We start from the raw sequence: 144,179 nt of genomic DNA, 5'->3' as shown, positions 1-144,179 counted from the left end.
TGTGAAAATGGAGCACTTTGTTTCAACATGCAGCGTGATTATTACTGTCATTGTCCAGAGAAGTTTCAGGGTAAAAATTGCTCTGTACCTCGACCACCATGCACTTCTCCTTCTTGTGAAAGTAAGCAATGGATATCTAGAACCTTGTGACTACTCGTCAATTTCACATCTGATTATAAATTTCTTATTTTACATCCAATATTTTTTGAATTAAAGAAATTTGTTAGAAAATGTAAAGAATATTTTCCTTTGTAAATGTTCTTTTTTATTATAGCAGTTGACAGCTGTACAATTCCTGTTTTTTCCAATACAACATCTGAAGTACACTTCATGGAATCTAATGTTTGTGGCAGTCATGGAAAATGTATTAGTGAAATTTCTGGTGGATTTACCTGTGTATGTGATCCAGGATATACTGGTCGTTACTGTAGAGAAAGTAAGTTGAATGTCATAGGTCTCTTTAACTCTTTAAATATTAATGATTTCAATTTTTAGTTCCTAATGAGTTTTGGATCATATATGTGGTATCTTCTAATTTTTGAACCTTTATTGCTTTATAGAAAATTAAAAAACCTTCCTATGATGAAATTTAAACTTTGTGATAAATGAAAAAAAAAAAAAAAAATATATATATATATTTACATTAAAAATCTGTCCTTACCAATGGAATCTTATAATAAGCCAGTGGCTTTTATATATGAACCAGATTTCTCCTTGTTTATAGAATTGGGTGTGAAGGGTGGCTAGTTCAGAATTCCCTGAGAGGCAAGGTATGGTGTGTAGTACACTCCCAGCCTTCTCTCATTAATGCTAAGCACATCCCAAGGTCTTCCTGCCATGGTCATGCTAACACCCCACCTCTGCTTGCTCTGGTTAACTGCCTCAAGGGTAACAGGCTGTGCTCTTACTTTCTTCTCAGTAAAAGCCAGTTTTATTAAAACTAGAACATCGGGCTATGTTTTTGTTCTCTTTAAGCACAGCAAAACTATGAATCTTATGTTGAATTTTTATTTGTTTTTTTCTGAGAGTGAGTGGTTACTTCTGAACTTTTATTTTATTACAAATTAAAATATTGTAGCTTTCTTTTTATTTTTCACTTTTCTCTCTCTCTAAATTAATTTGAGTTTTTAAAATTCATAATGAATTCTATATGCTATGTTCGTTATTATCATATTTTATTCTTGATGCTTTTCTTGGTAATAAATTACTAAGAAATAATTAAATATATTAAGTACTTAATTATTTAATCTTAATTAGGTCTTTTACTGTTTTTACAGTTCAATAACCATATGATAAAGTAAGGTACTTCTTGTTTTGTAAACCTAATTGGTGATTGACATTAGTTAAACTTATGTTTCTGACTTATTGCTGGTATTTTATAGTAGATCTTGCACTTGCTGAATTCACTTCTTACAAAGTGCATCAACACATCACTGCAAATTTTTTTTCATTAGTTTTATTTGTAAATGTTTAATAAACTCAGATGGATGGGAACTTACAATTCATTTCTATTGTGAATTCATAGTCATTATGTTAATAAATAATTTTAAGTTTAAAAGGATTGGTCCTAAACTTTGATTAATTAATAGTAATTCATTTAATCATTGAAAGTTTATACAATTATAAGTAGTTCCAGATATAGAAAAAAAAAAACTTACTAGCACTTGAAGGTGACTAGATACTAACTCAAAGGCTGACCTAATATCTTTCACATTTCTTTCCATAGCAGTGCCTACTAAATTTTTTGATCAGTTAAGATATTAATTTAATTCAATAAATATTAATAATTGAAGTGAAAATTAGTTTAATCCTGCTACTCTAAATTATTTTTTAATTTATTCTTTGAAAAATAATATGATATGTTTCAAACAAATTACTCTTCTTTGTACTATATTGAAAATATTGATTTATTTTCAGATATTAATGATTGTGCATCAGTTCCCTGCAAAAATGGAGGAACATGTTTAGATGGAGTTAATTCATTTCAATGCCTATGTAGAGAAGGGTGGGAAGGAGCTTTATGTAACATTAGTATGTATTTTATCAGTGTCTCTAACTTAAAATTTTTTAAACCAGGGAACAAATTACTTAACATTTTGATAGATCTAAACTATTCAGTTTGCATATTGATTGTCATGTAAAATCCTTAAACTTGGACTTTTTATTGTTTTTTTTTATAGATAAGGGTGTTATGATACTTCTGTTATTTTGAGTTTTGAAACATTTTTAATATGCTACAATAATTAAAATATTGTTTCATTAATATTTAAAAATAACAATTCTGATTTCTTAACATTATCAATTTTAGCCAGAAGCTAAAATTAATGATATTACTATTCATGTGGAAACTAAATGGCATTGATTGCACATGAACTGACAATTTGTTGGATAAACGTATGCTGAAAAAATGTGACAAGTTAGGTCAGAAACATAGGATATAGTTGTTTCTGAAGTTCTGTGCAGGCATGATAGGGAACTATCTACACAGCCTTGTGAATTAACTCAAGAAGACTTTGGACTCTACAAATCTTCTTTGGGGGGGGGTTATTATGGTTCATCCTTGTATGCAGAAGGAACTTGTTTTGTACAGATGGAAAACATTTGAACAAAGATAGTGCAAGAGCCTTTGCCAAAGAGTAATATATATGCATTTGTCTGATTTGGGCAAAGTAGTGTTTGCACACATCTCAAGAGTTCTTGTATGAGGCCTCAAACACCAAAGGGTCTTCTAATATTAGAAAGAGGAGAACAATGTTTTTAAGTGAAAGAGAAACTAATGCCAAGCCAGCAAGTTTCAAAAGATGTGCCAGGGTAGTAAACAGTACAAGAACACTAAACTGTATCTATAGTAATGTCAGGAGGGTTTGCAATAAAATGGCTGTTTCTGGTGATATTACATTTCTGTTTGATAGTGACCTTTAGAACTGTCAGATTTATTAGTTGCTGAAACTTTCTTGGGTGTGTAATTTTGGATGATCCCACAGATTTTTGTTAGGATTGATATCTGGAAAACGTGTGGACCATGGCAGATGCTGCTTGTTGCTGGAATGCTCTGCACTCTAGTAGTAAGTAGCATCTACATTTTAATTCATGAACTGTGGCATTATTGTCTAGGTATAGTGTGTCAGCAATATGGAATGAACCTGGTCCACAGGAAAGTTCAGATATACTCTCCATGGTGATAGATCCCCCAGAATAATGACTCATGCAACAAAAACAGTCTACCCATGAGAGCAGCAGCAGCAGCAACTTGCATAAAGCAGCATTTCCCAACCTTCTATTATTTGAGACATACCTAGAATTAAAAGATGCTATGCCATTGAAGAGTGACTGCCATTGAACTTTATAGTTTTTTCTAATCTTGATGGACACTGATTGGAATATTTGGCATAAATGATAGGTTTCTTTCAGTTCAGTTGAGATCAGTTGATGCATCTATGATTCAACTGACCACGTTTTATCATATTTTTAGTACTCCAGTGACCATTGCTGCTGTTCCTAATGCTATCTGCTCTTACACACATGAGGCTTGCATATTGCTGTATACAGCCATTGTCCTTACTCCGTACATGCTGTGCAGGTGGAAATGGGTTCCTGTTATCTGATATTAAAGGTTTTGGTGATTGTCAGCAACACTGCCTTCTGATTGTATATTAGACGACAAAATGCACAAGGCATAATTTCTTATAGGTTTAGGTAATTAACTATATAATACCGGTGTAAATACACTATAGTTTATTCATAAATTTGAACTACTTATGTAGTGTAAAGGCATTGTTTTAATTATATCTCATATTGGGGGTTCTTTCACAACGAGATAGCTGGTATTGCACTACTTCAAATAAATAATGCTTCTCTAGTAGAGAAGACTACTATTATTTATTATCAGTGGATACCACCACCCAGACGATCGTTTCGAAGCTAGTTGGCTTCATCATCAATGACTGGGTAAATCAGACTATATAATATTGGTAAACACCAATATTATATAGTCTGATTGTTATGTGCATGGTGGCCACAGAGCTGCTTCTTGTTGCAGAAGTTTTAATATGAATAGTTTTATGGGAAAAAATTGGTTATGCATTCTAAGATTGAAAATTTGGTGTCATGCAGATTTGGTACCATACCATGTGGAATTCTCTATTTGTTTGCCAACTGGGTTTTCAATATTTACAATATTTGTACAGTGTTTCTTTAATGTATGCTTTATGTTCTTCAATTTCTTACATTGTATTTCTCTCTCCTTTTTTCTTCCAGATAAGAATGAATGTGATCCAAATCCTTGTCGCAATAATGGGACATGTATTGATGCTGTTGCTGATTTCATTTGTGAGTGTAAATATGGGTGGAAAGGAAAAACCTGCAGCCTTCGTAAGTGTTTAGCATTTTTTCCCAAAGCATATATAGTAATGACACATTAATATGTAAGACAGAGAAAAATAATTATAATTGTGCTTAAGGTAAATTGAGTGTGGAGCAGAAAGGTCATCACTCTACTGTAAATGTCATTTATTTTCTATTCATTGTATTTTAAATACAGTGCTAATAGAGAGTACATGATGTTTACAGAATATAGCAAAAGAAAAACGATTATATAAAATTAAGAGTACACAAAGAATGGAAATGCAGGTAGACTTCGATTTATGCTGTACTGAATTATGTCATTTTGTTCTTTTTAATTTAACATTTAAAATTAAAAATTTGCAAATTAAAAACTTTTTCTTTCTTCTTTGCTCTTATCATGAAGTAGTGTAAGCCAAAAATCTGAACAACATGGCCTTGCTTTTTTGATGACATGCCTATTCATCCTGTTTAATAACACCAAAGACCTGAATGACAACATAAAAGTTGTTTTCATACCAGCAAACATGATCCTGTTTTGTAACTGATAGACTAAGGGGTGATATGACATTCAAATCTGGTGAATCATGTGAATATCTGTGGTGGATCATATGACAACTTATCACGAAAGCAGGTGATAAAAACCAGCCATCAGTTTGGGAGTTTGGAGGATTACAATATTAAGAGATCCACAGACAACATTTCAGCAGCATGAGAGAAAGTCACTTGAGCTTCAATGAATGGTGTGTAGTGGATATATGGCTGGAGTGCATTCACGGTGATCAGGAGGAAATTACGTCTCCAAAATTCAGTTGCAGTTGTGGAATTGCACTGTAGTGAGCTGACCTAATGATGTGATTCAGTTTGAGTAAAAAAGGGTAGGAGTGCAAAAGAAAGAAATACAGCCAGTATTGCAAGTAAAACAACTCATGACAAAAAAAAAAAAAAAAAATGATCAAAGCTTGATTTGTTCAAGAAAGGATGGCCATTCATATTTAAGATGACCCAAACATGAAACAGACGTAACAGCAACGACCCTTCATGCATTAAGAATCTCTAGATAAAGGAACCATTAGGCAGCAGAGATCATAGTGTATTGATGTAGAATTTACTTAAAGAGACAGTATTTAAATTCTTGTCAGCAGGACCAACTGATGGATGTTACTGACTGCAAATGCTAAATGGGAAGCATTAAGTAGAAGCTACTAAAATAGCTAGTAGAAGTTGGTAGAGGCTACTAAAAGCTATTAAGCTTTTTGTACCAACAAAGAGACTGTTCAAGGTTTAAATGGATATCAAATGAAATGATGTGACTAGTGACAGAGAAGAAAAATGTGTGGAATAAAAGGGGGGTTGGCAAGTCAAGGCAGATTGTGAGAAGTCTTTGGCTAAGAATGGAAAGAAAATTAGCAAAGAATTCTTTGCTTATGTTAACTGTAGAAGAAAAGGGATATTTCACATTGACCCATGAGATACAAATGGCATAACCATTGATAATCCTGTATATATTTCTGACAAAATAAATAAAATATAGGTGTAAAATATTTTTTTGTATTTACATTAATTCATGAAGAAGTTTTTAGGGATGGAAATACCAGAAGTATACCAAGATATAGCTGAGAGCTAAATAATTTTGTGATAATTGAGAAGAAAGTGGAAAAAGAAATTTTTGAAGCCAAAAAAGTAAATAAAGCACCTGGGCTTGGTGGAATCTATACAGTTATATTAACAGATGCAGAAAACCTTTTGTCATAATTATGAATGCATCCTTGAATTCAGGGTCCCCATAGATTGAATATGTGTAGATGTCTCTCCAATTTGCAAAGAGGAGCAAACTGAGTAAATTACAGATCTGTAAGCTTGATTTCTGTTCCTGGGAAAATGAGTCAATAGTTAAAGAAGTATTGCAGGATCATCTTGACAGGAATGTGGTTATACAGAAATCACAGCATGAATTTGTTAAGATATCTTCTCTAACCAATCTAATTATTTACTATGACACGGTAACAAAGGAACTGGATGCAGAAAAATAATTTGATGTCATATACATAGACTTCGGTAATGCTTTTGACTGTTCACATGAAAGACTACCCTTGTGCCACTGGGAACAAGTTGCTATTATGAATAAAGGAATGAATGGGCAGCAGAAGACAAGAGGATGGTTATAAATAAATTGACACTGCTTGTCTTGGACTAATGTTATTAGCAGAGTTCTTCAGGGTTCAGTGTTGGACTCCATTAGTGTTTTCAGTATTTATTAGTGATATTGCTGGAAGCATATTGTCAAAGTTTGCAAATGATCTGATATTTCACGTTGAACCATGAGATACAAATGGCATAACCATTGATAATCCTGTATATTTCACATTGACCCACGAGCAAGAATCAAGATGTACCACTGCAACTAGGCCCAAAATAATTGGAAATATGCTGAGAAGTGGCAATTGAGGTTTAACATTGATAAATTCTAGTTGCTGGAGATGGTAACAGTAATCCTGGAACAATATACCAACTGTATGGTGCCACACTTATGGTGGAATATGAAGGAAACCTGGGGTAATTGTACAGTCTGATATGAAGTTCTCTGAGAAGTGCAGACAGGCTGTTAAGACAGCTCATGGGGGTTTTGTCACATATACAGGAATTTTGTCAGCAGGGACAAGGAGGTAATGGAAGCTCCATTTTAAGAATGATGCAGATTTGTTAGAATGAGTGCAGAGAAGAGCAATCATATTAGTAAAGGACACAAAATGATACTCTTACCATAAAACTTCAGTTCTGCAAATTGCCATGCTCGGAAACTAGGCACCTGCAAAACCGGATCAATGTGTTTAAGGCTTTAAATGGATTGAGTAAACTAAATTATTCTGATAGTACCTTTTCTCTTACTTGAAGAACACACATAATGGGACATAAATTTAAAAAGGATGATTGTAAAATTGATGTGTGAAAATTTTCTTTTGACTAGAGGGACTGATTGTTGGAACAAACTTGTCTGGTGTTGTGGAAGGTGGGTAATTGAATAAATTTAAGGAAGAATTAGACAAATCATTAGAGGGTATCAGAAGATGAAGTGGTTTTTTTTTTTTTTTGCTGGCGCTGTATGAATTTGCTTTCTTGCATCGCTTACCACTACTGATACTAATTTCAACAAGGATTGAGAGATTTTTTGTGCTGTTTTAATGAACTATATTAAGTGGAGAAGAAGCAGCAGCAGCTACTGTTTAGAACTTGTAGGTTTCTTATCTCTGGCTTCTTAACATATGCACTGCGTCTGATGTATATAAGCTTCAAATAATACCTCAAGTGCTGTGCTGTAACACATAAGCATTATGGTACAGCACCCAATGTGCCATAAAGCATACAGGTGGTCATTCTTAAACAGTCAATATATCAGCAGTGTAAAGGCAAAGGAAACGAACTGCTTGATTCTGTTGGCACACTGATTTAACTCTGGGATATTAACATCAATGATTTTTTTTTTTTTTAAAGCTTGATGCATTTTTTTTTTTTTTTTTTTTTTTTTTTGCTGGTGTTGAGGCATAGTTCATATGCATGGAATAAACTTTTAATAAAATTTTAAATTTTGTTCTGATTTGCAACTCTGCCCAAAAGTAAGTGTTCTCTTTTATCTATGAATTCCAGAGTTTTACTTTTCAATCATTATTTATGAATTTTTCAGATTGCTGTTATTTCTCAACATTCTGAAAATTACGGCATGTTGAATGCACTCTCTCAAATAATGGTGATAGTGAATGTGCTAATTTGTGAATAATTTGGCTTGACTAATATGGTATTTAAATTATAGTTTATATATACACTGTGCATGTGTGGTGTGCACATCTCACTTTATAACATAAAGTGAGATGTACAGGATGTTTTATGATGCAATTTTGAATTAAAAAGAGCACATAAACATGGGTTCAATTTCAAATGATTACAGAGCTGTTGGCTGTTTGAACCTTGGGGATTGAAAAAAGAAAAAAAAAAAGAAAAAAAAAAGTGATATAAAAATATATATAAAAATAGACACTTAAAACATAACTGATAAGTGTTTATTTATTTATTTTTATTTAGGGAAGTTACAGATGTGTGTATGGTTCCAGTAGAATCCCAAAAATAGCACCTTCAATGCATTTCACTGCCTGAGTGTGAATTGCATGTGCTGCTTACCTAAACTCACCATGGCTGTCTTTTGTGTGGGCTGCAGCATTCATTATGCAATCAAGTAATGCATCTCTTGTCCACACACTTTGGTATGGTATACATGATCTTTCAATTCATTGTAATTTGAAAATTACTCTCAAAAATTAATAGACCAATCAACTGATCATAGAAGATTTTATACTACACACTAACACTTAATTAGTGTTGAAAATTACTCTCTACAGTGGAATGGTGATTCATTTCCAGCCAACTAAACATGGTTTTGTGTGTGTGTGTTGTTGGGACAGTCTCAGGCAAATTGAGCTTCATCACTGAATAGGATGTAATGATGCAAATGGCAGTTGTCATTCAGCCAATTACAAAATTCCAGCCATCGGGTAGAATTCCCAGGTTAGAGACATTGAACATGCTGCACTTCATAAGGATATTCTTCTTTGTGTAAAGTTCTTCATACTCTTGATTGGGAAATACTGACATGCATTAATATCCTACACATACTAGCATGAGGCTAAGCTGTATCAACTCAATGTTTTCTTTTTGACCACATCTTTTTGAATTGCACACTTATATGGGATGTGAACATTGAGAAGTGAGCTGGTATTTCACTATGTTCACTAATAACTTGTTGATTCAAACTTTTTGGATTGGGAAAGTGTCACTGGTGTTCATCGACAACAGTGTTTCCATTGCAAAATCCATAAACACACACCATATCGGCATATTCAGCACTTGTAAATGTAAAAGGCATCTTGCCAAAATGTTGATGGATTCTTCTTGCTCAGACTGTGCATATGAAGAGAGAGGGCATAAATTCAAATACAGATGTGGAAGTTTGCCTTCAGCCAATGGATGGTTTATTGTTGGAACAAACTTCCATCTGTTGTAGAAGTGGATAACTTGAATAAATTCAAGGAAGAACTAGAAAAACCTTTGGAGGGGATGGACAGATGATCTGGGATTTTTTTTTGCTTTTTCTGATGCTTTATAATCTTGTTTTCTTGTGTCATTTACCACTACTAATACCGATTACATAACTCATTTAGTTATTCAGAATCAGTCCCATATTCATATGAACTTTTTTACTCAATTGCCTCAGAAACCAGCTGTTGAAGTTATGCCATATCTTTGTGAATCATTGTGTGTGCGTGTTAAAAAAAAACAAAAACATCCCATCAATGCCATTTTAATATGTCACTCTTTGTAGGAGCACATTCCCAACGTAAATCACACTACCTGTGTAGTGATTTATACTGATTTATTACTATTAGTAGTTTATTACCAATAATATTACTCTTTAGAGTAAAATCCATAAAGGTACAAAGTGAGTATGCTACATAAACAGTGTGAATTTCAGATGGTCATAACAAAATAAAAATGCATTTTAAATAAAAATTAATTTATAAAGCTTTTAAATTTCGTTATGTGATTTACTTTTATTCCTATATCTAGGGCATCTCTTTAGACTGTTGGTCAAAATCAAAAGGAATTATTGAAATCATATCATAATCTGCACATTTAAAAAAAAATGCTTGCTTTTCAAGTTTTTATTTGATATACAGTTTAAATGATGGTAGAGGTCACTTCTCATTAGTGTCAGCAACTGAGATGCGTATAATGGCGTTTGATCATCAATGGGCAGTCCAATCATATCACAGCACGAAGTTGATTGACATTGACTTCGGGAACCTATAGCATAATGCTTCATAGCGATAAGACTCCCTAAAAAAAAACATGCAAGTGCTAATAATATTAAAAATACATTTTGAAGTCTTACTTCATAGTTATGGTGATTTTAAGAAAAAGTTGTAAGTTAGAGCTCTGTATGAAAGTGTGGAATTTTATCCAGGCATGATAAGAAGTTTATGATGTGCTTTGTAAATTAACTCCAGCCTAGAAAGACTGTGCATGTCTCATGGGGTAGATTCACATTTCTGTAAAGATCGTTTGGGAATGACTGCCTCTCACTTCTTATAAAATGAGTAAATTTATTGCTTTTACTACATGACTTCTGATAATTCCTTGCAAGATTATTTTTTAGATATTTTCAGGAATTATGAAATAATGATGTCTTTCATAATAGCTAGAAACAATGTTATGATTTTTTACATAATGATTTACTTGCTACTAAATCACCTATCATAGATTAACTTGAGGTATCTGAGATCTGTATGAGCTGGAACTATTATTTGAGTATGAGAAATGATTGTTGTATACATGGGTTCAGTGCAGCTCCCTCCTCTGCTGAAAGGGTTGATTCTAAATAAAATATGCTTCAGAATAGAAATGTTTTTCTGAGGGATCTGCAACCGTGCAATTGGCATTTTTTTTTTTTTTTTTTTTTTTTTTACAGTCTGCCGTAAATTCAGACAGTTTGAAAATATGCAAGTTTATAGGATTTTTCATTACTGGAAAGAGTACTCTCTACTTCATAGTCTCATTCTTTCTTACCATTGTTTAGAAGATAATTTCCTAAATATACTTAAAATCTCTGCCCTGTATAATGTTTTTACATTTGTAGTAATAAATACCAAACAAACAAAAAATAATAATAATATATAAATAAATGATAATAATAAATAATTTGTTTTTATTCCTTAACTACTCAAAATATTATTTATTTTTTAAATAGGAAATAGCCATTGTGATGTCAACACATGTTTAAATGGTGGTACATGTATTGATCATGGAGAAACCTTTGTTTGTCACTGCAAGGAAGGTTGGGAAGGTCATACTTGTCACATTCGTAAGTGTCTATTTGATGGTGCTTAGTGCAGTAATTATAGTATCCTTGGTCAGAGGAATGGAAAAAGTTGTTCTTTTAGTGGCATGGTGTGCATGTAATTTGAAATGGAGAACAATGGAAATCTAAGTGCCTGTGTAGATCATAATCTGGCACTAATTTCTTATAGGACTACAGATTATTCTCAAGTATTGTGGCATAGGAAGAACCATGAAAGTTCTGAGAATAACTGTAATCTTTTTAGAAATTCAAGATAAAATACACATATGCAGCTTGAAGGCCTTAGATTTTCACCATTCTCCGAAACCACTTGCACCTAATTCAATTTTAGAATACTGCATTAGGAATAAAAAAAATTATTTGTTTCTATGTTTATTTCTAGTTTTGTGTGTTATGCAATACATAACATAAAAAAAAAATTATTTCTGTTTATTAATAGCTTTTCTATATCAGTTTTCTTCATATTAGTAGACATTTCCATCAGTTATGAATAGTGTGAAGCTATCACAACTGGATCTTCTTCACTAGAAATCAGCTAAACTTTACATGCATATAATCCAAAGTAATTTTTGATAATTATTCTGGAACAGAAATGACTGAAAATAATTATTACACATTGTTTTGTCAGTACCTCACTGACTGTGGTATTTTTAGCATTATTATCTTTTTTTTCTTTCTGTAATTCCAATACTCTTTCACTCCTCTCTTAATTTTAATTTGTTTATTGTATCTCAGCTTCAAAGTGTATATTTCGAGGACAGCAGTTGCACCAAATTCATTAAAAATTCTATACAAACAAAAAAAAAAAAAAAAAAAAAACCCATTATGTTTGAAAATTTGTATGATATAATTTTCAGGAAATCCATTTTTTCCCGCCCAGTGAATTTTTTTGTTTAACTTCATTTTTTTTTTTTTTTTTTTTAAATTAGTCTTTGCATATCAGTTTTATTCAACCAAAAGAAAGCCATTCGTGTCAGAATATCCTCCATGATAGCATAAGTGGTGTCATTACTTCTCACTTGTTTGGAGAGAACTAGGTTTGAATTTTGTTGAAGACTCGAAAAATTCTTAGACTTCTTCAATCATGATTGTAGTTAGATAATCTCAGACAGAGGGAATAGTGTTTTTGCCCTTGAGTTAATTCTAATTTTTCAGTCCACACAACATGTAAACTGGATGGCAAAAATAATCAAAAATTATATAATCAATGAATATATAACAAAAAAAACTTTACAACTACTACAAAAAAAGTCTTATCAGAATGTATTATGCCCTTGTATTAATACATTTTGATAAGACTATTTTTTTTATAGTTGTTGTAAAGTGTTACTTTTTTATTTGAATAACATCAAATAAATACCACAACCAATACTCTGCAAATCTGATTACCAAAACCATTAAAGGAACTATGGACTATTTTTACCCCTCTAACAGATGGAGGATGTGGTTTACAGGCTTGACTGTAGTTGTCTGAAATATTATGTGTGATAAACCAGGGGCAAATTATCACACTGCCAAGCCCATCACTATGAGTTGTGGGGGGGATAAATTGACAAGTTTTGGTTATTTTATATCACGTGGGTATTATATTTTGATGTTTTATGTCATGCGGGGGCTGTTTGGAATTCTTGTGTGTGTGTGGGGGGGGGGTCAGAATTTATAGTTTCACCGAGGAGAAAACACTTTGGGATGATGAACTTTGAAATGATTGAACATACTTACATTAATTATTATAGCTCAAAATGGCTGCTAATGGCTTACTAATTTAATATTAAAAATAGCAAGAGCTTTTTAAGTAACTCACCTCACTTGGATTAAAATGGCGCACTATGGCCATATTTGCCAATGCACCTAATAAATCCCCAAATAAACAAACAAACTTGGATTAAATTATTGTAAAAAGTATAGGTGAAAGAAATTTAAACTTGTGAGATGTAAGTTTGTTCAATATTTATTCATTTCAGGATGAATAATATTCATCCTGAAATGCATTCCAGTTGAAGCATGCCTGATTTTTAAACCTAAATAAAACTGATGATAAGCTGAACTTATTTACTTAATGATGAAATCTGGAATGAGTTTATTTCTCTGAAGATAATTAATCACGTAACAATAAGAAAAACTACTTTTAAAGCATTAACTCATTTAAATTTCTCTTTATGGGAGAACAATATAATGGTGGTTTATATGTGATATTTGTGATCCAAGTAGAGTTATAAAGGAAAAAAATAAGGTTCCAGTTTAATGTTCAGGGGCTAATTTATTTAATCAATAAATTCCATTCCTGGTGACATGAATGAAATAAAAAAAAAGTATGGTGACATGCTTTTTTTTTATTTTTATTTCTCACTTATATATAATTTTTATTCAATTTTTCTATCAAAAGAATCATGGAATGGGGGGGGGGGTTCCTGCATTTGTATTTGATTACATATATGAAAAGTACTAAAACACTCATGAAACTCTTTTATTCATTACACTATTGGTTCAACTATTGGTTCAACTGTTACAGACCAGACAAAAAAAAATTAATCATTTGTGGTATTCAGTCCATATAACAGGTTGAACACCTCTATCTTCTACACTTATTTGCTTACAGTAATGAAATTAGAATATAATGTTAACTTGTTTTTTTCTATTTAAGGTATACTAGCTGTGACTGAAGGAGCAAGGGTTTCCACCATGAAAAATGAAGTGCAGAAAACATTGATTTTAAGGAATGGTGCAAGCCGAAATCAACCAGAAATCAGTTGAAGAATTGCGTTTGAAAATGTGTTCTAAGTGATCACGATTGGCAACGAATATCACATCTGGTAAACAAAAAATCATTTCAAACAAGATGAGAATTGCTGCAGACAGTTAACCAAGGACCTCATGAGCTTATTTATGAGAGCACTAGGCGCCTCCGTAGCCAGGTGGGAAGGAGCAGCAGTGCTTAGCACACGCTTCTTGATTGACTGGGGTTCCAGCCCGTCACCACCAAATACGCAGGATGCGGAAGGGTCAGGGAAACACCACTGCACATCCCGGAGTAATATGTCTTTAGTTGCTAATGCTCCTAAAAACCAAATAACAAACAAACAAACAATGAGAGCACTGCAAACAGAATTGCATAACATGGATATCTGGAGTAGGATCCCTCAATAAAGACCAGTAGTAACACTGCATGTAAAAATGCCTGGCTGATATAGACTAAGACTAAAATTCATAATAACTGAACTGTTTTTGATTGGAAAGCTGTGATGTGGACTGATGAATCCAAATTTTATTTATACTCTAATAATGTCAGGCACTGAGTTCACAGGAGAAGCAATGAGGCATTTCATCCAGACTATATGCAAAATGTTGTACAAGCTGGTGGTGGGTCAGTGATGCTTTGGGTATGTTTTAACTAATACAAACTGGGTTCCCTACTTGAAATACCGACCAAGATGAATCAGGTTGTGCCTTTTGCTGAACATTTGAGGGATGCTCAGTATTTTAATACTTCTGTATTTCAGAAGACAACGGTCCAGTTGACGGGGTCTCTACTCTTTTTAAACTGGCACAAGAAACACAAGGGAATGGTATGGCATAAATTGGCCAATCAATTCACCAGTCAATAAATCCTGTGGAAAACATAAGGGCTACTTTAAATGGAAAGTGAAAATACAAAATCCAACATCTAAGAACCCCGAAAGGATTAAGGGCTTAGCTATTTTCAGAATGGCCTAATATTGATATAAATGGTCTAGCTGAACCCTTATCAATGAGAACCCATGAAATGATTTATATTATTAATTGAAAAATTTCACAGGTGACTAATTTTTTGTCTGGTCTCTGACAAATAATCACGATGCTTACAATGTCTTGATTTACAATATCAGTTAGCCATTTGTGAAAACATCAATTTATTAATTCCATATTTAAAAATGAATTCCTTAAATTCTGGTTAATATCATAAATCTGATTACTGATATCAATTATCAGGTTTATGATTACTTTTTTCCGGATGAAAAACTCTAGACAAATATTATGAACCAACGTATGTTCAAGAACATGTTTGAATATATGTTGATTTGATTTATTTGTTGAATATATATTTCCATATAAAATATAATAAAAAATATTATTTTTTATTATATTTTAATTAACATAGTTTATATCTAGTTACATATTTTAAAATTTGGTTTGAAACTAAGCTGTTTTAGTATATTAAAATCATTGTTTGGATGTTTTGAAAACACATTAATCCATTTGGAAATGTTTAGCTTCTTGTGTTATTTCAGAGACCTATTAAAATCAAGTTAGTCAAGAATAAGTTTTCTGTCAGTTTAAGAGGTATCAAAATGACTTTTCAGTCAGGTCCACTTTTTCACTTATTTGTTTTTATTACAGCTAAAAATCCTAGCTGCCAATCAAATCCATGCCAAAATGGAGCAACATGCATCAACACTGGTACCAGTTTTTCTTGCATGTGTAGAGAAGGTTTTAATGGGCCATACTGCCAATACAGTAAGTTAATAAATTTGGCTTTGTTATATGAAATTTTTAAAATAATATTTATGACTTGCACTGTAATTGTGCCCAGAATGTTTCAGTTGGTACATTAATTCTCTCTCTCTTAACAAAACATATGAAATAAAAAAAAAAATATATATAAAAAAATTAAAATATTCAACAAATAAAATCTGAACTTATAAAAATATTAAATCAGAATAAAACTTAAAACAAATAAATTTTCTGGTTATACTCTAGGATGGGCACTTAGGGCAGAGGTTACAACTATTTTGCTATATTACATGTGATATCACATGGATTTAAGCAATGTGTAAATTCAGTAACTTTGTACTTTTAAACTGACTACTCAGCTATAGTGGAGCCTACAAAAAAAAAAAAACAGCAACAACACCCTTGGAATTAAAGACAGTTTTGTGTTCTGGTCAAACAGGATTCATTGATAAAATTTGGAAAATGGTATTATAATATGGCCTTCACACATTGAAACCTATTTTGTTTTCTGCTTTAGAAACAGAATGAAATTTTAATTTAATATTCTAAATTCTCTTCAGTGAGACTATACTATAGTATCTTTACTTTCTAACTTTAGGAACTGTTATCTAGGGGAAAAAAATGCCCTCTGACTGCTGTACCAATGGTTAAATAAATAAATTGTTCTTGTTCTGTGGAGGAAGATTTTCTCTCATTCTTGTTTGTAAAAACATTACAGGTATGACATGGACAAACCAATAAAATGGAAAAAAATAATATAAGAACATTTAGTTAATATTAGCAAATAAATATATTTAAATGTAATACTCTTAGAGCTGTGAATATAAATGAAAAGAAATATACTACTGAACACAGTGATTATCTCATTATATATATCCTTAAAATTTACTGACATCTAAGGTACAGAACAACTCTATGTTTGCACTGAATAGAATCAATAAATTTAGAATATTAAATTATCTTTAATTTAATTCTGTCTCTAAAGAAAGAAACAAAGTAGGTTCCAGTGTGTCATGTTATAATATATTTTTCTAAATTCAGCAAGAAGCCAACTATATGAGGAACTTGTTTAGGATTTTTTCTGGACTCAGTTATCTTGTCTCAGCTGTGTGTGTGTGTGTGTGTGTGTGTGTGTGTGTGTGTGTGTGTGTGTGTGTGTGTGTGTGTGTGTGTGTGTGTGTGTGTGTGTTTTCATGCTGTAAACAAATTGGCCTTAGAACACATGCTGTTTAAGGATGAGATTTTTGTCATCAATTAAATTTATTATCTATAGAAAATTAGATGTGCACGATCAAACTGTTGTAGAAATTTGATTGTGCATGTCCGTTGATGTATTTTATAATTTTTTAGTTCTTATTATATCTCAGAAAGTAATGTGAAAAAGCAGTTAATTTAAAATGAGTTAATTTTACAATAAATTTACTTAAGAAAAAAATCTCAACTGCTTCCCAATGTTCAGATAGTTTTTTAATGCTGTTTCATGTCTGCTGAAGCTAAGCTGTCTGGTGCATTAGGTCACTGCTGCACTAGGTGCTTCTAAAGACAGAAATTTCTGTCCATACAATGGTTCCTTGAGCTTAGGGTATAGAGCAAAATCACAGGACTCAAGACTAGGGGGGGGGACAAGGTAGTGCTTCCCACTTGTAGACTGTGTGGTATGAGGCCTTGCAGTGGCATGGAATATGAGCATATCAGTTTCTAACATCTGTGTCCACCTCTGACGAATTTTTGGGCATAATTTCTGATGAAGAAATGTTGTATTGTAGTCTCCAGCTATTGATCTTCCAAGTGGTACATGATCAGCAGCAATAATTTCCTCATAATCATAGGCCATAATGACAACTTTTTTTTAACTTTGATTGTTGCCAGTGTCATTTAGAGGGGCATAGCAAAGATTAATGCTTCCACTGAACTGATTGTGACCAGTTCAGATTCAAAGTCATCATGTGTTCATGTCTTATAAATGGCAAGTGCTTTTAAAAACTCATCACTTTCTTTTTGGCAAGTAAGTGCATTGCAATTTATTTACACTTTGCTCATCATTTGTGTGACAGCTAATGTGGGACCCATCGGGTAGCGACCTGTTTTTGTAACACTCAAGTTAAAATTCAGTGAACAGATGATTTTGGTATTCCAGATTCGTTGGCTGTTTTATCACAGGTCATATGTCTGTCTTAGTCCAAATTGGTGGTAATGATTGCCGATGTGTTGTCTTGAGATGTTTCAGTCTACCTGCGTGTTGTTTGTTTTCAACCTTGATGAGACCTTCGAGACTAATGTGAAATCGTAATACAATCTACTGTTGACTCACCGTACACTTCCTGTAATAATTTATAAATTTGTGTGTGTGTGTGTGTGTGTGTGTGTGAGAGAGAGAGAGAGAGAGAGAGAGAGAGAGAGAGAGAGAGAGAGAGAGAGAGAGAGAGAGAGAGAGAGAGAGATCCTGTATAGATTCAATTTTGATAAAAGATCTCTGATCTGAAACTGTAATCTGACCTGTACCAATATTGCCATCCATTTTAAAGGTCTCTGCACAAATAATTAATGCAGAACTCTTTCAAGTGCACTAATGTTGAGGTTCAACTTGAAATAATTATCCTGATGAATGTCAGTTGCACAGGCATATGGAACGAGGAGCACATGCAGCAGTGTGCATTACTTTTGAGATAACTCTTATATTGATAATTCCAGAAATTTTTCTTTAATTGCTCAAGTGATTTATATTCCTGAACATTTTCTTGAAGAGAGAGAGAGAGAGAGAGAGAGAGAGAGAGAGAGATGAAAAATATTCTGTTCTTAAAACTAATTGAAGAATATTTTTAAAGCCTCCTTTATGAAAGACTCATTTTTAATATGGTTACTTAGGAGGTTGGGGAGATAAAAGAAATTTAAGGAAAATTATGAAAAGGATTTGGCAAAGAGATCCAGGCAGTATAGTAAAGAATTCTTTACATATGTGAAACACTGAAAGGAAAGGAGTGAACTGTATTGGCCCACTACTATCGGTATTGACAACTTCAAGCAACATTTGAAAATAAAATGTAGGAGACCATATTTTTGATTTGCTATCACATCATTAATTTCTCAGTTACACCAAGAAAGTTTTCCACAAAGAAATTATTTTGAAACGAGCATGTTATAATGTCAAAAAATAATTAAAAAGGAATCAAAGCATTTATTTTCAGACAACTGATAGAAATAGAAAAACAATATTTATTAATTTACATTTGACTTACCTGAAATCTGTTTAATATACCAGAAATTCACAATTTATGTATACCATTTCCAGTAGCAAATATTCACATCACTTAGGATGCAAGAACTGGTTTTGAAATTCATAAGTTGAGATTTATGAGATTTTTATTTTATATGATAATTTTAAATTTTATCATAAATTTTAATGTTTCTATTATTTATTAGGTATTCAGGCATGTAGCTTCAATTTTTGTTCAACTAGGTAGTATTGAAATCTCATTTTTGAGCAAATTTGGAGTTGCAAGATTTACTAATTAAGAAAATACAGGCAACCCCCATATAACACGGTACTTCTACAACACAATTGATAAATTGCGGCAATCCTCACCCAATACGGTATTTATATAACATGGTTGGAGAATTGTGGCAAACCTCACATAACACAGTATTTTTGAGCTTTTGTGTGGGAGAAACCTTGCTATTACATTGGATGTAATTTTTCAACATTTCCATTCTTTTTTGTGAATCCCCGCTGTTGACTCCTCAGTTGTTATGCAAAAAAAAAAAAAAAAATATTGGGAAATCCCGGTATTTTATTTTGTTGGGAAATTCGCGTGTTAGGTTCTGTGCTATTGCATTTGTGCTTTTTTGAGACCATAAAAAATTGTGACTTCGAAGTGTGCAGTTCGTGACTCTTAAGGATTTTTGTAAGATTATTTTGATTTTTATTCGATCGTTTATAAATTTTTCTGGCTATTTATTACTAAACGTTGTTCTTAAAGACCATATTGGAATAATTTCTTTTGTTGTGAATTAAATTCCAGCCCTAAATTATGCCTAAGGAACTTAGTCATAATTTGGATAACTGTCGATTTATTTAAAGAATGGTTTCTAAATTGTTTTGTGTCAGCTGTGGAAAACTATTTAAAGCAGAAAAATCTAGATTTCAAAGTTTTATTACTATTGGATAACGTGTCAGGCCATCCAAAATATTTAAATGTTCTTCTTTATACCCCAGCACGACCACCAAGCCAGTGGAGTTTAGAATAAATCATCAATACAAACATTAATCATATTTAGCAGTCACAGGCTTGAACCCTGGTCCACTCAAAAAAAGCATGTACTATTGCACTCTTGCTAAGTCATCCAAACGTTGAAGTAATGTTCCTACCACCTAATACAGCTTCTTTAATCAAGTCATTAGATTAAGGCATTATATACACCTTTAAAACTCATTACATCAGAAATTCGTTACAATGGATTTTGGAAAAATTTGATTCCAAATCTTTTGAACTGTTGGAGGCATGGAAACAGTTTTTAATTGTGGACTGTATTGGAATCATAGCTTTATCATTCAAAGAATTAAAGCCGTCAACATTAAATTCATGTTGGAAAAATGTATGGCCAGAGTCAGTTCATTCAGAAAATATGGTTGAACTGGCAGAAAATGGAATTGGTGCCATAGTAGAACTTGCTAAGTCGGTAGGAGGAGAAGGTTTTGATGATATGACTACTGAAAACGTTCAAGAATTATTGGTAGAAAAAGAGACTGGCAAAGTGGATTTAGTGGAAATGGCATCAGAGGTAAACCAAATCAATTCAGAGGATAATAGCACAGAAGAAAATTCTAAAGTTCCAAATATTACACTAAAAAGCATATGGGAAGGCATAAACTTAGCCGAGAAATTAGAATCTTATTTTTTGAATGCAGATCCTTTGACTAAGAGGAGCACAAGGTTCAGAAGAGAGCTTCAAAATTGCTTAGCTCCATACTATGAAATCTACAAAGATCTATCAAGCAAAAGCAAACTAAACCAGATTACTGATTTTTTAAAGAGAGCAGAAGAAACACGAAATCTAGATGCTGCAGAAGAAAGTTCAAAAGGTGAAGATATTCTGCAACAGAGAAAACATTCTTGTTTGATTGTGCTTAGCAGTGATGAAGAGAAAGAAAATTAAATGAACATACATTATCTGACCTATATGTATCACAGGTTGTAAGACATTTGTTAAATTATTACTATTTTTTATAAAAATTAAGTTTATGGTAGTTATAAAAAAAATGGTGTATTTTTGTTAGCTTTTGGAACATAATTCCTATTAACACGGTTTTGCACTACACAAGATTTTATAGGAACCTAACTATGTGTTATATGAGGGTTCCTGTATTTACAAGTGATTAACTTTTCATGGTTGATCCTCCTGTTTCAAACCTGTTATGCTTTCCATGCTTTTATTTCATTATGAACACAAAAGTTATATGCTTCTTAGAATTTTTTGTGTTTGTGAATATACATACAGCCACAAAAGATAGCAAGAAATGTATGAAATGATTAATTTTCAGATATTGATGATTGTGATCCTAATCCCTGTTACAATGGTGGTAAATGCATTGATGGCATCAACTGGTTCCTTTGTGAATGTGCACCAGGATTTACTGGTCCAGACTGTAGGATTAATATCAATGAGTGTGCTTCTTCACCTTGTGCATATGGCAGTACTTGCATTGATGGAATTGGTGATTTTCATTGCCTGTGTGTTCCTGGTCATACTGGAAAACAGTGTAATACAGGTAATTTGAAAATTCTACTAACTATATTACTGAAATGATTTTTAACAATTATTTTCCAATTTAACAATTCTAATGTGTCATTAGTAATAACCTAAATTTAGTCAGCTTGTCATGTTTTATTACAGTGGGAAATATAAGCCCCTGGCCATTGGCCGTGATGGGACAATTGCAACTTCACTTAAATATATGTACATTGTATTCATTTAGTTGCAATAAAGATTTTCTCTCTCTCTCTCTCTCTCTCTCTCTCTCTAATAAAGATAACTTATTGTCCATGTAGTGTCACCACAAATTTATATAAAAGGAGACCAAATTTTTAATGAAATATATAATATAAATTATAAAAAACTCAATTTCACATTTAATTACCTCTAAATTTTCTGTTTCAGTGTTAGCAGTTGATACAGTGCATAAATCTTGTGAATGGCAAGGGAAACTACGTACTCATGGTAGCAGTTGGGAGCATGATTGTAATTCCTGTAAATGTAAAGATGGAAGAGTATTCTGTTCACAGGTAAATTACTTATATATTTAGATTAGTTAAATGTTTTTAAATAAGAGATTATTGCATTCTATTTTCTACTGCAGCACTCTCTGATCTACTGTAGGTTCAATTAAAAATTTTATTTATAAGCAGTGTGATTCATCCTTAGCTTCTGGTAGACTCTTTTTTATTACACTTTTTAAGGATACTCTGTGAAAACTGTATAGTGTACCTAGATCGTAAGGTCCAGGGACTTCAGTTGAACAGGGTTGATTCGTTAGTTGATTTTTAGTGTTTTATGGTACACTTGCAACTCAGCCAGAATGCACTAAGTTGAAGTTCTACAGGTGATGGATGTGTTGGCAGAGTTCATGAAGGAAAAAAACATGGTTTTTATTTATTTAACAAGTACTAAAGGATAGCCATCTGGCATTCCACAAAAATTCTGTTTTTGTAGGTCCTCCTTTATCTTTGATTTGTAATAGAATGTGCTACTAGTACTTCCTCTAGATGAGTTGTTTGTTTCAGAAGTATTAATTAGAAATTATAATTTTTTGCACAATAATGGAGCATAATGCATTTATCCATGGTAATTTTTATGTGCATTGCAGTTTTTGATTTGCATATTTGCAAATGGCAGGATTTTTTGAGCCTATTGCATAAGTAAAGCTCATGTATAATCAACTGCAGTGCCAAAACTAGGCAAGTGCAATATGATGAGGGAGGTAAAATTCAATAAAATTATTAAACAGTATTTTTCAATGATTAAATAATTTAAAAAACTAAAATTAAAATTAATTTTTGATAACAAAATTACAAAAAAATCATAATCCCAAATAATTAATTTAATTATTTAAGATTTTTTCAACGTCTTATTTTTTTGTATTTGTGTTAATAAAATGCTTGATATCTGATTTGATGTCTTATTTTTGTGAGAGTGTTGTGGCAAAAAAAAACCTTGCACAGGATGCAAGAATGGCCAATTACGGTGGTGATAATGTGCCAAATTTGTGATAGATGAGGTATGGTCTCAAAAATGTTTTTCTTCAAATGCTTTAAAGCATGAATGACTATTTAAGGTATTTAGATGAGCATTTTATTTAAGTTTAAATAAAAATCATTCTTGCCTTTGCAAGAACTGCTTTTATTTATCATTACTCTTTCTCTCTCTCTGTCTCTCTCTCTATTTATCTCTGTGTGTGTGTTTGCAATTAATATGAACAAAGCACAGAATCCATGTATAGTTTTTAATAATGCTATTCATAACTTGCACTGAATGCACAAAATATATTCTGTAGGTAAGGATTGGCTACAGAAAGCATTCTTCTTTGTGTACACACACACACACACACACACACACACACACACACACACACACACACACACACACACACACACACACACACACAGGCGCCTCCGTAGCCAGGTGGGAAGGAGCAGCAGTGCGTAGCACACGCTTCTTGATTAGACCGGGGTTCGAGCCCGTCACCACCAAATACGGAGGATGTGGAAAGGTCAGGGAATGACCACCGCATATCCCGGAGCAATATGGCCTTAGTTGCTAATGCTCCTAAAAAAAAAAAAAAAAAAAAAACCAAATAACCACACACACACACACACACACACACACACACACACACACACACACACACACACACACACACACACACACACACACACACACACACACACACACACACACACAATAAGACCCCCTGTATCTGCGGTGGATACGTTCCAAGACCTACCATGGATGGCTGAAACTGAATATAAGCAAACACCTGCTGACCCCATATATAACATGATTTTCTTGTACATACATACATACATATAATAAAGTTTAATTGATAAATTAAACACACAGTGAGACATTACCAACAATTAAATACGGTAATAATAGAAATAATTAAATACAGTAATAATAGATCGAGTTTACTACCAGTTTATAACAGATTTCACTAGAGAAATGCAACTGGAAATAGATTTTATTGTTTTATGTTAGTAACCTCCAGAAATCTTTAGTAAAATGTGAGCTAGTGTTAGTGTTTCTCTGCCTTTACGGTGTTGTTTATACAGTTTCTACACTCGCGCAGCTTTGTTTATGTGTATCAAGCGTGCCTCCTCATTTTGTAATTGTCCTTGATTCCCTAAAAATGAGTAAAATACTTAAAAGGTGTGAAAAGGAAGCATCCCGGTGAAGACACTACAGATTCAGAGAGAAAATGAAAAGCAATATCAATAGACAGAGGCAGACTGGATAAAAAATTCTTACCCAGGAAAATTTGTAGTGGCCTCATACTAGTGTTTATGGTCAAAATCACCCCCCCCAGTAAGGCTTACGGCCAGTCCACCTCTGTCGAGGTGGATGTCTGTTTTAGCGAAATGAAAGACCATGTGATATTGCATGTGCTACAGGCCTAAATAAGGCAATGCCGAGAATTAAAAAGAATGCAGAGAAAATAAAAACAACTTTCATAGCAGGAACAACTCAAAGTGTAACAAAATCCATTAGGTCAAGACACAAAGAATTGGAAGAGATGGAACGGCTGTCATCTGTTTGGATATTGGATAGAAGATCAAACAAAGAACAAGTTTGCTTCCGATAGAAGCAAAAGCTTTAGCAATTTTTTATTAAATAAGTATTTTATCGTAATAAAATACATATTTTATTATGATTATTTATTGTGTTTGGTAATGTTTTGGTTACAAATGTGTGTTTAATCTTGGGTGGTCGGCACCTAACCCTATTTTTCCCATAGGGCCTGTTATTTATATTGCATGATTTTGCATTGCATGAAGGTTTCTAGGAACACAACTATCGTGCTATACAAGGACAGACTGTACTCGCTTGGTGGGTGGTTTGAAACTTATTAACCATTGATTTTTTTATTTTCTGGAATTTTCCAAATTTTTTCATTTTTTTCCCATGGTTAACCGTAGGTAACTGAATCAGCGGATACCAAATCAGTGGATATGGGGCAAAACTGTAATGTATTATGTGGAGTCAAGTTCATTGTTGTGAACAGCAATAACTTTGTGCAATAATAGATATATAATGTATTTAATTTTGCTATTTGACAAAATAAGAAGAATTCTTTAATGATTTATATTTTTAACAATAACATAACATTTTAAAAACATTATTGTACACTCAAATCTCGTTAATACAAAGTTCATGAGGCCTAAATTTTCACGTTTTGTAATAATAAGTTTGCCGTAATAAGGTCCCCCAAAAGTGTCAAAATTTTTCCATTTTTTTTTTTTTTTTTGCACATCTGTGAATAATAATAATATCAAAAAAAATAAATAAATAAATTTCAATTAATAAAATAAAATCATAAAAGTAAAAAATAATAAAAACAAAGCCTTGTGTAACAATACAGTAATAGGAATAATGCACTTTTTAAAGATTTTATTTTATTTGTGAGATAAACAAAGATAAAAGCAATTAACGGAAATGAAAATATTATACAGTATATATTTTGATATATACAATAACTCAGTATCACATTAAAAAGAATTAATCTCAATATAAAAGGACACATGCAAACCATTATCTTTTTGATAAATTAATCAAATTTTAAGAAAGAATCCAATGTTCTTTGCACAGTTTTTGTCCTATATGTATTTTTTAACTACAGCACAGACATTATCAAATGCAATAGTTGTTTCTTATCACCGTTACTGCAGGCCAAAACATTCTCTATCATGCTCAATGCATTTTGGGCATCCCTTTTTAGATGGCTGTGTGTGTGTGTGTGTGTGTGTGTGTGTGTGTGTGTGTGTGTGCGCGTGCGCACACAACCACACACACACACACAGACCAGGCTGAATTTTTTTCAGCCTGGTCTGTACTTGTTAATAGGAGAGACCGCTTCTACAGGGATGGGATACACTTAAATAGAAAGTGTGCAAGAATATTTGCTGATGTTATTGAGGCAGTGTTAGGTGGGTCGGAAAACTACTAGCTTGGGGGGTATAAGGACTAATAGATTAACAGTAGCCACTGGCAGAGGTGAAAGTGATTCTTGCACTGCTTCTATTGGAATGAGCAGAAGCCTGGAAAACAAGATGCAGGATATTTCAGAGATTGCTGGGAGTCATTGCGGTGCAAGTAAACACATGGGTTGTGTTAGGGTAGCTAAGAATAGGAACAGGTGCATGTATACTTGCGTGTACACCAATGCTAGGAGTTTGGTAAATAAATTTGATGAATTTGAGGTAATGCTCAATACATCAAAGGCAGATATTGTTGGAATATCAGAGATGTGGTGTCACACAGATACAAGGAATGCAGAACTGGAATTTGAGGAGTACAATGTGTACAGAAAGGATAGACAGGATAGGAAGGGAGGAGGGGTTATGCTATTAGTTAAGAAACACATAAAATCCAAGGAAGTGAAGCCAGTCGACATCGCTGGACAGTGCAGTGTCGAATCAGTTTGGTGTGACATAAGCATTGGGAGATCAAAATTGAGAGTAGGAGTGTGCTATAGGCCTAATGACTCTGATGAGTATAATAAGACACTGTACAGGGAAATAGAGTGGGCCAGTAAATCAGAGAGTCTTATAATGGGGGATTTTAATTTCCCAGATATTGACTGGAATTTGGGGTTGGTCACTCACACTAGCAAGGCTTTTGTGGATTTATTGGATGATTGTTTTCTACATCAGCATGTTTGGAAGGCAACTAGAGGGAGTAATACTCTTGATTTTATTATCAGTAGTGATTCTTCATGCATTAAGAATCTGCAGATAAATGAACCACTAGGTGGCAGTGATCACAGTGTGCTGAAGTGGGATTTACTCAAAGAGGTAACTACCATCAGGGGTAAAGGGAAGGGTTTTTGCTTTCATAAAGGCGACTACGATGGTCTGAGACAGTATTTAAATTCTATACAGTGACCCAACTGATGATGTTACCAACAGCAAATTCAAAATGGGAAGCATTCAAAGAACTTATCTTGGAAGCTACTAGGCTTTACATACCAACTAAGAAATATTGTTCAAAGTTTAGGCCTAAATGGATGTCAGATGAACTAATGAGACATATGCCAGAGAAGAAAAATGCATGGGATACATATAAATTAACATGTGACACAGAAGCCTATGACAGATATAAGTTGATCTGTAACCAAGTTACAAAGGAGATTAGGCAGGCGAAGGCAGATTACGAGAAATCTTTGGCAAGGGATGCAAAGAATAACAGCAAGGAGTTCTTTACTTATGTAAACTCTAGAAGGAAGGGGATGAATCAGATTGGTCCACTTGATATCGATGGTTCAACTTTTCATGATCCTGCTCAGGTAGCTAACAAACTAAATGAATATTTTGCTTCGACATTCACACATGAGGAGTTATTCAGGAAGGGGAATGCCATAGATGAAGTAAACACTGGCAGTGAGCTAGATGATCTTGTAATAATTGAGAGTAAAGTGGAGGAGAAATTGTTGAAGATAAATACAAGAAAGGCACCTGGGGTGGATGGGATCTATCCAGTTATATTAAAGGAGGCAGCAAAGGAAGTAAGCAATCCGTTAGCCATAATTATGAGAGCTTCCTTGGACTCAGGGGAGGTACCCATAGACTGGAGATGTGCCAATGTGACCCTAATTCACAGAGAATCAAAGTCTGACACAAGTCAGCCTTTGATTCTCTGTAGGTTTAACCTACAGAGAATTATAGACCTATGAGTTTAACTTCTGTTCCAGGAAAATTAGTGGAGTCACTGGTTAAAGAAGCACTGCAGGATCATCTTGACAAGACTTCAGTTATAGCTCGGAGACAGCATGGTTTTCTTAAGGGAAAGTCTTCTGCGACCAATTTGATTGGATACTATGATGCAGTCACAAAAGAACTGGATGCAGGGAATAACTTTGATATTATATACTTGGATCTTAGAAAGGCTTTGGATACTGTTACACATGGGAGACTGCTGCACAAATTTGAGCAGTGTGGCATTGGAGGCAAATTGCTGCTATGGATAAAGGGGTGGTTGAGGTGGAGAAGACAGAGAGTGGTAATCAATGGACACTGCTCATCGTGGACTAATGTTATTAGTTGAGTCCCTCAGGGTTCAGTGTTAGGTCCATTATTGTTTTCTGTATTTATAAATAATATTGATGATGGTATATCAAGCTTAATGTCCAAGTTTGCAGACGATACAAAGGTTGGCAGGGTTATTAAAGACACTACCGATGCTATGCTGCTGCAACAGGATCTGGAAAGGTTGAGCAGATGGGCTGAGAGGTGGCAAATGAAGTTTAACATTTGCAAATGTAAAGTACTACATATGGGAAACAGCAACCCCAGAACAACATATCAGCTCTGGGGTACTACACTGGCAGTGGTAGAGAATGAAAAGGACCTGTGGTTAATTGTGCAGGCAGATATGAAGTTCTCTGAGCAGTGCAGACGAGCTGCAAGAGTAGCTCATTGTGTCCTGTCAATGGTATACAGGAATTTTTCTAGCAAGGATAAGGTGGTGATTATTCCCTTGTATAATGCAATGGTCAGGCCACACCTTAAGTACTATGATATGGAGATATGATAGTGAGATTTGATATCAAGTCCATGTTACTTCTTCTTCTTCCCCCACCCCACAAAAAAATCAAAAAGAAACCTAGCCCAACGTCTCAAAATAAATATGTACATACCCTATCAACTGAGAGGGACATATACTTCCAAAAGAAGAGGCTGAGGATGGAAAGCCCACTCTTTTTCCATCCACCAAAAGTATTTGTACCTAATCTAAAATATTGTCCTTTACAAATTGACACTCAAATTCAGCTGACATCAATACCTATGTCAATAGCATTTATTAATGATACTGGTGAGGTATTTCAAGAGTGATATCTAAGTTTTCTGATGATACAAAGTGGACACAGTGGTTAATGACAGTAATCAAGGTATGCTACTAACTAAGCAGACAGGCTGGAAAATTAAAAGTGATAAATGCAAGGTACTTCATTTGAGTAGCAGAAATCCCAGAATAACATACCATCTGAGTGTCATAATACTCAAGGTAGTGCAGTGAAAACAATTTAGGAGAAAATGTATGTGATAGTCTCAATGATGTCTAGGGTCCTGCATACACATTTGGAAAATCTCATTTTAGGAAGGGTATAGATCTATTGGAAAGGGTGCAAAGAAGAGCAACAAGATTAGCATGGAATACAGAATTATATTCTTACCAAGAAAGATGGGGGAGAGTGTAAAGTGAAGTCTCAAACTAAACATCTGTGGATAATCTAACTAGCTGAAAGTGTATAAGGCTTTAAAAGAGCTATGTAAACTAAATGCTGATGGCATCTTTACCTTTTTTCAGATGAAACAATAAAGGGCATAAGTTTAAACTGTAAAGGATGGTTGCTGAACAGATGTGAAGAAATTTGGGCTGAAATCTATTATTTAGGTACCTCTCGTCTCCGTGCAGTGGGCATGGTCATAGAACGCAGTGTTTGTATGACCGAGTTCTGTGATTGGGTGATTATTGTGAATGCGTTTTGTTTGTGATTGTTTTGTGTCATCGAGAAGGGGGGGGGGGTGCTTAGCTTAGGTAGGGTGTTTATCCCCCATTCCACTGTTTTAAAATCAGAAAACGAGTTCCCGATTTTAAAACAGTGGCAAGTGGGGAGATAAGCACCCTAGGCATGTCAACCTAGGAGGAAAGGGGGGGGAGAGAAAGCGGTGCATGGCACCTCCCAATCACTGCATTCTTCCTTACTTTTGGTCGAAGTATGGAGAGGTACCCAAGATCTGGAGCTCCACTGAAATTTGTATTTAACCTTAAAAGAAATCAATTGTTGGAATAAACTTTCGCCTAGTATTGTCAAGGTTAGTAGTTTGGATAAATTTAAGGAAGGTTTGGCCAAATTATTGGAAGGATATAAGCTTTGCTTAGTAAGTTGCCGATACTAGAAGTAAAAATCTGGATGTTACTAAATGACGAGTACCAAATCTAAAGCATAAAATGCATCCACAACATCGTTATAAATAATTATTGCAGGATTATATATTATGGAAAGTTTCGCTACTATTAACAGCAAATAAAGCATCCTAACGAATTTAAATTTAAAGCTAGGGCTATAAGTTTCGTGAAGAACAGTCTAATACTTATTAGCAAAAACTTATGTATTTCGAGACTAACGTGACCACCATTATGACTTAGTCGAAAAGTAATTCTCTACTTCTCAATACGGACAGACGAGATGTCTCGAAATGTATAAGCTTTTTATATTCAAGCATGTTAAGATTATTAAGCTGTGGGATGGACGAACAATGAAAAGCAGGAATAAGGAAACATGCACTATTCTACCTGAGACTATTAAAACAAATTCTAATAGCTAGATTAAGAATGCATGTAAAGATATGTGCATATTTTAGGCCTAAATGGTTGTCAGATGAACTAATGAGACATGTGGCAGAGAAGAAAAATGCATGGGATACATACAAATTAATGGGTGACATGGAAGCCTATGATAGATATAAGTTGGTCTGTAACCAAGTCACAAAGGAGATTAGGCAGGCAAAGGCAGACTACGAAAAATCCTTGGCAAAGGATGCAAAGAAAAACAGAAAAGAGTTCTTTACATATTTAAACTCAAGAAGGAAAGGGATGAATCAGATTGGTCCACTGGATATTGATGGTTCATCAGTTGAGGATCCTGCTCAGGTGGCTAACAATTTAAAAGAGTATTTTGCATCTACATTCACGCATGAGGAGTTATTCAGGAAGGAGAATGATGTAGGTAAAGTAAACATTGGCAGTGAGCTGGATGATTTTGTAATAACTGAGAGGAAAGTGGAGGAGAGATTGTTGAGGATAAACATAAAAAAGGCAGCTGGGGTGGATGGGATCTATCCAGTTATATTAAAGGAGGCAGCAAAGGAAGTAAGCAAACCCCTAGCCATAATTATGAGAGCTTCTTTGGACTCAGGGGAGGTACCCATAGACTGGAGATGTGCAAATGTAACCCCAATTCACAAAGGAGGATCAAAGGCTGACACAAGTAATTATAGACCTGTTAGTTTAACTTCTGTTCCAGGTAAATTAATGGAGGCACTGGTTAAAGAAGCACTGCAGGATCATCTAGACAAGAATTCAGTTATAGCTCAGACGCAGCATGGTTTTGTTACGGGCAGGTCTTGCCTGACCAATTTCATTGGATACTATGATGTAGTCACAAAAGAACTGGATGCAGGGAATAACTTTGATATTATATATTTGGATCTTAGAAAGGCTTTTGATACTGTTGCACGTGGAAGACTTTTGCACAAATTGGAGCAGTATGGCATTGGAGGCAAATTGCTGCTATGGATAAGGGGATGGTTGAGTGGCAGTTGATGGTTCAATGGACACTGCTCAACGTGGACTAATGTTATTAGTAGAGTTCCTCAGGGTTCAGTGTTGGGTCCGTTGTTGTTTTCGGTGTTTATGAATGATATTGATGATGGGATATCAAGTTTAATGTCCAAGTTTGCAGATGATACAAAGGTTGGCAGGGTTGTTAAGGACACTACTGACGCTATGCTGCTGCAACAGGATCTGGGAAGGTTGAACAGATGGGCTGAGAGGTGGCAAATGAAGTTTAACATTGACAAATGTAAAGTACTACATATGGGAAACAGTAACCCCAGAGCAACATATCAACTCTGTGGTATTACACTGACAGTGGTGGAGAATGAAAAGGACCTGGGGGTAATTGTGCAGGCAGATATGAAGTTCTCTGAGCAGTGCAGACGAGCTGCAAGAGTAGCTCATGGTGTCTTGTCAATGATATACAGGAATTTTTCTAGCAGGGATAAGGAGGTGATTATTCCCTTGTATAAGGCAATGGTTAGGCCACATCTTGAGTACTGTATACAGGTCTGGAGGCCTCATTTCAAGAAGGATGTAGAGCTGCTGGAACGGGTACAGAGAAGGGCAACAAGATTAGAGAATGGAACAAAGGGTTGCTCTTACGAAGAAAGGCTTAAGTTTTGCAAATTACAGAGTCTGGAGACTAGGCACCGGCGAGGTGATCTGATAGAGGTGTATAAGGCTTTGAATGGTTTGAGCATGCTCAATGCCAATGGGATTCTTCATCTTGCTCAGAATAATCACCTCAGAGGGCATAAATTCAAATTGAGGAAGGACGGATGTCGGATAGATGTGCGGAAATTTGCCTTTGGCCAGCGGGTGGTTGGTTGGTGGAACCGACTTCCATCACTTGTTGTTGAAGTTGATAGCCTAAACAAATTTAAAGCTCAACTGGACAGGTATTTCGAACGAACGGAGGGGTGAAATGGGAGTAGTGTGGTGTTTTTTTTTTTTTTTTTTGGCTGATGCTGAATAAGCTTGCTTTCTTGCATCATATGCCTCTACTAATGCTAATGCTACTATATACAGGTCTGGAGGCCTCATTTCAAGAAGGATGTAGAGCTGCTGGAACGAGTACAGAGAAGTGCAGCAAGATTAGTGAATGGAACAAAGGGTTGCTCTTACGAAGAAAGGTTTAAGTTCTGCAAATTACAGTGTCTGGAGACTAGGCACTGGCGAGGTGATCTGATAGAGGTGTATAAAGCCTTGAATGATTTGAGCATGCTCAATGCCGATGGGATTCTTCTTCTTGCCCAGAATAATCACCTGAGAGGGCATAAATTCAGATTGAAGAAAGACAGATGTAGGATAGATGTGCGGAAATTTGCCTTTAGCCAGCGGGTAGTTGGTTGGTGGAACAGACTTCCTTCCCTTGTTGTGGAAGTTGATAGCCTAAATAAATTTAAGGCTCAGCTGGACAGGTATTTCGAACGAAGGAAGGGGTGAAGTGAAAGTGTTTTTTTTTTTTTTTCTCTCTCTCATGTTTTTTGGCTATTGCTGCATAAGCTTGCTTTCTTGCATCATATGCCTCTACTAATACTAATGCTAATACTTCTTCACTTTCTCTAGTAATAAAAACATTATCATTATGTTTGGTGCTCAGCAGCTCTTCTGGTGTTGCATTGCTGTGGTAGAAACTATATCATGTACCTTCACAAACTCTTCAAATATGCCAACAAAATACATATGCTCCTTCAAATTACTCATTCCTAAATGTTGCTATCACATTCGTTTACTGGACCATGTTTTCCAATGATATTCTCTCCAAAGACACTCTTTCTGAACGGTTGATTATACATTTGATGTGATACTGTCCCAAGCAATAACAAGATTACAGCTAGCATCCAAGGTATTCCAATTTGGCTGCAAATTGTTCACTCCCTCCTTCTATGTTGAGGATCAAGTACCTTATCAGGCACGCTCTATATGCTCTCTTGTGGTTATAAATAATGCCTTGATCCAGTGACTGCATAAAACTGGTGATAATGGGATGTAAAAACAACAGCCGTATATTTGTCAACTTACGTGTCTCAGCAGAATGTGCTGTACAACAATCTAGAATCATCAAAATGTTCCTTTTTGTTTCCTGCACCCATTCTTCTGTCCACTTTTGATAACCAAGACTGAAAAGTTTTGACCACAAGCCAAGCACTTCTATTGGCCTCAATCACAGGGAAATTGGTTAACTTCTTTAAAACATCTTGGCTTGAAAAACTTACCAATCACAAATGGGCATAGTTTTGTACTGCCATCTGAATTGCAGCATAACAGAACAGTGAGTCTGTGTTTACTTAATTTTCCACCATAACAAGATTCTCCTCAAACAGCAAATGTTTTTTGGCAGAAACACAACCAGTCTGTAGCCTTTTATTTGGCGACTAATCCAGACTTGCTGCAAACATTTTGCAAAACCAAGTTATTCCTGGCTCAAAATCTTTGGAGCCAGCCACTGCAAGTTGCTTATTACATGTTGCTGAGCTAGATAATTGCCTTTTCTTGCAAAATCGGACCTGATATTGGCAAATTAGATGCATGCATTTGTTGGTACCACTTGAAAAGTTTTGTGTCAAGCTCTTCGTATTTTGCACCACATTCGTTTCCTGTTTTTTATCGCTACTCCAATGTCATGCACCTCAAGTTTTTTCAGTATTGTAGGTAAAGGGATGTTGTATTCCTTTGCAATGTATCCTCAGTTCACAAAGGGGGATCGAAGAGTGACACAAATAATTATAGACCAGTTAGTTTAACTTCTTTTCCGGGGAAAAATAATGGCATCACTGGTTAAAGATGCATTGCAGGATCATATAGACAAGACTGCAGCAATAATCCAGACACAGCATGGGTTTGTTAAGGGAAAGTCTGGTCTGACAAATTTGATTGGATATTATGATGTGGTTACAAAGGAACTGGATGCAAAAAGTAATTTTGATATCATATATTTGGATTTCAGGATAGCTTTTGATATGGTTGCGCATGGAAGACTATTGTACAGATTGGAGCAGAATGGTATTAGGGTAAGTTGCTACAATGGATAAAAGGATGGTTGAGTGGGAGAAGACAGAGGGTGGTAATTAATGGGTGCTGCTCTTCGTGGACTAATGTTATTAGTGGAGTCCCATAGGGTTTGGTGTTGGATCCTCTGTTGTTTTGTATATTTATCAGTGATATTGATGGAGGTATATCAGGCTTAGTGTTGAAGTTTGCAGATGATACAAAGGTTGGCAGGGTTGTTAATGACAGTAATGGCAGTGTGCTAGTGCAACAGGATATAGATAATTTGGGCAGGTGGGCTAAGAAGTGGCAACTGAAGTTTAACCTTGACAAATACAAAGTACTGCATATGGGTAGAAGTAACCCCAGAGAAACGTACCAACTGTGTGGTACTACACTTAAGGTAGTAGAAAATGAAAAAGACCTGGGAATAATTGTGCAGTCAGATATGAAGTTTTCTGAGCAATGCAGACAGGCTGCCAGGGCAGGTCATGGGGTTTTGTCAATGATTTATAGGAATTTTGCTAGCAGGGAAAAGGAGGTGATTGTCTCTCTGTATAAGGCAATGGTCAGGCCACGCCTTGAGTACTGCGTACAGGTCTGGAGCCCTCATTTTAGGAAGGATGTAGATTTGCTTGAGCGTGTACAGAGAAGGGCAACAAGATTGGTGAGGGGAATGAAGGGATCCTCTTACCAAGAGAGGCTTAAGTTCTGCAAATTGCAGCAGCTGGAGACTAGGCACCTGCGCGGCGATCTGATTGAGGTGTATAAGGCCTTGAATGGATTGAGCACGCTGAATTCTGATGGGATCCTTCCACTTGTTCAGGTTACGAACCTAAGGGGGCATAAATTCAAATTAAGAAGAGACAGATGTAGAATAGATGTGCGGAAACTTGCCTTTAGCCAGCAGGTGGTTAATTGCGGGAACAAACTTCCATCTGTCGTTGTGGAAGTTGATAGGTTAAATAAATTTAAGGAGGAACTGGACAGGCATTTGGAGGGAATGGTGTGATTTTTTTTTTTTTTTTTTTTGGCTGATGCTGCATAAGCTCATACACTTGCTTTCTTGCATCACATGCCACTACTACTACTATGTCTGTTTTGCATCTTTCCATCCTATCGGCCTCTTGTATAATTTTCCGTTTAATTCCCTTAGTTTACATTTTATCGCCATAACACTACTAAATGAGATTTAATATAAACAAACATTAAATTAATTTAAAGACACAAGTTCCAAAAAAAGATATCAGCTCAGATAAAATTGCAAAAAAATAAATTATACTGTAGCAAAATACTCTTTGAACTGGCGTAATAATTGCAATTGATCTTTTCCTGTTGAGAGTGAGGGAATGTATATAAACAACTTAGAAAAATTATTTTTATTCTTTTGGTAATTTAACATCTCATGTTTCCCAATGATGTTTTTCAGAGTGCACTTAAGTTGTAGCTACCATAAACTGGCTTTGTTTATACAAAAGTAAATTCTAACACAGGGGTTCTCAATCAGGGGGGAAATTTAGGGTTTCAGGGGAGAATTGGGACCACAGATTGACAGACTCAAACTGTTGGAATATTGATCTTTCTACAAACTATGGCGCCTCCGTAGCCAGGTGGGAAGGAGCAGCAGTGCGTAGCACACGCTTCTTGATTAGACCGGGGTTCGAGCCGTCGCCACCAAATACGGAGGATGCGGAAAGGTCAGGGAATGACCACCGCATATCCCGGAGCAATATGGCCTTAGTTGCTAATGCTCCTAAAAACCAAATAACAAACAATCTACAAACTATAATTCTACAGATTGTACATAATCTACCAGGACATTATCTACAGGATTGTACATAATCTACACTTTATTGGATGTCACATATTAAATTAAAAATAAAGATAAAAATTTCACTTTTTTTATCTTTTTGGAATGCACCTTTTGAGTCAGACAATCTTAGAAAAAGGGGGTGGGGAATGACATTCTGACATATGGTGAAAAGGGTGCATGGGGAAAAAAAGGTTAAGAACCACTGTTCTAACGAGTCAGTGCCATCTTCCGGGAAGCAGGGAACTGGTGGCCAGAGGCAATAATAGGGGCAATAATCAGACTACTGTGTCAAGATTTGTATTAAACGTACAAAATAACAGTATTTATTTCTAACGGGGTGAAAACGAACTTTGTTATACATATTAACCGAATTTTGTAATAAATGAATATATGTACATAGAAAAGCCTATCCTTTCACAGGGGAATGATATAAACGAGTATGAGATTTTACTGTATTATTATATAAAGTTCAATATGTTAACAGCTACGTTGCAGAGTAAATTAAGACTGTGCTAGAACTCCAAGCACATATAAATATATAAAACTAAACTTTCCTATACATATTTTCTTTATAGTTGCAGATGTTATTTGAATACAGCCTGAAACTTGTAACAGTAGCTTAATTTTTATATAATCTATTACCATTCAAAAAAAATTACCATTACCAAAGTATCATTTGAAAAAAGTAGTAGACTTCATATTGTTTGGTGTCTGTTATGGGATATCTTGGAATATTAGAACTCTTAACCAATAGTCATTTTCGAGAGAGAGAGAGAAAGAAAAAGAGAGAGAGAGAGAAAGAAAAAGAGAGAGAGAGAGAGAGAGAAAGAAAAAGAGAGAGAGAGAGAGAGAGAGAGAGATCCATAGTAAATTATAAAGAAGCATTTAGCTTTTAAAGCTATTCTATAATTTTATTATATTTCATACTGCTTTAATATTCATTTGTATCTAATTTTTAGTATTTTTTATTTTATTCTGCGAATAACTTAATTTTAGTTTTGCTTTTTGGTATTGAGTTTTTTTTTGTAACGATATTTATACTGTTTATTGTTATACATAGTGTGAACCTGTATTATGAGTCAGATACTTCATTTTAATGCACAGTATATGATGTAGAATGTTAAGGTACACATCATTATTGCTAGACACATGTAAATAAAAGTAAATACTTTGGTATTTTAAGATTTGCAGTGAACTAAATCTGTAATTTTTTTTTATAAAATAATAAATACAAATACTTAATTTGGTATAGGTATGGTGTGGGAATCCCAACTGTTTGGCCCATCCAAATACTACAGAAGATGTAATTGAATGCCCAACTGGGAAAGTGTGTGTTCCAGTCCAACAAAAGACCTGTTTTACACCTCCATGCCCACCGAGAGGAGAATGCAGGCCTGATGGCAATTCAACTGAGTCACTGTCACAGTCAGCTGCTCCTGTGACATGTTATCCTAACTATGCCAATCCAAGCAACAATTGTGCAAAAATTACTTTGCTCTTTGATAAGACTGTTACCCCACCAGTAAGTGTTGACTTTATATATGTAATTATTATATAGTAATTATTAATGTAAAAATTGTAAGATAACAACATACTATGTTTCATAGTATACATAAGATGCATCCCAAAATAAAAGGGCAAATAAAAGAAAAATCCCACGAGCAAGATGCACCATACCAATGCACTATTCGTTTTGTATTATTTTTATTAGTAAATTACTAGTGGACATCATTTATGTCTATTGGTGATTTCTATTATATTTGTATTAGCATTTCAAATCCTGTTTTGCACTCTTTATTCTGCTTGGTTTGTAATAATTCCTACAATAAATAAGACAAGTCTAAAGGAACACACTTTTTTTTTTTTTGTTTTGTTTTTTGCTTCTAGAGATAAGCTGTATAAAGCAGGTACTTTAGGAATATTTTTGGCACCCGCTTGTTTTGTCAGCCATGATCAGAGCTTAGTACTTTAGAAAATTCACTTAGAATGTAAACATACCACAAATACTAAGAGAATTTGTATATGGACACAAGAGAACAGAACTATAAATATGCATGGCATACTAGTTGCCCTAAGTGGTAGATATTATGGGCTTACTGATTAGCTGCTTAAAGCATAAATAAACTGTGCTTTGTTTACAGTACAGTACCCTGTATTTGAGATATCACTGTAATAGACCTACTAATAGCTGTGCTGAGCATTAGTTCTTGAATCCAATTTCAAATATTTTCAAAATTCAGTATTGCAAGCAACATTGATGAAATCATGAAAACAAACTGTTTCTTTACACCCTAAGCAGAAATGACAGCACTCCAGTTGTTATCCAGAACAATTACATCTACAGCCTCCCCATATTTTACAACAGAAAAGATGGGGGAGGATGTTTTTCAGTGTGTATTTTTTAATGAAAACTGCAAACACAAAAGGTATTAGAACCCATAGTTCTTAGTACTGTGCGTGGGTTGAAAGTTGGGAAGATAGAAGACACTTGTTGATATTAGACCAGAATTTCTGTAGATTGTAATTTTCAGGAAATATATGTGAAGAAAGGTTTTTCCGGAAAGCTGAAGTTGAAGGGATAAACAAGGAAAAAGAAAAGTTGGTTCTGTGAGTTTGATGTTGGACAGTAAATGGATGTTGACAGGTTGAGGCATGTGTTTGGACTGATTTTGGGGGAGGGAAGAGAGAGAGAGAGAGACACACACACACACAGAGTGAGGTAATTATAGAAGCCAATTCAGAAGAACAGTGTCCATGGGAATAGAAAAGGCATGCAGCAGAAACAGACAGTCTATGAGACAGAGAATGGAGAGACTTTCTGAGACAGGTCATTAATTAACTTGACTGTCTTCTTTTGAATGGAGTCTAGAAGCCTGAGAAAGGTTTTGGGGAAAATTCATTTGCCCTACCATGGAATATTTTTCCATGTGGGAAAAATATTCCATGGTAGGGCAAATGAAATTTGTACAGAGCTGTTTACATTAAAAGTGAGTACATTTGTAGCTGTTTAGAAGAAAAGTAACACAGAGAGAAAAAGAGAAAATCCAGTTTTTAGATGCAGAGGAAGAAAAATTTGTGATGTGCTTATGCTGAAAGAGGTTATAAGACAGGGTAGTCGCTAATAGAGATATGTGATCTTGTCTAGAAATCTGGGTGTCATCGAAGATAAGCATAGAAGTAGAAGAATCCTTTTTGCAAGATATAAGTTAGGTCTGACTTTTAGAAGGATTGAAATTAACTAAGTTATCTTTGACACTCTGGAGAATTACCTGGAGATAAGCAATTAAGAAATTGGTGGTGGATATTCAAGAAGTTGCAACTGTTTCTGCAGGCAAGGTTTCTCAAACTAGTAGCTGGAATGCAATGTGCTATCATAAGCAAAATCCAGTCAGTGGAAGAAGGTCATTGATTATACAAGAGAAAAAGAGTAGGAGAAAGAACTGAACCTTGGGGAACACTGGAATTAGTGGAGAATTTAGAAAATAGAGCTATCTACCATCACTCACAGAGAGCAGTTAGAGAGAAATCCGGATATTGGATTGCAAAAAACAGTTGGCAATCCATAAAATGGAAGATTGTTAAGAAGACCGTATTGCCAAACACTAACAAAAGGTTTAGAAATGTCAGGAGCAACAGCTTTTCCATTGAATTTGTCCATAGAAGGTAATATATTTGTCCATAGTGGGTAACATAAGCCAAAATATCACCAGTGGATCAACACCAATGGAATCCATATTGGTGACCATTGATCAGATGGAAGGTTTCAAGATAGTTTAGGAGTTGTAGGCAGTTAATAGATTTTCCCATTACTTTGGAAAGGGTAGAAGTAAGGGCAATGGAATAATCTGGTGGGAATGGTTTGTCCCACTTTTTAGGAACTGGCTGGATATGAGCAAATTTCCAAGCAGGAGGAAAAACACCAGCGAAATAAGAAAGTGTAAAAAGGTGACACAGAACAGGGTAAGCTCAGGAACACAGGTTTTAAGAAGTAGAGAAATCCCATCAGGACCTGGAGCTTTCTTGCCATCGTGATTGTTCAAAATTCTTCTGACTTCCTTTTGACAGAAGACTACAGGTACCATTGAGTAGAGTATACTGGAAATGCAGGAGGGGGTTTACCAAGTTAGTCAATATAAGAATTAGAAGAAAAGTAGGACTTATCTTTAGCTGAGGTGACAATAGTACCATCAGATTTTAACTGAGGTGGGTGTATAGATGGACACAAGTTGCAGCCAATAACCTTGGCAAGAGACCAGAATGCTTGACTACCGTTTGGACACATAGCAAGTTTTCTACTTTTAGCGGCGCCTCCGTAGCCAGGTGGGAAGGAGCAGCAGTGCGTAACACACGCTTCTTGATTAGACTGGGGTTCGAGCCCGTCACCACCAAATACGGAGGATGCGGAAAGGTCAGGGAATGACCACCGCATATTCCCGGAGCAATATGTCCTTAGTTGCTAATGCTCCTAAAAACCAAATAACAAACAAACAAACAAACAATCTACTTTTAGCCAGTTCAAAATTTACTTTGGACTGATTAATAACTGCTTTATAATTGTTGACAGCTTTAATATAGGCAGAAAATGAACCTGGAGATTTGGATTTGAGCCAGTTGCGATATGCAATATTCTTATCTTGAACAGCCTTAGCACATTTATTATAACCAAGGTTTGGATAAAGGATGAGATTTTAAGGAGTGTGGAGTCACTGGTTAAAGAAGCACTGCAGGATCATCTAGACAAGACTTCAGTTATAGCTCAGATACAGCATGGTTTTGTTAAGGGGAAGTCTTGCCTGACCAATTTGATTGGATCATGATGCAGTCACAAAAGAACTGGATGCAGGGAATAACTTTGATATTATATACTTGGATCTTAGAAAGGCTTTTGATACTGTTGCACATGGAAGACTGCTGCACAAATTGGAGCAGTGTGGCATTGGAGGCAAATTGCTGCTATGGATAAAGGGGTGGTTGAGGGGGAGAAGACAGAGAGTGGTAATCAATGGACACTGCTCATCGTGGACTAATGTTATTAGTAGAGTCCCTCAGGGTTCAGTGTTGGGTCCATTATTGTTTTCTGTATTTATAAATGATATTGATGATGGTATATCAAGCTTAATGTCCAAGTTTGCAGACGATACAAAGGTTGGCAGGGTTGTCAAGGACACTACTGACACTATGCTGCTGCAACAATCTGGAAAGGTTGAGCAGATTGGGCTGAGAGGTGGCAAATGAAGTTTAACCTTGACAAATGTAAAGTACCACATATGGGAAACAGCAACCCCAGAGCAACGTATCAACTCTGTGGTACTACACTGACAGTGGTAGAGAATGAAAGGGACCTGGAGGTGGTTGTGCAGGCGGATATGAAGTTCTCTAAGCAGTGCAGACGGGCTGCAAGAGTAGCTCATGGTGTATTGTCAATGATATATAGGAATTTTTCTAGCAGGGATAAGGAGCTGATTATTCCCTTGTATAAGGCAATGGTCAGGCCACACCTAGAGTACCACACCTAGAGTACAGGTCTGGAGGCCTCATTTCAAGAAGGATGTAGAGATGCTGGAACGAGTACAGAGAAGGGCAACAAGATTAGTGAAAGGCAGAAAGGGGTGCTCTTACGAAGAAAGAAAGTTTTGCAAATTACAGTGTCTGCAGACTAGGCACCAGCGAGGTGATCTGATAGAGGTGTATAAAGCCTTGAATGGTTTGAGCATGCTCAATGCTGATGGGATACTGCCTCTTGCTCAGAATAATCACCTGAGAGGGCATGAATTCAAATTGAGGAAAGACAGATGTAGGATAGACGTGCGGAAATTTGCCTTTAGCCAGCGGGTGGTTGGTTGGTGGAACAGACTTCCATCCCTTGTCGTGGAAGTTGATAGCCTAAATAAGTTTAACGCTCAGCTGGACAGGTATTTCGAACGGACAGAGGGGTGAAGTGGAAGCGGGGATTTTATTTTTTTTTTTGGCTGATGCTGCGTAAGCTTGCTTTCTTGCATCAAATGCCTCTGCTAATGCTAATCCCTACAAGAATAATTTCACAGACACAATCTGAGCAAACATTGGCATCAGATTTAAAACAGTAATTCAACCAAGAAAAAGAATTGGAATCTCATAGATATCCCATTTTGCATTCTTGTAATGCCACACAACATGAGACTGAGAACAGCTCCATTGGAAAAGAAGTCATCACGAAGTTGTGATCTGAAGTGCGTAGAAGACCACTTACTCAGACTGTGTACTTTGAAGGGTTGTTTATGATTAGGATTGTCTGTATTCTGGTAGGTAAATGAAAATCTGTGCAAGGTTATTAGCAATTGCAAAAGCCTCAACATCTCAATCAGCTGGGTCTATTGAATGAAAAAAGGAAATTGAGAGAGTTTCAAGTGGTTAGCAGAGTTGGAAGAATGATATGATGAATTTGATAGAATGGCAGATGAATTTGATAGAATGGGGTAGAGAGATTTTAAGCTAGAGAGGATCGAAAAGAGATTCCAAATTACCAATTGTCTAATAGGGAATATTAGAGTGGACATGTGCACAAATACCACTTTTGAAGCAAAAGGAACCATACAGCAAATAATTAGGACAACTGAGATGAGCAGTGACTGAGGTTAAGAATAAAATAATGATAATTATGAACTATGGATGTAAATGCAAAATCTGTGCCTTAATCTATAATGATAAGACATGGTCAGAACCTAGAAACCTTCATAATACTAAACCAGCTTAACAATTCTAACACTTGCAGCTCTTTGACTGGAGTCAAATATCGACTATGCCATAGTTTTTATTGGCAATATTGATCTTGGCATCGTCATCTCTAAAATGGTGCATAGAAAGCTGGAATATGGATGAGGGCTGGATTACAACAGGGCCATTTTATGACTGATCAGTGCCTCCCCCCACTCAACATGCTAATATTCTCACTGAAAACCATTAATGGGAATAAATTTGAATAAAGAATAAAACAAGCTTCTCACAAGAAAAACTGATACAACTGCAACAAAAACCAGCCCCGATGTGGTACAATATATGTTAAACTCCTATTCAGCCCCCATGTTCCTGACATAAAAAAGAAATGTGTACCCGTGGTGATCAAATGAAATAGTTTATTTTAGAAGACAGGTGCATAAATTGTGTATAGAAGAAAAAAGAGGAAGCTGGCCTGCTGAAGACATTGTACTTCTAAAAAGAATTTACTCAGAAATCACTAAAATATACCAAAGCAGTAGAGCTAAAAAAAAAAAGCACATGGAGAGAACTACCCGTGAGGTCTGGTATACAAACTGTTCACCAATCAGATTCAAACTGGAGAAATACTTAGTTCCATGCAGGCGCCTCCATAGCCAGGTGGGAAGGAGCAGCAGTGCGTAGCACACGCTTCTTGATTAAACAGGGGTTCGAGCCCGTCACCACCAAATACGAAGGATGCGGAAAGGTCAGGGAATGACCACCGCATATCCCAGAGCAAAATGGTCTTAGTTGCTAATGCTCCTAAAAACCAAATAACAACAACAACAGTTCCATGCAACATGCAGATTCCCAGGAAACCAACACTTGGGAAGCCCCTACAGACAAAATATTAACTAGAACTATAGCCAAGGAGGGTGAAGAGAATTAAAATGATCATCAGTATAAGAATTATACACTGGTGTTCAAAGAAAGTGCATCACCTATTAAAATTGTAATTATTGTCTGAATAACCTAAGTATATGGCAATATTTCTTACAGATTGCATCAGATAAGATTGACACATGTAGGCGATGACGTAATATTGCATCAGCTGTTACTTTCAGCTATATAAGCATGCTCTGCAAGAGTTGCAGTCATTCATTGCTTATGTCAGGATGGCGAGTTACATGAAGTTGACGCCACGAAGAAAGAGTGCAATTGTTGCTTTACGTGAGGAATGATGTTCTTCTCATCATATTGCTTAAAGAGTGCCTTGTAATCAGTTGACAGTGAGTAGATTTCTTTCCCAACTCAAGAATACTGGTTCTGCTGATAGGAAAAAAGGAACTGAATGTAAACAGGTCTCTACGCCAAAACAGGACCGCGTTTTGAAGCACTTATACCTTAAAAACCATAAAGCTTCTTTGTCTGAGCTGAAAAGAGAATGGGAAGAACATACAGGAGTGGTAGCAAGTGCAGTAACAGTTAGAAGATGCCTCTTAAAAAATGTACTTGTAGCCAGTCGTCCTAAGAAGAAGCCCCTACTCACACAAAAAATGAAAAAGGCCCGATTCATTTGTTATAAGGAGCATGTCAAATCGACCCCCGAGCAGTGGAAGTCAGTTATTTTCTCAGATGAAAAGAAATTCAACCTGCATGGCTCTGATGGGAGACAAATGATTCACCATAGACGTGGTGAAGAATACTATCCAGACTGTATGGTGTTTACAATGAAATTCCCTACCAGCCAAATGATATGGGGGTGCATTTGCATCGTGGAATAGGTCACCTGCAGTTTATAAAAGGTTCCATAAATGCCAATGGATACCTGGCTATATTGGAAGGCAAATTTCTGTCAACTATCGGAGACCATTTCAACCTGCCAAGTATCTGCGTCTTTCAGGATGACTCTTCTCCTTGTCATCGGGCGAAAAGTGTAAGTAGGCATTCTGTAGTTACTTTAGCTTCATTTCTGCATTAGAGGTTCGACAGGAATGTGTTTTCATTTGTTACAGGTGAAAAAATGGTTGGAAGAACGGTCCATTACAACTCTTAGCTGGCCAGGAAACAGCCTGGACCTGAATCCTAAAGAGAACTGTTGGCTTCATGTGGAATCTGCAGTTGCCAGAAAGAAACCAAAGCCCCTTTGTGAACTTTAGGAAGCCATAATTCGTGTTTGGAACCACGAACTATCAATTTATTAGCTTCAGAAATTGATCTCGTCAGTGCCTCGACAGTGTGCTGCTGTCATCAGGGCCAGAGGCAGTTCAACTAAATATTAGTTTGCACCTGGTGAACTTTTCATTTTTTTTTTCCGTTTAAAATGATAGACTGAAGCAAATTGAGGGCTTCTGATAACATTTCAGTCATAATTGTTGTGTTTACCAAAACTGTTGTATAAAGGTTGCAAATGCTCATTTTGGAATATTTTGAGAGCATCTGTGAAATATTACTTAGCTTTGCCTTAATTATTAAAAAATATCTTTTGTTTATATTTCTATTTGTGATGCTAGTCATTAATGTAACATACCATCATGAAAAAGGGTTAGAAATGTGAAATTCCTAGGTGATGCACTTTCTTTGAACACCAGTGTAGTATCGCCCAGAAAGCAGAAGTCATGAAAAAAAGTGAATGAAGAATTCAAGAAGATTAAAAACAACACCTGCACAGGTAAAGAGCAGATTGAGGTGATTAATATGTTACACAAAGTATTCCCCCTAACTTTGACTACCCTGTACACAAAATGCCTCTCTCTGAAGGTACTTTCCCAAAACTGTGGTCCAAAGTAGCACTCAGAATTGTGCATAAAGGGCATGGCAAATCAGAAACTGACCCTGGCTTATATTGACTGATTTCCCTTCTAACTGCTGCTTGGAAATTATATGAAAGAATAATGGTCCAAAGAATAATTGTAACTCACTTAGAACTGGTTCACAACACAAATGTGCTAACCATTTTCATTGACTTTCATGGTGCATTTGACCACCTCTGATGGCATAGAGCATCCTAAAGCATCTACATTGCTCAACAGAAATTTACAGAACTGTTCAGGTATATTTCACTGAACACTGAGCTGTTTTACAAAACAGACTTCATAACATTGAAAGGAACTACTACTAAGGGCTGTCCTCAAGGCTCTGTTCTGGGCTCAACCCATGGAATCTAGTACTTGATGAATTGCTTAATAAAAACTTTACTAATACTAGCGTGGCTATGTATGTGGATAATTTGAAGCTGCTTGTTTCTGTAAATTACAGAAGAGAACTACACTAAACCTTAAATGGAGTTTAAAAAGAATTTTCTACAGGGTGTTATGACAAAAACTAACAGTTTCTCTTCAACAAAACCAAAACTATATTAATGAAAGGTAATCTGAGCATCAACTGGTCAACAGTGATAAACTATTAAAATCACTTAATATCTAATGTTACAGCTCTAAAGTGCACAGGAGTCATTTTAAATCATAAACTACTCTTCAGCTGCTATCTAGCAGATATAAGTTAAAAAAAATATTCATAGGTGTAATAGTCAGGATCATGTGTACCAGTTGGGATACTAAGAGTAAAATGCTGCTCTGCTTCTTTATAAATGTTTTTATCTGCATTTTCACATAGGCATCTGGTATTTGGTACTGCAATTTTTAATAGAGAAACTGTGAACAAAAAATTACCATAATGAACTACAAGTTACCTTAGAGTAAATAGAATGAATTTTTAGGGAAGTCAGAGTGAATTAGGGAGGAGTCAAAATGAACTTTTTTTTTTTTGCTCTGATTTCAATCAGAAACTATTATGTTCATTATTCTGGAGTAATATGCATTTTCCAAGGTAATTTTTTTCCTACAGTTCCACTATTAAAAATTTGATGTCTCTTTTGAATAGGCTGAAAATATGCTATAAAGTTGATGGTACTCTTTCACTTCTTTTTGAACTGCTGCCACATGCCCTTTTAGTTTCTGCCAAATAGTTTACTGCAATTATTTTTCACATAAAATTACCTTTTTTATAAAAATCTAAAGAAATGAATCCAGTATTTAAAAGATATACTTTGCTGTACATCAATTATCAGTAATACTAATTGTTATTCTGTTAGCCTTCAAAAGACTACATAAAAAAAAAAAAAAAAAAAAAACTAGAAAAAGATTAAATTTAAAACTATTTGAAAAACAAGTGATCATTTTATATCTTTAATTGGACTTTTAAACGTCATTTAAGCAGCCACCATGTATTAACTATAGGTGTTTTCTGAGTGAGTGTTGAAATACCTTAACTGAAACTGATATTTAGTTCTACTGATAACTTCTTAAAAGGTTGTAGACACTACAATAAATAAAGCTAGTGGGTGAGAAAACAATCATAGTTACTGTGTGCCAAATTTTACACTATGAGTTCAGAATACACAAATATTTTCAGTTAATATTCCAGTCTTTCTTCAGTGCAATATGTAACACAGCAGCTGTACAGCTGCAGTTTGTACTTTAATCTCACATTAGTCACCCTTCATGCTTTGAAACCTGATAATGAGATTGCTTGTGCCTATTTTCAAGCACTAAGGTTGGTCAACTTTAGTGCCTAATAAGTATCCTGCTTAGCCCATATAGAATTTTGCAAATTTTTGCAATTTATTTTATAAATGGTTCTTTAGTGCTATTAAGGTTCAGATTGATAGATCTAAGCAGGTTTTTTTTCTTTCCCCCCCCCCCTTTTTTTTTAGTTATGCTAAAAATAATATAGTAATGGTGCTATCAGGTCAGCTTTTTACTCTTTTGAACATGCGGAGATATACAGGGTGTTTCAGTTAAACGTTTCAGAACTTCTAAGAGGGGTAGGGTACATCCTGACAACTCGAAATCATATAGCAATGTGGGGTCGGAAATGCTTTCCTGAAGCGGTGTTGTACACAGAAGCACCATAAAGAAAAGAGACCGTAAGTGAGAAATCGTTTTAATAATACATGAAAAGAAGCAAAAGGAACATGGATTAAAGTAAGTGTTCGAAGTTTCTTCCACGGGCTACAATGCACGCCTCACATCTCCGACGCATGGACATCCGAACATTCTGGAATACTCCAGGCGAATTTCGAATTTCTTCGGCAGCTACTGCGATTCTTGCAACCAGCTCCTCAGCATTGTCAACAGGGGTGTCATAAACTAGCGATTTCATATGACCCCAGAAATAAAAATCAAGACATGATAGGTCGGGTGACCAAGCAGGCCAACGCACGGGACCACCACGTCCGATCCACTGTTGACCAAATGTGACATCCAGGTAGTTACGAACATCTCCGCTATAATGGGCAGGGGCTCCATCGTGTTGGAACCACATTGTCTGTTGCGTCGATGCAGAAATCTGTTCATCTCTCAAAAGTTGTGGCAATACTTGCTGCAGAAAGATCAAGTAGATAGGTCCGGTTAGACGACACGGTAACAGGTAAGGTCCGATGAGGTGATCTCCCATAATACCGGCCCATACATTGACCGAAAATCGAATCTGTGCTGCACGACGTCGTATTGCATGCGGGTTCTCGACCGCCCAGATATGGTCGTTATGCGTGTTGAAAATTCCTTCCCTTGTGAAGGATGCCTCATTGGAAAACAACACTTCAGCAGGAAAAAGGGGATTTGTAGCACATTTTCCAAGGTACCACTGTGCGAAAGCAAAACGAGGTGCATAATCATCCGGTTGCTGTGTCTGGACACGCTGCCTGGAGTATTCCAGAATGTTCGGATGTCCATGCGTCGGAGATGTGAGGCGTGCATTGTAGCCCGTGGAAGAAACTTCGAACACTTACTTTAATCCTGTACCTTTTGCTTCTTTTCATGTATTATTAAAACGATTTCTCACTTACGGTCTCTTTTCTTTATGGTGCTTCTGTGTACAACACCGCTTCAGGAAAGCATTTCCGACCCCACATTGCTATATGATTTCGAGTTGCCAGGATGTACCCTACCCCTCTTAGAAGTTCTGAAACGTTTAACTGAAACACCCTGTATAAAAGGGCTTGTGAAATCATTTTCTTTTGAGACCAAACTGAAGAAGCTACATGAAAAAGAACCCATGTTTAAGGGAATGCACCCTTACAATACCATTTAAAAGACAAACCATTTGTCAAAAAATAAAATAAAAATAATAATAAATAAAACCTCCTCCTCCTTCTTCCCTTAAAGAGCTCAATATGATAAATTATATTTTATATAGAGTCACTGCATAAGAAATATGAATGAGAAACTGATTTAAGTGGCTGAAAAATGCAATATCAGAATATTTTTGTAGCAAAATTCCAAAAATTAAAAATCTTCTTAGATCTTTCCTAAACCAAACTAAAGTAAACTTCAAATGTGGGAAATTCTGCATGTACTAAAAAATTTGGCATCAGGGTTAATTTAGAGCACTTCTTGCACGCGCGCGCACGCACGCACGCACGCACGCACGCACGCACACACACACACACACACACACACACCAGTTTTACTATCCAAACTCATTACAAAATAGTAAGTAATTAGCCTTATTTTGACTTAATTAAAAGGCTGAATATACCTAGTTTAATACATTACAGCTAAATGTATTGAAAAGGATTTTCAGCAAGAGTAAGCTTTCACCCATAATCATAGTGTTGGGAAAATCTAGTTATTTTTATGGATTAACTTGTAAGCTGCTTGCCACATTTTGCATTTGATCAATTGCAAAACCAATCCATTAATTTTGGTGGTATTTCTTGGCAGGAAGCTCATAAGCTATGTTATGCTATTATAAAAAGGACTAGAAAAGAATAAATCCTGGTAGGTCTTTACTCAAAAGAATAATTATTTTTCTTACTAGAAGCAGCAGCTTCTAATTGCACTTCATGAAAATATCCATTATGTGATGGAGACTACTACCATTTTTAATAGTAATATTGTAAAATCAGATAACAGAATTAAGTCACATTTTATTGCTTTCTGTAGGGATTGACTGTAGAAGGATTGTGTGTTAAACTTCGAAAATTTCCTGTATTGCATAATTACACCCAGCTTCAAGCAGTTTTTATTCTCTGTGATATTAAAGATGGTGAAGATGACAGCATTGAAGTCACTGTGGTAAACTTTTATTTTACATTTTACTATAAATATTTGGGCGAAGGTAAAGAAAGCCTTCACGAGAACGACGAGAAGCATCGGATAACTTACGCGGAAAATTAGTTTGCCGATACAGCACTCTAGCGCTGCTCACTCGGTAAACAGACAGTAGGTGTTATCAGTCTGGAGCAAAGTCGAGAACGATATACTGATTGACAGTTAGGCGTGGCAAATGATGTGCTGATTGGTGCGTGAACATAACACACGATAACATCGGTTTAGTATCACTGTAGCAGCACTAATGGTAACTTGTCCTAATCGCACATGCCCTAACATTTATTGTAATGGTGAAAAAAGGTCAGGTTACCTTGACTTGAATCCCATGGGAGCTTGAACCCCTCCAGAAGTGGAGGGGGTAACCTAACCTTTTTTTCTTTAGAATCAGTCATATTTAGAAATACATTCATAAAAAAATAAATTTTTTTATGACTGTATTTTTATTTTCTTGTTCAATAATATTCCCTAACGTGAAAAAAGGTCAGGTTACCTCCACTTGAATCCCATGGGAGCTTGAACCTCTCCCGAAATGGAGGAAGTAACCTAACCTTTTTTCTTTAGAATCATGAGTGGACTTGCACATAAATTGTTTAATAAAATATTAATTTTTTATTACTGTACTTTTATTTTTAAAGACGCTCATGCGGAAATTTCTTCCATCTTTAAAAGATTCATCGCTACTATTACCTGTTCACCGTTCATTACAAAACTATTATGCACCATTCTTTACTGGTAAATACACATCATAATGCAAACCAATGACTACACAGTAGCTTGTCTGTCGCACCCACCACCAATCATTTCATCATTTGCCACGCCTACCTGTCAATCAATATATCCTCCAGACCGAGCAGCGCTAGAGTGCCGTATCAGGAAGCTAATTTTCTGCGTAAGTTATCCGACGTTTATTGTTGTTCTCGTGCAGGCTTTCTTTACCCAAGCCAACATTTGTATTAATGTTTTAAATAAAAGATTGGATTATGCTAGATATTATTCCTAATGAGCAAATTATAAATTCTGACACACACACACACACACACACACACACACACACACACACACACACACACACACACACACACACACACACACACACACAGGTCACAGATTGTATAATTGATATTCAGACAGACCTTGCCAATTTGATGTCATATAATTTATATTATCTCTTAATTGAAGGTTGGTGATATTTTCTTGTTAGCTTACCCAAATGTTTCTGAGTTTTTATTTTAAAAAAAAATAAACAAATAAAAAGCTTTAGCACTGGCTGTTCCACGGTACTCTCTTTGCAAGATCTCAAAAATGTCATTAAGTTTCCTCCCTTTAAACTTAAATTTTAGTCTCAGAAACAAATAAATCTGATTGAGTTAAGTTGGGAAACCAGGCTTCATTGCCCATGACTAAAAAGTTATTGCACTGAAAGATTGGTATGAGTGGATGCATTTGTTCATTTGATTTATCATAATGCAGCAACCAATCCTAAGCATGCATTTTTTGTGGATGTTTGAGTCTGACAGCTTTCTACATAGGCACTAAACCCATTGTAAAAGTAATATATTTTGTCTGATTAACATTTTTACCCCATCATTGTGATTTCAAATCAGTTTTCTTAGTAAAACACAGAAATTGCAATGGATACTCAGCTTGATATTACAAAGGTGCATAAAAATAACATGTTAAAGTGGTGTTGTACCAAATTACTCAAAGTTATACATTGCACTTAGCAGAACTATATAACATTATCCATGTTGCCATTGTGTGTAGAGTGGATGTCACCTCATATATTACATATTGTCTTCCAGTAAGTACTGTAATAGACACATGCTTGCAGTGTAATTTGTTGTATACTATTAGTTTACAATAGTTTACTTTGTACCACTAATAAACTATTAGTTTATTTGTGGTACAAAGTGCATGAAACAATCAACAGAAAATTTGTACCAAATTAATTTTAGGGAAACTGAAAATCAACAGAGTTTGTTAAGTGAAAATTAAAATTTCAGCCTGCAAAAGAATTTGAATTTTTCTGTCAGCTTATCTTAAAAATTGTGATGTAGTTGCAAAGCAGGATATATAAGTGAAAGTTGGGAAAAGAGAGAATGTGGAGGAGTCAAATGTGTAGATCATTTAAATGATTTTTCCAGGATTTTTCTAATATCATTGCATCTGACTTTATAGGAAAGTAAGAAAGTAAGTGCAATTGCTTTGAAATGGATATTGAATATTTCATTGGCTGGATGCAGAAAACTAATATGAAAATGGCACCCACTTTAGAAGGACACAATTAGCTAGTATTGTAACTTCTATTTTTAGCACCTACCTACAGCCATTTATCAGAAATGCTCCTTTGTTTTTCATTAATATTTTTTAAAAAATTACTTAATAATTAAATAAATGATATGAGATTGTAATATAATCTTAATAAATTATCAGTATTAATCATATGGTGCAAGGAAGAAAGCATCAAGTTTTTGCTTCACTAGCTGGGGAAAAAATAATAATAAAAATAACAAAAACAGCCTATCACTCCTTACATAGGTACCAGTCCAGCTAATCCAAAACTTTCTCCAAGCTGTCAGCCTCAACTACTCACAGAGTAAGGTATTCTAGTGATTAACAACTCATTGGCCAAAAGATAAACTTTCTACAACAAAATCTGCAGTACATAATTTGAATTTATGGTCCCCAGTTCTAGTATTGTGTACAATCACAAATATTTCACCTTCATTCATTTTGTTCTCCCCTCCAAGATACCTGGTTAGCAAGCTCTGCAGACTACATATTCAAAGTATTTCCTTATATGGGTACCCTTTTCACCCATATAAGGAAATCTCACCAGGCATGTTGCTTGTTTTTGGACCTTTTCAGGAAGCTTGATGTGCAGTCTCCATAACTGTATACAATATTTCAAGTATGATGGCCTCACAATTGCCTTCTACAGTGAGATTATGACCTCCTGGTCTCTACAAGTAAATGTTCAATTAGAATGTGTACCCTTCTGAAGGTTTTACTGCATTTGATTTTTGACCATGGAAATGACATCACTCTGCTCTCACTAAAGACCAAGGCTCACTACTCAGTGTTAAGGCTTCTACTTATGTTCATCTTAGAGACAAGATACAATTCTACCTAAGTTTGCTAACAATTTTTATATTGTATAGCATCACCTAAAAAGTGGAATCTTCTGAACATTTATAAATCTGAGACCTGTCAGGACAGCTGTTTTGAAGCTTATTTATTGCTTCTCATTAGCTGGTGGGTCATCTTTGTTAATGAACATGTCTCAAGCTATGAATAATGTGTTTTATCTAAGTGAACAGCCGAGTAGTATGGAAGTAAAGATTCCATTTAAACACACAGCTGGTAATTATGTGTTTAAATGGAATCTTTACTTCCATGCACTGTTATCTATTGTGTGTACACTATGCTGTTTAAAAATTCTGCAGTCACAACAGGGAAAAAGAACACAAACAGTTTGGTTTTTATTCACTTATAACAACATGCAATTTAAAGAAGCCTAAGGTAACCACAAAAAAAAAAAAAAAAAAACTTCATCACCCCCCCCCCCCACACACACACACACAATAATAGTCTGAACTGACTGTCAGAGGAACTACTGAAAAATTTGGCAAGTCACATATAAGAAAATGCCTGGCTAAAATTTAAATTTCTGGTTATATTCATCAGTGAAATCACTATCGTGATTTCATTGATGAATAGCCATGAGGCACATCATCCAATTTAATAATGTCACATAAACAGTAAATTCTGTTACTTTACTGTTCATGTAATTCAACACAGCATTGCAGTATTATTCACTGCTCACTATTATTATCTTAAACTTACAGGAAACACATGAGAACATTTTCACTGCCATAAATGAAAGTGAAGCACCTTAAGAGTCCTACCCCCATGGGAAGATGAAATGAATGGATCACAACTACTAAAATACTTAATAGTTTCATCCAAAAAAAGTTTCTGTTAGGAAATTGAAAGTCTCTTTGATCTGCTTTTAGGAACTTTCAAATTGAAAGGAATAACTGTAATTAGATTCAGTGAAATCAACACAGAATGCTGAAAACACAAAAAAGAAAGGTGTAGCCCATTCAAAAGGAACAAGACTGTAAAGAAAAGAGAGGAAACTTTTGAAGATTAGCCTGTGAGCTGCAGAGTAAAGTTGATAAACTGATTCAGAGTAAACATAATAAAAGGAACTGCTTTGCATTTTATAGGACAATACAATTTTAATTTTTTCGAATTACAAAGGTTTAATATTATTATGGGAAATTGACTATTATTATAATTCATTTTACTGAATAGTCTGTGATTAAATTTTTAGTAAGGCATTATTATTTCAGAGCCAGATAAGTGATAAAATATCCTGGGTAAATGACTACTACTACCTGTAGGTCAGCAGTCGGCAACCTTTTTTGAGTGAAGAGCCATTTTTGATCTAATTTAAAAAAGAGAGAATTGGAAGAGCCGCACCTCAGCTCAAGATGGGAGGAAGGGAGGGGTTTAAGAAATGGAAGAGTGTGGGAAGGCGTTTTATTAAAAAAATATATTTTTTGAAATATTATTCATTAATACTGAAAAACATAACAAAAATGCAATTAGGTACAAATTAATATTAGCATTAGTTGAGGCATATGATGCAAGAAAGCAAGCTTATACAGCATCAGCCAAAAAAAAAAAAAACCGTTCCCATTTCACCCATCCAGTCACTCCAAATGTTTGTCTCGTTTAGCCTTAAATTTATTTAAGCTATCAACTTCCACAACAACAAATGGAAGTCTCTTCCAGCAATCAATTACCCGTTGGCTAAAGGCAAACTTCCACACATCTATTCTACAACTTTCTTTCCTCAATTTGAATCCATGCCCCCTCAGGTTCTTAATCTGAGCAAGCAGAAGTATCCCCTCAGCATTGAGCCTGCTCAAACCATTCAAGGCCTTATACAACTCGATCAAATCACCTCACAGATGCCTAGTCTCCAGATGCTGCAACTTGCAGAACTTAAGTCTTTCTTCATAAGCGTACCCCTTTGTTCCTCTCGCCAATCTTATTGCCCTTCTCCGTACTCATTCTAGAAACTCTACATCTTTCCTAAAATGAGGCCTCCAGACCTGTATACAGTACTGAAGGTGTGGCCTGACCATTGCCTTATACAAAGCAATAATCACCTCCTTTCCTTGTCGCTGCTAGCAAAATTCCTATATATTATTGACAAAACTACATGACCTGCTCTGGCAGCCCATCTGCACTGCTCAGAGAACTTCATATTTGACTGCACAATTACCCCCAACTCTTTTTCATTCTCCACCACTCTGAAGGTAGTACCACACAGTTGGTATGTTTCTCTTGTGTTACTGCTACCCATATTGAGTACTTTGCATTTGTCAGTGTTCAACTTCAGTTGCCACTTCTCAGCCCATCTGCCTAACCTTTCTAGATCCTGTTACAGCAACACGCTGTCTTTACTGTGATTAACAACCCTGCCAACCTTTGTAACATCTGCAGACTTGGACATTAGGCCTGATGTACCTTCATTGATAAATACACAAAACAACAATGGGCCCAGCACCGAACCGTGGGGAACTCCGCTAATAACATTAGTCTACATAGAGCAGTGTCCATTTATTACCACTCTCTGCTGTCTCCCACTCAACTATCCTTTTATCCATTGCAGTAACTTGCCTTTGACACCATGCCACTCCAATTTGTACAGCAGTCTTCCATGTGCAACAGTATCAAAAGCTTTCCTGAAATCCATGTATATGATATCAAAATTATTTTTTGCATCCAGTTCCTTTGTGACCACATCGTAGTATGCAATAAAATTGGTCAGACAAGACTTTCCCTTAACAAGACAGCAGTAATAGCTCAGCAGCACTGAGCTATTACTGCTGTCTTGTCTAGGTGATCCTGTATCACCTCTTTAACCAGTGACTCCATTATTTTCACCAGAACAGAAGTTAAACCAACAGGTCTATAATTATTTGTGTCACCCTTTGCATCCTCTTTGTGAATTGTGGACACATTTGCACATCTCCAGTTCATGGGGACCTCCCCTGACTCTAAGGATTCTCTCATAATTATGGCTAGAGGTTTGCTTACTTCCCTTGCTGCCTCCTGCATTATAACTGGCCCATCTGTCCCAGGTGTCTTTTTTATGTTTAGGTTCAACAATTTCTCCTCCACTTTGCTCTCAGTTATTACAAAATCACTTAGCTCCCGGTTAAAGTTTGATAACGTTTGGGATTCCCCTCCTTGAATAACTCCTCACGTGTGAATGTAGATGCAGAATACTCATTCAGTTTATCAACTACTTGAGCAGGATCATTAATAGTCAAACCATCTATGTTAAGTGGACCAATCTGATTCATCCCCTTCCTTCTTAAGTAAAGAACTCTTTGCTGTTTTTCTTTGCGTCCTTTGCAAAAGATTTCTCGTAATCTGCCTTCACCTGCCTAATCTCCTTTGTGAGTTGATTACAGACTAGCTTATATTTTCGATAGGCTTCTGTGTCACCTGATAATTTATATGCATCCCATGCACTTTTCTTCTCTGCCACAATCCTCATTAATCCATCTGACATCCATTTAGGCCTGAACCTTGAACAGTATTTCTTAGTTGGTATGAAAACCTTGTAGCCTCCAAGAGTAATCCCTGAAGGCTTCCCATTTAGAATTCACCATTGGTAACATCATCAGTTTATCCCACTGTATAGAATTTAAAAACTGTCTGAGACCACTGTAGTCACCTTTAAGAAAATAAAAACCCTTCCCTTTACCCTTGTTAGTAGTTACATCTTTAAGTAAATCCCATAACAGTACACTGTGGTCATTGTCCCCTAGTGATTTCTTTATCTGCAAATTCTTAATGCATGAATAATCACTGCTGATAATCAGATCAAGGGTATTACTCCTTCTGGTTGCCCCTCGAATATGTTGCTGTAGAAAACAATCCTCCAATAAATCCACAAAAGTCTTGCTAGCGTGTGAGTGACCATCCCACAAGTTCCAGTCAATATCTGGAAAGTTAAAATCTCCCATTACAAGACATTCTGATTTACTGGCCCATTCTATTTCTCTGCACAACTGTTCATGTGCTCATCAGAGTCATTACGCCTTCTCTCATTTTCCCTTTCCCAGTGTTTATGTCACACCAAACACTGAACATTTCACTGTCCACCTGTGTCAACTGGATGCACTTCCTTAGATTTTATGTGTTTCTTAACTAACAGCATAACCCCTCCTCCTTTCCTACCTGTCTGTCCTTCCTGTACACATTGTACTCCCCAAATTCCAATTCTGCACTGCTTATATGTGTGTAACACCATGTCTCTGATATCACAATAATATCTACCTTTGATGTCTTGATCAGCATTTCAAATTCATCAATTTTATTTACTTATAGCATTAGTGTACATGCACTTATTCTTACTCTTAGTTACTCTAACACAGCCCCGATATTTACTTGTTCCATGATGACTCCCAGCAGCTGTTGAATTCCCCAGCAATTTGCTCTCCAGGCTGCTGCTCATTAAAATAGAAGCAATGCAAGAATCACTTTCGCCTCTGCCTGCAGCTACCTTTAATCTTTTAGTCTGTGAATCCCCCCCAATCTAGCAGTTTTCAAACCCACCTAACACTGCATGGATAGCATTAACAAATATTCTTGCACCCTTTCTATTTAAGTGTATCCCATCGCTATAGAAGCAGTCTCTCCTGTTAGCAAGCACAGACCACTCTGAAAAAAATTCTACTCTGCGAGCCTTGCACAATCTCTCCAGGGCTGAATTGATTGACAAGGCTCTCATCATATACTCCCTCCTATCTTGGATAAATGACTACTACTACTTGTAGATTTTTGTTATCAATTTTGTTATCAAAGGTTGGCAACCTTTTTTGAGTGAAGAGCAATTTTGATCTAATTAAAAAAGAGAGAATTGGAAAGTTGCACCTCAGCTCAAGCTGGGAGGAAGGGAGGGGTTTAAGAAATGGAAGAGAGTGGGAAGGCATTTATTAAAAATATATATATTTTGAAATATTATTTATTAATACTGAAAAAATGTAACAAAAATCCAATTAGATATGAATTAATGACTTTTGCTGCTGAACTTCTTGATTGAGTCTCCTAACATCAGGCGAGTATGCTGTAATTTTCATCTTTAAACATGCTGAAATGCTCGCATTATTCAGAAAGTTTCTTGATTTATTTTTAATAAAGTTCATTTTCGAAAATATTTGTCCACAGAAATCTGTCAAACCAAAAACTGAGAGAAATCAAAATGCAAATATTTTCAAATTTGTATGTGTCTGGTAAGCTACTCACCCTATGTATCCAACACAAGTTGGTCTTGGCTTTTCAACTCATCTATTGCATCCATTTTTGTAGAATTACAAGGGCAGCCTTTTGCCTCTCCAAATCCTCAATTTCAGTTTTAAGGTATTTTAGTCTTGCATTCCACATGTCCTTGATGCCGACCGGGCTAGCCGGGTGGGTAAAGTGCCTGCCTGGCAACCCAAAGGTCGCGGGTTCGATTCCCGCCTCGGGCTTGGATCAAAGTACTGCAAAAAACCTTGGGAGGTGCCAGAGAAGCCTATGCGCCAACAACTACCCAAAAAAAAAAAAAAAAATGTCCTTGATTTTTAAGTCTTCTAACTTCATTTCGAATTGTGCTTCATGTGGGCTAAAAGTTAGAGCTGCAGTTACATGCTGAAAGAGCTACATGCGACTCGCGAGCAGCAGGTGCCAACCCCTGCTGTAGGTACTTGATTTCATATATTGAATCAACCTCACATGCAAGTAGAAGCTTCATTCCTTGAAACATAATCACTGATTTGTATTCTATTAAAATTTTTTCACAATAAAGTTTCTTTGAACTATTTGAAGTTAATTTTTTAATATTATATATATATATATATGTATTATATTAAAAATATTTTTATTTCAGTCTACAGTTGGAGAGCCATCATTAGGTACATATGCAGTAGTCAGTGGTGTAGCCAAAAAAATGGCAGATTTAATCAGCCGCAAACTTGCTAATAGTTCTGCTTTGGCTGGAGTAATTGAAGTAAAAGTAGAAACATCCTTAGTGAGTCCAGAAAATTTAAGTGAGTAGTTTTCAGTAATTATTTTTGTTATCAATATCATTATTGAATTGATTGGCCCTATTTAAGGATTTAATCTTGATATGACAAAAGATAGATAAATAAATAATGAAAATATATAAATAAAATTGAGCCCGGAAGGTCATATAAAAATGTTGATATGAGTGTGATCAATAAAAAAATATTTGTTAATTTATAGTAGTTGTTTTGCACCAAAAGCCAAATATTATTTATGCTTTTTTTGGGGGGAGGGGGATCATTACCTTTCCCCAAGAATGGTACAATCTCCATTTCAAGTTGTGTAGTATTCAGGTTGTAAATTTATTTCTGGCCTTTGGTTTTCATATATTTCATATTTCATAAAAAGTATACTATTTTTTTTTTTTTTCTTGGTTTTTATCTCTGTATTTCATTACTCAAAGTCTGGATTTTAATTATTTTCTGCTCTCTGGCAGTTGTACATATTGAGCAAACTGATTAATTGTTGCATACATTGAAAGTTTCTATATACAGGGTGTTTTGATTAAAGGCACTGGAGTCTATCTCACTTATTTTTAGGTTTAGGCTGTTTGTCCTCCACACCTGTTTTGTCATATGTGGACTGAAATTTTTGAATTTGATGTGTTGAAATTGGATTAAAAGTATAGTAAACTATGTAAAATCTAGAAATTTACAATTTGGCATATTTTTACAAAAAAAAGAAAAAAAAAAAAAGAAAATCGATATTTTAAAATTCAGGAGTATTATTAAGAAAGCAATCTAGCACTTGTATCAAAAGTCACATTTGTCTTTAAGAATCCATAAAAAAGAGTGCAATTTCTCTCTATAAAATGCTAAGCAGTACTATTTTATCCTTTAAATATAGCTGACAAAAGAGTAGTTTAAGCTGCATAGACAATGTAATGCAATGGTCTGTCTTAATTCTCACAGTAGAAAAAACTGACTTCGCAGTTTGTTGCCTTGGCTTTGTACTATTTTCAAAAAAAGCTTGCCAAAAGGTTAATGGCAAGCCATTTGTTTAAAAGATGAGACTGCTATTACAGGCCTTTTCAGGATCAATTGGTCCATCATCAGATAGTAAGTGGTCTGTAGTGGCAATGTGTAGACAAAACAGTTACAAAGTTGTTCAATGTGAGTTTCCATGCAGCATATGATAATGGATTTTTCAAAGTTGTAACAGAGCTAAAGCTAGCTGTTTTGTGTAAGTGTTGGCACTAGAGGCCACCTGCTATCTGACAAGGTACCAGTTAGGCTTGAAACACACCATCATAGGAGCCTCATCTTTTGAAACAAATAGTCAAACTTTTGGAAAGGCATCTTCGTGAAAGTAGTACAATACCAGGAAAACTCATTACAAATGAAACATTGTTCTGCTGTTGGAATTAAGCCATTGCATTATCTACGTGGTTTAAATCCTTCTGGTGATAAAAGAAGTTGAAAGAAAAAAATAGTCCTGCAAACATAATTTCTCTGAGGCATTAGAAAAATTATGTTTGCAGTACTGTCTTGTTAGCTTTAACTATATTATAGCTTTGAATTTCTCTTTTTTTTTAGTGCTATCTCTCATTCAGTAAACTTTATAACTTAGTAAAAACTGTTCTTTCAAATTGCAGCTATGTGGCTGTCATACATCACCTGCTTTGATGTCACTTTTAATTTCTCTTTGCTCTCGCCTATCCTTTAGGACAGGTGACAGCAAATAAAGATTGAAAATGCCCAATGTGGCCACAGCTATAGAAAACAATGTTTCATTTAATCTCTTCCATAAGCAGTGACTTACTGGCATGCACACTTGGCTTCTCACTCTGTGCTAACACTATGGAAGAGAGGACCTAGTAAATGACCTTGACTGTCTGTTGTTTTTCTTTCGCTGCTATAGTTATAATGGTGGCAAAAACAAAACTTGGGGATCTTATGTTATTAAATGCAAGAAATTGATTGAATTTCTCTATAGTGTACATTTAAACTGAAAAAGATTACCTCATTATAATAATTCTTCCTCAAGAAGAATTAGTGTTTTCTCTAATGCACATTCATTGATATTCTGATATTCACTGTGATTATGTTAGCATTAGGATTAGTTGAGGTATATGATGCAAGAAAGCAAACTTATACAGCATCAGCCAAAAGAAAAAAAAAAAAAAAAAAAAACCCCACCCATTTTACCCATCCATTAACTTCAAATATTTGTCTAGTTCAGCCTTAAATTTATTAAAGCAATCAACTTCCTTCAACAACAGATGGAATTCTGTTCCAACAATTAACTACCCACTGGCTAAAGGCAAACTTCCGCACATCTATTCTACAACTGTCTTTCCTCAATTTGAATCTATGCCCCCTCAGGTTCTTAATCTGAGCAAGCGGAAATATCCCATCAGTATTGAGCCTGCTCAAACCATTCAAGGCCTTATATACCTCAATCAGATCACCTCGCAAGTGCCTAGTCTCCAGCTGCTGCAACTTGCAGAACTTAAGCCTTTCTATGTACTTGTTCTAGCAACTCTACATCTTTCCTAAAATGAGGCCTCCAGACCTGTATACAGTACTAAAGGTTGTAGCCTGACCATTGTCTTATACAAAGGGATAATCACCTCCTTTCCTTGTCTCTGCTAGCAAAATTCCTATATATCACTGACAAAACTCTGCTCTGGCAGCCCATCTGCACTGTTCAGAGAACTTCATATCTGACTGCACAATTTTTAATTATTATTAAAAATTTATTACCCCCAACATTATTACCCCCAGATCTTTTTCATTCTCCACCTCCCTGAGTTGAAACATACACAGTTGGTATGTTTCTTTCGGGTTACTGCTACCCATATGGAGTACTTTGCATTTGTCAATGTTAAACTTCACTTGCCACTTCTCAGCCCATCTGCCTAACTTTTCTAGATCCTGTTGCAGTAGCATACTGTCATTAACAACCCTGCAAACTTGGATATTAGGCATGATATACCTTCATCAATATCATTGATAAATACACATTATTAAAGCTATCAACAATGGGCACAGCACCGAACCCTGGGGGACTCTGCTAATAACATTAGTCCATGTAGAGTAGTGTCCGTTTATTACCACTCTCTGCCGTTTCCCACTCAACCATCCCTTTATCCATTGCAGTAACTTGCCCTTAATGCCATACTGCTCCAATTTGTACAGCAGTCTTCCATGTGCAACAGTATCAAACAGTATGTTTATTGTCATTTATTCATATTTAACAAATCGATTTGTTATTTAAATTTTAACCATAGTATTACCTTTCAGTTATTATAAATATTTACAGATATAAATAAGTTTAGTTGTTAATGCTTAATATTCACTGAAATGTGCTTCACCAAAACTTCTTAACTACTAGGCTTATTCCTAAAATCTGGCACCGCTCATTCTCTGAGGATGCAGAATTTTAGAGTTCACTTTATTACAATTTTTAAATTTAACTTTACCAAATGTGAAAGTAATTCCCCATCCATAAATTATATTTATGGGGGGGAAAAAGTTGTAGCATGATAAGTTGCAATGCATTCACTGCCTTCATACATCGTTACATGTATTGGATAGCAGAGTTCACTTAGAACTCTTCTTTTCCTGCTTTGAATAAAATTAGTTTACATTCATTTCAGAAATGCATTTTTAGACTAAACAGAGGAACTTTCTCAATGGGAACAACTTTCTCATTGAGAAAAAAGCAGTTTCTTAGAGAAATTTAAATTTAGAAAGCATAAAACTTAGTCAGTACTACTTAGTCTAATTTTAATATCCAGTTCAAAGTATAATGCAAAATGGCACAGACGACAAATAGCCTAAACTTAAAACTAAGCAAGATAAGACTTACTTTGAGGGGGAAAAAACTCTTTGTCATTCACACTTTCACCAATGCCAAAGTGTTACTATCTAGTTCTGCTTTAAATCTTACCAAACTCTCTTCCTCGACCACTGTGGTGTGGCAGGCAATTTATTCCAATGATCTACAACATGCAGCCTGAATGTAAACTGTATGAAGTATCACCTTCTGTTAATCACTAAAATTTTGCATTTGTGACCTCTAGTCCTTGTTTCTTCTAGGACTAGAGGTCCAGTGAAAATAACGATCCCCTTCAGGGCTTTATATAACTTGATCAGATCTCAACCCCAGATGTGTAGTTGCCAAGCTTTGCAGTTTGCACTTTCTAAGCCATTCTTCATTTGTACATTGAATAGCACCATTTTTCAGTCTGGTTGCCTTACTTTGCACCTTTCCTAGAGTATGGCCTCTAACCCCCCCACCCACCCACTCCCACCCCAACACAATATTCTAAATGTGGGTTGCACATTGTCTTATATTTTTATTGTGACAAGACTGTCCTGATTTTAAAAAAAATTTTTTAAAAGATATATATATTTATATATATATTATATATATATATATATATATATTTTTTTTTTTTTTTTGTTAGTTGTTGGCGCATCGGCTTCTGTGGCCATAATGCACCTCCCAAAGTTTTGCATTTTACTCTGATCCAAGCCTGAGGCGGGATTCAAACCCACGACCTTTGGGTTGCCAGGCAGGCACTTTCACTATAATGAAAATATTTCCAGATCACAGATGATCTTATTAAAGTACTTTGACTGGTCAAGAAAATGAAAAGCTGAATCAGAACAAGAAAATGCTGATTCCATGATCGGTCATGCAGTAGTCAGTAATATCAAATTGTATGGAAAAGTGACACAACTCAAAAATTGCTGAATTCGAGTTAATATAATAGAAGAATGCACAAGCTTGAACTCTACATCCTGGAAAAAACTACATAGTTATAACTCCAATTTTGAGCCAATAGAGTGCAGTTTTGTCACTTTTCTACCAAGTAGGTATCCTCACTGGTCACAGTAGACAAGTGACACATCAGAGTTGTATATGACAAGATTATCTTTGTTGTGCTGGTAAAACAACACTTTTTTTTTTAATTGTGACTGGATGATATTTTCTTATTTTATTATAAATCTAAATTAAACTGCTATAACTTTACAATTTCAGACTTAAAAGTGATAAAGTACAGTGTTTCTACTGGCACGAGTGTGAAGGTAACCGGGGGACCATAGAAATAGACACTTGCATTTATAAATATTTAGAGACTGCCAGATCTGTGAACAGTACTGATCTCAAGATTACCTTCTACTCAGACAACTGCAGTGGACAACAGAAGGATAAATTCACTGTTGCCATGTACATGCATGCTGTATCTATGTTGAGTATTCAAGCTGAGTCCATCACAAAAGTTTCTAATTACAGGACATACGCCAAATGAAAAATAACGTGCATTCTATGATAGAAAAATCAGTAAAGTAAGCATTGAAATCTGGACCAATTTATATTCCTTGGCAGTATGTGACATTAACACATTAAGAAACGAGGAATCCGTATAGAGTACCTGAAATACCCATGATGATTTCATCGATTTTAAAAACGTTTGTCAGCATTATGGGAACAACTCAAAGACAGTGAAAATGTAAAGTTAGGCAAAACAAGATACTGAAAGTAGAAAAATGTAGTCCCAGTGCATTCTTCATAAAAACGTTGTACGAGCAAGAGGACTATAAAAAAAAAAAAAAAAATTGTGACTAAGAGACTTCACTCATCACAGGGTAAAACTATCGAATGAAATCAGCATACACTAAGAAGATACAGGATACAAGAATAATCAGATATCCTGGACCTTATTAAAACAGATCATATCCCTAAAAGCTATGAACCATTTTATGTTTCACCATCCAAACCTTTAACCTTATTTTGATTAATAAGAGAATTATTGTATTTTTTAAAATTAAAATTACATTTTTTGTTAAATTGTTCATTTAAAAATATATATTTATTAACTAACAAAATACGCTATTTTTGTCTAAACTATTTGAAAATGTTAATTTTTCTGTACCTTTCCTATATTAAAAGTGTCACAACTAAAATGAGAAAAGTGACACAACTTCAAGTCATGATATGGCCTCTAGGTAGTCATGGTAACACAAATCTGTTAGAAAGATTTATTGCATCTTTATCAAGCTGGTAATTTTTTTTCTAATCTATTATTAACGTCCACAATTGAGATGTAACCTTATCTGATTTCTTTGTTTTCGCTTTTCTGAAACATCACATTTTTTGAGTTGTCACTTTTCCATACGATGTGCAAAATGTGTTGATAACATCATTCAGAAGAATCACTTGCCATAGATAGGGAGTTGTCACTACAGCTTGGAATCAGTGAAACAATTCTGAGTGCAATAATTAACCATTTTGGTTATTCAGACACATATTTGGGGTTTGTTCCACAACAACTGATACTAGAACACAAATTTCAGAGGAAGGAAATTGTTTCTGAGTTATAGGCACAATGAGGTAGCCTTCCTTTCATGGATTGTTAGTAGTGTTAAAACCTAGGTGCAGCACTTTGTACCATAAACCAAATGATAATCCACAGGCTGGTGTCAACATAAACTTCCCATGCAAGTTCAAAATACATTTCAAAAGGAAAGTAATGAACATTATGGACAGACAAACCATAAATTCTGAGGCATATCTTGAACAGACTCAAGAGCTGTTCACAATGAATCCAACCAGAAAAAAAGAAGTGAAAGATGTCCTTCTCCTACACAAACAAGGAAAGGAAATGTAAAACTACAATAGACTACGATGCCCTGTTCACCATAAGTTCAAATTTTTCTCTTTCAGACTTCCAGTTTTTTGATTTAGGAATGATCAAAAGGTTTTCAATGAAGTGAAAAAGTAACTCAGAGACTGAAGCTATAGAAAAAGGCAGTGATTATCTAGAAAAATAGTGTATAAACAGACATGTAAAAAAAAAAAAAAAAAAGTGCAAATTTTCAGCTTTTTAAAATAACATTTCCTGAGAAAAACTGGGCCAAAACTTTTGAGTGACACTTGTAGCATTATACTTTTCACAGAAGAAATGCTGTTTACTGGTGGTGCAATACTGGGGTATACATGATGATAGTCCCATAACAGATAACCAGAAACCTACAAACTTTATTACAAAAGCTTTGTAATAAAGTCTAGTTTTGTAAAATATATATACAAATGCTACTGTTAAGCTGAGTTTGTATTTAGATGAGCTTGAAAATTGTTATGCTCCAAAGGTTTTAAATTACAATTTTTTAATATGAATCTTTTCTTTCTTTTCTTTTTTTTTGCTTTAGGTCAAAGTTATTTGGTTCCTTTGCTGGTGTCTCTCTTAGCTCTTTTACTATTAGCGGCAACTTTAGCTGTTGGAATCTGGTACTATAGAAACCATTGTGGAAAAAGATCTTCCCTAAGTAATTGTCAATCTCTTCCACATTCTATTAGTAGTAAATTAGAACAGCTGGAAGTAGATGAGAAGTCTAATAATCAGAATGAAGAGAATTTGAGACGATATCGAAATCCACTTCACACTAGCAGTGCCAATGAAAAACTTTGTTCTATTACTTCTAGTGATTCTACAGAGATGATTGAAATTGACTTTGACCCTGAAAGGGCAAGTATTCCAAGCAGAATATATAAAGCACAGTCACCAGAAGCCAAGAAAAACACAACCCCTTCAGCAGCCAGTGAAAAAGACTTTGAAAAAGACAATAACTTAAAAGCTAACCAGAGGAGGCTTTCAGACAGAGAAATGATTGTATAGTAGTAGTTAGTGCAAGTACACCATTTTCTCCCTTTGGGAGGTAGTCACTTTATTTATTTGTCATTGTTCCTCTGAGTTTCAGGGGGTATATCTTTCACTACTAATTAAAAGAAAGAAGAAAAAAAAGAAAAAAAAAAGAAAAAAAACTGGACAGAATGATAATCTTGTGAAATATGAAATTCCCAGTGATTGCAAAAATTGGAAGACAGTTTACTATCTCCTAAAAGGAAGGGGGAAAAAACTGCGAAGATTTAATTAAGACAGTTAAAAATTATTGCGGTTTTTGTATAAAATAAAGTGCCTATTAGCTATGGCTTTAACTTAGTTGCACAATAATGAGTCTTTTTTTTCATTTGTGGAAACAGTCATTCCATTCAAAAAAAGGTAAAAAAGGAAAAGTTTTGTTATAATGAAGATTGTAAGTGCGAATATAGTATATTAATAATAAGCAGATGTATTATATACACTATATACAGCTCACTGTTGAATACTTCTAAAACTTTTTTTATTAAAATTAATTCATACACTCAAAATTTCTAATCCTAAGTTCATATTTTCCCCCAGAATGTCCATGTGCAATCTTAAAGTTTTGTACTTATTTTATTTTTTTTAAATTATCAGGCTTTTTTTTTTTTTTTTTTTTAGTATACTGAATAAGTTTGTAGTTCTGGACATAATCTGTAAATATGTATATATGTTTATGTTCTTGTATATTTGATCATTAATTTATGAAAAATGTGCAGAATGGCAGTACATTTATTTATGTTTCCTTTCCATTGCAGGAAGGGAGAAATAACTAGTACAAGTTTATAAAATAGATTCATTAAAAATATTACCATGTCAGGTGTTCTTTAATTTTAAAGCTCTTTTTAAGGTTGTGAATTTAAATTGAATGAAATAGATCAAAAACTGACTATTTTTTAAATAATATAAGAATATTTATTTAAATTTTTCTCAAATTTTGTGATAAACGACAGCAGGACCAACCCAAATTTATATAATTTTATGAATTTTTGAATTGTATATCATAGCAGTCAAGTTAAATATGCTTTTCCTTTAATTACTCAGATTGGGAGGGGGGGAAATGTGATATATATATATATATATATATATAGAAGAAAGTACTTAGTTTTGTATAAAATTCATAATGATTGATAATGATTGGTAAATTATACCATTGTCAGAGTTTCATTGACATTTTATAATTTTATATTTTCTTATACCTTTCTTTTGTAACTTTGTATTATTTTCTTGTAAAAACAAAAGTTGCATTTGTGAAATGAATGCTAAAAATTTCTTAGCAAAGTCTTTAATAATTGTATTTAAATATAAAAAAATATATAATATTTAAATTTTGCATTAAATTGCATTTTCTATTTCACTCATACTCTTTGATGGAACCAACAGTAGATGTGATAAATTATATTTATTTTTTTTTTAATTTTTTTTTTTTATTCAGTATTGTTTAATAGGGAGGGGAATTTTAAATTCTGTCATTTTATTTGTATTAAAATGAACTGGACAGCAAGAAATATGATTTCATTATTAATGTGACAAATTTATTATTGATCTCTGTAAAAATATTAAATTAACTTTCTTGACGTTTCTACATTCCATATTTATTTTTGCCAGTTGAATTATTAAATTTTAAGTTAAACAGCCTTAAAAACTGTTGTTTTATTCACAGAGTATGTTTCATATTGAACATTTTTACAGAATTTCATATTCCTCATTGCTAGCTAAACTGCAAGTTTTAATTTGAGCTTTCTAAAAGCAAATCTTTTGCGAAAAAAAAAAAAAAACCAGAAAAACAAAAACAAAAAGTAAATTTACATACTAAAGATTTACATATTTCAGTTTCCTTAATTCGAGACAAACTTCAAATTAAGCTGTATATCAGAGATTATCTAAAATAACTGCAATAGATAAATGAATTTATAATTGAATATCCAGTAATAAAAACTATTTGCCTACTGATTAAGAATGATGCTTAGAGGTCTTTTACAAATTCTGCTTGAATTTTGTGGATTCTTTTTCTGTGTGTCTAACACACTTGGTGAATTTTCAATTAAATTAGTTTAATGTAATTTAATTTTTGGTTAAACTTTTTTTTAAAACTGATGTTATTGTACTGCTTTATTTTGCTTCTCTGTGATACTTGCGCACAATTAAAAACATTACTCATTGCTTTAGGAATTAAGTTTTGTTGACATATGGGAAAATGTAACAAATTATTTTAATGACTAGAAGAAATTCCTTTACCCTATTACCAGCTAAAATCATCAGAAAGTTTAAAAACTGTAAAAAGTATAATTTGGCTGTGACATCCATTTTAAGATGGATGTCTATTGTGCAAAGCTGTTATTGATCACAGGCTACATTTTTAGAAGGCTTAAACCTAGTAGCTGGATACATCAAACATGTAGTTAAACCCAAGAACTGTAAAACTGGGCATTACCACTTTGCTACACTGGTCCAGATAATAGTGATTGGTTGGTGTTATTATTAAAGGAATGCTTTTGCTTTACATGGAGCATTCACCATGTTTCACTAGCATTTTCATGATGAGAGAGATTTCTCCTCTTTCAAAATACTCTGCAGCACACAACTGAAAACTGAGTTGATATAGAATACTGTCTAATATTAAAGATATACAGTACTAAGTTTTTGTTAACAAAGTATCTGAATAACAGCCTTAAACCAGTAGTGTTTAGACCTTCTTCATAATTCACCAGTCAGAAACAAATTACCAGGAGATTTGTTAATAATATTACTTAACTCTTTTAAAGCTTTCCACATCAACAGAAGTGATCATGATCTGCTGAAAGTGTTTAGAATGGAGGAATTTCACTTATCTGCTTTCAGGAGAGGTACTAGAACAGTGAGATTATGTAGTCATATAATTTTATTTTCCTTTGAGGAAGTAGTATTTCAATCACTGTTTTTAATAAAATTTATTTTCTGATGGTTGTTTCTGGCTGGTTACAAAGTAAAGGACTTTTGTACTTTATAAGTATTATATATCCATTAGTATGAAAACGTGTACACAGGCTCAAACATTCAGCTAATGAAATTTTAAAAGTATTATGAACTGTGACCAATTTTTTTGGACACTAAATGCTAAGTATGCATGGATCTTTATACTTTATAATTAAAATGAAATCAAAGTTTGAGATTGCAAGAAATTAATTTAATATATATTATTTATTTTGAGCAGAATAATTTGCCTAAATTAATTATCTACAAATAAAATTAGTGTTATTGTCTGATTGCTTAGTCTTTTCATTTTCATTCATTTTATTTATTATTATTTATTTAATGGCAGTTGCATTACTGAGTACCAAAATGAAAATTTAGCAATAGTAGTGATGTCATTGCCTATGTGGTAGATCTGGAAAAAAAAAGTTTACACTTTTATAATAATTTAGTTTTGTTGCAGAGCACTGCTTAAACTCCTTTTGCATAATTTTAAATATTTTAAATTATTCACAAGTTAATATTTATATAATTTTAAATTGGTTTCTGAAAATTCTCATACATGAGCATCTTTTGAGGGAAGTTCACCATTGCATTGTGGTACATTTTCAAAACACAGGGCAAGGAATATCATATCATCATCTGTATATTATGAATTCAGCCCTGCCAGACATATTGCAGGTATATTTGAAATATGCATTGTTTATCATAGCCAGAATTACTGCCAAATATTCAGTGTGAATGGGTAATAAGCTATTATCATTTGAAATCTATTTTCATACTTTGTATATTGATTCCATTTTTCTTTGTCATCTGTACAGATCATAGTGTATAATAATATTCTCATAATTTAGAAGTTAAGTGTGACATCAGTGTTCCAAGCAATGTATTTCTGTTTGTATCTTTCTTGTGTAGTAGTAGTATCTACAATTGTGCCTCTTTCATTACTACTGCTGATATGAAAAGAAATAAAAAAAACCAAAACATTTGTCTATATATTGGTGTTTCATTCTTTAAATCACTGAATAAATGATTTTTCACTTGTCCATATACTTCCCTAAATTCAGTGTTCTCTGTAGAAAACTGAAGTGACCTTAATTCTGAAATAATTAAGGTTATGTACAGTGAAATGCAGTAAAAAAAAAAACAAAAAAAACCCAAAACAAAAAGTTCAATATTACAAAATAATTATAATTAAACTTATTTAATGCAGTTTTATATTTTTTTAATGAAAAATTCAAAAATGTGTTTTACACTTATTTTATGAAGCAGAGTTTATTATTTATTTAAAAAAAAACAAAAAAAACCATAATAAGCACAACTGTCAGATGATATGATGTAAACAGACATGTCTTCAGACAAAAATGTAAACAAACATAATTTCAGCACTCCTGCCTCAACTACCAGCACATTTCACTAAATATGTAACTCTACATCCCTGTCCAAAATTACTCAAGTGAGGTCTTAGGACATACCAAAAGCCATTAACCTTAAACAGGCAATTAACTGCTGAATTAGTAAGTCACTTTATGTAGCAAAACTTATTTTTTTTTTTTTATTTATCGTATGGCAATTCTCACAGCAACCAAGAAGAAATTACAATATCTCACATCTCAGACCACACGAATCTACTCAACTCTGTTTAAGTTCACAATTAGTCATATTTATATAAGAATTATTAAAAAAATTAACAACTACATAACATTTGTACAAAATTTATATATAATATATATGGACTACTACAATTGTATGTCCAAGTTATTAATATATTCAATTGACATGGGTGTTAATTCAAGGGAGTCTCTTGGATCCCTGGAATGGAGGAAGCTGAATAATGGTCCTGTATGATGTATTCAATGGTCTGCCTTCCGTCATCGCAATCACATCCTGGGGCATCAATCCATTTCCACTTGTACAATGCATCAGCACATCTTCCGTGTTTAGTCCTAATTCGATTCACTTTTGACCATATTCTTCTAGGGAGATCAAACCCATCAAGTTTCTTGGTTATGCATGTTAAGGCTGCTGTATCTAATGATCGATAGGAATTCCATTCCCGTTTCCATTCAGTAATCAGATCAAAATTTGCACCTATCAATTTCAATGCTGTTCTGACTGAAGGTTTCCTAGAAGGTAGTCTTTCCATTATGGTATCAGCAAAATCATTATGGATTGGTAAACTTGGGATCTCCATTATCCTTTTATATTCCCGGAGAAGAGCTGCAGATCTATGTAGATGTGGAGGAGGTATGTGGCTTAGAATTGGTAGCCAAAAAGTCGGGGTCGATCTTATTGTCCCAGTAATCAACCGCATAGCATAGTTTAATTGGGTGTCACACGAAATGTTTATCCAAACAGGGCCGCAGTATTCTGCAGCAGAGAACACTAAGCCTATTGCAGTACAGTGAAGCTTCTGCCCCGGATCCCCATGTTGAACCACATAATTTCTGAAGAATATTATTCCAAGTTCTTATCTTTGCTGAAGTCTTTTCCAGATGCTGTTTATATGACAGGGTTCTATCCAGAATAACACCCAAATATTTAGGGTATTTACTATTTTTTAAGAGTACTCTGTCGAAGAACACTGATATTTGTTGTTGGCATTTTATTACATAGGTGAAAACAAGTCACCCCAGTCTTGTTTTTATTAGGTTGGAGTCTGCATTTTCGAAAGTACTCACTTAGTATTTTCAAATCATCTGTGAATATTTGTTCTGTTTGGTTTATCTTGTTATGTCTCGTTGCCAGGGCCCAGTCATCAGCATATCCAAATTTTCTCGTCTTTGTTATAGGCATATCTGCAATGTATAAGCTAAACAGTAGAGGGGCCAGTACTGAGCCCTGAGGCAAACCATTATTCAGCTTCCTCTAACTACTCTAAACAGCCTATTGGTCAGCATATTGTTGATTAACTGAGCAACAGTTCTACATCGTATGACTTGTAAAAGTTTATAAATTATTCCTTCTCGTCACACAGTATCATAAGCTGGAGAGAGGTCTATAAACATGACCGAGGTTTTAAGGTTCCAATGGAATTCAGTCTCTATGTGAATTGTTAAAGAGAGGACTTGGTCCGCGCAGCCTCTACCTGGTCTGAATCCAGCTTGCTCAACAGGTATATGTTGTAAAATCTTTTGGCCAATCCTATTTAATAATAGACGTTCCAATAGTTTGTAGCTTACACTTAATAGGGCAATCAGTTGATAGTTCTCTGGCCTGTCATCCGCCTTCCCTGGCTTCAATAAGGCAATGCCCTTTGTAAGTTTAAAAAATCGAGGGAGATCCCCTGTTCTCAGGAAATCAGAAAAAAATCTGGATGGATTCCATCGAATCCTGGAGCTTTCCCGCACTTTATGCTAAATATTGCAGTTGTAATCTCATCTAATGTAAATGGAGATGAATATTCAGAGTCTTTAGGAGTTTTTAATTTCAGAATCTTATATCTCTTCCTAATATCAATAATACTTTTCTTGTCTCCTGGAGCATGTGACGTTGAAATTATGTTGAAATGATGTGTGCGCTATTCTATTTGGTGTCACCATGGAATTATCTCTAAGTATTGGTACACCACCACAAGTTTCCTAAGCAGCGACCACGCTGCTCTACTAGAATGTTTTAGATCCAAGTTCTCCACTGTTTCCATCCATTTCTCTTTACGGCTTTGATCTGAACTGTCTATCAATTCATCTGCTATTGGCCTGACGTAGCCCAGTGGTCAGGAGAGTGCATAGCACGCGTTCCTTGAGTGGACTGGGGTTCAAGCCCGTGACCACTAAATACGATAAATATTTGTATTGACGATTTATTGTAAACTCTACTGACTTGGTTGTCGTGCCGGAGTATAAACAGAATATTTTTTTTTTTTCCTGACTATTATTTTCTAAAAATTCTTGATATAGTCTTTCACTATTTTCACTCCAACTTGGGACATATTGTCTTCTATATTCTCTTGGTATATACTTTTTGCTATTGCGATCACCATACCAACAAACCTCCTGTAGCTCCCACTCTCGGGGGGGGGGGGGGGGATCAATCTGATGCCCCTATCCAGGTCATCAGAGAAACCTTTCCACTTTGCCTTCTTGAAGTTCCAGCAAGGAACCAGGTCCGAGGTCACCAAACGGACCTGCATCCCAATCTGCAGCAAAACAGGACGGTGCTGGCTATGGGGAAAGTCCTCAAGTACTTTTCATGTAGCCATTAAAGGCCGGCCATTATTACTCCTAGTCACAAAACATAAGTCTGGGTTATATTCTTTTTTCCATTGTGCTGATTTAAATGTACCCCTGTCCTTTGCATCAAAGACGAGGTAATAATTTTGATCTTCTGCCCAGTTCATCAGGGTTTCCCCATTTAAATCATTCTGTTAATATTTCCAATCATTGTGATGGCTATTAAAGTCCATATAAATTGTTGGATGTTCATATGTATGTAGCACATACGTTGGCCATTGGATTTTTGGAGGTTTATAGATGTTTACAATCGTGATGTAATTTATTTTTATAGTAATAGTGTAAATGTCGTCTTTCTCCTCAGTTCATATCAAGGATATATTCTCTATATCCCTTGTATAAGTCAGCCAAACTACCATACTGCTATGCTAGGTCTCCACTGCTGATGTGGCCAAATTTATAGTTTTGTCTCTGCAGCATTGTCAAATGCTAAAGACTAAAAGTGTACATTGTATTGTTTAAGGATTTTCTTTTTGAAAATTTTGTTATAATTATATTTTTTCATAGTGGTATGAATTTTTGCTGTGCAAAATTTGATATTTTCACCATTAAAATGATATTCATTAAAAAAATTAAATATTAAAAAAAATTAAATTGGGAAATGATTTTGTTATACTGAATACTTTATTATTATGGAATTTGCTACACTGACATTTTATTGTATTTGTATATAACAGTATTTTGCCTTTTTGTCATATTTGGACAAAGTATTACTGTTAGATTTAGATTTTGCAATTTATCAATTTAAAATTTTGCCTAATAAACTGCTTTTTTTCAATGGGAACGTTGTCCCCTGTTCTCAGTTTAGTCTAATGCCATAGGTATACTTCTGAAACAAATGTAAACCAGTTTTATTTTGTTTGAGGGGCAGGGGGGAGGTACAGTATGCAAGTTCTATGTAAACATGCTAACCATGAGGTTAGGCATGTGTTTCGCTTCTTGTACTACAACTGTTTCTTTCTTTTCTTTTCTTTTCTTTTTTTTTTTTTTTTTTAATTCAAATAAAACTGGTTTGTTTATTTCACAAATATACCTGTGACATTTAGACTAAACCAGGGATGGGGAACAAGTTTCCTATTGATAAAAAGCAGTTTATTAAGACAAAATTTAAATTATTACAATACTTAGTCCAATTTTGTCAAATTTCAGCAAAATTAGCCTAAACCTAAAAATAAGTAAGTTAGATCCCAGAGTGCCTTTAAATAAAAACTCTGTATATAGATTACTTTATTATATCCTGAGTTAAATTAATTTGCATACTTTTTTATTTGGTATTATAAAATTTATTATTATTGTAAAATATTTGAAATGTTTTACAATATTTTGTAAAAATATTTAATGTTTATTTCAGTAAATTTCAGCCACTCTCTAAACATTTCCTGCACATGTTTATGCTATGGAAAAAAATACATGCTTCTGTGTAATATATGCTTTTATTTTTTATACATATATTTATATTAAAAAAAAAAGGTTTTTCTGTATTCTCAAAAGAAAGTCCCATAGAATATTATTAGACAATTTTTACTTCTTGTCTCACAAGGAGAGACAAGAAAACCTTCAGTAACATAATTTTGAATTTTTTTTTGTCATACATGTTTGCATTGGCAGTTAATTTTTTGTATGTTTCTTTTCTTTAGAGCAGCTACCCATATGCAAAACTTTAGGGGAAAGGGATATAACATGCTATTTCTTTGTCAGATAAAATAGAATGGTGCATATGCTGTTTATTTATGAATATATTTCATAATCTGGATTTCTTATGAGGTATTTCATTACACCACTATTTTAAAATGATATAGATTAATAGAGGTTAGTGAAGCATAAGGGATAGACAGAATGGAAAATGGGTATTATGCTTCTTATCAAAAGCTTTCTAATTTGGACAAGGTCCACTTCCAGATGCTGAAAAGAAAAGAGAGTGAGTACATTACAGGCAGATAAGTGGCAAGGAGTATAATAAGTCTTTACTGGCAACTTCTGTGGCTAAATGATTGTGTCTTGTTATGGAGGACTTCAGTTTCCACCTACTTTCTGGAATTCAGGGATTTTATTTCAGCATATTAAAGAGAATATAAGGGGGTATGAATATCTTTGACTTGGTATTCATCAAAGAACCAAACACTACCATAAATATTAAAAAAACAGGGGACTGGCTGTATTTTCAATGCATCTTACTTCTACAATAAATTAATTCATTCCAGAAGTAAGAAACAATGCAAAGAATGTGTAGGAATGGCTTTTGGAATAAGTTTAGAGGAAAGTATAATTAGCTGTACAGCATTATCCAGTAGTTATGTGGGCAAAATTTAAGATGACAAGTTGGGTGAAATTTGTCTGCAGTATAGCCCAGTTAGTGTTCCAAAAAACATGAAATAAGAGCTGTATAATATGTTCAAAAGAGCAGTGAAAACTGTGATTAAAAAAAAAAAAAAAAAATTTACACTGGGTGGAGATTTAAATAACAGAGGAAATAACAATTACATACATAGAGATATTTTAGGTAAATTTGGAGAGAAGGGTAAACCCAACAATGGTAAAGGCTAAAAGCCACATACTCTTTGCAAACACAGTATTTCAGCGTAACAACAGCTACAAGTTATAAATGGAAGTGTATGAGAAAAGCCAGAAAAGCATAGTTGACCATATCATTACAGAAAAGAATCCTACACAATTAACTGAAGATTTGGGTTGGCCAAGATTTTTGCAGTTCCGGCAAATGCTAAGTTTTTATTTATATTTAGTCGTTTTATTGACTTAATTGTTATGCTAAATTATTTTCTATAAGTAGCTTTATAGTTCTAGTCAAGCTCCATAGTTTATTTTGAATTTAGATAGCGATTTTGAAAGTTAATACTTAGTGTCCGTAGATTTTATATTCGTAACTTGCCGCTATTGTTATACGATACAGAATAGTGTAACGTAAATTCTGAACTTCATAGCATAAGGTTTAACGTAAAACTAGATAGAAAAATACTTAGCACTGTATTAGAAATCCATTAGATTAGTATAGTATTATCAATTAATCAGCAAAATTTATTAATCTTACTAAATTTCATTGTTAATTAAATTATACTTAAACGGAATCATGACCCAGACAAGAGCAGCAAAGTAACAGGAGTGCTGTGGCTCAAGGGAGAACTGCAGGGGTTGAATCTGCAACGCATCACAGTCTAAAAAAAAATGTGTGAAACGTTTGCAGACTTTTCTAGAACAGGACATGATCTAGCCAAGGAGGATGTCTTTGTGTGCGTGCTAAGTGTATAGACTGTGAAGAAATTACGTGCCAACTCAGTGTTCTGTTGGGTGTCTATGAGAGTTTGAGGTATAGGGTAGATGCCCTCGAAGAAATTAATATGAGGGGCCCATCAAGCTCTCAGCTGCCCAACTCAACACCAGAGCTCACTCCAGTGCATCAGGCAATACAGCGGCAATCTCCAAATTATTGTGGGTGATTCTATTGTCTGGGAGACTGGGAATATATTATACAAAAAGGATAGGTGGAACATGACCAGGGTATGTCTGCCAGGGGGAAAAAGTTGATGACGTTGTAGAGTAGATATCTTTTAATGGCACAAATCAACATGTACACAGTTGTGTACATGTTGGCATTGATGCCATTAAGAGTAGATCTGCAGATTTACTTAACAAATACAGGTCAAGTCTGAAAAATAGTTGCGAATCAGGGTTAAATTTGAAAGTGTCTGCAATTCTGCCCAGACATGATAGGAATGATAGGAGGTAGTATATGATGAGAGCCTTGTCAATCAATTTTATCCTGGAGAGAATGGGGTAGAATTTTTTTCAGCATGGTCTGTGCTTGCTAACAGGAGAGACTGCTTCTACAGGATAGGATACACTTAAATAGAAAGGGTGCAAGAATATTTGTTAATGCTATCCACGCAGTGTTAAGTGGGTTGGAAAACTGTTAGCTTGGGGGAATTCACAGACTAAAAGATTAATAGTATTCGCAAGCAGAGGTGAAAGCGATTCTTGCACTGTGTCTATTGTAGTGAGCAGCAGCCTAGAGAACAAGTTGCTGGGGATTTCAAGAGCTGCTGGGAGTCATCATGGAACAAATAAATACATGGGTTGTGTTAGGGTAACTAAGAGTAAGAATATTGGTGTACATGCATGTATACTTGCATGTACACCAACTCTACAAGTATAGTAAATAAAATTTGAAATAAATTTGAAGTGCTGATCAAGACTTCAAAGGCAGATACTGTTGGGATATCAGAGAGATGGTATCACACAGATAATAAGCAGTGCAGAATTGGAATTTAGGAAGTACAATGTGTACAGAAAGAAGGAAGGGAGAGGGGTTATGCTGTTAAGAAACACAAAATCTAAGGAAGTGCATCCAGCTAACATGGGTGGACAGGGCAATGTTGAGTCTGTTTAGTGTGACATAAACACTGGGAAAGGGAAAATGAGAGTAGGAGTGTGTTATAGGCCATCAGAGTTTGTTGTACTCTGATGAGTACAACAAACAGTTGTGCAGAGAAATAGAGTGGGCCAGTAAATCAGAATGTCTTGTAATGGGGGATTTTAACTTTCCAGATATTGACTGAAACTTGTGGGATGGTCACTTGCATGTTAGCAAGGCTTTTGTGGATTTATTGGAGGATTGTTTTCTACAGCAACATGTTTGAGGCACAACCAGAGGGAATAATACTCTTGATCTGATTATCAGCAGTGATTATTCATGCATTAAGAATTTGCAGATAAAGGAACCACTAGGTGACAGTGACAGAATTTGTAGTGAAAGTGTACTGATGTGGGATTTACTTAAAGATGTAACTACCATCAAGGGTAAAGGGAAGGGTTTTTGTTTTCGTAAAGTGACTACAGTGGTCTCAGACAGTTTTTAAATTCTATACAGTGGGATAAACTGATGATGATGTTACCAATGGTGAATTCCAAATGGGAAGCCTTCAGGGATTACTCTTGGAGTCTACAAGGCTTTTCATACCAACTAAGAAATACTGTTCAACGTTCAGGCCTAAACGGCTATCGGATGAATTAATGAGGATTGTGCATGGGATGCATATAAATTATCAGGTGACACAGAAGCCTATTGCAAATATAAGCTAGTCTGTATTCAAGTCACAAGGAGTCTGTAATCAAGCAAGTCATCAAAGCGAAGGCAGATTACGACAAATCTTTGGCAAATGCGCAAAGAAAAACAGCAAAGAGTTCTTTACTTATGTAAACTCAAAGGAAGGGGAAGAATCAGATTGGTCCACTTAACATAGATGGTTCGACTATTAATGATCCTGCTCAAGTAGTTGATAAACTGAATGAGTATTCTGCATCTACATTAACACATGAGGAGTTATTCAAGGAGAGGAATGCCAGAAGTTTATCAAACCCTAACAGGGAGCTAAGTGATTTTGTAATAACTGAGAGCAAAGGGGAGGATAAATTTTTGAAGATAAACATAAAAAAGGCACCTCGGGCAGATGAAATCTATCCAGTTATATTGAAGGAGGCAGCAAGGAAAGTAAGCAAACCCTTAGCCATAATTATGAGCGCATCCTTAGAGGCAGGGGAGGTCCCCATGGACTGGAGATGTGCAAATGTGTCCCCAATTCACAAAGGGGATGCAAAGGGTAGCACAAATAATTATAGACCTGTTAGTTTAACTTCTGTTCTGGGGAAAATAATGGAGTCATTGGTTAAAGAGGTGATACAGGATCACACAGACAGACTGCAGTAATAGTTCAGTCACCGCATGTGTTTGTTAAGGGGAAGTCTTGTCTGATCAATTTGATTGGATACTACGATGTGGTCACAAAGGAACTGGATGCAAAAAATAATTTTGGTATCATATACTTGGATTTCAGGAAAGCTTTTGAGATGGCTGTACATGGAAGACTGCTGTACAAATTGAAGTGGTATGGCATTAAGGGTAAGTTGTTGCAATGGATAAAGGGATGGTTGAGTGGGAGATGGCGGAGAGTGGTAATAAATGGACACTGCTCTACATGGAGTAATGTTATTATTGGAGTTTCCCAGGGTTTGGTGCTCACCCCATTGTTGTTTTGTGTATATATCAATGATATATTGATGAAGGTATATCCCACTTAATGTCCAAGTTTGCAGATGATACAAAGGTTGGCAGGGTTGTTAATGACACTAAAGACATTATGCTACTGCAGCAGGTTCTAGAAAAGTTGGGCAGATGGGCTGAGAAGTGGCAAGTGAAGTTTAACATTGACAAATGCAAAGTACTGCATATGGGTAGCAGTAACCCAAGAGAAATGTACCAACTGTGTGGTACTACACTCAGGGAGGCAGAGAATGAAGATCTGGGAGTAATTGCACAGTCATATATGAAGTTCCCTGAGCAGTGCAGATTGCTGCCAGAGCAGGTCATGGTGTTTTGTCAATGATATAGAAATTTTGCTAGCAGCGACAGGGAAAGGAGGTGATTATTGCTTTGTATAAGGCAATGGTCAGGCCACACCTTAGAGTACTGCGTACAGGTCTCGAGGCCTCATTTTAGGAAGGATGTAGAGTTGCTAGAATGAGCACAGAGAAGGACAAGAAGATTAGTGAGATGAACAAAGGGGTGCGCTTACAAAGAAAGGCTTAAGTTCTGCAAGTTGCAGCATCTGGAGATTAAGCACTTGATCAGATATACTTCGATCAGATATACTTCGATCAGATCACCCTTCAAGGTGATCTGATCGAGGTGTATAAGGCCTTGAATGGTTTGAGCAGGCTCAATTCTGACGGGATACTTCCGCTTGCTCAGATTAAGAACCTGAGGGGGCATAGATTCAAACCGAGGAAAGACAGTTGCAGAATAGATGTGCAGAAGTTTGCCTCTAAACAGTGAGTAGTTGATTGCTGGAACAGACTTCCAACTGTTGTTGTTGTGGAAGTTGATAGCTCAAATAAATTTAAGGCTGAACTAGACAAACATTTGGAGTGACTGGATGGGTGAAATGGGAAGGTTTTTTTTTTGGTTGATGCTGTATAAACTTGCTTTCTTGCATCACATGCCTCAACTAATGCCAATGCTATGTAGGGGCATATAGAGTATTTCAGACTGGAACTGACCATGATTGAGTATTTATAAAATTAAATATGAAAATTAGTACCAAAAATAAGCATTGGGAAAAAAAGAGTTATGAGAACAAAAATTGAAAAGTTCTCTGATTTGCCAATAACTTTAAACACAGAAATGTTCTTAATGAAAAGTTACATGGCCTATTCCCCTGATGATAATAAGACTTTAGATGAAAAGAATGGCAAAAATTTCAGAACTTTAATGGATTCTGCAAAAGATTTGTCAGGCGAGGGTCTATAAACACAGGAAATTCAAAATACCATGGTGAACTCAAAATGATGCAGTTTGATAATATAAAAAATATATGAAATTGTTGGCAAATAAAACTAATAAATGTATATTGGAATATGAAAAAAAGTACAAGGGATAAGATACAATGTAAAAGAGGCAAAAGAAAAATATTCGGAAGATTTTGAAGATGAAGACAAGTATCAGGAAGTGAGATGTTTCTGATTTTAATTAAAAAATATCTTGGGAAGGAGACCATAACTAACGTAATCAAAAATAGCAAGGGCAGAGTTTAAAACGGATTTGTACTACCATTGTGACCCATTTGATATAAAAGACATAGATGATGATGATTATGAAATGTACAACTGTTTTCTCCTAAGTTCACTATTTCTGTATTTTTTGTCCAAATCAACAGGTATGTTTATAACATGAAAGAAGTCCCATTTAACAGAGTTGCATAAATGAAGATAAGTGTAATAATTGTTACAACAATGTTCAAAGAACTGATATTTTAATTTTTTTAAAAGTTCAATACATTGTCAAAGAGTTTATTTCATATTGTTATTTATGATATGCTAAGTAGTCAGTTCTGAGCCAAAATTTTCTTTACCAATATGCAGTACAGTACTTTCACTTACTGCTTAAGGCTAGTGAATTAACTTTAAATAGCTACCTCAATTATGTAATTTTAAGAACATTAAAAATTACATTAAAAGTAATTAAATTATTTAAAGGAATTTCGTATTTAAAAAATTATGACTCAGGAGATTTTGACACTCTGTCTGAGAACCCTGCCCTGAGACCAGGCTGAGGGTACATTGGCAAGTGGTAGTCGTGGTATGCTAAATAGTTTCTCAATTGTATTTCAATGTCATTCTTATATTCAAGATCTTCAAAGTAGGTTTTCAACTCTGCTTTGCTTTGAGGAGTAAACTGGAATAAACACGAGAAATAAACATAAGATGGGCATAAACAGAAATAGACCATTATCTTATTGAAAGTGCTTTAAATTTTTACTCCTCTGAACTATTTATTGCAGATGAAAAGGCTGGTATGGAAATAAGATGTGGAATATATCAGTTGTGTTCATTTAGAATATTTCATATGGCAGTTATTAAAATCAATGTAGCCACCATTTGAATATAGAACCATTATGCTATCAAGTTCTGCTGCATTAAAATTTTTCTACAATGATATGGTGTCACATTATATCTATACTAACTACATTGGTGTCAAAGAAAGTGCATTTCACATTTTTTTTGCGATGGTATGTTATATTAATGACTAGCATCACAAATAGAAATATAAACAAAAGATATTTATTAATAGTTAAGGCAAAGCTAAGTAATCTTTGACAGGTGCTCTCAAAATATTCCAAAATGAGCATTATACAACAGTTTTGGTAAACACAACAATTATGGCTGAAATGTTATCAGAAGCTCTCAGTTTGCTTCAGTTTATCATTTTAAACGGAAAACAAAATGAAAATTTCACCAGGTGCAAACTAATATTTAGTTGAATCGCCTCTAGCCCTGATGACAGCAGCACACCGTCGAGGAATTGACAAGATCAATTTCTGAAGGAAGATATCAACTGATGGTTTGTGGTTCCAAACATGAATTATGGCTTCCTGAAGTTCATGAAGGGTTTTTGGTTTCTTTCTGGCAACTGCAGATTCCACACGATGCCAACAGTTCTCTATAGGATTCAGGTCCAGGCTGTTTCCTGGCCAGCTAAGAGTTGTAATGGACCGTTCTTCCAACCATTTTTTCACCTGTAACAAATGTAAACACATTACTGTCGAACCTCTAATGCAGAAATGAAGCTAAAGTAACTACAGAAGTGCCTACTTACACTTTTCGCTTGATGACAAGGAGCAGAGTCGTCCCGAAAGATGCAGTTACTCGGCAGGTTGAAATGGTCTGTAATGGTTGTCAGAAATTTTCCTTCCAATATAGCCAGGTATCCATTGGCATTTATGGAACCTTTTATAAACTGCAGGTGACCTACTCTGTGATACAAAATGCACCCCCATATCATTTGGCTGGTAGGGAATTTCACTGTAGACACCATACGGTCTGGATGGTATTCTTCACCACGTCTGTAGCGAATCGTTTGTCTCCCATCAGAGCCATGCAGGTTGAATTTCTTCTCATATGAGAAAAAAACTGACTTCCCTGCTTGGGGGTTCATTTGACATGCTCCTTACACCAAATTAATCGGGCCTTTTTTATTTTTTGTGTGAGGAGGGGCTTCTTCTTAGGACGATGGGCTACAAGTCCATTTTTGAAGAGGCATCTTCTGACTTTTACTGCACTTGCTACCACTCCTGTATGTTCTTCCCATTCTCTTTTCAGCTCAGACGACGAAGCTTTACAGTTTTTAAGGCATAAGTGCTTCAAAACGCAGTCCTGTTTTCATGTAGAGACTTGTTTGCAACTGGTTCCTTTTTTCCTATCAGCAGAACCAGTATTGTTGAGTTTGGAAAGAAATCTACTCACTGTTGACTGATTACAAGACACTATAAGCAATATGATGGGAAGAACATCCTTTGTCACATAAAGCAACAATAGCACTTTCTTTGTGGCATCAACTGCACATAACTTGCCATCCTGACACAAGCAAGGAATAACTGCAACTCTTGCAGAGCATGCTTATATAGCTGAAAGTAACAGCTGATGCAATCTGTAAGAAATATTGCCATTAACTTACACTATTTGGACAACAATTACAATTTTAAGGCATGATGCACCTTCTTTGAATATTATTATCATAGATATAACATGGTCACCAAAGAATTTTCCCAACATAATCATTTTGGAGTCTGCATATGGCAATTGATCAAAATTGCTGGAACAACTAGTCATGTTCACCAACTGCTAGTAAAGCCACAAATCATATTTTTAAATTCTGATAAGTCAAGTGAAGGCAAATTTTTGTAAAGATAAGAGTTATTTAAATGACAAGGGTTATGTTTGATTTAATATTTTTTGGAGCCACATTTATGAACCCCACTAGCACATTTATGAACTTAGCAGTGTGACACATTGGACGGTAATTGAGAAAGCTATTTTAAATTCTGATAATGTCCCTGCATCTTCTGTCCCTACCATTACAACAAACAGAGAATTAAATACATGCTGATCAGATAGAGGACACTAGACTGCAATTTTTAATGTTTATGGAATTATTGAAACAATATGATTGATTTATTGAGAACAGAAAACTATGTAAATGTTATCTTACATGTTGTAGCAGTCTGAATAAGAATGTGACAAAATTATGCTCAACAACAGGCATACTTTATATGCTGATCTCTTAGTAATTCTTTAATGAAGCAAAGAAAACTTAAATACAATCCTTCTAAAATTCAGTACTTCTTGTTTATCATAAAAAAGATCCTGCTACTCCTGTACTAATCTTCATTAATACTCAGATTTTGAAGTGAGATCACATACCTTCATTGGAAATTATCCTAATCTGTCTTGTCATATGCACATAACAGATAATGCCCAAAAAGCTGACTTGTGATGCTATACAATACCAGCTGATAGATAACTCTCATCACTGGTGCAGTGCCACCACATTGCTTAATTCAGGCTTGAAGTGTGAAATCCACGTTTAGCCCCAAGAGCAAAGCCCTGGCATGCATTTCTTCTATCATGCAGTATGAGCTACACTGTGCTGCCACTTTATTAGGTACACCCCTGCTGTGCACACAAATGGTTTCTCCCACAACGTTGCAAGTTGCAAGTCACACGACCACAGTTGTGGATATAAATAGTAGTAGTAGTAGTAGTAGTAGTGGCATGTGATGCAAGAAAGCAAGTGTATGAGCTTATGCAGTATCAGCCAAAAAATAAAAAAAAAAAAAATCACACCATTCCCTCCAAATGCCTGTCCAGTTCCTCCTTAAATTTATTCAACCTATCAACTTCCACAACAACAGATGGAAGTTTGTTCCAGCAATTAACCACCCGCTGGCTAAAGGCAAATTTCCACACATCTATTCTATATCTGTCCTTTCTTAATTTGAATTTATGCCCCCTTAGGTTCGTAATCTGAACAAGTGGAAGGATCCCATCAGAATTCAGCGTGCTCAACCCATTCAAGGCCTTATACACCTCAATCAGATCACCGCGCAGGTGCCTAGTCTCCAGCCACTGCAATTTGCAGAACTTAAGCCTCTCTTGGTAAGAGGATCCCTTCATTTCCCTCGCCAATCTTGTTGCCCTTCTCTGTACACACTCAAGTAAATCTACATCCTTCCTAAAATGAGGCCTCCAGATCTGTACGCAGTACGCAAGACGAGGCCTGACCATTGCCTTATACAAAGGGACAATCACCTCCTTTTCCCTGCTAGCAAAATTCCTATATATCATTGACAAAATCCCATGACCTACCCTGGCAGCCTGTCTGCATTGTTCAGAAAACTTCACATCTGACTGCACAATTACTCCCAGGTCTTTTTCATTTTCTACATTTCTTAGCCTGTCTGCCCAAATTATCTAGATCCTGTTGCAGTAGCACACTGTCATTAACAATCCTGCCAACCTTTGTATCATCTGCAAACTTCGACATTAAGCCTGATATACTTTCATCAATATCATTGATAAATATACAAAACAACAGTAGACCCAACACCGAACCCTGTGGGACTCCACTAATAACATTAGTTTGGTTTGGTTTGGTTTTGGTTTTATTGGCGCATTAGCTACTAAGGCTATAATGCGCCAAGACCATGTCATTTATAAAATAATTTAAACTTTCAGTGACCTAATTAGTTAGGTCACTATGTCAAGAAGTATAAGAAAAATGTAGATTTTATAAACGAGTAAAAATATTTATTGACTTTAAAAATCTAAAAATAGCAGACACATTGTCATTGTCGGATAAAATCTGACTGAGTGTATATGGCTCAGTCAGATGATTAAAAGCGGTAAGACGGATACTGCTAAAAACTGGACATTCGATTAAAATGTGTCTAATTGATAAAACTGTGCCACAAGACTCACACATAGGAGGGTCATCAGCCCTCAGCAAAAATGAATGAGTTAAATGACTGTGTCCTATGCGGGTCCGGGCAAGAACAACTTCCTCCTTACGATTCCTGCGCAGACTAGACTGCCACGGTTCAATTAAAGGCTTTATACGGTATAGTTTATTCCCAGTCTGTCCATTCCACAACTCCTGCCATTGGGAATGTATCTTCTCGTGTATTATTTGCCTGTAGTCTGTATAGGGGACTGACAGGCAGAGATTATTATTAGGGATTGCTGATTTGGCTGCGGTGTCAGCCAAATCATTTCCCCTAATCCCAATGTGGCTGGGAATCCAGCAGAAGCGGATGTCATATTCGCGATCATGGAGAACGTGAATCTTCTGCTGAATGCTAGACAGAACCGGGTGAGGATTATACCTCACGGATATTAAAGCCTGTAACACACTGAGAGAGTCAGAATATAAAATGAACCGTTGGTATTGGCATTCACTAATGTGATCCAAGGCTAACTTTATAGCGTGCAGCTCTGCAGTAAATATGCTGCATTCAGAAGGAATCTGCTCCGAAGTAGTGCTGTCTCTAAAGACAGCAGCAGATCCCACATATGATTCCGCCTTCGAGCCGTCTGTGTAGACTGGCGCGAAGTCAGAATGTTCAGCTCGGTGTGCTGAAAAAAGCTGCAGGTAGACAGACGATGGAGTGTCCGACTTACCCCAATTTCTAAGGGACAAGTCACATGCCGGGACATGAGCATGCCAGGGTGGAAGGGGTTGCTTTGGTGTTTGGGCAACCCTGTCTACCTTTATATTAAGTTCTTTGAGTAGCTCTTGGACACGAATACCAAAAGGACGATTGGCAGTCTTACGGGTGTTGTACAAATTTTCCCATCGCGGCTCAAAAACGGTTAGCCACGTAGGGTGGTCTGGCAGGGATTTCAGTTTTAGAGCGTAGTTTAGAGACAACTGCTTACGTCGAAGCAATAATGGCGGTTCGTTTGCTTCGACGTATAAGCTCTGGACAGGAGATGTGCGATATGCTCCAATAGCGGTACGGAGAGCCAGATGATGGACAGGATCGAGCCAACGAAGTACACTGTCTCTGGCCGAATTGTATACCAGGGACCCGTAATCCAGTCTGGATCGTACAAGTGCACGATAGATGCGTAGTAGGGTGCATCGATCCGCACCCCAAGATGTTGAGGAAAGAGAGCGCAGAATATTTAGCCCTCTTGTGCACTTTGTGCGGAGTTGACGGATGTGATCCAGAAAGGTCAGCTTTTTATCGAATACGAGTCCCAAGAATTTTGTGTCCGCTGCTATTGGAATTACATTTTGTCCGAGCTTTAATTCAGGTTCAGGATGAAGATTACGCTTACGACAAAAGTGTACGCAAACGGTCTTCTCCGGCGAGAACCTGAAGCCATTAGCAAGAGCCCAGGAGTTGAGGCGATCAATAGCTTTCTGCAGTTGTCTTTCAATAACCCTCATGTTGCATGACTGACAAAATATGCTAAAGTCATCAACATAGAGGGCACAGTTTACAGTTGGAGGAAGTTGTTCTGTGATGGAATTCACTTTGATGGCAAAAAGCGTGACACTTAGTACTGATCCTTGTGGTACTCCCTCCTCTTGGCTGAAGGAACGAGAGAGTGAGGATCCCACACGAACTTGGAAGGATCGATTGGCTAAAAAGTTTTTAATAAAAATGGGGAGTTGCCCCCTAAGGCCAAGGCTATGCAGATCTTTCAAGATGCCAAATCTCCAAGTTGTGTCATACGCTTTCTCCATGTCAAAGAACACCGACACCAAGTGTTCACGTTTTAGGAAAGCATCCCGGATGGATGCTTCCAATCTAATAAGATGGTCCAGAGTGGACCGGTTCCTTCGGAAGCCGCACTGTATGTTGGAGAGAAGGTCATTTGATTCTAAGTACCATATTAAACGAGAATTAACCATTCTCTCCAGGATTTTGCACAGACAGCTAGTCAGAGCAATAGGACGATAGTTGGTGGTGACTTTTGGATCCTTTCCTGGCTTAGGGAAGGCAAGAACGATTGCCTTTCGCCAGGAATCCGGAAACTGCCCTTCAGTAAAGATTCTGTTATACAGAAAGAGCAGACAATCCATAGATTTTGGTGAAAGATGTTTAATCATGTCGTAATGGATGCCATCTGGTCCAGCAGCACTTGCTTTGGAAAGAGCGAGGGCTCTTTTCAGTTCCTGAATAGTAAAATCCCCGTTGTAGGGATAGAGGCCCTTGGACTTAAAATTAAGTGCTTCTCTTTCCAGTTTATGTTTCAGGACCAGGAACTCTGGGGAGTATGAGGATGTTGCGGAGATGTTGGAGAATGTTTCCCCAAGAGCATTGGCTATTGCAGTTGGATCTGCAATAGCGCATCCATTATAATCTAAGATTGAAGAAGGGTGGGATGTATATTTTCCCTTCATTTTCCGGATTTTATCCCAGACTACCTTAGAGTTGGTAGACTGGTTAATAGATGATGTAAAACGGATCCACGATTCCTTTTGACTCTGACGACGGATGTAGCGTGCTTTGGCTCGTGCACGTTTGAAGGCTATAAGGTTGTTCGTGGTAGGATATCGGCGAAATATCCCCCACGCTTTGTTTTGAGCCTTTTTGGCTGCTGTGCATTGTGAATTCCACCAAGGTTTGGGAAATGGTGGAAACCGGGCTGATGTTTTTGGGACAGCAGTAGCAGCTGCGTGGACAATGATTTCTGTGATGTACGTTACTGCGTCATTGATAGGCTCCTGACTGACTGTACTGAGTTCAAAATTTGCCTGATGTTGGAAGGCAGTCCAGTCAGCCTGATCAAACTTCCACCGTGGTAACCTAAAAGGAAGACACGGTCTCCCACTGTGTAACAAGGTTATCACAGGGAAGTGATCACTTCCGTATGGATTCTCCTCCACTTCCCAGGTGAGTGAAGGGAGTAGAGAAGGGGAGCAGATAGAGAGATCAATGGCAGAAAAAGTACGGGTAGGCATATGGAAGAAGGTGTTTGTTCCAGTATTTAGAAGGGAAAGGTCATTGTCATTGAGCATACGCTCTATGACTCGTCCCCTTCCGTTGATGTTAGCACTACCCCACAAGGTGTTATGTCCGTTAAAATCCCCGAGAAGTAAGGAAGGGGGAGGCAGCTGCGTTAGAAGATCATCAAGGTCTGCCTGGGAGATGTCAGTCCCAGGTGGCAAATAAATAGAGCAGACCGTTATTAAAAATCCCACTGTAAGGCGAATTGCAACAGCCTCTATGCTGGTTGTAATTAGCAAGGGCTGAACTGGGGTCTGATTACCCACAAGGATAGCCACTCCTCCATGAGCAGGACCATCCGCAATTCTATCCTTACGAAAGATTGTGATGTTATGCAGGGTGGGATCATCATTTGCCTTTAGATAAGTCTCCTGCAAGCAAAAGCAAACTGGCTCGTGCTTTTGCAGGAGGGCCTTGATGTCATCAGTATTTCGCCGGAATCCACGACAATTCCATTGTAGGAATTTAGCCATTATTTTGGCTTGGTGGGTCCATCAGGCGGCTTCCGAGGTGCTGAGGGCTTACTTTTATCAGTCTTGGCTTTGTCTTTTTTGGGGAAGAATGGACGATGTCCCGTGTCCATTTCTTCCTCCGCAAAGAGTTCCAAGACTGATTCATCCTGTACCTCCTTGTTCTCTACATCCATTGTTTCTGGTATTACGGGTGACTCTTCAGAACGTTTTTGCTCTTTTTTACCACTTGGTTTTGGTAGTGGTGGAGCACTAGGAGGTACGGATATAGGAGTGGCAACTGATTGTGTTTTTTTGGTGGGCTTTTGTGAATTTAATAAATAGCGTGCAATCGGAGTGAATGACTCTTTCGGTGGTATAGTCATCTCAGTTTGAGTACCGATAGTGCACTTGGCAGAAACCTTCTGAGCATAGGAAGGTTTCCCGCTATTTATTGGTTCGATACGTTTTCTGGCCTCTGGGTAGGAGATATTCAGCTCTGTTTTCAGTTTTTGGATTTCTTTTTCATCCTTCCACCGCTGGCATGCTCGAGAATAGGCGGGGTGCTCTCCTTGGCAATTAATACAGATCGGTTTTGAAGCTGAACATTCCTTGCTCTCGTGGTCTTTAACACCACATCGAGCACAGGCAGGGTTACCACGACAAGATGTTTGTGAGTGGCCGTATTTTTGGCATCTAAAACACCTCAGTGGGTTTGGGATGTAAATCCTCACTGGGCAGTTTAGATAGCCTGCCTTGATGGAACTTGGAGGCCTTGGGGTATTGAACGTGAGGATAAGAACTCGGGTAGGGACGAGATTCCCATCCTTTCGTATCGATATTCTTTTCACAGCTGTCACTCCTTGGTCTTTCAATTCAGAGCAGATCTCTTCTTCAGAAACATGAAGAAGGTCCCACTCTGATATAACACCACGTGAAGAGTTCAGAGTTTTGTGGGGGGTTACGGTGATAGGTATTCCCCCTATGGATGTAGAGTTTAAGAATTTTTCAGCTTGTTTTGTGCTGGAAGCTTCAACTAAAAGATCGCCAGAACGCAGTCGTTTAACGGATTTTGGTGACCCTGCCAACCCTTCTAATCCTTTCTGGATAAAGAAGGGTGACATCTTTCCAATTGACTGTTCTCCGATGGAATGGAGAATGAGGAAGAGCGGTGTCACTGATGGTGTTGGTGTATCCTCAGTTCTGGCTCTTTTTGCAGAGGTGTTTTCTTTTTCATCTTCTCGATTAGGTAGGGGCCTTGTTGGGGCCCCAGAAGAAAGGGGATTTAAATTACTCATATGAGTAAAGAGAAAATGTCTGATGCCTAAGTACCTCACCCACCACGGAGCCCTACGAGGGGACGCCCACTCGTGAACTAGCAGGTACTGCGTACACGAATGGGACGCCGAGTTCGCTTAGAACACCATACCCACGTTACCAATAAGTCTTTATCCCGTCCCAGGACCATAGGGAGGGAGACTTATTGGAACGCAGTTGACCCTAGCAGTATAAAACCACCCGCCGATTGATCCCAGTCGGGCCGGTCCGGGACCACCCGTCTTGTCGAAGCAGGGGCCAAAGTGGTGTATTGAAGCTGGGCCCCTCAACCACCAGGATCCCCCTTTCCGCTTCCACGGGTCGCGGCGCACGGCTGCACACGCCGGATTTCAAAGATGTAACCCTGAAACCAAGGTATGGGCGTTAGATCCCAGTGATGCTAATCTGGAAACCCAGCAGCGTCACTGGGAGGTCCCCTCACCACGTACAGGTGCCCACGTTGAGGGGTATAACATTAGTCCACGAAGGGCAGAACCCATTGATTACCACCCTCTGTCTTCTCCCCCTTAACCATCCTTTTATCCACTGTAGCAACTTACCCTTAATACCATTCTGCTCCAATTTGTACAATAGTCTTCCATGCGCAACAATGTCAAAAGCTTTCCTGAAATCCAAATATATGATATCAAAATTATTTTTTGCATCTATTTCCTTTGTAACCACATCATAATATCCTATCAAATTTGTCAGACAAGACTTTCCCTTAACAAACCCATGCTGTGTCTGAATTATTGCTGCAGTCTTGTCTAGATGATCCAGCAATGCATCTTTAACCGGTGATTCCATTATTTTACCCGGAACAGAAGTTAAACTAACTGGTGACACGAGTAGTCTATAATTACTTGTGTCACCCTTTGATATCCCCAGAATGTATCCCCAGTTCACCCTGTGAACTGGGGATACATTTGCACATCTCCAGTCTGTGGGAACCTCCCCTGAGTCCAAGGATGCTTTCATAATTATGGCTAAGGGTTAGCTAAATTCAGCAGAACAACCTTTCTAGTATCAGTTAAGCGTACAAACCGTAGCAAAAATGGGGAAAAGGAGTGATCTAATGGACTTCGAACATGGCATGGTATTGGTGCAAGACAAGCTGGACAAAGCATCTCTGAAATGGCAGTTCTGAACTTTTCATGCACCACAGTTTCAAGCGTGTATCGAGAATGGTGCAATGAACCGAAAACATTCCCTCAATGGCACTTCTGTGGAAGAAAATCGCTTGTTGATGAGAGAGGTCAGAGGAGGATGGCTAGAATTGCAGAAGCAAACAGACGGGTCACAATGTCACACATCACGTCAGAATACAACCTTGGTGCACAGAACCATGGCTAGAATTGTGCAAGCAAACAGAGAGGCCACAATGTCGCACATCACATCAGAACACAACCTTGGTGCGCAGAACAAAATATCGCAATGGACCACTAGTTGCACTTTGTCGGGAATGGGCTACAACAGTCGACAGCCACATCATATACCTTTGTTATCAATGAAGAACAAGAGAGCACGCCTCCTGTGGGCACAGCAACACCAGCACTGGACTATCGAGGATTGGAAAACAGTTGCTTGGTCTGACGAGTCAAAGTTCCTGGTGCATCATGTTGATGGAAGGCTCAGAATTTGAAAAAACAACATGAAGCCATGGACCCATCATGTCTGACGAATACTGTGCAAGGTGGTGGGAGCAGTGTTATGGTGTGGGGAATGTTTTTTTGGCACACGTTGAGTCCATTGATACCCATAGATTCACGTCTGAATGCCACATCATACCTAAACATTGTTGCTGACCAAGTACATCTGTTCATGTTGACAGTTTATCCTCAGTCAGATGGTTACATCCAGCAGGATACTGCACTGGTACACAAAGCCCAAATCACTATGGAATGGTTCCAGGAACGTGACAATGACTTTTCTTTGCTGCAGTGGCCCACTCAGTCCACGGATCTCAATCCTACTGAACATCTTTGGGATGAGTTGGAAAGGGCTGTTCGCTGCAGGCCTACACCTCTGTCGAATCTCAAGGAACTGCATAACACACTCATGTCTGCATGGCACTCCATTCCTGCACAACGTTTTCAGCATCTTGTTCAATCCATGCCTAGACAAATTCAGGTTGTTTTGAAGGCTAAAGGAGGCTCAACACACTACTAGGTAGATGTACCTAATATTGTTTTTGCATCCCTCTAATAATTTTGTCTGGTCCTTCTCTACTCCTCACTTCAACAACACCAGCTGGAAGTGTGTTCCAATAATTAATTAGTCTCTGGCTGAAAGCATTTCAGATAACAGTAATAGAGGCATGTGATGCAAGAAAACAAGCGTATGAACTTATGTAGCATCAGCCAAAAAAAAAAAAAAAAAATTCACACAACTCTTCCCTCTAAATGTTTGTCTAGTTCCTCCTTGAATTTATTTAAGGAGGCTATTAACTTCCACAACGACAGATGGAAGTTTGTTCAAGCAATTAACCACCTGCTGGCTAAAGGCAAATTTACGCACATCTATTCTACAACTGTCTTTCCTCAATTTGAATTTATGCCCCTTAGGTTCTGGGAATTCAGCATGTTCAACCCATTCAAGGCCTTATACACCTCAATCAGATCACCTTGCAGGTGCCTAGTCTCCAGCTGCTGCAATTTGCAGAACTTAAGCCTCTCTTGGTAAGAGGGATGATGAAGGGATCCTCCATTCCCCTCACCAATCTTGTTGCCTTTCTCTGTATACGCTCAAGCAAATCTACATCCTTCCTAAAATGAGGCCTCCAGACCTGTACGCAGTACTCAAGGCGTGGCCTGACCATTGCCTTATACAAAGGGACAATCACCTCCTTTTCCCTGCTAGCAAAATTACTGTATATCATTGACAAAACCCCATGACCTGCTCTTGCAGCCTGTCTGCATTACTCAGAAAACTTCATATCTGACTGCACAATTACTCCCAGGTCTTTTTCATTTTCTACCACCCTAAGTGTAGTACCACAGTTGGTACATTACTCTGGGGTTACTTCCACCCATATGCAATACTTTGCATTTGTCAAGGTTAAACTTCAGTTGCCACTTCTCAGCCTATCTGCTCAAATTTTCTAGATCCTGTTGCAGTAGCACACTGCCATTACTGTCATTAACAACCCTGCCAACCTTTGTATCATCTGCAAACTTTGACTCTAAACCTGATATACCTTCATCAGTATCACTGATAAATATACAAAACAACATTTGCCCAACACTGAATCCTGTGGCACTCCACTAATAACATTAGTCCACGAGGAGTAGCGTCCGTTGATTACCACCCTCTGTTTTCTTCCACTTAACCACCCTTTTATCCATTGTAGCAACTTACCCTTAATACCATTTTGTACTGCTCAGATTTGTACAGTAGTCTTCCATGTGCAACAGTGCAAAAGGAACTGGATGCAAAAAAATTATTTTTTGCATCCAGTTCCTTTGTAACCACATCATCGTATCCAATTAAATTTGTCAGACAAGACTTTCCCTTAAAAAACCCATGGTGTGTCTGAATTATTGCTGCAGTCTTGTCTAGATGATCCTGCAATGCATCTTTAACCAGTGACTTCATTATTTTACCCGGAACAGAAGTTAACCTAACTGGTCTGTAATTACTTGTGTCACCCTTCAATCTCCCTTTGTGAATTGGGGATGCATTTGTACATCTCCATTCTGTGGAGACATCCTGAGTCCAATTATCCTGCAATCATCCTTTTCTGATTTAAATTTACATTCCGTTGTATGTGTCATCGAAGAAAGAGTAGGGATGCCATCAGCTTTTGTTTATTCAATCCAATTAAAGCCTGAAATGCTTCAATTAGATCTTGCAAATGCTTAGTTTACACATGTTGAATTTGCAGAACAAGTCTTTCTTAGCAAAAGTATCCTTTTGCACTGTAAACTAATTTTGTTGATTTTCTCTAGACCCAGTCTAACATATCTACATCCTTCCTAAAGTGAGGCTTCCAAACACATATGCAATACTTAAGCTGCAGCCTAACCATTAACAAGATAATCACCTTTTCTCAGTGGGAAAATTCCTATATATCATCCTGTCTGCACTACCCAGAGAACTTAATGTTTCACTAAAAAATTAATCCTAGGTATTTTTCATTCTTTACTACTGTGAATGTAGTACCATCAATTGGTACATTATTCTGAGATTACTGCTAATCAAATGCAGTAACTTGAATTCATCAATGTTAAATCTTAATTTCTCTATTCAGCTCATATGCCTTATTTATCCAGATCTAGCCTGGTTACTGAAGATTTCTCAAATGAATTAATGTAAGCAATTTTGACATTGAAAACATCTCTAGTGGGGTTAGTTGGTACAAAAGTGTACGATATAAGAGACAGATATACTGTGAGTTCCATCATTATGGAAAAAAATTTTACTTTTGAAAGTATATATGAAAACACTTGTAAACATTAACAGTCTCATACCATTATGCTGCCTAGAACCATTTGGTGTCAACATTGAATGGTTTTGTATAACATGTGTATCCTACTCATTTACCTCAATTGGATCTGGTGACAGAGCATTTGATTTCACCGCAACTACCATTTGTGCAGATTTGTCTTTTGTAGTATGAACATGGACAATATGACATTATCGGACAAGTTATAAATATACTGGTTGATAGATAGGGCGCCTCCGTAGCCAGGTGAGCAGGAGCGGCAGTGCTTACCACACGCTTCTTGATTAGACCGGGGTTCAAGCCCGTGACCACCAAATACAGAGGATGTGGAAAGGTCAGGGAATGACCACCACATATCCCCAGAGCAATATGGCCTTAGTTGCTAATGCTCCTAAAAAAAAAAAAAAAACCAATGTAGATACAAGGGCTCATCAATTGCCTGGAGAATTATATAATGATTATGCCATCAATGTACACATTAAAAGAAAATTTGTACATAAATCTTATCTAGAAGGGTGTGTCCAAAAAAAATAAAAAAAAAAAGTAAAGGCATGGTTATAATATTTGAAAAATTCACCTTTATATAAATATTATGGTATTTATTGGATTTATCATTGGATAAGTCAACGAATACTACATGCTGTGGAAGCGCTATTGATGGTGTATTCAATCGTGAATTCAAATTTGTTGAATCAAAAAATATGTATTTTAGTTATCATAGCCCAATAATTTCTGTAGCTGTAATACAGTCTAATGAATAAATGACTGTTTCAAAAAAAGAGAAAAAAGTCTATTTTTATTTATTACAATAATCATGGTGTCATATCTAAATGCCTGCCAGATTATGTACCTGGTACATAATTAATTATAAATATATTTCAAAACCCTCGTGTAAATTTAACTTACTTTAAAACGATTATGTTTTTTTTTTTTAGTCTTTCTTGGTCGTTAGGGGCATCCAGAGCTGGTTCGGTTTCTACAAATAGGCCATACAGAGTATTTGGCTGTTTTCTGATTACTGTGGTTCCCCAAAACTTTATTTTGAGTTATTTTTCTGTTCTTTTTGGAGAGTGAGCGTTGGCATTTGTTATGGGGATTTATGCATAGGTATGGAGACCTTGTGGCACTACTTTAATTTTCTTTTTTGTATTGTTCAATTTGTTTGTTTAATTATAATTTGGTTGTAGAGAGCTATACAGGTGGCCCAACCATATTGTCAGACTAGGCAGTTGCCTAGGGTGCCAAAACCCTTCAGCATTGACTACCCTTGGATTTCGCAGAGGGGGCACTGACTACATAATTTGCCTAGGGCAGTTGCTGTTAGCTAATCCAGGTTAATTTCTGGGTAATGGTAGTGCCTTGCAAGTATAGCTGATTGCCATTGTTGTTGATATGATGATTAACGACACAAGGGCTACATGAGGCCAAATTGTGTCTGTCATAGTTTATTTAATATATTATAGCTAATTAATTATATTGATGTGTATAAGCCAATGTGTATAAGCACTTCAGATATATTAAGAGTTCTATATTTGCACGATTTCCAAGGAAATTGGATAGAAGCTGAGCTTGGTTCAATCTGCTGAATGACTGGCAGATGGATGAGTAAAGCGGACAGTCTACCAGGAAGTGATGGACTGTGAGTTTAGTGTGACAGGATGTGAACTGGGGTGGATTTTCTCCTAATAAGAAAAATAGGTGTGTAAGATGAGTGTGCTCAATTCTCAGTCTTGTCTGCCAATACCACTTCTCGTCTGTTCCATCTAAACATGGAGAGCCACAACTGTGGATCTTGTTTTATCTGGTAAAGTTTGTTGGTGGTATTACTTTGCCAGATTTATGACCAGGTATGGTAACTTTCCTTGTTTATTATAAGCTTATAATCCATATAAGGAATTTGAAGTTGTGAAAATGTGGGAATAGGTTGTTTAGTGGCAAGATCGGCACTCTCACTTACAGAATGTCTCAGCATCCAACAAAATGTTAGATTGGATTCACTGCAGGAGAGTAACTGATAGTGAATGGTTTTCAGTGTAGAATGAGAGAAGAAATTTTCCTTTATGGCAAAGACCACATTGAGAGAGTTAGTGTAGATTAGAGCATGTGAAATGGAAATTTCAACAATCTGCTCAAGTGCTAGCTTTATAGCATGTAGTTTAGCAGTAAAGATACTGCCGTTTCCCAATTTTAAACCAGCAATGGGGGGGGGAGGAAACTCATTTTCCGATTTTAAACTGATGCCGAGATGGCATTCACTCTACCTGCATTCATTCGCATCTTCAGAATCTTTAGAAAAGGGTACCTTGTGTTTTCATATATTCTACTGCAAACCTGTAGGCTTTAGTCAGTGGAAAGACAGCATTCACTGTAATGCAAACCATTGGGAGTTAGCAGCCTGTCAGAGCTAAACTTGCCTATCATTGCTTTTTGCAAAGATTCACGGAAGGTACCCACTTGTACAGTTTAAATTGTTTCTGAATTGATTTTGAGAGCAGAGTTGCATTTAAGGTAGACACTCAGGGAGCTTGTTTGTTTGTTATTTGGTTTTTAGGAGCATTAGCAACTAAGGCCATATTGCTCCGAAGATATGCGGTGGTCATTCCCTGACCTTTCCGCATTCTCCGTATTTGGTGGTCACAGGCTCGAACCCCGGTCTAATCAAGAAGCGTGTGCTACGCACTGCTGCTCCTGCCCACCTGGCTACGGAGGCGTCCTCGGGGAGCAGGATCTTCTTCTTCTTCTTCCTCTTTCTTGTACATTTTGGAGAAAGAAATGTTTGCATTTTTATTTTAACATGAAATGCCTTCTTTTCCATGTTTTATAAGAAAATTATGTCCCAACAGAGATGTGAATTATGTGTTGTAGAGAATATGTTGTCATGTCATATCATATGCCTTTGCTAGATTTAAAAAAAAAAAAAACATGGAGACCATATATGAATCAATCTCAAAATGCATCTTTAATCTCTGCTTTTGCACAATTGTCTGATGTGGAGGATCTCTTATGCTAGAATCTGCTACGTGTCTTGGCAAACCAACTATTAGATTCTAGTGGCCACAAACCAACTATTAGATTCTAGGGAAAAAGTCATATAACATTTATATATGACTTTTTCACCACTTTGTTTAGACAGCTTATAAGTGCCATGGATCTGCAGTTGTTAGTGATACAACTTTGCTAGCAATTCCAAAGAGGTGATTATCCCATCGTATTCTATTCATCGTAAGCAATAGTTAAACTACATCTTGAATACTGCATACAGGTTGGCAACCTCATTTTAGGAAGAACATAGATCTGTTGGAAAGGGTGCACAGCAACTTGTTTGGTTTGGGTACCTTTGTACCCAAACCAAACAAGTTTAGTTTGGGTACAAAGATTATACTTATACCAGGAAAGACTGGAGTTCTTGAAACTAGACATCTGTGTGAATGTCTAGTGACATTCAGATATAGTTTTACTAAAAGGGTGCAAGTAAGAGCAATAAGATCAGTTGGCATACAAAAGAAGTCAGGAATTCAAGTCCAATGGCAGCAAGTTTTTTCTGACTCCTCAACCCATTTTCAGTGAGGCCTCCGTAGCCGAGTGGGCGGGAGTTCAGTAGCACACGCTCTTTGAGTAGACCGGGGTTCAAGCCCCTGACTACTGAATACGGTCCAGTGCCAACCCGCACTGGACCAGCGTGGCAGATTATGGTCCATTTTCCTCAGCATGAATTGTTGAGGAGGCTTCCATCCTGCAGTGGGTTGATAATGGCTGCACTTTATTTTACTTTTTTTTACATTCACAATAATGTTTTATTTTGGTAAAGAATAAGCAACTGCTTGCAGCAGGTACAAAGGGAAGAATATTAAGCAAGGCTAGATCAAAGAAAAAATATATCAATACACAAATTAAATTAGGGTCATTTTTTGTAATTTTTATTATTTTATTTTGAAAAGAAACTTTTGTATTTTTATTAGTACTGTTAATTATAACAATACAGTAAATCCTTGCTAATCTGGTTAGAGTTAATCCGGATCAAATTATGTAAATTCTATTCACAGTTCAGTACTTTGAAAGACACATGGGATTTAGGAAGGCAGATGAGTAACTCTCACTGCACACTGATTGACTGTGCAGAGAGAGAGAGAGAGATGGAACATACATTACATTGTCTTCCGTGTTGTTCAATATCGTTGTTGACTCTGAGTTGGACGGATGCTATTGCTTATATTGCTTCATTTGCGTACTTCTTTATATGTATACAGTTAGTTAACATATTTTCTATAATTATGAGTTTTAAAGAATTAAAAAGTGAAATAAAAAGAAAACACTTTAACTTGAAAATAGTATTGGCCAACAGGCTGTGTGAGATATTAAAAAATAAAAAGAATCTATAAAGGCATCCCTTTAAAATTTGATGTGGGGAGTGATAAAAGCAGTGTATTAAATAGAGACATTAAAAAAGCCAAAAGAAATGTTTCTGGAAGAAGCTGTATTTAAGTGGTATTCACAGCAACAATCAATCAAGTTATGTTGGTGTGCGATGGCAGCATCTCCTGATAAATGTATAAAAAGACAAAAAACAACATAAAAACTATTGTCTTTTTATAGTTTTTAAATAAAGGTTCTGCAGTGATTTTCTTTTATTTATTTTCATCAGCACTGCCTATATCATTAAATTTTCCATTTACTTGTGTTTTAAGTTTTTTTTTTTTTTTGTCTTTTAGGGCTATCTTTTGCTTCACTAATCTGGATGACCTCTTCCCACAGTTACTCCGGATTAGCGAGGGTTTACTGTATTAATAAAAATATTTCTCTGTATTAACAGAGAAAAATAGCTAATTTATTTATTTATTTTTAATTTGGTATAGTATTAGAGCAAATAACATTTTCATGCACATGCAATAGAGAAATGCTAAATTGACAAAAGAAAAATTTATCAAAACTGTACCTTTTTATATTCATCCAATTCCATTTTAGCCTTTTCAGCTACACTGTATATAGAAGGATGCTATATAAGATAACATTTATTTAGTATCATTGTAATTTATTGAATATTACTACAAAATTTCATTGAAAATTTCAATGGTCAAGTAAAAATGCCATTTTAGAATTATTAAACCTTCAAGCAGGCATGAGAAATATTATCTTTAATAAAAACAGTCTTATTATTCAAAAAAAATATTCTTCAACACTTGAGTGAGGTCTATAAGACTCGTAAGGCTCTGAGAAGGGATAGTAAATGAATGAATGAAGGTGAAATTTTTACTGTTATAAATGATTCCAGAACTTAAATTTCAGAGGAAGAGGTTTAGACTGGATGTAGGAAGCTTTCATTCAAACAGCGAGTTATTAATTACTGGAATAAGTTAGCTTTGTGGGTGATTGAGGCTGATGGTGAAAAGAAATTAAAAGGCTAGATTGACAGTTACCTATGTGAGGAGGAAAACACATAGGTAGTTTATTTTATTTACTTAAATATTTTATTTTTTTTATTATTTTTATATTTGGTAGGCGGTGCAGCAAATGCCTGAGGCTTCAATTGCACTATGTGGCTAATATCTCATTTTAAATGCTTAATGCCTCAAAGTGAGCATAATGAAAGCTCTACGGCAATCAATATAGAAATAGGCATGTGGCACACTTTGTAACACAAATGCAGCTGTGACTCATTTATTTTTTATATATTTTCTAATTAAAAAATAATTAATGATGCAGAATGAAAGTGAATAGCATAATGGAGGAATACTAAAATTCATAATATAATTTTAATAGATATTTAAATTTTAAATGATCAAGTTTTCTTTTCTAGTACACAAATACACTAGGTGTCTATTGGAAGATTGAAAAGAAAGTTTTTCAGAAGTAAATAATTATACAGGGTGTTTCAAAAGTGATGGTCAATAATTTAAAGGTGAACTGTACAGATTACAATATGCAAAAAAAAGCCTAGTAAATATAGGTCCTTAAGTGAATCGTTTTCAAGATATTGCACATTTCTAGTTGGGATCCACTACTGACAAGGTGAACTGTACAGAGTTGGGATACACAACTGACTTGTCTGTTTAGGTAATGTTATACTCATTCTCTCCCTTTCCTCCTCTCTCAGTGCTTTGAGACGTAGCAGGCATACTAGTACTTGTCAAAGGATAGTCAATGTGGAAAGAGGTTACAGCAATGAAGAGTATATGGACATGCACTTCATGTGTGGTAAAGCCAATGGCAGTGCACCTGGTACAAATGTATGCATGTTTGTACCAAGAAGCATTTCTCTGCCAAAGGCAGCCCAACAGGCACACATTCATCAGGGTACGTCAATGCCTTAGAGAACATGGGCACTTTGCATTTGGAGTACGAGCAGGTAGGCCCAGAAGCATAACACCTGATGTTGAGGAAAGGGTAGAACAAAATCCAGGAATTTCGACAGGGAGGGTTGCTCTGCAAGAGTCATAGCAGTGTGTGGCAAATTTTACATCACGAATTACTGTACCCCTACCATATCCAGCGTGTACAAGGTCTCAGCAATACACTACTACCTTCCCAGAGTGAACTTCTGCCAATGGATGCAACCCCCAATTTTTAAACAACACCTTGTTCACTGAAAGTGATAAAAAAATGAAAGTGATAAAGCCCAAGAAACCTATAGGTAAAAAGAAATCAAAAGAAGCAAAAATTAGTCAAGAAAAACTTGTCATGATGAACTGAAGATGAAAAATGAAGAGCAAGATAAACACTGACAAGGAGAAAATTGAGTACACTGAGTTATGCAAAGCTATTAGAAAGACACTCAGAGAGGACATAAGATTTAACACAAGAAAAGTAGAACAAGCATTAACGGAAAACAAAGGACTGAAATCAGCAGCCATGAGCAGTAATACAGAAAGACAAATGATACTGAAAATGAAGAATAGTGAATTTGTATTTATAAATAGCAGAGAAGGCATAATTCAAATAGCAGAAAACTACCATAGAGAATTATACAAGGAGCGAGGGAATGATGCCAGCAGTGGGGAAGATGGATCGTATATTAGTAACACATATGACACACCCGATAGAACATGTGTTGAAGAAAATGAAGAATCAGAAAGCCCCGGGGGAAGATGAAGTTGTAGAGTTGTTAAAACTGGGAGGAAGAGATATGGCACAAAAACTGGCAAGACTCTTCACAAAATGCATTAGAAAAGATGTAATGCCTAAGGAGTGGAATAACGCAATCATAGTTTTTCTGCATAAGAAAGGAGATAAATTGGAAATTATATACCAATTAGCTTGTTATCCCACATCTACAAGTTGTTCACAAGGGTCATTACTAACAGATTAGAAAGAATACTTGATGAGAATCAACCGAAAGAGCAAGCTGGCTGTAGGACAGGATTCTCAACTATGGATCACCTTCACATAGTATCACAGCTAATGGAGAAAGCAAATGAATATAAAACACCATTATGCCTGGCATTTGTGGATTATGAAAAGGCATTTGACTCCATACAGCATAAGGCAATGTTTCGGGCACTGGAAAGACAAGGCATAGATACCCCATATATTATGATTTTGAAGAAAATATATGAGAATGCTACCTCCTTTATTAGACTAGACAAAGACAGTAGCAAATTTAAAATTGAGAAAGGAGTTCGACAAGGAGACACAATATCTCTGAGGTTGTTTACTGCTGCCCTTGAGGAAGCTTTCAGAAGATTAGACTGGTCGCAGAAAGGAGTCAATGTGAACGGAGAGTACCTAAACCATTTACGATTTGCAGATGACATTGTGGTCATAAGCCACGATCCCAAAGAATTAGAGGAAAATCTTAATCAGTTATGCACAGTTAGTAAGAATTTTGGACTAAAGATGAATTTGGCTAAAATAAAAGTAATGATGAACAAGTATGCCATAGAAAGGGATATAATGATTGAAGGAGAAGTAATTGAAAATGTGGAGTCATACACTTATCTAGGAAAGTCATCAACCGTAATAATGATAAATGGCTGGAAGTCAAGATAAGAATAAATTTTGGATGGATAGCATTCAGGAAATATAGTCACATACTGAGGAGCAATATCCCAATTTGTCTGAAACGTAAAATAATGAACTAATTTATACTACCCACCATGACTTATGGAAGTGAAACTTGGGTACTCACCAAAAGAATGGAAGAGAAGCTGAGAACTACACAGCGAAGAATGGAATGAATTATATTGGGAATCAGACTGTTAGATAAGAAGAGAAACACATGGATTAGGCACCAAACTCAAGTAAAGGACATTCTTATCAAAACTAAAGAACTAAAATGGTCTTGGGCAGGACACATAGCTTGAAGACGTGATGACAGATGGACTAAGAGAATAACAGAATGGTACCCAAGAGGAGCTAGAATAAAACCTGGAAGACAATGATGGAGATGGACAGATGAAATTCACGAGTTTGTGGGTAGTAAATGGATGGCCATTGCACAAAACAGAAGGAACTGGAAAGTTGCTGGAGAGGTCTTCATCCTGCAGTGGATTGAAAATGGCTGATGATGATGATTTTGTTTACTGACAAAGCTGAGTTTACTCGCGATGGTATTTTTAATTTTCATAACTGTCACATTTGGTCTGACGAAAATCCTAATGCAATTCATGAGTCACGACATCAGTAATGTTTCTCATTGAATGTCTAGGCAGGACTACTACCAAACAGGCTAACAGGAGAGCTATACCTTCAGTTCTTGCAGAATGTTCTTCCAGACCTCCTTGATGATGATAATGTTCCACTTTAGCAATGTCAGAACATGTGGTTTATGCATGATGGTGTACCGGCACATTTTGCTCGAGTTGTGACTTGGTATCTAACTAGAAGGTATGGTCAACGGTGGATAGGTAGAGGTGGGCCTGTAATTTGGCCTCCCAGATCACCAGACTTAAAGCCTATGGATTTTTGTATCTGGGGGTCATGTAAAAAGCTTGGTGTACACTTCTGACATTAACACAGTTGAGGAATTGCAACATTGGGTTGAAGAAGCCTTTCAGCAAATCAGAAATGACCCAGGAATGCCTGAGAGGATTCACAACTTAATGCAGAGAAGACTACAAAGCTGCATACGGATGCAAGGACAGCATTTTGAACACCTTTTGTAACATCTGTAAGAGGCGGCCATTTGGCCGACATTATATTCCACAAATAATTTCAAGGTACAAATAAAGCATTTACGTTAAAATATTTATTGTTTTGTCTTTATTATAGAAATTATTTGAAATGAAAGTTGTAAAGTTAATTTTTGGCCAACCTGTATATAAAATAAAATTGAATTGATTACAATATGGTATTCATAATGTCAGTGATCAGTGGTTTAGCACATTTGCTGCCTTTATACATAAAATGGCACTAGCAGTGATGCTCTGCAATGCATATTTGTATTCAAAATGCACCCCAAGTGTTGTGCCATAATGCATACAAGCAGTTAACCAATGAGTGCCATAAAATTACTTTTATGGCACTTATTGGTTATTTCAAAACTCACATGATATTAACAAATACTCAGTATTGGAACTCCGCACACTTTGCAGTAATGCTTGGCTTTTATATTATAGACTTGGCACTCAGTTTTATTTGTTCTTTGCTTGTATTGATTTTAGTTTATATACACAAATAACCTTTTTATAAAATTTTAAGATTTGTTCTGATTTACAGCTCAGCACAAAAGTAAGTGTTTGCATTTAGCAATGACTTCCACATTTAATTTTTAACCATCACGTATGAATTTTTGGGATGCTGCGGCTATCAGAATGGTAATTTTTTCAAAATTCCGAAAATTACAGCACATTGAACAGGGTCTCTCGCATTAAGGTGGCAGTGAACATGTTTCAGTCAGTAAACCACAGCTGTGAGGTGTTCTGTTCTAACACTACAAGCAGAGCCACAGTTAAAAAGTTCATTTGGTACTTTGTAAGGTCTGAGCTTAAATTTCTATTGAGTGCAATTAACACTTGCCTGATAGTGGGAACCAACAATAAAATTAACATATACTTGGAAACGTATTGCATTTTGTTGTTAATGTTAATCAACTTGCATTTTATACACTTCTTTTACAAACAATTCCTGAAGTTACAGACTGCTCCATTAAAAGGCATTCTTCAGTACTGCACATCCTATAGCTTGCATGGTTTGAAGTTCGGTGTCAAAAATAGCTATTTTGTTTATTATTGACATTTTGGCGTAGTCTGAGCAAGAGGATAAATACCATGAGCATTGAACGTGCACAATTCATTCAAAGCCTTAATCACCTCACCTCGCAGGTGCCTAGTCTACAGATGCTGCAATCTGTAGAAATGAAATCTTTCTTTTTAAAGTACTCTTTTGTTCTGCTCACAAATCTCATTACCCCTTCTCTGTACTTGTTCCAGCAGCTCTACACCTTTCCAAAAATGAGGCCTCCAGACCTGTAGGCAGTACTATAGATGTGGCCTGACCATTGCCTTATACAATGGGATAATCACCTCCTTATCCCCGCTAGCAAAATTCGCACCATGTCTCTGATATCCCAAGAATGTCCGCATTTGATGTCTTGACCAATACTTCAAATTCATTAAATTTATTTACTATGCTCCTAGCATTGGTGTATATGCAAGTATACATGCACCTGTTCTTACTCTTTGTTACCCTAGCACAGCCCATGTATTAACTTTCCATAACGATTCCCAGCATTCCTTGAAATCCTTGTCACTTTGCTTTCCAGACCGCTGCTCATCCTAATAGAAGAACGTTGATGAAGAAGGGAGCCACAATGCTTATTTTGCATGAAATTTTCGGCTGTGGATATCTGAATAAATTAAGTTGGAAATAGTATAAGCTGATTGTGTCAAAAAACCATTTGAATTTTTGAACAGAAAGCTCTGAAATATCAGTTTAATAAGAAAAGAGAAGCATTTGCCAAATTATCAACTGTTACACTAAAATGCCATTTGCTTGCATTGTTCAAAATTGCATGTAGGCAATTTTGAATGATGCAAGAATACATACTGAACTGAACTGAAAAAAATTCTCATTTGATTGGAGGAACTTTGAATACAGGCTACTACTGATAACAATGAAACAATGTTTGGTGATATTGTTAGGTAAGGACATTACGTGGTGATTTTGCATGAAATTTTTCTTTCTAAATAACCATTGTTATATATCACATGATTTTTTAAGTAAGTTTATTTAGCCCATTGACTAAATGTACTATACGGTTATGTAATGTTTCAGGAACCTTGCTGGTACCCATCATCAGACCATACTTGGCTGTGCTAAATGACAGAGAAACAAATTGTAAAAATTAATTATTAATGTGTTAATACATCCAATTATCTATTACTAGTAAGTTTTAATACAAAATATTACTTATACAATTATTGATATAATTCTTTATACAATTATCTATTACTTGTAAGTTTTTTATATATACAAATGAAAGGTAAAATAAATAACATACTGGCTTACCTGTTAACAGCCTCCTGCATGCTGAATGCCTAAATCTCTTACATTCAGTCGAGGTGCTGTTAACAGCTTATTTATACCTGAATTCTAATTCAGGTATAAATAATTAATTAATTATTTATACTTGATTGGCTGGCCTGATTAATTGGCCAATAACTGGTTGCCAGGTTGCTTATTCTGGAGACCAGTGATTCTTTGTTGCTCAAATGTGTCTCAGGGTTGATGGTTAGCTAAGCCTCACTCCCAAAAGACTGTAAATTCCAGCATTCAAAATAGGTTCACTAAGGGTTCATTCCCAAATGTTAATATGATGACATGATTACTCAGAGCAGTGATTCTCAAACTTGTTCAGATGGCAGAGCACGTGGAAGTCAGGATGCTCTTTGTGGAAAAACCATGAAATATTGATATACTGTACTAATAATTCAATAACTTAAAAATTACTTCCTACAGCAGTAAACATAAAAAAGATCAAAAATAATATGTAGAAAATAACTAACTGTAAGAAAATATTTTTATACCTTTCTTAAACACATGGTATTTCTAATTTCTGTTCTTAACTCTCCAAAGTGATCATGGAACAAACCAAGACTCCAAGTTTCTTTGAAGTATCTGAAAAAAGAATTATAAACAGAAGCTAAAAACACTGTAAAATATCATTAGTTGCAAATAGCAGTTGGGTTAAATATTTTTATTAAAATGAAAATACTTGTCATTAATAGTCATCGCTGTCTTTTTCTTCTCTCCCACCTCACCATTATGTGTAATCTGGTTGCAGTGTGTGTGTGTGGGGGGGGGAGAAAGAGGGAAATCAAAATAAATTATCATGGAGTATATGATGAGAGCCCTGTCGATCAATTCGGCCCTGGAAAGATTGTGCAAGGCTCAAGGGGTAGAATTTTTTTCAGCCTGCTCTGTACTTGTTAACATGAGAGACCTTCTACAGGGATGGGATACACTTAAATAGAAAGGGTGCAAGAATGTTTGCTGATGCTATCGAGGCAGTGTTAGGTGGGTCGGAAAACTGCTAGCTTGGGGGGGGGATACAAGGACTAATAGATTAACAGTAGCCACTGGCAGAGGTGAAAGTGATTCTTGCACTGCTTCTATTGGAATGAGCAGCAGCCTGGAAAATAAGATGCAGGATATTTCAGAGACTGCTGAGAATCATTGGGTTACAAGTAAACACATGGGTTGTGTTAGGGTAGCTAAGAAAAAGAACAGGTGCATGTATACTTGCGTGTACACCAATGCTAGGAGTTTGGTAAATAAATTTGATGAATTTGAGGTATTGCTCAAAGCATCAAAGGTGGATGTTGTTGGGATTTCAGAGACGTGGTGTCACACAGATATAAATAATGCAGAACTGGAATTTCGGGAGTACAACGTCTACAGAAAGGATAGATAGGATAGGAAGGGAGGAGGGGTTATGCTATTAGTTAAGAAACACATAAAATCCAAGGAAGTGAAGCCAGTCGACATCGCTGGACAGTGCAGTGTCGAGTCAGTTTGGTGTGACATAAGCATTGGGAGATCAAAATTGAGAGTAGGAGTATGCTATAGGCCTAATGACTCTGATGAGTATAATAAGAAACTGTACAGGGAAATAGAGTGGGCCAGTAAATCAGAGAGTCTTATAATGGTGGATTTTAATTTCCCAGATATTGACTGGAATTTGTGGGTTGGTCACTCACACACTAGCAAGGCTTTTGTGGATTTATTGGATGATTGTTTTCTAAATCAGCATGTTCGGGAGGCAACTAGAGGGAGCAATACTCTTGATTTGATTATCAGTAGTGATTATTCGTGCATTAAGAATCTGCAGATACAGGAACCACCACCCAGACATGTTTCAAGGCTGAAACATGTCTGGGTGGTGGTACTCACTGAGCCAATAGCCTTGAAACATGTCTGGGTGGTGGTACTCACTGAGAATAAGTAACAATGGTCTTCTCTATTAGTGAAGCATTACTTATTCGAGGTAGTGCAATATCATGGCAACTCGTCGTGAAGGCAGAGCACAATATGAGAAAGAGCAAATGATGCCTACAACAACTACTTTGTAGTTTCTTAAGAGTTGTCTATGGTGTATCTACACACCGATATTATATAGATATTTAAGAATGTATGAACCATGTATATTTGGGAGATTTAATTCTTTTTGCTGTTAAGTTTGTTCAACAAGTTTCACTGTTCATGATGCATTAAATGTAGATGTGTAGGTAATAATAGTTGGAGGGAAAAATATATGAATTGATAAAATTTTTAAATATGCTAAATACACCAAGATATATCCAAAATAACATGGCCTTGGCAGTTCACCCCCCCCCCCCTCAGGTTTCCTCCAGTCATAGCTGGCAGGCAGCAACATTATATGTTAACTACCCTAGATGCCTTCTAGAGCATTACCAATATGTAATTCATCTGCTGGATTATCCAGTGGCTAGCCTAAAATGGCTGTTTTAAAGCTGTCTCCTCAAAATGTTTTAAGAAAAAGTGTTTTCCAGAAAAAGAGTTAATTGTTGGAATAACCTACCACCTAATCTTATAAAACTAGAGTTTATGTAAATTTAAGGAAAGGTGGGAGAGATTTACAGGTGGAATCAGATAACAGGGTATTCTGCTTTATTTTTTATTTATTTAGTTTTAAAGCTAATGCTAAATAAATCTAGCTCCTTTTCATAATTTTGATTTTTCTAATATCAAAATTATACTAAATTTCTTTACTGAAATATGTTCCCTTTCAAATATTCTGTTTCTCTAAAATTTATTAAAAAAATACCCACAATATATATATACAGATGGACAAACCCTAGCCTATCCTAGGATCCCTTGCCACAACAGGGTCATGTAGATCAGTGATTAAGGAGGTCTGGCATATTAAGTAGTATATCTATATGATATAAATCACATATTTTATTTATATCATATGGTCACACTTATTAAAGAATATAACCATATATGTCTTATTGCATCAAGGGATCTTGATGCAGGTGTAGCCATGATAATGAAGATCAAAGGAGACCTCTGCATATTTGAAAATTTTAGGGGATAAAATAAACCACACAGTGATTAGACAAGTAAATAAATGACTACTGAAATGAATTACAGAGTGGACAGTGGACACATATATTCACAACAATTTACAATAATTATATTATATGAGATGCAATCAAAAAGTTGGGAAACTGATGATGTATCTTGAAATGGTAATGACACTGTGAGTTGTGTCTTGCAACACGTTCAGTCTCATCAAAGTGTGATAATGCATAATTGTCTGTTTATATGCAGTCAGACTGAATCACCATGCATTAAATAAAAGTTGTTGTATGTGTTTTGTTGCATTTTAAAATGAGTGATTTTGCTAAATAGTGAATTTGCATCAAATTTTGCTTAAAATTAGGGAAAAGTACAATAGAAACAATTGAAATGTAAAAACAGCTTTCAAAGAAGATGCTATTTGTTGTTCAAAGAGTTAAAGTTTGTGAACCACTTTTCAGTGGTTCACAAACTTTAAAAAGGGCTGCTTGTCTGTTGAAGATGATCCTTGCCCTGGCAGCCTTTCAACTTCAAAAACCACTGATTCAATCACTCTTCATGATCTCTTCAGGAGTGATCAAAATTTAGCTATCTAAAAAGTTGCTACATGAAAGCGGTAATTCTTATGGGACAAGTCAATCAATTTTATCACAATATTTGGAAAAGTGAAGCATTTTAGTGAAGTTTGCACCTAGCATCCTCACTGATGATCACAGGGAGTGGTGATTTCTTGCAAGTCAGGATCTTTATCAACATACTGCTTATGATCCACACCTTGTTTATTCCATAATTACTGTGAAACTCATGGGTGTACAGCTGTGAGTTGGAAACAAAGGGCCAGTCTTCTAAAAGGCCTAAAAATGCAATAAAATGCGAAGATCATACTTATTGCATTTTTGACTCACAGACATTGTTCATTATTAGTTTGTCATGCATGGTCAGAATGGACCAGGAATTACAAAACAGTTCTATGGTGATTGTGCAACCCCCATAGAACTGTTTTCTCAAAACAGTTCTATACGGATTCGGAGAAAACAGTTGGAAAAAGTAGGCTGCAGGCAATTGAAGAAAACAGTCAGAAAAAGTAGGCTGCAGGCAGTTGCTAATTCCATTCAGGAATTTCTTGTGAGACACTTCATCATCGGGATTTCCAATCTGTTGTAGTCACTAAGTTTAGCTCACTGTGACTTTTTTCTTTTTTGTTTCCTAAGCCTCCTTTAAAGGTAACAAATTTCCAATAACTGAGGAAATTATTCAGAATGCAACAGGAGCTACTAGCAATTCCAAAGAAGCCTATCAAGAATATTTCCAGAAGTTGGAGAAGTGTTTGAATTGGTGTATATAGCATCAATAGACTACTCTGAAGAAGATCCATCTGCAGTTGGCAGGCTTTGCCAAATATTAGTTCAGTCCCTGAACTTTATGATCCCATCTTGTACACAAGACTAAGACAAAAGATGAACACAACAAAAGTAATTACCAACACAAAACATCAGCTGTTCTAAAAGCGAAGGGGTGGCTTCTAAACTTCAAAGCACAATTTTAATACTGTTAAAAAAATGAATTAAATTTACTTACTTAAAAAGGTCTGTAATCTGTTTTTCCTTAAAACGGTGAAATATTATATTCAAGTAAGAGTAACGAAGCCCATAAAGTGATACAAGATTATTTGCATCTATTTCCTAATAAAAATAAATAAATAAATAAACATGATTTCAGGTATAAAAATGCAGTTTAGTTTATTTTAGCAAAGAATACCAAATGTAAAGTCATTACCACACCCTTTTTTAAAGCATGGTATATTTAATGTTTCTGTTATATGAACAACACAACAAAGAAGCAATAAACAGATAATTATAGAGAAGGAACTCTTCCCATTTATATAAAGCACTGGTTACACCACATCTTCAGCATTACATTCAGGTTTGGAGGCTTCATTTCAGCAAGGATGTGGATTTGCTAGAAAAGCAGGTACTGATATTGGAACTCAGTTTGCCAGCTCACTCAATAGCAGAACACATAAATTTGATGACCATTTTCTACGCCAACATGTTAGAGAGAGTTAACAAAAGAAAGCAATATTCATAATCTGCTCAGTAATGATTCATTATGGATTAAGAATTTTCAAATAAAGGAAACTTTAGGTGCTAATAATCATATTGTATTTATATGGGATTTAATGAACAATATAACTACTATCAAGGGTAAAGGGAAGAGATTTTGTTTTTGTAAAGGTAATTATAACGTGCTCACACATTTTTAAATTCTTTTTAGTAGTAGTAGAGGCATATGATGCAAGAAAGCAAGCTTATGTAGCCTCAGCCAAAAAAAAAAAAAAAAAAAAAGAAATTATGTACCAGATATATAATGAGTTACTGCCACTCTATTCTGAGACTGATAATCACTATAAATTTACAAAACTTCTTTCACAGACATTCTCTCAGACATGCCAGACAAGTTGTCCTGGCTACCTGGGAGTCTAAAATGCTGATGGAACTGATATTCGGGTGACATTCAAGTCAATTAGACCCAATTTCGGTCAAGTCCGAATGGTCTGTGACAGTCAAATCCTCTGCTTGCTAACAGTCCCACCTTCACGATGATGGGACTGTTAGTAATCCTGGGTATAACCTCCATGCACAAGAACACTGTGGGTAACCATCCAGGTATGAATCAACGTAAGCAGGGGTTGAGGTGTGGCTCCCACACCACTTGGACGAATGTCGCCCCTCTGTGTTACCAGGAAATACTAGGTGGCAGATGACTCTTATCAACTGGTGCAATACCACCACTTTTCTTATTGGAGGCTTGAAGTGGTGGAACCCAAGTTTAGTCTCCAGAGCTAAGTTCCAGTCAACTCTTCCCCATCTCTTCCATCATGCAGTATGACTGATGACTTTCGAAGTTATGGTGAACATCATGGTGAGATCCAATCTTCCTTAAATTTCAAGGGTACATCTCTAAAATGGTGTTCGCAGGCTGATCACTGGTTAGTACACCGGACCATACCTATTGGTACCTCTTTAGGAGGCTTCTGGATCAGCTAGTGTATAATCTTGCTACTTCTACTTTGCCAGATAGTGACTGGTGGGGAGTGCGAGTAGTGTGTATGCGGGGGGCATTGTCGAGGCCATGTTATGTCAAGGATCTGGGTATATTCTTACTATGTGTATGCCATATCCAAAAATTTCATTACTTCATACAGCATGTCCCCCCACCTTTTCTTGCTATTGAATACACCATGAATTGTCAAACTAATAGAGTAAACTTATCTACTAAAAGATCTAAACCTCCCAAACACTTCCTAGTTCATTTCACAAATATACGTAGTCTCAATTCTAATCTCAATGATGTCCATTTCCACTTCCAGTCTGCCAAACCCCATGTACTTTTTCTGACAGAATCTCAGTTATCGGTTAATTCAACTACTGCTCATCTCAGTTGCCCAAATTATTCACTGTAGGATTCCTTTGGCCTCAAAGGTGGTACTTGTGCTTATGTCCATTCCGATATTCCCTGTCAGAGACTTGGTAACTTGGAATCTCCTCTTTTCGATCTTCTCTGGCTTAAAATCTCTCTACCTTATTGCGTCAAATTCTTCTGTTGTCTCTACCATTCTCCCAACTCCACTAATCACTTGGAGCTCTTTGATTTCCTCTCTTTGCAACTTAACTTTCTCCAGTCCAACTTTCTTAACAGTGAGGTAATTTTCCTTGATGATTTTATTGTTCACAACTCCAGCTGGATTCCATTTTCTAGTCACACCAACCCAGCTGGTCGAGATGCCGAGGCTTTTGAAATTACTAATGACCTTTCACAGATTGTTCATTTACTTACAAGAATACCGGATAATCCTAACCATACAGCCAGTAAGCTTGATCTTTTTCTCACAAACAACCCTTCTAAGTACACAGTCAAAGTGAGTGGTCTTTTAGGTGCCTCAGATCAAAACTTGGTGATTGTCTCTTCTCCAATGGAGCCTTTATCTCATGGCTATTCCCAACCTCGTATTGTTTGGCATTACAAGAATGCAAAATGGGATGACCTGCGAGATTTCTTTTCCTTTGTCGGACTATGGTTTCAAAACTTCTGATGTCAATGTTTGCTCTGATCGTGTCAGTAAAATTATTCTTATAGGAATGGAATTCTTTATTCCACACTCCACTTTAAAATCTTGTCCTTTATCTAAACCTTGGTTTTCCAATAAATGTGCTAAGACTGTTCAAGGGAAGAATGTTGCATGTTGTAATTGGCTTGTTTCCTATTCTTCAGTTTCATTTTCTTCCTATACTAGAGCTCACAACAATTGTAAAGCAGTTATTAATCAGTCCAAACTAGAGTTTGAACAGGCTAAGAGTAGAAAACTTACTTCTTGTCCTAATGATAGCCGAGCATTCTGGTCTCTTGCCAAAGCTATTGGATGCAACTTTTGCCCATCTCCGTTGCTACTTCTTTCAAAACAAGGTGGTTCCATTGTCACCTGCAGCCAAGGATAAAGCTGACCTGCTAGCATCCCATTTTACTTCCAACTCATATGTTAATGATTTTGGTAAAATACCTCCCACCATTCCCAGCATGCTCCACTCAATGCCTCCTGTGGTCTTCTGTCAAAATGATGTCCAAAGGATTTTGACGAATCTCGATGCTAAGAAAGCTCCAGGTCCTGAGCTTTCTTAGCATCAAGGTTCTCCACTTTTTCTGAAAACCTGTGCTGCTGAACTTACTCCTTTCTTTGCCTTTTTTCACTTTATTATTCAAAAGGTGTTTTTCCTTCTGCTAGGAAATTTACTCATATCCAGCCAGTTCCTAAAAAGGGTGACAATTCCCTCCCATCCAATTATCATCCCATTGCAATTACTTCTACTCTTTCTAAAGTAATGGAGAAATCAATTAATGCCAACTCTTAAACTACCTAGAAACCTTCCATCTGATCAACGATCGCCAGTATATGGATTCCGTCAGTGTCGATCCACTGGTGATATTCTGGCTTATGTTACTCATTTAATGACTAATTCAATAGAAATGTTCGGTGAAACACAAGTAGTTGCTCTTGACATCTCAAAGGCTTTCGATCATGTTTGGCATAAAGGTCTTGTAAACAAGCTTCCATCTTATGGTTTGCCAACTGTTTTTTGTAATTGGTTATCCAGTTTTCTCTCTGATTGCTCACTGAATGTGATGATAGATGGCTCTCTGTCTTCTAACTTCTCCACTAATGCTGGTGGCCTCCAAAATTCAGTTCTTTCCCCCTCTCTTTTCCTCTTATATATTAATGACCTTCTTTCATTGACTGAAAATCCTATCAATAGTTTTTCCGATTATAGCACATTGCATTCCACTTTCCATTTTGAAAAACCTTGGCCTGCTCAATCAGCTTCAACTTCTAAAATATCTGCTACCAATTCCTTAAATGGTGATCTCCAGGTAATTCTCTAGTTGGGCAAAGACAACTTAGTTTATTTCAATCCTTCTAAAACTCAGTCTTGTCTTATATCTGCTCCTATGTTTATCTTTGGTGACACTCCGATTTCTAGGAAAGATGATATATCTCTTTTGGGGATTACCCTGACTTCTAATCTCTCTTGGTGCAAGAACATTACAAATCTTGCTTCCTCTGCATCTAAAAAACTTGGTTTTCTCTTTCTCTCTCAGCGTTGCTTTTCTTCCAAACAGCTGTTCACTCTGTACAAATCGCAAATCCGCCCTATCATGGAATATTGTTCCCACATCTGGGGTGGTGCCCCCAAGACCTCTCTCAGGCTTCTTAATTCCGTCCAGAAGAGGGCAGACCTCTCAGGCTTCTTGATTCTGTTCAGAAGAGGGCAGTTAGGTTAATTTATGACTCCTCTCTAACAGTCTCTCCACTCTCTGTCTCATAGACGTATTGTTTCTGCTGCATGCCTTTTCTACAGATATGTTGTATTAGTGTACAATGAAATAATTTGTATAAAAAATATTATAATAACACTAAAATTATTGGTCTATGGTAACTGAAAAAAGATTTATAATTTTGACACTCAAATGATTTTAATTCCCGAGTGAATACTCCATCGATTGTTGTTCCATTACGTGTAGTATTTTATGTATTTTACGTGTAGTATCTTATGGTTTGCCAACTGTTTTTTGTAATTGGTTATCCAGTTTTCTCTCTGATTGCTCACTGAATGTGATGATAGATGGCTCTCTGTCTTCTAACTTCTCCACTAATGCTGGTGGCCTCCAAAATTCAGTTCTTTCCCCCTCTCTTTTCCTCTTATATATTAATGACCTTCTTTCATTGACTGAAAATCCTATCAATAGTTTTTCCGATTATAGCACATTGCATTCCACTTTCCATTTTGAAAAACCTTGGCCTGCTCAATCAGCTTCAACTTCTAAAATATCTGCTACCAATTCCTTAAATGGTGATCTCCAGGTAATTCTCTAGTTGGGCAAAGACAACTTAGTTTATTTCAATCCTTCTAAAACTCAGTCTTGTCTTATATCTGCTCCTATGTTTATCTTTGGTGACACTCCGATTTCTAGGAAAGATGATATATCTCTTTTGGGGATTACCCTGACTTCTAATCTCTCTTGGTGCAAGAACATTACAAATCTTGCTTCCTCTGCATCTAAAAAACTTGGTTTTCTCTTTCTCTCTCAGCGTTGCTTTTCTTCCAAACAGCTGTTCACTCTGTACAAATCGCAAATCCGCCCTATCATGGAATATTGTTCCCACATCTGGGGTGGTGCCCCCAAGACCTCTCTCAGGCTTCTTAATTCCGTCCAGAAGAGGGCAGACCTCTCAGGCTTCTTGATTCTGTTCAGAAGAGGGCAGTTAGGTTAATTTATGACTCCTCTCTAACAGTCTCTCCACTCTCTGTCTCATAGACGTATTGTTTCTGCTGCATGCCTTTTCTACAGATATGTTGTATTAGTGTACAATGAAATAATTTGTATAAAAAATATTATAATAACACTAAAATTATTGGTCTATGGTAACTGAAAAAAGATTTATAATTTTGACACTCAAATGATTTTAATTCCCGAGTGAATACTCCATCGATTGTTGTTCCATTACGTGTAGTATTTACTAAAGTATTTGACGTAATATCTAAATTGAAGACATCTTTCATAAATTTACAAAACTTTTTTCCAGCCTCAGTATTTAAATCTAGATGGAAATCACCAGTGAGAACTATAGGTATACAATCCAGTGGCTCTTCCAATAATTTTGCATCTTCAATGGAATAGGACATCAAATTCTTGTTTATGAACTTTTGAATTATATCTAATGACATTCCTGGAGTGATGTATATGGCAATGATGAAAATAGATTCACTATTGAATTTGCACAAAGATCTAAAAATGTCACCAATTTCAATTGATACCGCTGTCGCGTTGCTACTATTATGTTGTGGAAAGATATGTGGTGTACTGATGATAGTTGAACCTTCACATTGATGTATCACAACACCACCACTATGAACATCCAACCTTTTAAATTGAGCCACACATTGGGATGGTTTAAGTAATATATGTTCATTACTATCCAACCACGTTTCACTTAATATCAATATTTTGGATTGCTGTAAGATTGTGTCTGTTTCAGTATCTCGAACATGGACCCATAAACTTTGTACGTTCATTGATGATACAGATATACCACTTTGTACGAAATCTTGCAGTTTATCCTGTAGAGACGGTAGCTTATTATTTTTCAAGCGATCTAGTTCAGCATGGAGTTCTATATTACTAGTAGCTTTGCCGTGGTGAAATGTGAAATCGTCGTGGGATTTTAAATAAATAAACCTTGCAATGAGGTCACTCAAGATAACGCCACGTATACAAGTTGCTGTCGATGATCTTTCTCATATTTATATACAACTTTGTCGAAGATCCCTCATTGAGATTTATGTATAGTCAAAGCACAAGCATATACTAAAGGAAATTGTGTATGTCTACATGTTAATTTCCTATTGTTCTTGAATGGAATCGTAGTTGATCATTTTATAATCGGTACGGATTGACTAGGTAAATGTTTATCTTTCACATATTGTTTATAACGAGATTGAAGGTTATGTCCTATTTTTGACTCAGGAAATTTCATCCATACTTACTCGTTTAACTGTTTTGTCATCCTCAAATTCGAAATATACTTAAGTACCGATTGCACTTTACTAATCCATCGACAATATCTATATTTGTAGTAATCATGTACAGTTTTCCTTTTAATAATGGTAGAATGTATGGAAGTCCTGCAGTTTCAGTCATTGACATTTTATGAATTTTATTTCACATACTTGCTAATTGTTCTTAAGAATGATATCCGTGGTATAAATCTTGTGCAACCACTTCATGGGTTTCATCTGTAACTAAAGCATTTGTAGGCATTTACATCATTATTTCTTAAAAATAGTCGAATCCTTGTGGACATAAATTAGTAGCACTTCTTTGGTAACAAATCTCGATTCTATAATTTTAAGTTCATCTGGTAATAATGCTTCTCTATTGCCTATTTTTGTAAGAATCTTAGAAAAAGGAACTATCGGACTGTCTGTCGAACAACTTGTACTAATTCATGAAATTGCAGTGAATGCCATAATTCTGGAGCAATCTCTAATGACTTGTTTATAAATTCTTTCGATTCCAATATAGAGTGAGTAACGTTAGCTGTTATTCCTACTGATTTAAATGCAATTTGCAAATTTTCTGCAGTATGCATTCACACAATTTTCATTGCCACATATAGCAAACGTTGGGGAGTTACTCCACGACGATCAGACCTATGAATTTCACTTGATGCCATCATAAAGGGAGTAATTTTCAATCCATTTTTAAATTTTCGTGCATGTTCCAAATATATAGCTGGAAAAGAAAGTTCTTCTGCATGTATATCAAATATGAAACTTGTTGCAGATGATTTCTGACTCGGTGCTATACATAAATATTTATCTTCAGACCATAATAATGTTTGTTGTTGAATTAACAATAGTTCATCATCATTGTTGCCAGGTTCTACAATTTCATTTGAATGTTCCTGTTCACTATCATCATTAGTCTCCAAGACATCTTCACTCACTTTTATGCTGTAGAATTTATACAAAGGTGAATTTATCAAATACCATATAACCATATTTTCACTATTTTCTTCTGCACACATCCTTGTAGATATGATGATTTATGTATGAGTCTTTGTTTTATATGTACACTAATGGCATAATCGTCATCTAATTCTCTAGGTAATTCATGAACCATCATATTTACGTTAACTGGTACATTTATTACTTGTCCAATGATCCCATTGTTCATGTTCATAACGTAAACAATGAATTTGCATCAAGGGTAATCGTGGTCATATTAAATGCTCAGTTACAAGGTTGTCCAACATATCCTACTCATTTGCCTCCACTGTAGTCCAGTGGAGGCAAATGAGTAGGATATGTTGGACAACCCCTGGGCTCACATCTGGTTGAGTATGGGCTTGGCACACCCAGGGTCCCCGAGCTGGATATCATCATTCTTCTCTTTCTTGGTGATTCCCTTCTACTTTTGACTCTCTCTCTCTCTCTCTCTCTCAGGGTAACTTGGAAACTTTTTTTTTTTTTTTTTCCCTGGTGCAGCATAAGCCTCAGGCTTCCTTGCACCATATGGTTATTAATAATAATAATATATAAATCCATTTGACGTGGCCATAGTTGGTATCCGTCCCTCTTTTAATGAAGTATGAATGTATTACATGTCAAGAAAGTACTCACTTGTAAATGAAATTCATTTTGAAGTAATTCATATAAAGTTGTTGGAAATGGTTTCAAATCTAATTGAAACCATAAACAATCACAAACATTACAACTAAATCCAAATGGGTTTTTGTACACAATTTTTTCAAACTCACTGTCAGCTCGTGTACACACTATAGGGATGTAATCAGGAATCTCATTATTAGCCATTTATAATTTTGCTTTTTTTCGTGCATGATATCCCTTCATTCATTCTGCTGGAGTTTTAGATTTCTGATAAGTATCAGGCATAGTACAACTCTATGGTTGGCAAGTAACAGGCATAGTAGAATTCTGTGGTTGACAAGTATCAGGCATAGCAGAACTCTGTGGTTGAATTTCATTATTATTCGGAATAGTCTGAATTTCTAATTTCCTTTTCTTCCATTCACGGTATTCCTTCATTATTTCAGCTTGAGTTTTTTTGGGTGCAGTTTGAGAACTCCCAGGAATAACGAAACATTCTTGTTGAATTTCATCTGGATTCACATTTCTGTCCAACTTCCCTTTCTTTCTTTCATGATATTCCTTCGAATGCTGAGCTGTAGATTTTGGCATAGTCACTCGCGTGTTAATCATTATACTGATACAATGGTATAATGTAGTGCGTCACTGCTCAATTGTACTTTTTGTGTCACTGCAATTTGTTGTGTTACTGCACTTGTTTCATCACTGCAGCAACAAATACAACTCATGTGCATCGGGTTTTGTGACGATTTCTAGGCAATTTAACACTTTTTTCCAAATAATGCCGGTAAAAATGTTTTTAATGTCAAAAAAAAATTTCACACATCCATTTCCTCTAAAATTCTGTTCATTTCCTCCTTGAATTTATTTAAGCTATCAACTTCCTGCTGGCTAAAGTGAATTTCCACCATCTATTCTACAACTATCTTTCCTCAATTTGAATTTATGCCCACTCAGGTTCGTAATCTGAGCCAGAAGAATAATCCCATCAGAATTGGGACCCATTCAAAGCCACATACACCTAAATTATATCACCTTGCAAGTGCGTAGTCTCCATATTCTGCAATTTGCAGAACTTGGGCCTTTCTTCATAAGAGGACCCCTTCGTTCCCCTCACAAATCTTGTTGCCCTTCTCTGTACATGCTCAAACACCTCTACATCCTTCCTAAAACGAGACCTCCAGATCTGGAGGCAACATTTTAGGAATGATGTAGAGTTGCTTGAGCGAGTTGCTTCTGCAGTACTCAAGGTGTGGCCTGACCATTGCCTTATACAAAGGGATAATCACTTCCTTTTCCCTACTAGCAAAATTCCTGTATTTAATTGACAATACCACATGATCTGTTCTGGCAGCATGTCTGTGCTCCTCAGAAAACTTCATATGTGACTGCACAACTAGTCCCAGGTGTTTTTCATTCTCTAACACCCTAAATGCAATACCACACAGTTGGTACGTTTCTCTGGGGCTACTTCTATCCATATGCAGTACTTTGCATTTGTCAATGTTAAACTTCAGTTGCCACTTATCAGCCCAATGGCCCAAATTTTATAGATCCTGTTGCAGTAGCGCACCGCCATTACTGTCATTAACAATGCTGTCAACTTTGTATCATCTGCAAACTTGGGCATTAAGTCTGATATACCTTCATCAATATCATTAATAAATATAAAAAAAAACAACAGTGGGTCCAACGCCGAACCATGTGGCACTCCACTAATAACATTAGTCCACGAAGAGCAGCATCCATTGATTACCACCCTCTGTCTTCTTCCACTTAACCATCCTTTTATCCATTGTAGGAAGTTACACTTAATACCATTCTGCTCCAATTTGTACAAATCTTCCATGCACAACAGTGTCAAAAGCTTTCCTGAAATCCAAGTATATGATATCAAAATTATTTTTTGCATCCAGTTCTTTTGTAACCACATCATAGTATCCAATCAAATTTGTCAGACATGACTTTCCCTTGCTGCGTCTGAATTATTGCTGCAGTCTTGTCTAGATGATCCTGCAATGCATCTTTAACCAGTGACTCCATTATTTTACCCGGAACAGAAGTTAAACTAACTAGTCTGTAATTACTCATGTCACCCTTCGATATCACTTTGTGAATTGGGGATACATTTGCACATCTGCAGTCCATGGGAACTTCCCCTGAAGCCAAGGATGCTCTCATAATTATGGTTAAGGGTTTGCTTACTTCCTTTGCCACCTCCTTTAATAAAACTGGATAGATCCCATCCAACGTAGGTACCTTTCTTATGTTTAGCTTCAACAATTTCTCCTCCACTTTGCTCTCAGTTATTACAAAATCATTAATCTCCTTTTTAGAGTTTAATAAAGTTAGGTCCTCCACTTCCCTACAAAATTCCTCAAGTTGGAATGTAGATACAAAATACTCATTGAGTTTGTAGGCTATCTGAGCAGGATGATCAACAGCTGAACCATCGATATCAAATGGATCAACCTGATTCATCCCCTTCCTTCTAGAAGGAAGGAAGTTTTTCTTAGCGTTCATTGTCAAAGATTTCTCGTAATCTGCCTTTGTTTGCCTAACCTTCTTTGTGACTTGATTAGAGACTAGCTTATATTTACCATAGGCTTCTGCATCGCCTGATAATTTATATGCACCCCATGCATTTTTCTTCTCTGCCATGAGTTTCATTAGTTCATCTGACATCCATTTAGGCCTAAAACTTAAACAGCATTTCTTAATCGGTATGAAAAGTCTAGTAGCTTCCAAGATTAATTCCACGAATGCTTCCCATTTAGAATATGCCTGTTGATAACATCATCAGTTGGTTGCACTGTATATAATTTAAAAACTGTCTGAGACTACCATAGTCAGCTTTACGAAAGCAAAAACCCTTCCCTTTACCACTGAAGGTAGTTATATCTTGAAGTAAATCCCATATCAGCACATTGTTATCACTGCCACCTAGTGGTTCCTTTATCTGCAAATTCTTAATGCACGAATAATCACTGCTGACACCCAGATCAAGAGTATTACTTTCTCTGGTTGCCTCTTGAACATGCTGCAGAAAACAATCATCCAGTAAATCCACAAAAGTCTTGCTACTGTGCGAGTGACCAATCCACAAGTTTCCAGTCAATATCTGAGAGTTTAAAATCCCCCATTATAAGACATTCTGATTTACTGGCTCATCCTATTTCCCTGTACAATTGTTCGTTGTAGTCATCATTATCATTATTAGCCATATGGTGCAAGGAAGCCTGAAGCTTTTGCTGCACCAGGCAAAAAAAAAAAATTCTCAGTTACCCTGAGAGAGAGAGAGAGAGAGAGAGAGAGAGAGAGAGAGAGAGAGAGAGAGAGAGAGAGAGAAGGAAATCGCCAAGAAAGAGAAAATGTTGATATCCAGCTTAGGGCCCTGGGTGTGCCAAGCCCATACTTACCAGAGTGAGCCCCTGCAGCCTATAACAATGCTTCTACTCTCATTTTTGCTTTCCCAGTGCTTATGTCATACCAAACTGTCCAACAATTTCAACTGGATGCACTTCCTTAGGTTTTATGTGTTTCTTAACTAACAGCATAACCCCTCCTCCCTTCCTATCCTGTCCATCCTTTTTGTACATGTTGTATCCCCCAAATTCCAATTCTGCATTGCTTATATCTGTTTGACACCACATATCTGATATCCCAATAATATCCGCCTTTGATGTCTTGACCAGTACTTCAAATTCATGAAATTTATTTACTATACTTCTAGCATTAGTGTACATGCACATATACATGCACCTGTTCTTACTCTTAGTTACCCTAACACAGCCCATTTATTTATTTGTTCCATGATGACTCCCACCAGTCTCTGAAATCCCCAGCACCTGGTCCTTTAGGCAACTGCTCATTTTAATAGAAGCAGTGCAAGAATCACTTTCACCTCTGCCTGCAGCTACTGTTCATCTTTTAGTCTGTGAATCCCCCCCAAGCCAGCAGTTTTCCAACCCACCTAACACTGCCTCAAAAGCATCAGCAAGCACTCGTGCACCCCTCATTTAAGTGTATCCCATCCCTGTAGAAGCAGTCTCTCCTGTTAACAAGCACAGACCACGCTGAGAAAAATTCTACCCCTGTGAGCCCTGCACACCTCTCTCTCTCTCCAAGGCTGAATTGATTGACAAGGCTCTCATTGTATATTCCCTCTTATCATGCCTGGACAGAATTGCAGACAATTTCAAATTTAACCCTAACTCATGACTTTTTTCAACATTGACCTGTACTTGTTAAGTAAATCTGCAGCTCTTCTACTCTTAACGGCATCAGTGCCAACATGTACAACAATCACCCTTTTGTGCCCTTACAAGATGATATCTGCTCTACAACATCATCAACTTTTGCCCCCAGGAGACATACCCTGGTCCTATTCCACCTATCCTTTTTGCACAATATATTACCCATACCCCTGACAACAGAGTCACTGATAATAACTAGTTCTTGTGGGACCAGCACATTCTGCCTTGCCGATTGCTGCTGTGTTGCCTGAAGCACAAGAATGAGCTCTGACATTGAGTTGGGCAGCTGAGAGCTTGAGGGGGGTCCCCACTTTAATACCTTTGAGGGCATTAAAGTGGGTGACTCTTCGAACTCTCATAGGCACCCATCAGAATGCTGAGTTGGCACCTAATTTCTTGACACTCTCTGCACCTAGCATACACAAAGGCATCCTCCTTGGCTAGATCATGTCCTGTTTCAGAAAGTCTGCAAACATTTTGCAAGTTGCGCATTTTTTTAGGCTGTGATGCGTTGGAGAATCATCCCCCTTGTTCTCTTCTGAGCCACAACACTTCTGCTACTTTGTGCTCGTTGCTTTGCTGCTCTAGCCTGGGGCGTAATGTCCGATGAATGCAATTGATTAACAATGAAAATTAAAATTAATAAGATTAATAAATTTAATTAATTAATTAGTAATACTATTCTACCTAAGAATTCCTAAATTCCCTACTACTCACTCTATACTATAACAATGGCAGCAAGATTAAAAAAAAAAAAAAAAAAAAAAAAGTTTTACATATATTAAGTAGTACCTCAAAATCTCTATCTAAATTAAAAAATAAAATAATAAGCATGACTAGGACTATAAAGCTACTTATAAAGTATGACAGAATATCACAATTATGTAAATAAAATGGCAAAAGTCTTCAAAAACATATTGTTTCTTGGAGCTTGAAATTCACTGCTTGCATTTGTAATGACACTCAACGGTTTCATTAGAAGTTGATCGGTTGGTCACCCACTTAGTGGGTCACCAACTAAGTGGGTGACCAACCGATAAAGTTAAAAAATGGGAAGTGTTTAGAGAGAGATATTCACAGAAGAAATTTACAAAGAGTTTTATTAAGAGGTATTGGTAGCATGATGTAAGGAAAAAAAGCTTATATAGCACCAACAAAAAAAAAAAAATAATAATAATAATAAACACTTCATTTTTCTGATGATGTCATCAGCATTAGTTAGATCATTTAACTCTTTTAAAGCCTTATACACTTCAATGTCTAGTTCCAGAGAATACTTCATAGAACCCCAGTCTTTCTTGGTAGGTACATGCTCTTGTTGCTCTTGCTAATCTTGTTGCTCTTCTCTGCACCCTTTCTAACAGATCTATTTCCTTCCTAAAACGAGATTTCCATGTATGCAGTATTCCATATATGGACTAACCATTGCCTTATATAATGGAATAATCAGCTTTTGGCTCCTGCTGGAAAATGTTAGGATGTAGGTTGTTGTGCTTTTGTGCAATTGGTGCATGAATGTGTTTCTGTTGAGAGTGTCTAGTGATTTTTGTAGTCCAGTAATATGGTAGCTGGACTGGGAAGCTCAGAGCAGTGGCACTTTTCATCTTTCTCAGACTACACATATGAGCTGGCATAACTTCAAATTGAGGAAGGATGGTTGCAGGATAGATGTCTGGCGGTTTTCCATCAGCCTGCAGGTGGTTGATTGTTGGAACAAACTTCCATCTGGTGTTGTGGAAGTGGACGGTTTAAATAAATTCAAGAAAGAGCTAAGCAAATCACTGGAGGGGATGGACAGATGATGTGGGAAGATTTTTTGGCTGATGCTTTATAAGCTTGCTTTCTTGCATCATATGCTACAATTCCTAATACTACTACTAATAATAAATCCATCAGGAGAAGAAAGAAGATATAATAATAAATATGAACCTCAGACCGCACTAGCGACCCCTATTCACAAACTATACTGGGACCATGCCATAATATCAGAAAATATGATCCCACACAACAGACCAGACATAACCTTCATCAACAAGAAGGAAATAGCCAGCTATAGAAAACCTATGAGGAAAAGATCAGAAAATACAAAGACCCCTTTTCTTTTCTTTTCTTTTCCTATCTTAGGAAATCAAAGAAATGTGGCATACGCAACAAGTAATAACTATCCTGAAATATAAAAATATATAAAAATACCTGATCACTGTGTCAACTACCAGAATGGTGCCAAAGTGCTTCCATATGAACCTTAGCAGCAGGGCCTACCAAAGAACACTTACAAAGAACTCCAGAAATCAGCAATCTGGAACACTTGTAGGATAGTAAGAGAGTAAATTCTAAGTGGGAAGCATTCAAGGAATTAATCGTGGATGCTACTAAAAGTTTCATACCTATTAAGAAATATTGTTCAATGTTTAGGCCTAAATGGTTATCAAATGAACTAATGAGACTTGTAACAGAGAAGAAAAATGCATGGGATGCATATAAATTATCAAGCGACTCAGAAGCCTATGGCAGATATAAGCTAGTCTGTAATCAGGTCACAAAGGAGGTTAGGCAGGTGAAGGCAGATTACAAGAAATCCTTGGCAAAAGATGCTAAGAAAAACAGCAAGTATTTCTTACTTATATAAACTCTAAAAGGAAGGGGATAAATCTGATTGGTCCACTTGACATCGATGGTTCGTCTGTTGATGATCCTGCTTAGATAGCAAACAAACGATCCTGCTTAGATAGTAAACAAACTGAATGAGTATTTTGCATCTACATTCACACATGAGCATTTATTAAGGTTTGAAAATGGCAGAAGGTTATCAAATTGTGGCAGGATACTTAATGATTTTGTAATAACTGAGAGCCAAGTGGAGGAGAAATTGTTGAAGTTAAACATAAGAAAAGCACCTGGGGTGGATGGGATCTATCCAGTTATATTAAAGGAGGCGGTAAAGCAACTAAGCAAACCCTTAGCCATAATTATGAGAGCATCCTTGGACTCAGGGGAGGTTCCCACGGACTGGAGATATGCAAATGTATCCCCAATTCACAAAGGGGGATCGAAGGGTAACACGAGTAATCACACACCAGTTAGTTTAACTTCTGTTCCGGGTAAAATAATGGAGTCACTGGTTAAAGATCATCTAGACAAGACTGCAGCAATAATTAAGACACAGCATGGGTTTGTCATTGTCTGACAAATTTGACAGGATATTATGATGTGGTTACAAAGGAACTGGATGCAAAAAATAATTTTGATATCATATATTTGGATTTCAGGAAAGCTTTTGACACTGTTGCGCATGGAAGACTATTGTACAAATTGGAGCAGAATGATATTAAGGGTAAGTTGCTACAATGGATAAAAGTATGGTTAAGTGGGAGAAGACAGAGGGCGGTAATCAATGGGTGCTGCTCTTCATGGACTAATGTTATTAGTGGTGTCCCACAGGGGTTGGTGTTGGGTTCACTGTTGTTTTTCATTGATATTGATGAAGGTATATCAGGCTTAATGTCGAAGTTGGCAGATGATACAAAGATTGGCAGGGTTGTTAATGACAGCAATGGCAGTGTGCTACTGCAACAGGATCTAGATAATTTGGGCAGATGGGCTAAGAAGTGGCAACTGAAGTTTAACTTTGACAAATGCAAAGTACTGAATATGGGTAGAAGTAACCCCAGAGAAACATACCAACTGTGTGGTACTACACTTAAGATGGTAGAAAATGAAAAAGACCTGGGAGTAATTGTGCAGTCAGATATGAAGTTTTCTGAACAATGCAGAAAGACTGACAGGGCAGGTCATGGGGTTTTGTCAATGATATATAGGAATTTTGCTAGAAGGGAAAAGGAGGTGATTGTCCCTCTGTATAAGGCAATGGTCAGGCCATGCCTTGAGTACTGCGTACAGGTCTGGCGGCCTCATTTTAGGAAGGATGTAGATTTGCTTGAGCGTGTACAGAGACAGGCAACAAGATTGGTGAGGGGAATGAAGGGATCCTCTTACCAAGAGAGGCTTAAGTTCTGCAAATTGCAGTGGCTGGAGACTAGGCACCTGTGTGGTGACCTGATTGAGGTGTGTAAGGCCTTGAATGGGTTGAGCACACTGAATTCTGATGGGATCCTTCCACTTGTTCAGATTACAAACCTAAGGATGCATAAATTCAAATTAAGAAAGGATAGATGTAGAATAGATGTACAGAAATTTGCCTTTAGCCAGTGGGTGGTTAATTGCTGGAACAAACTTCCATCTGTTGTTGTGGAAGTTGATAGGTTGAATAAATTTAAGGAGGAACTGGACAGGCATTTGGAGGGAATGGTGTGATTTTTTTTTTTTATTTTTTGGCTGATACTGCATAAGCTCATACACTTGCTTTCTTGCATCACATGCCACTACTACTACTAATTCCTGGACCAACAGTAATAATAATAATAGTAACCAGATTCAACCAACCACCTCATGCATTTGGTAGCAGAACCTGTCATGGGCAGAAAATCCCATAAAGGAGAAAAAGTTTTAATAATAATAATAATGTTAATGGTAAGTCTGTATCAAATTTTGTCATGAACTTGGGAAAATAGCTACAGAGAGTTATAAAATGCTTAAATAAGCATGTGATGATATGAGTAGAACAAAAACTTTTCAATGGTATTTACATTTCTTGGCAACTGAGAAACTTCAGTTAAGGATTTTGAGCACTAAGGTTGTCCATCGCCAAGTCAGACTCGTTAAAATATCAAATCATCATTCATGAGGGCAGACAGTGTGCAATTAAGAGATTTGTGACATTTTAGGCCTATTGTATATATATGCTGATACATTTAAGCTGAAACTTTAAACATGACATGGACTGCTGCAAAATTTGCACCCTGTTTGCTAGTAAAGAACAAAAAAAAAAACAGAATCAGCTTACTATGTGCAGGGAACTGTAAGCATTGGTCAGAAAGAACAGAAACATTTTTCTGAGGTCACAACAGGGGATGAAAGCTGCTTTTATGGTTATGACCCAGAAACAAAGCAGCAGTTGTCCCAATGGAAAAATCCATCATCTCCACATCCCAAAAAATGCAAGGCAGGTCAGATCAAACATCAAGAGTATGCTGATTGTTTTGTTCAACAAAAAGGGAATTGTTCATCAGGAGTTCCTTCTGCGAGGCCAAACTGTAAATCACTAGTTTTACATTAGGGTCCTAAAGAATTTGACAGAAGATATCAGGAGAAAATGCCGAGACAAAAGGCCTCTGCATCACAACAATGCAGCAATTTACAGGCTTTGTCAGTCAAACAATTTTTAGCCAAGAATAAAATGGTAATGGTCTGACTCCTTCCCTATTCTCCCAACACAGCCTTGTGGCTTCTTCCTGTTAACCAAAATGAAAATCCAACTAAAAGGATGAAGATTTGAAGCCATTACAAAGATTCAAGCTGAATCAGAAAAAGCGTTGGACAGCATCACAAAACAGGAGTTACAGAGATACTTCAAACAGTGGGAGACAAATTTTGGGAGCTTAGTATTAATATTAGCAAATAAAAAAAAAAAAAAAATTCCTACATCATCTGTCTGTCCTCTAATAATTTGCCTAGCTCTTCCTTAAATTTATTCAAACTGCACACATACACAACAACATATGGAAGTTTATTCCGACAATCTTTGACCTGCTGGCTGAAAGCAAACTTCAGCATATCTGTATTTGAATTTATACCCTCCTTCCTCATATGCACAGTCTGAGCAAGAAGAATCTATCAGTATTGAGCTTGATCCATTCAAAGCCTTAAAAACCACAATCAGATCACCTTGCAGGTGCCTAGTCTCCAGATGCAGCAATTTGCAGAACTAAAGCATTTCTGGGTAAGGGCACCCCTTTGTTCCCTGAACCAACCTCAATCCTCTTCTCTGTTCCAGGAGTTCTACATCCTTCCTAAAATGAGACCTCCAGACATGTATACACAATACTCAAGATGTGACTGAACAATTGCCTTACACAACGGGATAATCATCTAATTTTCCCTGCTAGCAAAATTCCTGTATATCATTGACAGAACTCAATGAGCTGTTCTGGCAGCCTGTCTACTCTGAGAACTTCATATCTCACTGTACTATTACCTCCAGTTCTTTTTCATTTTCTACTACCCTGGATGTGGAACCATACAGTTAGTACATTACTCTAGGATTACCTCTACCCACATGCAGTACTTTGAATTGTCAACGTTAAACTTCAAATGTCACTTCTCAGCCCATCCACATAATTTTTCCAGTAGCATACTTTCATTACTGTCATTAACCACCCTTCCCCCCCTCGGTATCATCTGCAAACTTAGACATTAAGCCTGACATATCTTCATCAATATCATTAATAGATACAGAAAACAATGATAGGCACTGCACCAAACCTTGCGGGATTCCACTAAAAAAATTAGTCCACAAAGAGCAGTGTCCATTGATAACTTACTCGACCATCCTTTTATCCACAGCAGTAACTTGCCCTTAAAACCACACTGCTTGTTGTGTGAAACAGTATTGAAAGCTTTCCGGAAAGCTTTGATATGGTTTTATATCAAAATTTTTGCACCTAGTTCCTTTGTGTCTGCATCATAGTATCCAATCAAATTGATCAGACAAGATTTCTCCTTAACAAACCCATGCTGTGACTAAGCTATAACTGCACTCCTGTGTAGATGGGTCTGCATTACTTCTTCAAATCAGTTTTTTCCTGGAACAGGAATCAAGCTTACAGTTCTGTAATTACTAATTTTGCTTATTGATCTCTCAAATGAATAGGAGACACATTTGGACATATCCAATCTGTAGGGATCTCCTCTGAATCCAGGATGCTCTCATAATTATGGCTAATGGTTTGCTCCTTTGCTGCCTCCTTTAATATAACTGGATAAATTCCATCCACCACAGGTGGCTTTCTTATGTTTAACTTCAACAATTTTTTTTCCACTTTCCTCTCATATATTACAAAATCATTTAGCTCCCTTTTAGAATTTGATAAACTTTTGGCATCTACTTCCTTAAAGAATTCCTCAAGTGTGAATGTAGATGCAAAACAATTATTCAGTTTGTCAGCCGCCTGAGTAGAATTATCAACAGTCGAACAATTGATATCAAGTGGGCCAAATGTGAGTCGCCTTCCTTTGACTGTTTACATAATTAAAGAAGTATTTGCTGTTTTTCTTTGCATTCTTTGCCAAAGACTTCTCATAGTATTGCCTAGCCTCCTTTGTGACTTTATTGCAAACTAGTTTATATCTACCATAGGCTTCTGTATCAAATAATAATTTATATCCACTCTGTGTTTTTCTTCTACTCCGCTAATCTCATTAGTTCATCTGCCAGCCATTTAGGTCTATGCCTTGAACACTATTATTTAGTTAGTATGAAAAGCCTAGTATTATTATGATTATTCCTTGAATTCTTTCCATTTAGAATTTATTGATGGTAACGTCATTAGGTGGTTCCATTGAAAAGAATTTTAAATCTGTCTGAACTACTGTAATCACCTTTACGAAAGCAAAAACCCTTCCCTTTACCCTTGATCATAGTTACATCTTTAAGTAAATCCAACATGAATACACTGTGATCACTGTGTTGCACAGCCACCTAGTGGTTCTTTTATCTGTAGATTCTTAATGCATGAATAATTACTGCTGATAATCAGACCAAGAGTATTACTCTCTCTTTCTTATTGCCTCTCTAACGTGCTGCTGTAGAAAGGAAGTAATCAAAGAAGCTACTAGGCTTTTCATACCAATGAAGAAATACAGTTCAAGGCTAAGACCAAAATGGATGTCAAATGAACAACTGAGACATATGACAGAGAAGAAAAGTGCATGGAATGAATATAAATCATCAGGTGATACAAAAGCCTATGGTAGATATAAATTAGTCTGTAATCAAGTCACAAAGGAGGTTAGGCAAGCTAAGGCAGATTATGAGATATCTCTGGTGAAGAATGTCAAGAAGAGCAGCATAGATGTCTATGCTAATAGTAACAGCAGAAGGAAGGGGGTTTAATCGCACTGGAACACTTAATATCAAGGGATTAACTGTTGATGACCCTGCTCAGGCTGCAGAAAAATTGAATAAATATTTTGTATCTACATTCACACATGAGGAATTCTTTACTGGAGGGGATATTAGAAGTTTATCAAACTCCAACAAGCAGCTAAATGACTGTGATAACTAAAAGGAAAGTGGAAGAGAATTTGTTGAAGCTAAATATAAAAAAAGGCACCTGGGGTGGATGGGATCTAAACACTTAGCCATAATTACGAGAGCATCCTTGGATTCAGGGGTGGTTCCTATGAACTGGAGATGTGCAAATGTGTCCCCAATTCATAAAGGAGGATCAAAAGGTGACACGAGTAATTAGACCTGTTAGCTTAACATCTGTTCCAGGGAAAACATTGGAGTCACTGATTAAAGAAGTAATGCAGGACCATCTGGACAGGAATGCAATTATGCTGTAGTCACAGCATAATTGCATTCGTTAAGGATTTGTTAAAAGGCACTCTTGTCTAACCAATCTGATAGATTACTATGATGCAGTGGCCAAGGAACTGGATGCAAAAAATAATTTTGATATCATATACTTGGATTTCAGGAAGGCTTTTGATGTTGTTGCACATAAAAGACTGCTGTATAATCTGGAGTAATGTGGCATTAAGGACAAGTTACTGCTATGGATAAAGAGATGGTTAAGTGGAAGAAGAAGGCAGAGAGTGGTTATCAATGGGCACTGCTCTTAGTGGAATAATGTCATCAGTGGAGTTCCCCAGGCTTCAGTGCTGGGCCCATTGTTGTTTTCAATATTTATTAATGATACTGATGAAGGTATATGAGGGACCATCAAAGTTTGCAGATGATACAAAGGTTGACAGGTGATTAATGACAGTAATGATGGTATGCTACTGCATCAAGATTTAGAAAATATTAGGTCGATAGACTGAGAAATTGCCATTGAGGTTTAACACTGACAAATGCAAGGTACTACATATGGGTAGCAGTAATCTCAGAGTAACATATCAACTGCGTGGTACTACATTTAGGTAGTAGAAAATGAAAAGATCTAGGGGTAATTCTGCAGTCAGATATGAAGTTTTCTGAGCAATGCAGACAGGCTGCCAGAGCAGGTCATGGGGTATTGTGAATGATATACAGAAACTTTGCTAGTAGGGATAAGGAGGTGATTATACCTTTGTACAAGGCCATGGTTAGGCCACATCTAGAGTATTGTGTACAGGTCTGTAGGCCTCATTTTAGGAAGAATGTAGATCTGCTGGAATGAGTGCAGAGAGGAGCAACCAGATGGTGAAGGGAACAAAAGGAGTGTTCTTATTTAGAAAGGCTTCAGTTCTGGAAACTGCAGCATCTCACGACTAGCTACCTGCGGGGTGATCTGATTGAGATGTTTAAGGCTTTGTATGGATTGAGTAAGCTAAATATGAATGGCATTCCCCCCCCCCCCCCCTTTTTATGTAAAACCCCAAACCCAAGAGGTATTAGAACCTATAGTACTTAGTACTGTGCTTGGGTTGGAGGTTGAGAAGACGAAAGAAGATATTTGTTGACATTGGACTTGAACTTCTGTAGACTGTAATTTTCAGGAAATACGTATGAAGGAAGGTTGTTCCAGAAAATGGCAGTTGAATGAATAAACGAGGAAGATGAAAAGTTGGTTCTGTGAGTTTGGAGTTGGACAGTAAATGGATGTTGGCTGGTGGCGGCACGTGTTTGGACTGTTTTGAAAGAGACAGCAGAAATTATAGAAGCCAATTTAGAAGAACAGTGCCCATGGAAGTAGCTGTAGAAGAAGCATGCAACAGAAACAGTACGTCTATGAGACAGCGAGTGGAGAGACTTTGTTAATGATGAATCATTAATTAACCTAACTGCCCTCTTCTGAATGGAATTGAGAAGCCTGAGAGAAGTTTTGGGGTCACCACCCCAGATGTGGGAACAATATTCCATGGCAGGGCGGATTTGTGATTTATACAGAGTGAGCAGCTGTTTGGAAGAAAAGTAACGCCAAGAGCGAAAGAGAAAACCAAGTTTTTTAGATGCAGAGACTAGACATATGAGGGGACAAATTTAAGTTGAGGAAGCTTGGTTGCAGAATAGATGTGTGGAAGTTTGCCTTCAGCAAACAAGTGGTTGATTATTGGAATAGATTTCCATCTGTTGTTGTGGAAAAGGATGGTGTGAATAAATTCAATAAGAGCTAGAGAAATTCTTGGAGTGTAAGGATGGGTGAAATATGTCTGTGTTTTTTTTGGCCGATGCTATATAAGCTAGGTTTCTTGCATCTTTTTCCACCACCACCACCACCACCACCACTACTACTAAAACAGTCATCCAATAAATCCACAAAAGTCTTGCTAGTGTGTGAGTGCCCAACCCACACATTCTACTAAATATCTGGAATTAAAATCCCCCAATTATAAGACGTTCTGACTTACTGGTTCACTATATTTCTTTGTACAGTTGTTTGTAACTCATCAGTCATTAGGCCTATAATGCACACATATTCTCATTTTTACTTTCCCAGTGATTATGTCACAATAAATTGACTCAACATTGCCCTGGCCACCCATGTCAACTGGATTTCAGATGCAATATTATATAGGGTTATAGTAATAGTATTCGCCATATGGTGCAAAGAAGCCACAGGCTTTTCTTAACGGACAAAAAAAAAAAAAAAAAAACCCTCTAAAGAAGTAGATAAGAAAACAGAAATTATATGCTTCCCTCCTCACACAGGTAAGTATCCAGTAGACCTTTGGGCAACTGGTTAAAATAAAATTTCCTACAATCTAATCTAAACCTCAAGCCCTGTAATTTGAATTTATGACCCCCTAGTTCTGGAATTATTTAGAACAGCAAGAATTCCACCTTCATTCATTTTACTAATCCCTCTCAGAGCTTTATAAACCTCAATCAGGTTATCTCTAAGGTGCCTGGTTGCCAAGCTCTGTAGTCAAGCTCTGTAGTCCACATAATTGGAGTCTTTCCTCATAGTCATCCTTCTGCTGATCTCACCATTCGTTATTCAAAAGAAGAAAACAATAAACAACACAACAGAAAATAACTGATATCACATATCTTTTATTGTTTTTATGCTTAATTATATCAAGTACTGAAAGAATTTTTTTTTTTTTTTTTTTTGCTCAATGTACAAAATGAGAGCTACACTTTTGTGGGCTTGGAGCCACATGCAGTTTTGGTGCTGCAGATTCCTGACCTAAAAGAATATGGTCGGAAATTGATGCAACAATTACAGTATTTATAACTGGAATTATAATAAAGATAGTAAAAATGGAACATGAAACAGCTACTTCATAAAAGATATACACTTCTTTGCACAAACAGATTAAGAGAATCTCACCTCTTTTGTAAGGCAAGTTATTACATCTACCCGTTTAAAGTCATCAAACTCTAAGCAGAAATATGATTTGTCAGCATTTTCTTCATTTCTTGTAATGAAGCGTTTTTTGATCTGAGCAGGTTTTGGATTTTCTTGAGCCTAGTAAATAAAATAGTTTATAGTTGTATAGGCAATTAAATGAAAATAGTAGAATAACGTATAACAGAAAGAAAATATTTATGGCATTTATTTTTAATTTTCATATAATGCTGTATATTTTACCTTCACGAGAGAGCGTACAAGAATGCTCAAGCCTGTTTGCAGTTAAAAGACCATTTCTATAATAAGGCAGACTGATTTTTAGAGAACAGGATTTTTATGATATTTTACCATTGATATCTGTATATTATTACTAGACTTTAAATTATATGCAATTGCATATTGTGGCCATTGTAATTGCTAGTGCATATAAATACAAATAACACAAATGTTACAAGCAATACTGAATATTCCATAACTTGATAATTTTTTCAAATGTTGATTTTGGAAGTAGGAAACAAGTCATTGTATTGCAATTAAATTAGTGTGGAAAACATTTTAATACTATTTGTTCTCATGCTTTCGACTAAACTTTGTAACTAAACTTTGTATGGAATCGTAAATTGCCAATCACGGAACAGATTTTATTATGCATGACATTATCACTGTGTTTTTAGCAAAAAGAATGTTCTATGCAAGAAAAAAATTCCAGGTCGATCAACATGTGGAAACATTGCATACTATGGCCAAGCAAAAAAAAAATTTCCAGAACAGTCACTTTTAACTCAGCCATGTACTTAAAAAGAAGAGAAAAGTGATTTCCAAAGGATTCTGATGTCTACTGGCAAAATTACAGACATTCGTGGCCACTACATTGCACATTTTATATGTGGAAAATTAGATGCAGTACCATTGCATCCATATTTACTTGCTTGAAATGCACTCAAAAAGGTGAATTACTCTACAAGAGCAAGATTTTTAATGATTCTCTCCAGTTATTATGGCCAGAATCAACCCATAGCGAAAGAGTCTACATTTCTGTTATTGATATTTATTTGTATATGGTAAAAGATGCTTCTGCATTACAAGTTTTCCATCCAAATCTGATCCACATTACTTGCTTAGCCCATGGCTTATGTAGGTTGAGCAAACTTATTTCTAGTATAAAAAAGATTCTGTCAAAAGCACTTTCAAGAGTAGCAACTTACAGAAATATGCTATGTACTTTTCCTTACCAACCTGATCCTGTTCTCACAAGTTGGAGAACATGGTAACAAGAAGCACCGTTTTTTGATAAAAATTTTGATTCTATGAAAGAATTTGTTGATTCCTTAGATAGTATATATTCAGTGGCTATTGCTCTCTGATTTTTTGGCTAGAAAACATTCACTGTTCATCTAGACACATTTCAGCTGGTTACCTAGTTGTATAACCAAACTTGAAATGTGGGACTTTCTTCGAGCAGTGCAATTGGAGAGATGGATAAAGCCAAATTGCAAATTTCAACCATGCCTGGAGGCATGAGAGAAGAAATAAGAAGAAAATACAATAATGTTTTAGAAAAGAACTTAGGATTTCATACTTTCAGGAAAACAGATGAATTTATAAATGGAAAAGCTCATATTTTTAAATACAGCCCAGTCACTTCCATAGGAGTAGAAAGGTCATTCTATTTTGTATAGAAGATAAATTCTATAAATTTACAAAAGAGCACTTTGAGAAATATATTTACTGTGTATTGTAACAAAAATTATTCCAGGTGTGAGAAAGGAAAAAAACTTTCAAAAAAAAAAAAAAATGTTAAAACTTTTCATAAACAGTTTTATTACTTTAACATGCTGAAAATACAAAGAAATTGTGGTTCAATTAATTGTAATAAATGAGTAATAAATGTAAAAACTGTAGTGCATATTTGCACTACAGTTATGTATAATTGGCCTGTTTTTTAGTGTATATAACACGATGTCTAATTATTACTGATAAAAAAAAAAAGTCTAATGCCAGCTGTGTTATATGTTTTTAAACGGAGTGCAAAAACAAATCAGTATAACTATGCAGAAAGACTTAGTATTAGCAAACTATGTAAGAAAGCAAGCTTATTTAACCAATAAAAAAAAATTCCCACATCATTTGTCCAATTCCCCCTTGATAATTTTTGTTTAGTTCTTCATTGAATTTATTCGAACTACTTACCCACTTCCACAACAACAGATAGAAGTGTGTAATAACAATTAGCTGAAACTTCTGCATTTATATCCTGCAACCATCCTTCCTCAATATTAAGTCGAATTGCAAATTTTAATGACTCTTTGCATACTACACATATGATAAGACATAAATTAAAATGAAAATTTTATTTATGTCCTCCCCTTATATGCAGTATGAACAAATGGAAGAATTCCATCAGCAGTGAGCTTGCTCCATCCATTCAAAGACTTAAACACTTCAATCAAATTACCTCACACTGACTAGTCACCAGACACTGCAATTTTGAAAGCTTTCTTGGTAAAAGTCCATAGCATACAGCCCTCTAGATCTGTATGCAGTACTTAAGATGTGGCCTTAGCAGTGTGCTATACAATGGGATAATCACTTCCTTATACGTACTAGCAAAATCATTGAGAAAACTCCATGAGTTGTTCTGGCAGCCTGTCTGTACTGTCAGAGAACTTCATATCTGACTGCGCAATTAGCCCTACGCCTTTTTCGTTTTACACTAGCCAGAGCGCAGTATCACACAGTTGGTAGGTTAATCTGGGACTGCTGTTACCATTATGAAGCACCTTACATTTGTCAATGTTGAATGTCAATTGCCATATTTCAGCCCATTCCTTCTTTTTCTTAATCTTGTTGCTATGCTATAGCAACATCACTAACCATCTCCTACCAACACTAACCATCTGCTGCCAACCTTTGTATTATGTGCAAACTTACACATGAAGTCTGATAAACCTTTATCAATATCATTAATAAATACAGAAAACAATAATGGGCAAAGCGTTGAACCACGCGGGGGTGTATCTACTAATAACAGTATTCCACGAAGAGCAATGTCCATTAATAATGACTACTTGTCTTCTCCTTCAACCATCTTTTTATCCATAACAGTAACTTGCCTTTAATGCCAAATTGCTCCAATTTGTACAGCAGTTTTTTAAGTGAAACAGCGTCAAAAGCTTTCCCAAAATCCAAGTATATGATATTGAAATTATTTTTTGTATCCACTTCCTATGGTCAGATTTCCAGTCAAACTGGTAAGAAAACTTACCTCTTAAAAATCCATATTGTGACTGCAATATAACTGTAATCCTGCTATATGGTCCTTCCCTGAAAGAAGTAAAGCAAAGGTATGTAATTATTCATGTCACCTTTTGATCTGCCTTGATGAATTAGGGACACATTTGCACATTTTCAGTGCACAGAGAATGCCCCTCAATTCAAAGATGTGCTCATAATTATGGCTAAGGGTTTGCTTACCTCCTTTGCTGCCTCTCTTAATATAATTGGATAGAACTCTTCCATCCCAGGAGCCTTTTTTACATTTATCTTAAAAAATTTCTCTTCCAATTTCCTCTCAGTTATCACCAATCATCATTCAGCTCCTTGGTAGAATTTGATAGGTTTCTGGCCACCCAATCCTTAAAAAATCCTTCACATTTATGTAGATGTCAAATAGCTATTCAGTTTATCAGCAATCTGAACAGTATCATCAACAATTAAACTATTCATATCAAGTGAACCAATGTGAGTCATCCCCATCCTTCAAGTATTCATTTAAGCAAAGAAGTTTTTGTTGTTTATCTTTGCATCCTTTGCAAGAGACTTCTCATCATCCGCTTTAGCTTGTCTAACTTCCTTTGTAATTGACTCCAGACAATTTTATATCTGCCATAAGCTTCTGTATCACTTGATAATTTATACGCATCCTATGCATTTTTCTTTTGGCCATGAGTCTCATTACTTCATCTGGCATCCATTTAGGTCTAAGCCTGGAACAGTATTTCTTAGTTAGTATGACGAACCTAGTAGTTTCTACAGTTACTTTCCTGAATGCTGCCCATTTAGTATTTGCTGTTGATATCATCATCAATTCATCTCACTGTATAGAATTCAAACCCTGTCTTAAACCACTGTTTCACCTTTTTGAAAGCAAAAGTCCTTTCCTTTACTTTTTATGGTAGTTACATCTTTAATTAAATCCCACATTTGTACATTGTGATCACTACCACCTAGCAGTTCTTGATTCTTAACACACAAAGAATTGCTACTGATAATCATATCAAGAGTATTTCTTCCTCTTGTTGCTTCTCTATTATGTAATGTAGAAAACAGTCATACAATAAATCCACAAAAGTCTTTCTACTGTGTGAGTGACCAACCCACAAATTCCAGTTAATATCTGGAAAGTTAAAATCCCCCATTATAAGACATTCTGATATACTGGTTCACTCTATTTCTCTTTACAGTTGTTCACTGTACTCATTAGACCTATAACATGCTCCTACTCTCATTTTTGCATTCACAGTTTGTCATACTAAACTGACTCAACATTGCACTGGCCACCCGTGTCAAATGGATGCATTGCTTTAGATTTTACATGCTTTTTAACTAAGAGCATAATCCATTCTCTGTTCATTCTATCTGAGTGACACAAAGTCTGCGATATCTTTCAATATTCATATTTGATGACTTACATTCTATTGGAATGAGCAGCAGCCTGGAAAATAAGATGCAGAATATTTCAGAGACTGCTGGGAATCATTGAGGTACAAGTAAACAAATGGGTTGTGTTAGGATAGCTAAGAAAAAGAACAGGTGCATGTATACTTGCGTGTACACCAATGCTAGGAGTTTGGTAAATAAATTTGATGAATTTGAGGTATTGCTCAAAGCATCAAAGGTGGATATTGTTGGGATATCAGAGACGTGGTGTCACACAGATATAGGTAATGCAGAACTGGAATTTCGGTAGTACAACATTTACAGAAAGGATAGGAAGGAAGGAGGGGTTATGCCATTAGTTAAGAAACACATAAAATCCAAGGAAGTGAAGCCAGTCGACATCGTTGGACAGTGCAGTGTCGAGTCAGTTTGGTGTGACATAAGCATTGGGAGATCAAAATTGAGAGTAGGAGTGTGCTATAGGCCTAATGACTCTGATGAGTATAATAAGAAACTGTACAGGGAAATAGAGTGGGCCAGTAAATCTGAGAGTCTTATAATGGAGGATTTTAATTTCCCAGATATTGACTGGAATTTGGGGACTGTTCACCCGCACACTAGCAAGGCTTTTGTGGATTTATTGGATGATTGTTTTCTACATCAGCATGTTCAGAGGGCAACCAGAGGGAGTAATACTCTTGATTTGATTATCAGTAGTGATTCTTCATGCATTAAGAATCTGCAGATAAATGAACCACTAGGTGGCAGTGATCACAGTGTGCTGAAGTGGGATTTACTCAAAGAGGTAACTACCATTAGGGGTAAAGAGAAGGGTTATTGCTTTCGTAAAGGCGACTATGATGGACTGAGGCAGTATTTAAATTCTATACAGTGGGACCAACTGATGATGTTACAACAGCGAATTCAAAGAACTTATCTTGGAAGCTACTAGGCTTTACATACCAACTAAGAAATATTGTTCAAGGTTTAGGCCTAAATGGATGACAAATGAACTAATGAGACATATGGCAGAGAAGAAAAATGCATGGGATACATACAAATTAACAAGTGACACAGAAGCCTATGATAGATACAAGTTGATCTGTAACCAAGTTACAAAGGAGGTTAGGCAGGCGAAGGCAGATTACGAGAAATCTTTGGCAAGGGATGCAAAGAAAAACAGCAACGAGTTCTTTACATATGTAAACTGTAGAAGGAAGGGGATGAAACAGATTGGTCCACTTGATATCGATGGGTCAACTGTTGATGATCCTGCTCAGGTAGCTAACAAACTAAATGATTATTTTGCATTGACATTCACACATGAGGAGTTATTCAGCGAGGGGAATGCCAGAGGAGGATTCAACTCTGGCAGTAAGCTAGAGAATGTTGTAATAACTGAGAGTAAAGTGGAGGAGAAACTGTTGAAGATAAACACAAGAAAGGCACCTGGGTGGATGGGATCTATCCAGTTATATTAAAGGAGGCAGCAAAGGAAGTAAGTAAACCCTTAGCCATAATTATGAGAGCTTCCTTGGACTCAGGGGAGGTACCCATGGACTGGAGATGTGCAATTGTGACCCCAATTCACAAAGGAGGATCAAAGGCTGACACAAGTAATTATAGACCTGTGAGTTTAACTTCTGTTCCCGGAAAATTAATGGAGGCACTGGTTAAAGAAGCACTGCAGGATCATCTAGACAAGACTTCAGTTATAGCTCGGACACAGCATGGTTTTGTTAAGTGGAAGTCTTGCCTGAACAATTTGATTGGATACTATGATGCAGTCACTAATGAACTGGATGCAGGGAATAACTTTGATATTATATACTTGGATCTTAGAAAGGCTTTTGATACTGTTGCACATGGGAGACTGCTGCACAAATTGGAGCAGTGTGGCATTGGAGGCAAATTGCTGCTATGGATAAAGGGGTGGTTGAGGGGGAGAAGACAGAGAGTGGTAATCAATCGACACTGCTCATCGTGGACTAATGTTATTAGTGGAGTCCCTCAGGGTTCAGTGTTGGGTCCATTATTGTTTTCTGTATTTATAAATGATATTAATGATGGTATATCAAGCTTAATGTCCAAGTTTGCAGACGATACAAAGGTTGGCAGGGTTGTCAAGGACACTACTGACACTATGCTGCTGCAACAGGATCTGGAACGGTTGAGCTGATGGGCTGAAAGGTGGCAAATGAAGTTTAACATTGACAAATGTAAAGTACTACATATGGGAAACAGCAACTCCAGAGCAACGTATCAACTCTGTGGTACTACACTGACAGTGGTAGAGAATGAAAGGGACCTGGGAGTGGTTGTCCAGGCAGATATGAAGTTCTCTGAGCAGTGCAGATGGGCTGCAAGAGTAGCTCATGGTGTATTGTCAATGATATATAGGAATTTTTCTAGCAGGGATAAGGAGGTGATTATTCCCTTGTATAAGGCAATGGTCAGGCCACAACTAGAGTACTGTATACAGGCCTGGAGGCCTCATTTCAACAACAATGTAGAGCTGCTGGAACGAGTACAGAGAAGGGCAACAAGATTAGTGAATGGAACAAAGGGGTGCTCTTACGAAGAAACTTAAGTTTTGCAAATTACAGTGTCTGGAGACTAGGCACCAACGAGGTGATCTGATAGAGGTGTATAAAGCCTTCAATGGTTTGAGCATGCTCAATGCTGATGGGATTCTTCCTCTTGCTCAGAATAATCACCTGAGACGGCATAAATTCAAATTGAGGAAAGACAGATGTAGGATAGACATGCGGAAATTTGCCTTTAGCCAGCGGGTGGTTGGTTGGTGGAAGAGACTTCCATCCCTTGTCGTGGAAGTTGATAGTCTAAATAAGTTTAAGGCTCAGCTGGACAGGTATTTCGAACGAACAGAGGGGTGAAGTGGAAGTGGTTATTTTTTATTTATTTATTTTTTTTTTTGGCTGATGCTGCATAAGCTTGCTTTCTTGCATCAAATGCCTCTACTAATTCTAATGCTAATGCTAATGTGATGCATATTATTTATAGAGCGTCTATGGAATTGGGCACCAGCAAAAATAAAAATTACAGAAAAGAAAAAAGGCTCAATGGGAAATCAACTCTGCAGTGTCCTTAACTCAGTTTTTTGATTACTAAATGTATCTGTTTTCCACTTCTGTTCACATGTTGTGTTGACATTTATGTTGACAACTTATGTCAATTTATGTTGACTATTATGTTGACAACACGACTGACATTTATCATTGTTTGCCATTAGCACAGTATCTGGGTTAGGACTATTAACAGCAGTAGCTTTTATGTCTTTAGTATCAGTAGTGGCAAATGATGCAAGAAAGCAAGCTTATACAGAATCAGCAAAAAAAAAAAAAAAAAAAAAACCCAACTTATTATTTCATAAATTCATTTCCTATAATAGTTTGTCTAGTTTTTCCTTGAATTTATTTAAGCTATCAACTTCGATAACAACAGATGGAAGTCTGGTGCTGCAATCAACAATCCTGTGGCTAAGGCAAATAGCCACACATCTATTCTACAACCATCCTCTCACAATTTGAATTTATTTCCCCTCATATGCACAGTCTGAGAAAAAGGTAGAATACCATCAGTATTGAGCTTGCTCAATTCATTTAAAGCTGTAAATCATATCAATCAGATCATCTTGTAGATGCATAGACCTCAGACTCTGCAATCTGTAGAAATGAAGCCTTTTTGGTAAGAGCAACCCTTTGTTTCCTTCACCAATCTTGCTGCCCTTCTCTGCATTTGTTCCAGCAGATCTACATCTTTCCTAAAATAAGGCCTTCAGACCTGTATGCAGTACTAAAGATGTGACCTGGCCATTGCTTTATACAATGGTATAATCACCTCCTTATCCCTACTAGCAAAATTCCTGTGTATCACTTACAAACCCCATGAGTTGGCCTGGCAGCCTGTCTGCACTGCTCAGAGAACTTCATATCTGACTGTACAATTATTCCCAGGTGTTTTTCATTTTCCACTATTCTCAATGTAGTACCACGCAGTTGGTATGTTACTCTGAGGATACTGCTACCCATTTCCCAGTACTTGGCATTTGTCAATGTTAAAGTTCAATTCCATTTCTCAGCACATCTGCCTAAATTTTCTAGATTCTATCATACCACCATTACTGTTAATAACTACCCTGACAA

The 144,179-nt window shown here is 36.2% G+C and overlaps 1 protein-coding gene and 1 long non-coding RNA gene across 2 annotated transcripts in view; one reads left to right on the top strand and one right to left on the bottom strand.

The window, feature by feature from the left end:
- LOC150084767 (protein jagged-1-like) overlaps window positions 1–66,710 on the top strand; it is a 212,324-nt gene extending 145,614 nt beyond the window's left edge. The window contains exons 10-21 of the mRNA XM_090376349.1: window positions 1–121; window positions 275–436; window positions 1,918–2,031; window positions 4,258–4,371; window positions 11,138–11,251; window positions 15,626–15,742; window positions 21,279–21,506; window positions 21,896–22,020; window positions 37,408–37,677; window positions 49,778–49,909; window positions 58,905–59,064; window positions 66,244–66,710. The exon at window positions 1–121 is cut by the window's left edge and continues 30 nt beyond it. Of these exons, the coding sequence (XP_090232475.1) occupies window positions 1–121; window positions 275–436; window positions 1,918–2,031; window positions 4,258–4,371; window positions 11,138–11,251; window positions 15,626–15,742; window positions 21,279–21,506; window positions 21,896–22,020; window positions 37,408–37,677; window positions 49,778–49,909; window positions 58,905–59,064; window positions 66,244–66,710 (2,124 nt within the window). The remainder of the gene's footprint in view (window positions 122–274; window positions 437–1,917; window positions 2,032–4,257; window positions 4,372–11,137; window positions 11,252–15,625; window positions 15,743–21,278; window positions 21,507–21,895; window positions 22,021–37,407; window positions 37,678–49,777; window positions 49,910–58,904; window positions 59,065–66,243) is intronic.
- A 15,270-nt stretch (window positions 66,711–81,980) lies between these two features.
- LOC150084766 (uncharacterized) lies at window positions 81,981–135,391 on the bottom strand. Its single transcript, XR_016547111.1, has 4 exons — window positions 135,334–135,391; window positions 107,454–107,544; window positions 100,427–100,486; window positions 81,981–82,160 (listed from the first exon to the last, which is right to left on the bottom strand). It is a non-coding gene; the product is annotated as an uncharacterized LOC150084766 (long non-coding RNA).
- Window positions 135,392–144,179: the final 8,788 nt, after the last annotated feature.

This window comes from Mastigoproctus giganteus, chromosome 6 (genome assembly GCF_048544385.1).
Source record: "Mastigoproctus giganteus isolate SK-2022 chromosome 6, ASM4854438v1, whole genome shotgun sequence".
Taxonomy (NCBI): domain Eukaryota; kingdom Metazoa; phylum Arthropoda; class Arachnida; order Uropygi; family Thelyphonidae; genus Mastigoproctus; species Mastigoproctus giganteus.
This window is presented reverse-complemented; position numbering and strand designations above follow the sequence as displayed.